Source organism: Mustela nigripes, chromosome 11, assembly GCF_022355385.1.
Source record: "Mustela nigripes isolate SB6536 chromosome 11, MUSNIG.SB6536, whole genome shotgun sequence".
NCBI classification, from domain to species: domain Eukaryota; kingdom Metazoa; phylum Chordata; class Mammalia; order Carnivora; family Mustelidae; genus Mustela; species Mustela nigripes.
The window spans coordinates 1,915,323-2,052,514 of NC_081567.1; the positions used below are offsets into that span (position 1 = coordinate 1,915,323).

General features: G+C 49.4%; 2 protein-coding genes across 3 annotated transcripts in view; one reads left to right on the forward strand and one right to left on the reverse strand.

Annotated features, from left to right (window-relative positions):
- Positions 1-8,639, forward strand: part of AMZ1 (archaelysin family metallopeptidase 1) — a 10,833-nt gene extending 2,194 nt beyond the window's left edge. For both annotated transcript variants that reach the window (XM_059415915.1, XM_059415917.1), the window contains exons 3-7: positions 1,040-1,207; positions 3,559-3,687; positions 3,995-4,164; positions 4,644-4,820; positions 6,388-8,639. In XM_059415915.1, coding sequence (XP_059271898.1) covers positions 1,040-1,207; positions 3,559-3,687; positions 3,995-4,164; positions 4,644-4,820; positions 6,388-6,945 — 1,202 coding nt within the window. In that variant the 3' untranslated portion in view covers positions 6,946-8,639. The remainder of the gene's footprint in view (positions 1-1,039; positions 1,208-3,558; positions 3,688-3,994; positions 4,165-4,643; positions 4,821-6,387) is intronic.
- Positions 8,640-14,264: 5,625 nt separating this feature from the next.
- On the reverse strand, positions 14,265-114,045 carry GNA12 (G protein subunit alpha 12). The gene is made up of 4 exons (XM_059414321.1): positions 113,644-114,045; positions 70,511-70,726; positions 18,592-18,642; positions 14,265-17,545 (listed from the first exon to the last, which is right to left on the reverse strand). The coding sequence occupies exons 1-4, from the start codon at positions 113,956-113,958 to the stop codon at positions 16,976-16,978; spliced, it is 1,152 nt and encodes a 383-aa protein (XP_059270304.1). The 5' UTR covers positions 113,959-114,045; the 3' UTR covers positions 14,265-16,975.
- Positions 114,046-137,192: the final 23,147 nt, after the last annotated feature.

Below are 137,192 nucleotides of genomic sequence, written 5' to 3' on the forward strand. Positions count from 1 at the left end.
GGGGTGCTGATGGGGTTGTTGGGGTACTGGTGGGAGTGCTGAGATGCTGGCAGGGTTGCTGGGGTGCTGGGTACTAGCAGTGGTTCTGGTGGGATTGCTGGGGTGCTAGTGGGGGTGCTGGGGTGTTGGAGGTATTGGTTACTGGTGTGGTGCTGGGGTGCTGGGTGCTCACAGGATGCTGGCAGGGGTTGGGGTGGGGGAGTGCTAGTGGGAGCGCTGGGTGCTAGTGGGAGTGCTAGGGTGCTGGGTACTAGCGGGGGTGCTGGCGGGGGTGCCGGATTGCTGGTGGGGTACTGGAGTGCTTGGTGTCAGCAGGGGTGCTGGCTGGGTGTATGTCCTTGCTGGTGTGGGTACTTGGTGCTGGGTGATAATGTGGGTGCTAGGGTGCTACATAGTAGCAGGGATGCTGGCGGGTTCCTGGGTGCTAGTGAGGGTCCTGGGGCACTTGCTGAGGTGCTGGGGTGCTGGTTGTGTTGCTATGGTGCTAGTGAGGGTATTGGGGTACTGGCAGTTGTGCTGGATGTTGGTGGGAGTGCTGGGCGCTGGAGGGGGCACTCGATCCTGGCAGGGTTGCTGGGGTGCTGGTGGGTGTGCTGGGTGCTAGCAGAATTGTTGGCAGGGGTGCTCAGGTGCTGGCTGGCAGGTGGTGCTGGGATGCTAATAGGTGGTCCTGGGTGCTAGCGGGGGTGTTGGGTGCTAGCAGGGGTGCTAGTGGCAGATGCTGTATGCTGGTAGAGGTGCCGTGGTGCTGACAGGAGGTTACTAGGTGCTGGCTGCAGTGCTGGGGTACTTGCAGGGGTGCTGGCTGGGGTACTGGTGCTTGTAGGGGTGCTGGCAGGGTGCTGGGGTGCTAGCAGAGATGCTGGTGGGTGCTGGGGTGTGGTGGGGGGTGCTGGCCGGGGTGTTGGGTTGCTGGGGGCTGGGGTGCCTGGCACTGGGGGTGTGCTGGGTGCTGGGGTGCTGGGGTGCTGGGTACTGGGGGGGTTGCTGGGTGTGACCAGTGGGGGCCCAGGCGGCTGATGCACTGCCCCGCCCCCAGATCTGAGCGAGGGTCCGGCGGGCAGCGGTTTGCTGGAGCACCTGAGGAACTGCACGGAGGCCTTCTTCTTGGGCTTGCAGGTCCGCTGCCTGCCCTCGGTGGCGGCCGCGTCCATTCACTGCTGCTCGCGTCCCAGCCAGGACTCGGACAGGCTCCAGCTGCACACAGGTGGGCGAGCGCGGCGGGGCGCAGCCTCTGCCACTTCGCATGGGGCCCTTTCCAGGAGGCAGAGGGCGGGAGGAAGACCCCCGGGGGGAGGCAGGAATCCCTTCCCCCTCTTTGCTGGGGGAGCCTCTATTTCCCAGCCTTGGGAGGGGGAGGGTGGGGCAGAGTTGCCTTCCCTCTCCCGCGGGTGTGGGGCAGGACTCCCAGCTCCGAGTCCACGGGGAAGCCCCAGGGCGCACCAGGCCGGTGAAGCAAGCCCTCCTCCGGCTGCCCGCTGCATTGCACGGCCTCGCTCCAGCCTTTAGTCTTGTGTGCGTCCAGAAGACCCCTCCCTGTGCCCCCGCAAATCCCCAGGCAGCTCAAGAGCGGCGGGCGGGGGGGTGTGTGTGTGGCACAGATGGACCGGAGGCTCTCAGATCTCAGATGCATGGGACAGCCCGACACAAGTCTAGGGGCCCCCAGCAGGGGCAAGTGGCACAGATGGACCGGAGGCTCTCAGATCTCAGATGCATGGGACAGCCCGACACAAGTCTAGGGGCCCCCAGCAGGAGCAAATGCCACGTCTGGGGTGCACCGGGGTCTTTCGTCAGCGACGGGAACCCCCAGCGGTGCTCTTCCTTCCCACTCGGGGCTCTACCTGGATGTGCAATACCTCCCCTGTGCGTTACCTCCCCTCGGTCTGGTACCTTCTTGGTGCCCCTGACCGATCCCCTCCACCACACCATGGACGCCGTGACCCCGTGCCCCGAATTCTGCATTTCACGTCTCCTCTTGTGCATTTCTATAGTTTCTCATGGATTCTTTCTCAAACGAGCAGTGTCACTTCTAAAAATACCGACTTCCTGCTGGAATTTAAGCTCTGTATTCAAACCATGAACGGGGCTGCTGGGGGCTGCTTCCACCACCTGGAGCGCGCCCGCGGTTCTCTGCTCCCTCTGCCTTCCTGTCGGCATCTCTTGTTATTTTTCATCGTTAGCCATCTTAATTGGAAAGTTAGTTTAACTTTGAGAAGAACTCGTGGCCTGGGACGATGTGATCGGCTCTAGGGAGGCTTCTGGATGTCCTCTGCCAGGTACGGGCAGGTGGTGCCCGAGACAGAGGCGGGCAGTTTTTCCGGGCCACCCACGGCCCTGGGAGTCCAGCCTGCACTCCCTGCACCCGGACCAATCCCAGAAGCAGCTCAGCCTTAAGCTTCCTGCTCCAATCCTCCCCCCCCACCATCCCTGTTCTGATTTCTCATCAGGTCTCTGGTTTTTCTTAAATCCTGTTTACGGAGGCATAATTCACGTGTAGGGAAATTGTCCCTTTGTAACAGCTCTGTGAGCCTTGACGACCACACCTGTAACCTAGTCGCCACCGTGACCAGGAGAAAAGTTTGCTTTGTACCCCCCCCATCCCCAGGATGGGCTTGGTGTCCCCTGTGGCCATTGCCACCCTACCTAGGACACTTTAAGAAGCTTTTTTGCATTTCACTCGGCTTATCTGGTCCTCCTCGGCAGGAGGCGAGCTCACAGTCCTCAGTGTGCATTAACAAGGAGCCCATTACGGGCATGGACTTTTCAGGGGGGCAGGGAGTTCTCGGCTGGGGCATGTGCTGTCCTGATGCTGGTGGGTCCTTCCTGTGTGCCAGGTTTCAGGTTTGGCCACTGAGACCCTCTTCTGGTCCTAGACCTTGCTGGCTCTTTGCCCCTGCCTACGGGACACAGCCCTGCTCGAGGCTCGGTCCTGGACTGCTGTGTCTCTGCCCACCACCATCACCTTCAGGTCTCTCTGATCCTCTCTGCCTCGTCCTCTGAAGACCCTAATGACTGCCCTGAGCCCACCCAGAAAATCCAGAGTAACTTCTGGTTTTTAAGGCTTTTAATTTAATCATGTCCACAGCATCCCTGCTGCTTTATGAGGCAGCACATTCACAGGCCCTGGGGACTCGGATACATGGGTCTCTGGGGCTCTTGCTATATCTGGTGGCTGCCAGGGCACTGTCCCCTGAACACTGGTCCCATTGGTCAAGTGGCCTTCCTGGCGTCCCCACTGGGATGTATCTGGGCCTCTCAACTACCCCGTCCGAGCCAGCTCTTCTGAGTTTTGGAAATGGAGACCCTGAGGGCCTGCTCACGTGACCCCGGCTGCCTGACCCTGAGGCCCAGGCCTGTGGCTCCTGCTCTGTGTTGTGCAGTGTGGCTGCTGGGACTTCCCACCTCGGACCATGAGCTTCTTGTGGAATGTGGCCAGCTTGTACCTGACTTAGGGAGGGCCTGGCCACAGGCAGAGGAAGAGAACAGTCCGGAACCTGGGCTGGGGAGACAGGGGCCCGGCCGCCCCCTCACCGCCCCTCGGGCCCTCTCCCCTTGCAGACGGCATCCTGTCTTTCCTGAAGAACAGCAAGCCGGGGGATGCGCTGTGCGTGCTGGGCCTCACGTTGTCCGACCTGTACCCTTGCGAGGCCTGGAGCTTCACCTTCGGCAAGTTCCTTCCAGGCCACGGTGAGCCGGCGCCCCGGCAGCCCCTGCCCCAGCCGTGCTTAGGGGTGGGTGGGCGCACCCTGGGGTGCAGGGGTGGGGCAGCAAGTGTATGGGAGCCCCAACTCTCCTGGGAGGACAACACCCTACCTGGAAACTGTTCCAGAATGCACACCCCCAAGTCCTGCCTCCTCTCGGGCAGGGACCTTGCGGTGGCCTTTGTGGAGGCGTGCTGGCAGGGCCGGGCTCCAGGACCCATGTATCCCAAGGACAGGGTGGCTTTGCTCCCAGGCTCCCCATGAGATGCCGCCTTGTGTCTTGTTTCTCCCAGAGGTAGGTGTCTGCAGCTTTGCCCGGTTCTCGGGGGATCTCTTGCCATCGGGACCCCGCGCCTCTGATCCAGCCTTGGTGGAGGTGGCCACAGATGACCCTGTGACTCCCGGGCAGGACGGAGGCCCAACTGTGTGCTTCAGTGCCCTGGGGATGGTCCAGTGCTGCAAGGTGGGCAGGGAGGCCAGGGCGTGGGGTCAGTGCACGGGGCAGGGGGGGGGGCGGGGAGGAGATGGGGCAGCAAGAGGATGGAAGGCCCGGGGGCTCTGGTGAGTTCAGGCCGCGGCTGAGGATGGGCAATCAGCCAGAAGGGCCTGAGCGCTCCAAACAGCCCCATGCCGAAGGCCAGGCTGTCCAGAGCACAGACAACAGGGCTTGGAGCCGCCCACACCTTTGCCTGAGCTCACGCAGCTGGGAGTAGGCAGGGTTGGGGTGTGAACCTGTTTGCTGCCCCAGCTCCCGTGCTGGGTGGGCCCTGGGTGCTCCGGAGCTGCCCACCTGTGCCCTGTGCCGTCGGGAGCAGGGGCGAGGGCACAGGGCCTGCTTCCTGGCCATGGGGGCTCCTGTGGGCGCCGACCCCAGCATTGGGGGCTTGGCTGGTGGCCGGGGTCACGGCGGCAAGGGCAATGCTGCTATGTGGTCTCCCTCAGGTCACATGCCATGAGCTCTGCCATCTCCTGGGGCTGGGGAACTGCCGCTGGCTGCACTGCCTCATGCAGGGGGCGCTCAGCCTGGATGAGGCCCTGCGGCGGCCCCTGGACCTCTGTCCTATCTGTCTGCGGAAGCTGCAGCACGTCCTCGGCTTCAAGCTTGTCGACAGGTACAAGGTGAGCCGCCGGCGCGCTGGCAGGGAGAGAGGGCATCTAAGTGCCCTAGGAGGCCTCGTGCATGGTATCAGGGGGCAGCAGGCCGAGAGTTGGGCCCTGTGGGCGAGACCTTCAGGCCAAGTGAAACAGACCCCTGTGCCAACCTCCTGGCCTCCTGCTGGTGCTGGGCAGTGTTCATGGCCCTCGCCGGGCGCCAGGCCCACGGTCTGCACCCAGTGATGGGGGCTGTGGCTATCAGGTTGCTGCTCTGTGGGAGGGAAGAGGGGCAGATGGTTTTTCTCTCTCAGGCCACGCTCTCTGAGCGCTGGTCAGGTGCTGGGCCTATCCTAACACTTCCTGCATCTGCTCAGGGCCCCTCCGGCATCGCACAGGGCCCAAGCCGCCCCCTCCAGCTTCCCCCCAGTCTGCCAGGCCAGCCCCTGGGAGGAGGAAGCCCTTGCAGGCGCTGGGGAGGTGGCCAGGCCAAGCTTGCGGGTCAATGCTGCCCTCTGCTGCCGCCTCAAGGCGCTGCCCGCAGCAGGGTCCCAGGCCCGTCCAGGGGCCCAGGGACCCAGGGAGAGGGCTTCACCACTGTCCTGGGGGAGGCGATAAGTGGTGGTTTTCTGGTGAAGGTGGGGAATGCCAGACTCCATTTTGGACAGGTTCTCAGGCAGGAGGGAGTTTCTGACCTCGCCCCTCTGGACGGGAGGGCCTGCCTCTCTCAGGCTCCTAGGAGTGCTGCCGCGCAGGGACCCCACTTTGACGACTGCTGACCTAGCAGGCTGGGTGTTTCCAAGTCCCAGAGCTGCCCCCCGATGCAGATCTTTTCTGGGTGACTGGGAAATGGGCTCTCCAGTCCAGGTGGAAGGCCCCCCCCAACACAGCCCTACTGAGGACTTAGGGGGCGGAGGCTCACGCTGCAGGGCACGTGTAGAGAAGGTGGCTGGCTCTGGCTGATGAAAAGCAGGGGTGTCTGCACTTGTGTCCCTCCTCGGGCCTGCGTTCCCCTGACCCGGCGCTCCCCCCTTCTGCACACACCCCTGCCCAGGAAGGGAGCCTGTTCTGGAGCCTCACCCATGTGACTGGAGGGGCTCAGAGGAGGAGGAGGAGGAGGACGGGGGCCCCGGAACCCGGGTCGGTCCCTGGACGCTCTGGCAGTGACCGAGTGCTGATGGAGGGCTGGGCGGGGAACAGTCCTTGCTGTGCCCTTGTTCCGGTCAGTGGGGTGCTGGAAACACCGACCAAGCCTCAGAGGGGTGTGGGGGATACTGGGAGCAGTGCTGGGAAGGGCTATCTAGCACGTGGTCACAGGTGTGTTCACCATGCAGACACCAGACGGAAGTGAGAGCAAAGATCAGAAAAGTAAGACCATGTGCAGGAGAAGTTCTGAGTATTTATTGCTCTTAATACAGTGTGAGTTAAATTGAACTTCAGGCATGCGCGGCTTCTGAGTGTTTGCATCGGGAGCCCTGGGGGGCCCGGGCTGGTGGGGGCAGGGTGGTCCCCCACAAAGGGGCTGGGTCTTAGGGCAGCACTCTGGCTCAAGTGGCGGCAGCCACACAGCCCAGCCTCTGTCTCTCCCTCCCAGAGACTTTACGCCTGGACTCAAGCGGGGATGCGGCCTCGAACCAGCCAGGATGCGGGGGCGGCGTCTGCGGCGGACACCCTGCCCGGCAGCACAGACTCGGGTCTGAGCTGCGGGAGCGCGTCAGAGCCGGGCAGCAGCCTGTCGGAGCCCCTAACCCCTGACGCGGGGAGCCACAGCTTCTCTGTGGGGCCGGAGCTGGAGCACGAGGAGGGGCTGGGCTCGCTGGCCATCCCTGAGAGCCCGCCGCAGCTCGGGCCCCCGTGCGAAGCCATCGAGGAGCACGGGCAGTGGCTGGCGCTGTGCATCCGGGCCCTGGAACGGGAGGTGACAGAGGAGGATCTGGCCCAGGTGGACGGGGCTGTGGATGCCTTGGCCGGGTGGGGGATGTTCACGGGGCAGCTCCCCGCACCCCGGCCCGGCCTGCCCTGCAGCCGCGACGGCCTGGGGCTGCGCAGGGTCCTGGGGGGCACGCTCTCCTCCCTGCGGAGGAAGCTGAGCACGCGCAGACTGGCCAGGGCGGGGTCGTCCCCCTGTCGCTGGAGAGCCGAGGAGAATTAACCCGGAAGCCCATCCGTCTGTCGCCGTGCACCCCCAGGATCAGCGGCAGTCCTGGGTCCGGTCCCCAGGGTACCAGCAGAGAGTCTTCAGGCCCAGCATGGACGGCACTGGGGACTCTGGGCCTCCCTCGCCCGCCCCACTGGAGCAGAGGCTGCCTGGGGCAGAAGCCAGGCTGCATGCCCCGGGGGAAGTGAGGGGCTTACGGTTTGGCCAACCCCATGCAGGCAGGGCTGGCCCAGCCTTCTGAGCCTCAGGCTGCACGCGGTGCCTGCAGAGGCTGCCGGGCAGGGTCGCAGTGACCGAGGCCCTCCGTGCCCCTGACCTGGTCACCTGCTGTCCCCTGCAGTGGTGAGAGCAGTGTGGGCTGCGGACAAGGGGCACCGCTGGGGGCTCAGATCCTGGCATTTACGGGGTCGTCGTGGACTCTTTGGACTCCTTTTCATGAGGGCTGGGCCGAGGTGGCCAGCTTATCTGGGGTGTCTGTGTCCCTTTGCTTCTGTCACACGTTTCCTGAGCTGAAGCTTGGGCGTGCATGGGTATCTGCCAGCTCCGTCCTAGTTCTGTGTGTCTGTGTAGCAGCAGAGGGAAGGTTCCCGGCCCCCAGCAGTGCGCCTACAGCTACGTCTCCCTCCTGGAAAGAGACCAGACAGGGGTGCTCTTACACTCTGGGGCTAGCTTTACAGTCTGGGGGCTTTCCTAAGAAAAGCTGCAAAATACAACCCATTTCGAGGATCTCCTTCCCCAGCAAGCAGGCCTGAAGCTTCCTGTCTGCAGACTCCAGGTAGGAGCACAGGGTCCCAGGCCCGCAAAGCACTGAGCGCAGGTGTGGGCTCCAGGTCAGGGTCCTGGGGGCCACAGGCATCTCCATGACCAGGAGGTCAGGGAGGGAAATGGGGAGAAGCCAGCAGAGGAAGGCTTGTGCCTGGGGAGCTGTTGCCGTGAACACAGCCCCCAACCTTCGTTCGTGCCTTAAAGCCCCAACCCTGCGCTTAGAGCTAAGGCATTTGCATTGGGGGCAGAGTCTGTAGGAAGGAAGGTCGGCTGCATGGAGGGCTGGCTCCTGGGGCTCAGGCCCACGGGCCCAGGACCTCCGGGAGCACCCCAAAATGCCGCTGCTCCTGTACCTCAGCACAGCCACCCCCCAGGTTCACAGGGAGGGGGTGAACCGTCAGGCAGAGCTGGGGTGAATGGGAACCTGCCCTATCCATGAGCATGGCTTGGACGGGCCCTCCTGCTGCCTCGGTCACGTTACCTGTTTCCCAGTTTCCTTCTGTCTTCTGCAAAAGGTGGGTCTCCAGATGGTAGTGGAGAAGCTAGGATGTGGGGAGGGAGCACTCGGGGCGGAGCCTGGGCCATGGGGGTGGCGGCCTGTCTGCTCTGCCTCCAGGCTGCAAAGGGACAGTGGTTTGAAAGCCAGCTGCTGGAGGGGAACATTGTGAGAATAAAACTTGGAGGAACAGAGGTTCCTTCTGGCATTAAGGAGGCTGGAGGGGTGGGGAGCACTTTGGGACAGTCCCCGGGGCGGTGGCACACGTTATGTGAGTGGAACTGGGTATCGACACACCATGGCTCCCTAGGGGCCTGGTTTTTGTTAATAAACATACAAAGTGGACTGTATTGCCTTCGAGCTCTGTATCCGTCCCCGGTCCCCGTGAGTCCCACATGGGGCTAAAGATACTCCGCGGTCAAGACATCACGTGTATGGTGACTCCCGAGCCTTCCGAAGCAGCTTCAGCACCCATCTAAACAGTTCTGATGAAGGTGGGTATGGCGGCAGCCTCCTCTCCCGGTGGCCACTCCTCCCTGCCCCCGGGTGCACCTTGTGGGCACAGAAGGGCCTCGCTGCTTCACCCCCACAGGGTGCCAGAGTATGGGTCAGAAGGTGGCTGTGGGCCTGGTAACAGTCTCATGGGACAGCAGATTCAGACCTTTCCAAGAGGAATGAACTCTCGAAAAGGCTTAAAAATAACCCCAAACATGCCATGCCTTGGCCAAGCAGCTAATGTTGAACCTAAGAGTCCAAATTTAGATCCCATCAAGTTCAAAAGAGCAGCTACACCATTCCAGGGGTGCGCACACGCACCCACATTCAAGGTCTGAGCCCGGGGCCTTGAGAAGCTGCTTTTGGACTTGACAGGCAGGGGGGGCTGAGGACCCCAATCTACCCGGGAAGGGACAGGCCCATCTTCCTGCAAAGAACCGGCCCCTTCGAGCAGGTCCGTCTAGGCAGCAGGGATGTGTGCCCGTCACTTGTCCCAGACTGCGAGGCTGGAGGGCACACTGGCCTATCTGCTTCCAGCTCTGGGGAAGCATGCAGGGGAAGGCTGAGCAGGAAGGGAAGTCGGGGTCCCCAGCTCCGAGTTTCCCGGGAGGCTCTGGCTGCCGCAGCACGTGGCTTGGGGGCAGCACTCTGGGGCAAGGGCACCAGGACTTGGGCTCTGCGACTGTCTGTCCAGAGGGGCCAAGGCCCCAGCTGAGTCCGAGTACCCCGGGGAAAGCCGGTGGTGGGGGGAGGACATCAGGGCTTCTTCGGGGGGGCTCTTGAACTGGACCCAGGGCTGCGGAGGCCGCTACAGCCCGGGAGGACTCCCCCTTGCGGTGGGGCAGCTATGCATGGACAGGAACCGGGTTTCAAGGATGCCAGGGGATTGCACACTTGAGGCCCTCAGAGAGCGAGCAGACGCCACAGGGTGACTGGGGGTCACGGGCAGAACCGGCCAAGGCGGCTCCCACTGCCCTTCCCAGCACCACCCAGCAGCACCTGGACTCACGAGCACCCGGAACACCCACGCTATTTTTGAACTCTATTCTTGGGCACAGACGCAAATGAAAACAAGCTAGTCACAGGTTTAAAAAAGCAATTTTCCAAAAAACTCCCAGGGGCCACGAGGCGGTCAGTCTACCTGCACCCTGTGTTGACCCATGTGACCCGCGGAGTCGCTCACCAGAGGTGGCTCAAGGGCGCAGCCTGTGCCCCAGCTGGCCTGCAGCCGACCTCCACCTCCTGGGTGGGAAATGACCCCAGGCGCCCAACGAATGAACCAGAAACACCATCAGCGAGGCTCCCTGTGAGGCCAGGCCAAGTTGCGGCTACCCCGAGCCTCTTGACACGCTTGTGAGGTTCTGGCCACGAGGCCAGGCCCAGTGTCCCCTGTCCTTGGGCCGCTCCTGCACATGGGCCACACTGCGCTGCTTCTCTGGCACTGTCCCCTCCCTCCCGCAGCTCTCTGGCTAGACTGCAGCCTCAGTGTCACCTCCCAGCTGTGGTGAACATGGGACCTTCCAGGTCCCACTGACATGCTGAGCACCGTGTCACGTTCCTCACAGTGCTCGACCTCCCATTTGTAAGCCTGTGTCGTGGGTCTCTCACCGGCCTGAGGTCCGCGGGGACCAGGCAGGACACCGAGTCCCGCTTGCCACCAGCTCCCCGCCCACATGGCACATGAAGACACACTCACCTGCTCCTGGAACAAGTAGCCGATCGAGCAGAGGGCTTCTGGGCTGGAGGATCCTGTCTGAGGTGGATGTCCCTGTCTTTTCCCTCATTTGGACTTTTGGCAACACATGGAGATTCGCTGTCTCTTGCCACACCAGCTAGAGTGAGAGCAGAACTTCAGAGGGAGTGTGTTGGACCCTTCCGTGAGGACGGGCTCCTTCTGCCGTTGAGCCCTCAGGCCGGCTTGGTGCCTTCCTCCTTCGGGCCATGTGGGGGGATGCTCCCGGGGGCTGCACCGGACAGACGGGTGAGTCACAAGCTGGGGGACAGGGCTGGGAGCACGGGGGTCCTGGGAGAGAGCACTGTGTGGGGCCCGAGTGTGCAGAAAGGGGCTCTTCTCAGAGAAGCCACCTTGTGTCACGGGCAGGACCCGCAGGGGCTCGGTCGCCTGCCCGAAGCAGGAAGCGCGAAGAGGCAGGGAAGGGCCAACACCCCTGCGGCACCACCCGCCATGCCCTCTGCTCTGGGGCCACCCTCCCCAGCCCGTCCCACCCCCGCAGCCCTCACTCGTGGCCCCCACCGCATCCAGATCCAGGAGCTCCCGGCACAACCAGTGTAAACCACCGGACTGGCATCGTCCATGCTTAGGAACGTCCCACAGCCAGGGGAAAGTTCACCGGGTCGTGGGTGTCTTAGTCCCGGGATTCCCGAGGAGCCTTGGACATGCGGAGTAAACCCTACACAGTTCAGATTTTTGGGAGCGCTTTTGAATTACGTTTTCATTCTTAAAATTAATAAATGCCATCAATGCACGTGAAGAAAAAGCCCAGTGGGGTGGGGGATGTGCTGGAAGCCCAGCTGCAAACGAGAGCATTCTCCCTCTGAACCGAGCAGGGGCTCCTTCCTGCGGGGACGCAGGATGCCCCCCCCCACCTGCTGGGCTTGCAAGTGCACAGCGCGCAGGGGTGAAGCGCAGGGGTGAAGCGGAGGCGTTAGGAATCCTTGTCACACTGGCTCACTCCCTTTCCCAGGTTTCCAAGGTCAAGGCTGTGCCTGAAGGGATGGGAGGCAACCAAGGTGGGGCTGGTGTTTCTCTTTATGCTAACACTACCCACGGCACTTTCCTCCTGGAGGTCGGAGGTCGGGGCTCCACACTGTCGCCTGGGGGGCTTGTCCTGCCAGGGCTGGCACGCAGAGGATGAGTGGCAGAAACGGGGAGGGCCTAGATCCGAGGCCACGAGCATCCACTCCCTGTGCCTTCCTGCGGCCGCACGCCCACGAGACCCAGCGGGAGGCCTCGGCTTCTGCAACAGCGTCTGCCCTACGAACCATGCACTCCTGGATCCATAGTCACCCGTGTTTTTCCATCCTAGAGTTGTCACCCGTTGGAGCCGCGGGGCAGTGGGAGCTGGTGTTGGGCCAAATGCTGGGAAAGCAGGCAATTTAAGGCAAATTATAGTACATTTAACAAAACCCCATACACAGAACGCAGTACAGTGCATCTCTACCCTTCAGGTAGGTAGGAGACGCTCACCTGGCACACGGCGTTCACACACGCAGGCCTCCAGGTGGCACTGTGGGCAGGCTTGGCTCTGCGTGAACTTCCAGAACGGTGCCGGTGGCGGAGTGGGCAGCCGTTCCTCCTAGAGTTTCCCTCAGTGAAGCCCCCGGATGGGCTCTGAGCGGGGTCTCCACAGGAACACTGATGCCGCCACACCGGCCCTGCCCTTCGTGTGGTCCTCTGGGCGCTCAGCCCTGGGCGTGCTCAGGGTGGGCACGGAATGCTGCATCGGGTCAGAGGATAACCTGCCAAATTTAGTTGGTTTGAATGGAGTGAAGAAAAAGAATATTTGCAAGAGGTCCAAAGGTAATTCTTTAAGATTCTAGAATAGAAAGATCTGTTTTAAATTGCTTCGTAAGCAGGCAAGTTCTAGCAAGAGCTCAACTCCAAACAGGACAAACGGTGGGGGAACAGCCAAAGTTGTGCCCCCGCCTGCCACCCGCAGACCACAGCCAGAGTTCTGCCTACCCGTCAGCATGGGGAGTCTAAAAGGTGTCCGGGCTCACCCAGACTGCCTGGCTGACTCCCAGGGCAGGTCCCCAGTCCCCCAGAGGACTGACAGCTTGCTGGCGACAGCTGGCAGGGATCGGCGTCTGAGGAGGGTAGCAGGGTGGGCAAAGGCGGGAGGCCCCCAGTGTCACCCAAAGCTGCGGAGGCCATTCCTGGAGGAATAGGGGCGTGTGGGCACAGCTGGGTGCAGGCACTCCCGCAAGTGCTCCCGGCCCGTCAGTGGCAGGACAGATGGTCTCTGGCCCCGGCTTCAGGGCAGAGACCGTGGGTCATGAAGCGGGGCCTCCCAGCCTCCCGGCTCTGTCTTCCTCCCGGGTGGCCACTCTGACGGCCTCTGGCACAGCTGACCCAGAGCTGGGGGAAGGGGCCGTCCAGCTCTTTTCCGCCCTGCGGCAGACGTCAGGACAGCCTTACCAGACTACGTGTGGTCCCCGCGGGCCCTCAGGGAAGGGCTGTTCCCACAGGGAAACGCAACGGCAGCTGCGGTTGGCTGGGACTCTGTTCACTTGGGGGAAATGCATCAGCTTTTAAAAACACAAAATAAAGTGAACTCACGGGTTAATAAAGAAAGGCCCGGAAGCGATAGGCCGGGAACAAGGGCGCCTTGCTGTGACAGAAGAGGAGCCGCTGGAGAAGGGACATCCTCCCCGCGGCATGGCGGGTCTGGCTCCGCGGCGCGCCGGCCCAGCTCCGCTCTACTCCACACTCTGCCTCATGCTCCGGCGCAAAGTGGCCCATCACATGCCTGTAAGCGCTGAGACGCGACACGTGCCAGCTGGTGAACCGTCTTCATGAACCAAGCGAGCTCCTTTCCTCAGGGGACCTGACAACTTTCTTGTCAGCGCCCAGCAGGGCCTCATGAACGACACTAGAGCCCAACGTCCCCACACGGGGCTCTCAGCCCCCTGAGCTGCAGCACCCCCCACCTCCCAACCAGGACTGGCGGCCCTGACGCCAAGTCAGCGACACACAGAACCCATGCACCAGCTCCCTCAATTTCCAGGGACTGTTCCAGAACAAGGCCCCTAAGGCACATCAGACATACCTTACAGAGAAGACAGGACCAAAAGATGAGAGACGGCCCAACGCTGGGAAAGGGTCGGCCAGAACTCGCTCTCCAGAGAAAACCCACCACTGCTTTCTTGAGGCAAGGCTGCTGGTCCCAGTGAGGGGCAGAGCTGGTGGCCTTGAGTTACATCATGAAGCAGAATTCTCACTGAGCTAAGCACAGAATGCTGCCTGGGAGATACCCTCCAGGTCTTCAATCTGCTTGGACCATGTTCCTACCAGATGGCCCCACCTGGGTGGCTCAGCCTGGGGCCTCTGTAAAGCTCGTCGGGGGATCTGACTGAGGCGCCCGCGTGAACCACTGTCCTGTCCCGGCATTGACATGTGTTGAAATTGGGACCCGAGAGCTCAGCCCATAACCCACAGCCCTGGGGTAACACAGAGCACGTAGCATGCTCATTGCCGGCACTTTTCTGGGGGTGGGGGTGGGGGTGTCTCTACCCTTCCCACATGTACATGTGCATCGTGGGGCTCTCCCAAGCCACGGCCGCTGGACAGCACCCGCAGGCCCCTTTCTGGAAAAGACTGCAGTGTGACGGAGAACCTCGGGGGTCAGGACAGCAGACTCCCTACCTGCCTCTCCCTCTGGCGCCCTCTAGTCGCAGGACTTGGGCAGAGCCAAGTGTCAGTCCTCAAGCTCTGACCTCAGAACTGCACGTAGGGCCTCCCTCCCTCACCGCATGCGAGGGCCGCGCATGTGCGCGTGCGCGCATACACACACACACACACACATGCACACAATCGTCTCTGTGTACAAAACACTTTTATTAGCTCTGAAGCTGTGTTTCAGGCGGTGTCCACACAGCATGCTCTTGGAAATAAAAGCCAATTATCAGATAGCGAACTTCAAGTATGGTTTGGATTGGCATTGCTGGGCTCTGAATTTAGGGGACTGGAAATCTGACATGATGATTCGGTCTGAATGTGGAGGACAGAGCTTAACGGACACCCAGAGCAAAGACGGTTGTCACCACACCGGACCCTCCAGCCAAGGCTCGCGGGAGTGAGGTGGGAGCCACGCGTTGGCCGTGTGGGCCGCATGCATCCCGGGGGCGCCTCGTCCCGCCCCAAGTCTCACTGAATCCATGTCCGCCTGTCCCCAGGATGCTCAAGTGAGGTGATCCTAAGAATCTTGGAGAGTATTTTTGGATCTCAGAAATAAAAGAATCTGGCTTATTTTTCTTTTATCTAAGAAGTAAAAAAGAAGAATACGGATGCTGGAGATCACTGTACATCACCAGGCTGAACGAAAAGTCTCAGACCGTTTCTCTATAAATAGAAAAATATTTCCAGGAAAAGCCTACATGTGTCCTTCTATGTAAACAGTAGAACTAAGAAGAAAGATCTTATTTTGAGGAAGTTTATTGTTACATTTTTGCAATAATAGATGAGGCACGACTATCTCCTGCTTCTCCAACAACTCAATAAAAAAGACAATAATCAAGGATAACAGTGAAGTTAAAATAAAAAAAAATACAAAAGCCGAAGGTTTTGGAGACAAAAACAACTACAGTCTATGTGTGGGAAAGCTGTGAATGGTTTTAGCCGAGCCTTGCAAATAGTTTCCTTCCCCAATTCCAACGAACCCCAGAACTTCGAGCTGGGGTCTTCAGAGACTGCCCCCCCAAGCGCCAGGGACCCAGGGCGCAGCGCCCGCCCCACTCTCCATGCAGCTCAGCACACGCCCCCAGCCCCTGCTGCTTGTGAGTGTCCACTGTGGGCTCAAGGGGCCGGAGCATGGTGCACACGGCTGGTGGGGCAGCGTGGCCAGCGGCAGCTGGTGAGGACCCGACAGAGACTTGCAAGGAGGGTGCACCACGCTGGGGACCGGGCTGGAGGGACCCCAGACCTCCCTGAGGGAGCCTGCCAAGAGTGCTCCTTTTCCTTTAAGCCACAGTCATCGGCACGGAGCCTGGGTCACATCCGTCAGTCTATGAAGCAGAACAGGAACAGCACTGTTCTTTCCCAGCCAAGGGAACCAAAACGCCAACATCCACGGACACAAAGCCTTGAGCACCGAAAGAGAAAGGCTCTCACGTTGTTCCCTCATTAAGAACACTGATAACAAGGATGACTCAGGAGAAGGTTGTGCTCCCTCTCCCTGACCCCAGATGGGTCAGCATCTGCCCCAAGACTCGCGTTTCCCTTGCTTGCTGGAAAGGAGCCAGGAGGGAGATGCGACCGACCGGGACACAGGACGGGGAAGAGGGCGCCCGGGGATGGGGGCCTCACAGCTGTTACTTGGCCACAGTAATGGGCCAGTGCCGGTTAGTGGAAGCAGTCCCAGCACAGAGGACAGACCATCCTAGGAGAGGGACGCATGGCGGGACCAGCATGGGATGCAGTGTCCTGAAGCCAGGGAGAGACCTGCACAGAGCTAAGGGGCCAAGTGCACACAGGGGGACATGTGTCCGCCCATGCCCACACTCATGGGCTCGGGCAGCTTCTCCTGGACGAGAGCTATGTCCGGTGGTGTTTGCTGGTGACGTGTGTACACGGATAGAACAGAGACCTTGGTAAGAATCAAGACCTCAAGCACAGCTGAGAGTGGGGACCAGCTGTCCGAAGGCATTGGGGTGGCGGCAGTCTGCAGAAACTCGGAGAGTCTGGGCTTTTGGAAAGGTCAGCTGTGGCACTTACAGAGGTCTGCTAGGAATCCTGCCAGTGTTCAGGAGCCTCAGAGGAAGAGGAAGTGCTCTAGCACCTTCCACAAGGAGGGAAGGCAGATACAGCCCAGTGCTGGTGCTGGAGGGGCGGCATAAGGACAGACCCCTGCGAGGCCGGGGGAGGATGGGCGGGTGCGTGTAACAGGCACGGCCCCCGCCAGCACACAGGCCGTGGGGCATTAAGGCAAGCCCACGCCCACCCTCTAAAGCTGGGGGTCCCTGGCCGCATCTCGGGTGCCTGGACCAGGGTCTCTCAGAACCGGCACCAGGTTCTACAAGGCAATGCATGTGCTCTGGGAGGGGCACGGAGACACCTGCTCTCCCGCAAACCACCATCAGGCCAAGCACTCGGGCTCATCTGTCTCACGGAAGACTTGCACATTAGAGGGAAAAGCCACCTGCAAGGCCAGCTGTTTGTGTTGTCATTACCGAGTGTGTGTGTGCGGGCACGTGTGCACACCTGCCGTGCACACACAGTCCTCGATTAAACGGTGTCAAAGAAGGAATACAGAGAGAGAAAGCTGTGTTACTAGGTATTACGTGTTAATACCAAAGTGACCCCTTGGATTCTCAGTAGTTTGACTACGCCCCGGGTTCAGTAGCTAACGTCCGAGTGTCCGCGTCCCTGGGCCTGAGTGTGGCGGCGTGGCCCGTGTGGCTGGCGTGGCCAGTGCGGCAGCACTCCTGAGCCCGGTGCCGGCGGCACGGGTCCGAGAAGCGCCCTGCGGGCCCAGGGAGGTGGGACAACGGCCGCCGAGGCTGCTGCGGGCGGCGGAGAGGGGTGTCCTCTCACTGCAGCATGATGTCCTTCAGGTTCTCCTGCAGGATGGTGTCCTTCACAGCGTGGAACACGAAGCGGATGTTCTCCGTGTCGATGGCAGTGGTGAAGTGGTGGAAGAGCGGCTTGCTGCGGTTCCGTCTCTTGCGGTCGAAGCCCTGCACCAGGAAGCGCTGCACGTCCTCCAGCCTGTGCGGGTCGCCCTTGAAGTCTGGGAAGTGCTTCTTGATGCTCACGGTCTTGACCTTCTCTACCAGGAGGTCCATCTTGTTGAGGAAGAGGATGATGGAGACGTTGAAGAACAGCTTGTTGTTGACTATGGTCTCGAAGATGTTCATGGACTCCACCAGCCGGTTGGTGCGCCTGTCCTCCATGAGCACCTGGTCGAACTCGCTGGAGGACACCATGAACAGGATCGATGTGATCCCGTCGAAGCACTGGAACCACTTCTGGCGCTGGGACCGCTGGCCGCCCACGTCCACCATCTTAAAAGGGATTTTTTTAATAACGAAGTCATGTTCCACAATGCCCTTGGTGGCTTTCCGTGCCAGCAGAATGTCCTGCTTGCTAGGAAAGTAATTCTGTAAAATATGGGAGAAGGGAGAAGTTGAGCAGGAGAAGAACCTGGGAAAATAAGGATCAAGAGTCCGACAGACTTGGGCAAGAAGCTGAACCAAATGCCCAAAGCTACTCCCATCTGAACCACCAGACGCTGGCTACAGAACATAAGTGAAGGAGGGAGCGGCTTGCTTCAAGCGTGCAGAGGCTCTCCAGCCCGAGGCAGGCTGCTGGTGTCCCCGCTGTCCGCTGCGGCCAGACCCTCACTGTGTTCATGTCCACAGGAGCCGACCACCAGGTCTGTTTCTGCCCACACCCACCTCTTTACTTCCTGACTTCAAGAGCGTGAGCGTTCCCAAACCTTACTGGGAACCAACCTAATCTAGGTTTGCAAAGCTGGCTAGAGTTAGTTGGCCGTATATGTAATGCGTCATTCTGGGAAGCCTGCAGGAATGATCCAGCTACTTCAACACTGGGAGAAAAAGACAGATGAGGGGGAAACCTACAGAGTAGAAGACATTTGAGAGATATGACCCAACTGCAAAGGACGGGCCTTACGAGGGCACGGCTCCAACCGTGCACAGAAACATGCTAACGAGCGCCCCAGGTAGATGCCCGAGTGGACTGGATGGCAGGCGAACCTGGGGCACATTGCGGTGTCTCAGGAGCAACACCGGCGACAGGAGCAGGGGCCTGGACAGAGCCGTTACTGAGAGACAACGCGAGGATGCATGCGCTCCGGGGAGGGGGTACTGGCCCAGGGGCGTGTCCGATGGTGTGTGTGTGTGTGTGTCCCATCACAAAATGTTAAAGGAAATCCTCTGTTCACTCACACATCCCTGTGTCCTCTCTGGTAGAGCGAGAATGGGAGGTGGAAACGCTCGCAGCGAGCACGGACATGCCCTCCGCTCTGACACAGTCGGAGTGAGTGAGGGCAAGACGCCATGGCCCTGTCCGCAGTCATCGGACGCGGGGCACCCAGAGATGCTGTGCGCACCTGTGTGCCAGGGGCCACTCCAGCCTTCCCACATGCGGCTCTCGGGGTGCGGGGTCTGGGGTCTGTACTCACCAGCTGGCCGATCCGGTCCAAGTTATCCAGAAAGTACTTCACCGATTCACCCTGCCATGGAGGAAAAACACGCACGACTCAGTCTTGGTGGAGAGCCCTGATTTGGCGACCAGGAGATCACAACGGATCACCTGAGTGTTATTTCATCTCTATATAATGGGAAGGCAGAGAGACTAAGCGCGTACAGGCATTTTTAAAAAGTAAAAACACAGTCGAAAACATTTTTAAATGTGGTTTCCCTAGGATTCAGTTCAGGCTGTGTTTTTAAAGCACCTGGGTGAGTCTGGTGACAGGCAGGGTGCCGGCCCCTATGACTGGGCTAACTCTCCCTTTCCAGATGTGTGCACTGGCCGGCTCCCGAGCCAGAAGCTCCCGTGAGCACTCCGTGAGCAGTCCTGTGTGGACAGAGATGGCCCAGGCCACTGCAGACGTGGTCTCTAGAGAGGGCGAATCTTCCACAACAGAACTGGGACCACACACTTTCCAGGTTCTGGAAACGGGCCTAACATTCCATGGCTACTCCCCACGTCCGTATGACCTGATTCATAGCCTTGAGCAAGGAGAACCTTCCGGCTGGATTCCTGTGGTGGAACAGCGAACCCACCGCCCCTCTGGATGCCTTCTGCCCTGAATGCAGATACAGACACTGGTCTCCACCCAACGTGCACCTTACGATCACCCAGGGCCTGTCTCAGGAAAAGCGTTTAGAGGGCGTTCAAACACGGACTGAAGGGAGTGGAACAGGGGAAGGGGTGAGTGCACAGGTGCAGCGATTCTCCCCGCAGAAGTGGGACGCAGGTGAGTCCTCACACCCCACATGGAGTCCGCGCATGGAGGACACGGCCTCCCACAGGCTCCCTTACGTGGCCCCAGGCACAGGCACACTGTGGATGCCCACAGGCGCTTGCACAGAAGCGGGCACGGGATAGGCTGACGCTCTAGACTGTCATGGAGGAGACACCATCGGGAGACATGGCATTACGGCTCAAGTCTGTGACGTTATATAAAATAACAGAGAAAACAGATACAATGACAGGAGCAGTCAGCCTCCGACAGGCCTAAAGGAAGACAGTAAAGAGGCAGCTTCCTTCGATGGGAGTCAGCTGTCCTGTTTTATGACGACAGCCTTTGGAGCATTCACAAAAGAGCATTTTTAAGAGGGACAGAAACACGCATCACACACACACTCGGGCACAGAGGAAGATTCCCAAATGCAGTTCTCCTCCCAAAGATCGGGGTGTGGTAGGTGCAGTCTGCTTTCTGCTCTAGGGACACACTGGCAGGGGAGGTGGCACCTGGAGCTCCAGGATGGAACCCTCAGTTCCCGGCACCCAGCCGCTGCCACTCTGCCAGCCGCCCCCTTCGGCGCCTGTCCCGTCCAATGCCAGCTTGGGCGTGCAGACAGCCATTTCCGCAGCATGAGACAGCTGGTCTGCTCGTCCCACTGCCTCCCCTGCAGGGCAGGACAGCGTGAGGCAGCTGGTCCACAAAGAGGTTGAGACAAACCCATCCGATCCGTGACTTCCCCCAGAACCCCGTCTCTCTCAGCCCCCTGCCTCCTGGCCAGAGACTCTGCAGGTGCAGGAGAGCCGATGAAGTTGCCAGCGGTGTCTGTGCACCTGGAGGCCAGCTGGTGGCAGCCCCTCCCAGCTCAGGCCACCCGGGGCCGCTCTGAGGTGTGCCATGGTGCCAGGCAAAAACAGGAGGAATGTGCTCCCTGACCAGGGCTCGGTGGAGGATGAAGTCACGACAGTGCCGATGGCCTGGCCAACGTTCTGTCACCATGGCGTGACAACTGTCCTGGGGAAACACCGAGACGTGTGTGCTCACCCCATGGCACAGGTGTGAAAGGAGAAGTGCTCCTGAGAACGAGCTAAGGATGAAGTACGAGAAAAGCGGAAAAGTTTTTATGTCCCAGTATGAATGGAAAGATCCCTAGTGAGCTTGAAGTCAGGGTCGCTCCACCTGTGCTTCAATGTTAGCATCCTTTCCCTCCTTCATAGGTACAGGAGTTATCTGGGATTCTCTCCACTGCCTACAGGCGCATGAGGAGGGGACCCAGTCTCGAGCCTGGCTGGGCTCTTCTTGGCGCTACCTTGTGGGTCCACGTGAGAGCTGTTCCAGAGCTGTCTGTCCACGGAGCTCTCTGTCACGGGGGGCGGGCGGCCAGTGGGGAAGAGGAGGGGAAGCTCGTTCAAACCAGCCCCGCCAGGCTGAGTGGGAACTGTGGTTGGGACACTGTGGCTTGCCGTCAGGGACTGGGGTGTACGCCATCACATTCGATACGCAGCCTACAGAATGATCATTCACACGGGCTTCAAGGTTCCCAGAGCATCAGCCCCTTAAAAGGTCCAGGTTTAAATTCTGATGGATCTCCAACCCTGGGGGATGGAGTCATGGCGAGTGGCAGGAACGAAACTGCCCCCGTGGGATGAACCACTCAGTGCCCGCTGCGGACGGACTGTGCCCCCCAGCCCCATCAGGTGCTAAAACCTAGCCCCCAGGTCCTGTCATCGAGCAGCGGGGCTCTGAGGGATAGAGTCCCCATGAACAGGGTCAGTGCTCTTATAAAAGAACCCCCAGAGCACTGTCTCATGAGGACACAGCGAGACGACACTGTCCGTGAACTAGGAGGGAGCTCTCACCAGACCCTGAGTCTGTGGGCACCTTGACCTTGGGGTTTCCAGCTTCCAGAATATTTCTCACAATCACAGGCTAGGTTATATTTGCCAGCAGACCAAACCAATGAAGACAGCACCTTGACAAAAAGAGTATCACATGTGGTGAAAACAGTCTCGGGGTCCCCTCGGTAGTCACTGCAGTCATGTGGTCCGATGAGAAAGAGTATGATAAATGGGCTTTTTCTAATCCTACCTGGTCTGAAAATCTAAGCCACTTCTTTAACACCATGGGTGCATGGATCAGACAAGACAGAATCTGCTAGCCCACGCACAGAGGCCACCGGTCACATGCTCGATGTCACACTACTTTCCCGACCCCACTCCCAGCAACACGTGCATTTTCATCACCACCAGCTGGATGGGTCTGGGGTGCTCGTGGTGGAGAAGAGGGCGGATCAAGCAGCAGTGAGACTTCCTGGGGTGCTTGCAATTGTGACACAGAGAGGCAAACGCAGCCAAAGATAGCAGGCAGGGTGTGGACACACCACACCTGTAAAGAGAGTAAGCTTTTTGGCCAGTGGACTCTCTTCTTCACAATGTTCTTCCCTGGAAGCACCCCATGACCCACATCTGCCGCGGACACATCACATGTGGCGGGCTTGCTGCTGCTTTGAAGCTTCTGTCCCCACAACCAGACCCAGCCCCCTATACACCCATCTGTCGTGTGCTGGTGGTCCCTGCGTTATGAATGGTCCGGTATCAGCAGACCTTGTGCACCTCATCCAGCTAATTCAAGATCACGAGAGAACAGACTCGACTCTTGCAGTGCCACACAAGACCAGGCCATCGAGATCGATATTTCAGGTCGACTGGTCACACCTGTTTTCCAGCTAGAAGTGAGACACGTTCTCCCACACCCTTGGTTCAGGTCCTGGTACTTGCTCCCAGTGCCGTGGGCTGACAGATGCACAGCGGAGGTGAGGGCGTGAGGAGTACCCGCTGGGTGAGAACCACGCCAAGTTGAAGGCGGAGACGGGGACCTCAAGGGACAGCGGTGACAAAGAGAAACACGAATCTGCACTTGGGGCTGGTGCCCTTTCAGTTTGCAAGTCTATCTCGGCACGCACGAGCTGTCCCTAAAGTTCCTGGACCCGGTAAGTTGATTCTGTGTTCCAAAATGGGGTCAGTCACATGGGATGGAGACACGGGCTAGTCCACGGTGAGCCAGAGGACTCGCAAGTTTACTTCCCTCGTTTAGCATAAAAAATTACAAACACAAATTTTAAAACTGCTGTATATTAGGAACAACAACGATGTATTCGAAAGGTCAGATTTTCCTTCTCGTTACTTAATAAATATCAAATTTAAGACAGAACTTTGGTTTTATCCAAAAACCAAATGTTGTTTGGCTAACTAAACAACGTTTGAATATAGAACTTCTACAAATACTTAAAAAAGATGATCTAACTCCCAAAAGAAAACCCTTCACTTAAATTTGGGATTTGCCAATACCTATGACATCTCACGGGGTCTTGTGAGAGTAAATGGTATCATAGCTGTGACAGTACGGAAGAACATAGAGCATCATATTAATACACATCATACAAACGGAGATTCTCAAATTTTAATCTGGATGCCTATAAATTGTCTGCTGCTAATTTGTAATCCTAAAATATTAGGTACAAGATTCACTATAGCAGCTCCACAATATCCAAAGCCCAGGGAGAACCCAAGTGTCCACAGACAGAAGGAAGGCCGGCTGGACAAAGCACATTTTCTTCACGCGGGGAGTCAGACCGGCTGCGGAGAGCGGATGCCTGACACGCGCTATGTGAGAGAAGAGGCAAACGAGGAAGTCTCTTGTGTATAAGAAATGGTGGCAAAATTGAAACAGTCGCTATTTGCTTATATTTCAGCAAGGAGACACCGAAAGGTAAACCAGCAAGGGATACAGGTGGAGAGGAACAGGGCAGGGAGAGCAGGGGAGGAGGCACAGGGTAGGACAGAGACATCGCGGAATGCATTTTGACTTTGGAACAGATTAACACAGACTTTGGAACCCTTAACATAGCCATTCAGGATGTCCCTGTGCTTGTGAAGTCCCCACCCCAGTTCCCAGGGACAGCTGCTCCCTGCCAACCATGATTAAGACCCCAGGAAAAGGTCCAGAGTGCCAGGCCCCACTCATCTGGGATTTTTCTTTCTCTTCAACTTTTAGGTCAAATTCACATAATTAAAAATGCATAATTAAAAAAACAAAATTTTTAAAAATTACAACCACTCAGAACGGAAACCAAACTACAACAAGCGAACCTAACAGTGTGTCAAGTGGGGGCAGAGCCCGGGACGCTGGTGGCCTTGCACTTCTGCCCCAGAACGTGCGGGTGTGGATAAAGCCGGCCCAAGGCTGGCTCACGCTGGTGGCCCTGCCTTGCCATTCAGGATGTCCCTGTGCTTGTGAAGTCCCCCACCCCAGTTCCCAGGGACAGCTGCTCCCTGCCATCCATGATTAAGACCCCCGGAAAAGGTCCAGAGTGCCAGGCCCCACTCATCTGGGATTTTTCTTTCTCTTCAACTTTTAGGTCAAATTCACATAACATAAAACTAAGCACTGAAAGGTGTGTAGAAGGCACCTGGCTGGCTCAGTGGAGCATGCAACTCTTGATCTTGGGGCTGTGGGTTTGAGCCCCACACTGGGTGTTCAGATTACTTAAACGATAAAACATAAAAAACCCATAAAATTCTGAAAAGCAAGTGTATAAATACAGTGGCATATAAAGTATTCACAGCGAGGGGCAACTGCCCGCTCAACCTTGTTGGAAGACACTGTTGTCCCCACCGAAGGTAATCCCACGCCCAGCAGCGGCTGCTCCCCCTGCTCCCCTCAGCAACGTGCGCTCGTGGTTGACCCACATCGCAGCAGCTGTAAGTGCCTCCCTCCCTTCTCCCCCCCCCTTCTCTGAATACCCCACAGCAAGCATGCACCACACGGTGTCCGTGCACCTGTCAGCAGATGGACATCTGGACTGTCTCCAGCACCTGGCTGGGCGATGAACGGTCATGCGCAAGTTTTCCTTTGAACACCCATTTTCAATCCTCTTGGGCATATGTTCCACCTAGCAGTGGAATTTCTGGGCCATACAGCAATTCTATATTTAAGTTTTTAGGACCCATGGCACTGTGTCCCGCAGTGGCTACACCCACTGGCATCCACATCAGCAAAGGTAAGCAGCCTTCCGTCCCCACTGGCACTTGCTAGCCTCCGGATGTTTAAATTTAAAAAAATTATTTGACAGAGAGAAAGAGAGATCACAAGTAGGCAGAGAGGCAGGCAGAGAGAGGGGGAAGCAGATTCCCTGCTGAGCAGAGAGCCTGATGTGGGGCTTGATTCCAGGACCCCGAGATCATGATCTGAGCTGAAGGCAGAGGCTTAACCCACTGAGCCACCCAGGCGCCCCAAGCCTCTGGGTTTTTAACTGGAGCTGAGCTACTGGGTGTGAAGTGTGTCTCACTGTGATCTTGTCTGGCTTTTATGGTGGTGCTGTCTGTGCGTTAAGAACTTTGCTGGTGTACGAGGAGTTGCTAGGCTCATTCCCGAAACAACTCCTCCAGGTTAGTAGTAAGAAGTACAGACTCAGCCTGGACGACCACAGATTTCGAGTCTTCCTTTTTTTGTGGTGGTCCCTGTGATACAAATGAACTAGAAAGAAATTCCAGAGCATGATTTCAGACATTCTTTCCTCCAGATAAGAAAGCGCCTACCTCAGGGAGTGAGGGAGGCTGGGAGTGGGGGTGGGGAGAAAGAGGGCTCAGAGAGTTCCTAAAGGGTTCCATTGCACAATCCCATCTTTGTGATCCCACATGTAAAGAACCTCCAAGTCGTCACTTCAGTCCTCATGACAAGACAAAAGCTGAAGAAGCTGATAATTGACACCCCTTCTTAGATCCAGCCCAGATCTGATGTGATAGGGCAAACCACTGCCCTCCACCTTGGAGAGGCAGTGAATACAGAGACTTTCAGCTTCTTGGGGACAGACAACGTGGCTGGAGCCAGCCATTGACACATTATGCCAGACTTTCACCAGAAAATGACAGCGCCCACTAAAAGGCAAAAATCACAGTCCAAAGAGACAGAGCAAGAATCGGAGCCAGACTTTGATATGGCAGAGGGTTTGGAATGAACAGACTGGGGATTTAAAATAATATGTTAAGGGTTCTAGTGGAAACTAGATATATGTTAAGGGTTCTAGTGGAAAAAGTGCATAACATGCAAGAACAGAAGGGAAATGCAAGCAGGGAGAGGGAAACTCCTTGACTCATGTGGAAATACTACTAGAAACCAAGAAGAAATCACAAAGTACATTAGAAAATATTTGAAGGGGCCCTGGTAGCTCAGCAGGTTAAGTGTCTGATTTCAGCTCAGATCATGATCTCAGGGTCCTGGGATGGAGCCCTGCGCTGGATTGTGCTCAGCAGGACATCTACCAGAGGATGCTATCTCTCCTCCCTCTGCCCACACCCATGTGCTCTCTCAAATAGATAAAATCTAAAAAAACAAAAACAAAACAAAACAACAACAACAAAAAACCCCCAAAACTTTCAGATGTAGTTAATGTATAATTTAGGGGAGAAACCTCTACCTCTAAATGTTTGTATTAGGGATGTAGGAAGTGCTGAATCACTACATAGTACACCTGAAACTAATATAACACTGTATGTTAACTATAATGCCATTAAAATAAAAAATATTAGAAAAGAAAAATGATCCAAAACCACTGACTGAAGTTTCTTTCTCAAAGGGCCTACAAAGGAAGAGCAAAGAAAACCCAAGGTGAGTAGAAGGAAGGAAATTACAAAAACCCCACATATCACTGAAATAGGAAATGGATGCACAATGAAAAAAACTAATGAGGCCAAAAGTTGACTCTTCAAAAAGGCCAACAAAATGTGTAACATTCTAGCCAGAGTAATACAGTAAGAACAAGGGCAATCACTAGCATTGACAGTGAAAGGGGAGTTACACTACAGACCCTACAGACATTACAGAGATAGTAAGAGAACATTATGTACAACTTCATGCTAACAAACTGGATTTCTTAGATGAAATGGACCAAACTCTTTAAAGATTTTAATTTACCAACAGTGAAAGCTGAATAGATTTATATTTAGTTAAAAAACAAAACATGAATTTGTTATAAAAAATGTTTCCCACAAGAAAACCTGAGGCCCAGTGGCTTCATTGGTGAATTCTAGCAAACACTCAAAAGAGGTGATGCTAATCTTGCACAAACTTTCAAAGAAACCAAAGAGGAAGACTACTTGCTAATGCCTTTCATGAGGCCACCACAACCCTGACACAGAACTGACAAGCATTACCAAAAAAGCAAAACTACAGACCAAAGCCACCTTGCACAGACACAGTATTCTTCACAAAACCTCAGCAAGTTGGGGCAATGTGATTTATGGTAAGAAATGTATATTTGGTCTTCATTCCCTGGCAGGCAGAGCTCCTAAAAGCCTTGGGATTTTCCTTGGTGATAAAGAGATAAAGATATCTTTTGTAATTCATAACAAACCCCTTTCAACCTCACCTGTGTTTACATTAAGGGGACTTTTGGAAAGCTCCCAAGGACAGGGGCTGGTCCCCAGAAGAACCAACCTTGGTTTAGAAGACTAACTTTCAGCCCTACCCCAACCACTGGGGATGGGAGAGAGGCTTTGAAGTTGAATCACTTGCCAATGGCCAATGATTAATCAATCATGTCTAGGCAATGAAACCTCCATAAAAATCCCTGATCTATAGGATTTGGAGAGCTTCCAGGCGGCTCAACAAAATATCTCCATTTTTGGGAGGGTGGTGCACCCCAGACTCCACAGGAACAAAAGCTCCTGCGCTCAGAACCCTTCTGGAATGGCACTGCCCTGTGTATCTCTTTGTCTGGCTGTTCAGTTTGTATCCTTTAATACCCTTTGTAATAAACAGGTTAATCTAGTAAGTAAACTGTTTTGAGTTCTTTGAGCCACTCTAGGAAATTAAACCTAAGCAGGGGGTTGTGGAAACCTCTGATCTATAGTCCATGTTGGGAGGCCTAGCTAGTACAAAAAAAGCAAAAAAGCAGGCAAATAAAATAAAAGGCATAAGAATCATAAAGGAAGAAATAAAACAGTGCAGATTGCATGACTGGTTGCTGCTCTGTGGACAGTTTCTCTTTCTCTGGGGAAGTGCTCAGGAGATGGCTGGGTAACATGGTTAAGTGCATATTTAGGCTTCAGAAGAAACTCCCAGGCTATAAGCCAGGATGGCCACGCCACTTTCCATTCCCACCAGCAACGTGGGAGAGGCCTGGTTTCTCCATGTCCTCACCACTTTTGTTTGGTAGGGCTGCTGCTTTGCTTTTCTGGTTTCTAGCATGTATCTCAGCATGGTATTGCATTTCCCCTAATCTGCAACGACCCCAGTAGCTGGTGATGCTGAGCATCTTTCCACGTGCTTCTCTGCCATGTGCACATCCTCCTGGGGGAGATCTGCTGGTATCTTTTGTGCACTTTCCAGTTGGATTGTTTTATCATTGTTGAGTTTCAAGAATTCTTTATGTATTCTAGGGAAGGATCTTTGGTTAGATGTGTGGTTCACAAATATTTCCCATCTGTAGCCTTACAAGAGGGTCTTTCTGCAGAGCCAAAGTTGTCATTTTGAGAAAATGAAAACTGACTTTTTCTCTCCAAAATGATTTTTTTTCTCTTATGGGTTTCGCATTTGGCATCACGTCTAAGAATACCTCACCCAGCCCCAGGTCCCAGTTGCTACTACGTTCTTCAAACTCTCTATTTTATGTTGAAGTCTATGCTCCACTCTACGCAGTACCCAAGGTCCTGAGATTTAGTCCCAGTTCCTTTCCTTTTTCGGTCAATGGATCTCCAACTGCTGCAGCACCACACGTGAGAGGCTAGCTGTCTTTTGTTGGACTGCTTCTGCACCTCTGCCCACATCGGTTGGGCATAATTGCGTGGTGCTAGCTTTGGGTCTGTTCTGCTGGCCCACGTGCCCATCTCTCCACCAGTACCACTGTGGGGATTACTGCACAGGCCTGCCAGGTCTCGCAAGACCTGAGACACCAATGGCTAGCACTCTACTGTTCACTTTCAAAATTGTTTTGGCTATGCTTGTGCCTCTCCATACAAATTTTGGAATCATCATATTTATATTTGCAGAAGTTCTGAGATTTTAGTAGGAACAGAAATCCATATATAAAGGTGGGGAGAACATCGTTCCTTTGGTGAGTCTCCTAATCCAGAAGCGTGATCTGTCTCATCTGTTCAGATCTTCTGATTTCTTTAATGAGTGTCCTGTCTTTTTTTTATTTTTTAAGATTTTATTTGATAGAGAGACACACAATGAGAGTGGGAACATAAGCAGGGGGAGTAGGAGGGGGAGAAACAGGCTTCCCACAGAGCAGAGAGCCCAATGTGGGGATCGATCCCAGGACCCCAAAATCATGACCTGAGCTGAAGGCAGACGTGTAACGACTGAGCCCCCCAGGTACCCATGACCTGTCATTTAAAAAAAAAAAAATTTATTTATTTGACAGATCACAAGTAGGCAGAGAGGCAGGCAGAGAAAGGAAGGGAAGCAGGCTCCCTGATGAGCAGAGAGCCCGATGTGGGGCTTGATCCCAGGACCCTGGGATCATGACCTGAGCTGAAGGCAGAGGCTTTAACCCACTGAGCCACCTGGGTGCCCCTGCCTGTCATTTTTAATCCTGTAAGTCTTCTACGTGTTTCGCTAAATTTACATCAAAGTATTTCCCCTTTTCCTTGCCCTTGTTAATGGTATCGGCGGTTTAAATTTCTGTTTCCATGTGTTCACTGTTAATACACAGAAATAATGTTCATTTTTTTACCCGTGTCCCCTAGCCTGTCTGAATCGATTTCACTAGTTCTGTGACTTTTTGGTTGATTCCTTGGCATTTTCTATGTCATCTGCCAATAAGAATTTTTTGGATCTGTGTGCCCCAGGCTTCCTTTCTTATATTTGCTGTCTTACTGCAGTAGCTAAAACAGATTTTTTTTTTTAAAGGTTAAAATCCTCTTCATTGGAAACTGTAGAACACCGGCACAAAAAATTCAAGACCCAATAACTGGAGAGATGTGCCATGTTCATGAATTGCAGGAGCCTCAATATTGTTATGATTCCAGTTCTCTCCAAATTGATAGAAAGACTCAGTATAATGCCAATCAAAAGCCCAGCAGGCTGTGTGTGTGTGTGTGTGCGCACGCGCGTGCGCACACGCAGAAAATGACAAGCTCATTTTAAAAACATATTTTTAAACAAGTGACCTAGAGTAACTTAATTTTATAAAAGGAAAACATCTTTGCAATGCCTGATTTCAAGACCTTCTATGAAGTGGGAGCAAGAGTGGGACTGGTGAAAGGAAAGCCATACAGACAACAGAGGAGAAATGAGAGTCTGGGAACAGGACCTCCTGTAGACGCCAAGTAGGTTTTGACAGTTGTCAAGGCAACTCAAGTGGGAGAAAGGAACATTGTTTCAAAAAATGGTGCTTGGAAAGACTGGTGACCTGTATGGGGGGTAGAAAAAGGAACAGAGACCCTCATCCATACCATACACAAAAACTATCTCAAAATGTGCCACAGACCTCAATGTAACAACTAAAACTACAGATTGAAAAAACCCCAAAAAACAAAAAACAACCTATAGGTGAAAATCTTCGTGCTGTTGGGTTAGGAAAAGATGTCTGTGCTGGGAGAGTGATAAGATGGGCTTCAACGATCTCTTTCCCTCCAGCAGGGGGCAGCACTCCCAGACTGGGCTACTTGGAGCTGATCCAGGGTGGGCCTGATCTAATCAGGTGAGCCTTTACCAAGAGGCACCAAGTTGTGAGACGAAGGGGCCCACGGCGTGGAACCCAGGGCAGCGCCTGGCAGACCAGAGCAGCTGCTGGCCAACAACCAGCAGAATGATGCTCTCTGTCACACAACTCCAAGGAAATGAGCTCTGCCCATGACAGGGGACCTGGGAAAGGCCAACAGATGAAACCACAGCCCCATGGACCACCTGATCTCAGCCTGGTGAGATCGCAAGAGAGGACCCAGTGAACTCCAGGCACAGGGACTTCTGACCTGCATCCACTGTGAGACAATCCATCAGTGTTGTGGTTTGACCTGGCTTTATTGTAACAATTAGGGACATGGAATAGGGCTAGGCAAAATCCAGGAACCAGGAAAGAAAGGGTCACCTTCTCTGGTATGCTCTCAGCTTACCAACAGTGTCTTGGCACGTAGGTACCAAATGCTTGCGGGTAAATGAAGACACGGCTTTTTTCAAAGCAGCATCTCCTAGTGCTAGCTTAGACATTACTTCCTTGGGTAACTCGGTGGATTCCTGCCTTGCATTTGGTGTCTAGGATCGATCTAGAGAGACTTGCCCCTACACTGGAATGGCAATAGGAATGATTTCTCCTTCTCCTTATACTAGAGCTGCCTGATTCCCCTAAGACAGACGTTCTAAAACATAGTGTCTGAAAAATCTCTCGCTAATAAGTAAGGCATTAGTCATTTGTTAACTTGAAACAAAGGGGATGAGTCAGAACGCTGTTTCTTCAGGTTCTTTATGGAAAGCCCCTGTACTCTGACTGACTTATTCAAATCAAACAAAGGAAACTCCTCCCCCAAATGCAGTATCTCCTGAACTATCACTATTGACTGTATTAGAAATGACAACCTGACAAAATTAAAAAAAAAAACAGAGGAACAGACAAGCATAAGTCTGGTTAGCTTTCGGAGTGATGACATTGTCACATGCCAGATGTTTTCTGGAAAAGTCCATTGTCCGCTCCTGAGTGAACGAGAGTGAAAAACACACAGGCTATCTCAGTATTATCCTGAAAATCATGTTGGTCTCAGGACCCCAGACCACACTCTGAGAACCACTGCCCCACAGACCTCTGTATGTGTACCAGAATTCCCCCAGCGGCAAGATTGTCAAAGCCAAAGCTAGCAAAGCCCTGAGTTCAAGGGATAACTCACTGACAGCACCTTCTAGAACAGCACAGGAGAATGAAGAGGAGGGGACTATCACCATCGGCATCAACAGGATGAAACTCAAAATACTACAGTGAATGAAAAAACCCAAGTCCCAGTAAAATATTTACATTCTTCTTGATGTACGTGATGCTTAAAAACTGGCAAAACTGAAAATAACAGTGATTCCAGTAGCTTAATACACATACTGTACTTACTATGTGCCCGGTGCTGATCTGAGGGCTTTACACACAGTAACTCAACCTCAGAACAATGTCTGCGGAAGGCACTCCTGTTCTCCCTGCTCAGTGGGTAAGAGCGGGCGAGTTCTACGGGTCCTCGGCACTGCTTAGGGTTCCCTCAGTGGTAAATACGGACGAGAGGAAGGATGAGTCCAAGTCCGGGCAGTGGCGTTCTCAACAGAGTGCGTACATGGTGGCTGGCGAACCGTCACCAGTGTTCTCGATCTGAGCAGCAGGTACAGACACGTGGCTCATTCTATTTAAACTGTATATGTGCTTTCAGACCCTCTTCTGTACTCATACAGGATAGGAGCAATACTCACACATCTTACAATTTTAGAAAGGAACAGAGGGAGAGAGACCGAAACGCAGGGAAGGGTGTCCCCCCAGCAGCCGGCTCTGAGCCAAGTACATCTGTCTGTCCAGGGACCATCTCGAGCATTTCTCCCAGACCCCCCAGTGGGGGTCTGCGTGCTTCCCGCCTGCCCCTCCTCCTGCCACCAGGCTGTCATGGGACTATAAACACGCAAGCACAACACAAATACTTCATTTAAGAAGTCTGACACAGACCAGACGAGCACCTGGCCCCACACGGTTGAGGAACGAAGAGTGGAGCAAGGAACAGGTGCCAGACGAGGCAGAAGGTGTGCTCTTGACCCGCGGCCGCCCTGTCCTCTGCCTCAGGCAGCAGTGGGAAACCCTGACAGAGGACTAACCCGGCAGTCATTAGGAATTATTCAGGATTTCCACGTTCGGGAGAGATCACTTCTAGCGAACCAATTCCAAGCAGTGCTACCGCGTGAGTCCATGCCTGATTTGCTCCCAAAGGTCTGACCAGCCCTGGAGCGAGTTAGCCCGTCTCTGGTGGCCAGAATCGCCAATCCTGCAGCGCTCTTCCAGCCGTCCAAACGACACCAAGGTTCTCCCCTCTGGGGACAGGGCATTCTTTACCCCGGACCCCAGAGACTCAGGGCCCCCAGGACACAGCACCGGCCGAGCTCTCAGGATGCCTCCCAGAGCCGGTGCAGGTCCACCCGGGCACCCACCACACAGTCCGAGAGTCCCCACAGAGCCCCCCAGAAAGCCTGTGGCTGTCCCTTTAAGCCTCCACACCCCGCCCCCACGTCCCTCCCCCCACTCCTGCAGGCAGCTCATGCAGGCAGTTAAGTTTAGCTCCCACCACTTCCAGTCTTCCCTCCAGGGACATCCTCTGCTGGTGGGGCTGGCTTTCCGAAGGCCCCAGATGCTGGCTTCGCTGGAAGCACTGAGGGGCCTGATGAAGAAGAGCAGTCCGGACCCCAGGAAGGCGGGGACCGCCCCCACGGGCCCCCACGCACAACCGTTCTGGGGAGTGGCTCTTCTGCAGGGACTCTTCCTCACCCCAGCCTATTCTGTCCTCCGCAGTCAGGACAAGGGTGGCCTTGTCAGTCCTCCCAGTCTGTGACTCATTTGGGCCCAGCTTGTTTTGGGCCTGAAACAAGAAAATCAAAACAGAGCCACAACACAACATGGCACCTCACAGACCCCAACCCATTTCCTCTGCCCCCTGGACCTCGGCTGTAGGAGTCCTTTCCAACTCGGGCTCGCGGAGGAAAACCCGGCTGCACGGGAGGTCATGGGAGGTTCCCGTCCCAGCCTGTGGTGCCCCTGTCACCCCCCCAACCCGAGCTGTCTCCAGGCTGGGACAGAGGCATCCAGGGCCTCGGTTCCCAAGGGAGCGTAGCGACCAGTGCTCAGACAGCAATCTTCGGAACTCACACAGCTCCAAGGATGGCTGATGTGGAGACAGAACCCGAGAAACTGTAGATGGAAGGAGAAGTAAAGAAAACCCAGGAAGGGCGCCTGGGTGGCTCAGTGGGGTAAGCCGCTGCCTTCGGCTCAGGTCATGATCTCAGGGTCCTGGGATCGAGTCCCGCATCGGGCTCTCTGCTCAGCAGGGAGCCTGCTTCCTCCTCTCTCTGTCTGCCTGCCTCTCTGCTTACTTGTAATCTCTCTCTGTCAAATAAATAATAAATAAAATCTTTAAAAAAAAAAAAAAAAGAAAACCCAGGAAAAAATTATTAACCAGATGTGATGTGGGCTCCACGGAAAGAGGAACCTGAGGGTTTCTTCTGCAGCCGGTGGACATGACTTTCCCATCCTCCAGAACCGCTGCTCGCTGATGTTTCAGCTCTATGACAGAGGTAACCCCTTCTTCATGGAATACGTGCTTCCAAAGCCGCCTCCAGGCCCTGAACTCAGAAACATTTTCTCTCCATGCACGATTTGGCAACTCCCGGTCCTTCTTTGTGTATATGTGAGTTTGCTAACAAAGCAAAACAATCCCATCAACAAGCTGCCAGCACGGGGTACTGGGAAACAGAAAGGTGACCGGCACTGTTGTGATAAAAAGGTGAACCAACAGCAATGAATAGGTTGCCATCGTACTTTTTGGTTGTGCTCAGTGCCAAATGGTTCCTTAGATCACAACTCGGGCTCCGGCTCTGGTTCCTGGGGTCCCAGCAGTCGTACCAAACAGTGCCAGAGCCTAAGAGCCACATGGCCCGTCCGGCTGCTCAGCCGTCTGTCCGTGACCAGAGCCTGCCCGTGACCCTTCACAAACCCCACAAACATCACACCTTCATCCTCATTCCTGCACAACCACCGCCTCTCCCGTCAGTCCCCTAACAAAAATCTGCCAGCAGAGAAATCTGTGAAGCAAGACATGCCCCGAATCCTGACTCTATGCCCCAAATTCTCTGACTCCGAGGCTGGGGGCTAGTGGACACAGGACTCCTCTCAAGGAGGAGTTGTAAGGGCCTGGCAGGTGCCTGGCTAAGGGACGCCACATAGACCCTCAAGGTATGCGAGATCGCCGATGGGGTACGTGGCCGGGTCACTACACGGCTCGCCCAGCCACTGGGCGCGCACTGTCTCATGGAAGCCGAACAATCTAGTTGTTCCCATTTTCCTACCTGAAGAAACCAAAGCTTAGAAGCTCAGTTGCCCAAGGTCGAAACAGCTGCTCAGCCCCAAAGGCCAAGCTGGTAAGCAGCCCGCATGCGGCGCCGGGGTGCCGGGCAAACAGCGGAAGTGACCAAGGACCACACGCCACGCTCCATGCTCATGACTGAAGTCCGAATGTGCTTCTAAAAAATTCAATTAGAGTGAGGACAGTAATCTCATGCGACACATGACCCGTCAGGGAGACAGGGCTCAGGGCGGCAAGACAATGAGAGGATAAAGCATCTCACTGGGCAGAGCTTTGAAGCCAACAGCCTCCCCCTCGACGGGGATGGAGCCAAAGCCAGGGGCTCAGGGTGCCTTTGGTGGTGGGATGTTTACCCAGCCTCATCCTCTCCCACCTTGGGCTGAACAAAAGGGAAAGAGAAGTGCCCAATGCAGCTTCCCCTCTGCCAAAAACTGACTCATCTGCAATGCTCCAGCCTGGCTCTCTGGAGCCAAAGGCCAGGTCTGCTCATGGAACCAACCAGAGCTGTGGCTGGCCCGGAGGAGAGGGGGGCAGGGGCAGGAGGCCGGAGGCAGGGGTGCCCCAGACGCGCCAGCTCCTCGTAAAGAGCCCTTGTGTTCTAGGCCCTCACTGCCAGGGCCGAAGGCAGAGGGTTCGGTGCCCTCGGACAGCAGGACCAGGGACTCAGCAGCCACCCCCTCCGCAAACACTCTGAAGTCTGCTCTCCTTCCGGAATCACAGAAACACTCCCTGCTGACCAAGTCTGCAGGACTCCTGAGACCCCACCCCCACCACAAAGCCCATGGAAGCACACAGAGAGGGCAGCGTGCCCAAGGGGACTCGCGCCCCGTAGCATGTGGGGGGAGCCGTGGGAGCCCCAGGCAGAAGGACCGTTGGCGTGCACTCGGCACAGTTTACGTGTCTCCTCTGGCAGACGACACTCAGAGCTCCGGTACAGGTAGCCCACAAAGGGCTTCCTCCTCTGGCCGCGCCCGCTGAGTAAACACTTGGTCTGAAAAAGCTCCCCGAACTCCTTCACCTTGGCTACAGGGCAGTTCTGCCAAGGGGGATGTACCCCCTATACGTGTGCACAAACTTGTTTTTCAATTTTGCATGGTCCTATGATCTAAAGCTAGCTCAAAACAAAAGAGAATTTTCCCAAAGCCTAAAATGCCTGGAGAGAGCCATGCAAAGGTTTACATTTTCCAGATATGCATCATAAAGAAGATTCTGGAAGCAGGCAACGACTGGTTACTGTGTTAACTCTCCAATTGTGCCAGGGAAGTTAAACATCTGGAACCCTCACTAGCTGCTCTTAACAAAAAAAAGAAAAGAAAAAGAAAAAGAAAAAAAAAATCACAGTAGTAAACCTCTACCCTAAAAAAGATTACCTTACAAAAACCAATTGAGCAAAATGATCTTTATTTAGGTTCTGGTTTGTCACTGAGGGAGACTGTTCAGTACCACGTGAGCTGGTCAAAGCCACCTACAAAAGCAACGTTCAGGTCAAGGCAAGAGGAAAGTTTATGTAATTACTTCTGTGAAATCGATCTGTTAAGCAATTTGGAGGTTAGACCTCAGTCAGTAACTAAGGGTCTTGATCAACCCCCTGGTTTATTTTTTTGTTTTGTTTTTTTCCTCTGTAGGGGAAAACTGGATGTGAAATAAACATCCAGTTCACTTTCTGCCTTTAAGAATCAGCACCAGCTGGGGGCGCTTGGGGGGGCTCAGTCGGTGAAGCGTCTGCCTTCGGCTCAGGTCACGATTCCAGGGTCCTGGGATGGAGCCCTGTGTCCGGCTCCCTGATCAATGGTGAGTCTGCTGCTTCCTCTGTGTCTCCCTCTCTCCCTCTCACACACACTCCCAAATAAATTAAAAAAACAAAAATCAGCACCAGCCAGAGGGTTAGAATTTAGACCTCACGAGCCAAGTGCCACCTACTGGAGCGTGCTCTTCTTGGGATGCCCACAAATGTGCATAAACCCCAATTCAGGCTACCTTTGGGGTACCTCCTTAGAACAACATCACAGATTTGTCCAGGAACAGAGCCAAGGGAGACGCAAGCCACCCACAGCCTGAGCAGCAGGAACCTCCTGGACAAAGGGGACATTTGAAAGGTGTCAATAAATTGCTTCTCAAAGCAACATGTTTTCCACCTCAAATGGAGAATTTTGCTTGATATTTCCAAAAAATGTTTTTAAACCCAGTAAATAAAGGAGTGAACTGTAGGGTTATTTCACAAAATCTTGCTTCTTAAAGCTCAGGGAAGACACACTTATTTTATCACATTCTGCCTGAAAGTAGTGAACAAAGTTCCTTTTAAGAACAGAACTTTCATGGAGAAGACAAAGTATAGATTTACTTTAAAAAAAAAAAAAAAATCTGCCCCAAACTAGAAAAGCAGTTCTGGTGATCAGCGTCCGCTGAGGCTGAAATGAGCATTAATGATGGGTCTGGTCCTGATCCCTGTGCTCCGCTGAGTTGACCTGGGAAGGCTAACTCACTGTTTGCTTTCCCTAGAGGGATCAAACTCACTCTCCTTAAGAGATCCTGAAATCTTACCACAAAAATCACATCCAAAGAGCCAAACGTCACCTTTCTTGGTGGCACCTTTAATACAGATTTTCTTTTAAAAGGCTGCCTAAGAATGTTTATGGTGGCATCTTTCTTAAAAGCTGGAGAATGGAAACCACCCCTATGTCCATCACACACAGGGGAAGAGAGAGAACATGGTTCATCCACATCATGGACTACTTACTAGTCAGTGAGGAAAATGAAGCACGTGCCGCCCCGGGCTAACGCAGGAGGGTACCCCAAACATGTCGTGCGGAAGGAAGGAAGCCGGACACTACAGGCCAAATACTGCATGACCCCATTCCAACGAAATATCCGGAAAATCGTCGGAGGCAGAAAATGGATGACGGAAAGGTCCTACAACTCATGGTAGTTAAATCTGCTAAAAGTCACTGAATAGTACCCTTGGAAAAAGCTGCCTAAAAAGAAAAAAGTTTCCATGAAACCAAGTTATTTACTCAAGAATGCTCCTGTTTTGCTCACACTGAGAATTAGTCCTCTCCGTTCAGGCCTAAGAACTAAGTTGGAGGCTCAAAATTTTCATGGCAGGGAAAGCTCCAGTTATAAAGTGGGTTATGGGGCTGTTTTCATCTTTATTAAACCACCGGTATTTAACAAAACAGCCGCAGGAAGTTAAACAGACCCTGAATGTCAATTAAAAGGATCTCGAGTTAGTAGCCCCACATGGAGCGACAGGCGTCTGCTTGTTCCCCTCAAAGGGCTGTGCCTGGCCCAGGAAGCGGGGCGTGGACACAGCAGGTCCCGGGAGCAGAGCTACAGTCTGTAGCATCTCCCTGTGCTGATATAGTTCTGGCTTTGTGGAGCCCCCTAAAAAAGGAAGGCAGAAGCCAGGTGTGTGGTTTGGTATAGCTGCTAGTCTGGGGATTCCTTTTTTCAAGGGCATCCTCTCTGACAGCACTTGCTTCCCTGAGGAAATGTCTGCGTAGGAGGCCACTGCTGGGCTCCCCTCCTGCAAGACAGGTGCGGACACCCCCAGCCCAGAAGCAAGGCCGGCTGTGTTTTATGTGTTCTTCTCACATTTATTTACTGTCAGACTCATTCTTCCTGTAAGACTAAAACTCTACCTTCCTTTATTTTATTTTATTTATAAAGATTTTTATTTATTTATTTGACAGAGATCACAAGTAGGCAGAGAGGCAGGCAGAGAGAGAGAGAGGAGGAAGCAGGCTCCCCACAGAGCAGAAAGCCCGATGCGGGGCTTGATCCCGGGACCCTGAGATCATAACCTGAGCCGAAGGCAAAGGCTTTAACCCACTAAGCCAGCCAGGCGCCCCTCCTTTATTTTACTTTATTTAAAGCTTTTATTTATTTGACACAGAGAGAGAGACACACACACACACACACAGCAAGAGAGGGAACGCAAGTAGGGGGAATGGGAGAAGCAGCAGGCTTTCCACAGAGCAGGGACTGGGATCATGACCTGAGCCAAAGGCAGCCGCTTAACGACTGAGCCACGCAGGCATCTTGAACTTCCTTTAAATAGGAGGGGAAAGAAAGTCCTCTTCATAATGTGTCTTTACAAAAAAAGGGGGCAAAATTGTTACCTTTATAATTTACTAAAACCATTTTGGCATCTGATGGGAACTATGTCAGGACCTATGTGTGTCACCACTTTGAGGCAGAGAGATGGCAAAGATTAAAGAAGAAAACATTCAGACACAAAACTATGAGAAAGAAGGTGGGGGGAGGGGGGAGGGAGGAGGGGTGAGAAAGGGAGAGAAAGGAGGGAGGGAGGAGGAAGAGAGGGGGCGAGCGTTCGGCAGTGGGTGAGGAGGAAGGCAGTTCTCAGGACACCCCTGCGACTTGTCTTTACATTCAAAATAATCTCAAAGAGTTAAAAGAAATTACAACTGGAGATCTTTTATACTTGTGCTGCTGGAGGAAGGTAGCTAACAATACTTCGGAAAGCCTAGTCAATGCCTACTGGGAGTCTGTTTCTAGAAACTCATCCACAGGAAGGACGGGACAATGCTGTGTCTGCAGAACGGCTGCCTTGGGGACTCCCAGATACAACAAATTGTGTCTGCTGGTTGTGTATTTAACTGTCGCATAAAGATGTTGCAGGAAGAGTCCAGAGCTCTCCCCGCAAAGGTTGCGGTGCCTTTTCTAGAAGTCTCCGAAGGCTGCCGCACTGGTCTCCTCACGAGTTTAGGGCTCACGGTGATATGCCCCTGATATTCCTTGGGATCTGCTGACCAGGCTATAGTGGAGACTCTGGGTGGCATTATTTGGTCAGTTATCTGAATCCTCCAGACCACAGTGGGGCGCGGCCTTTATTCGGACTTGAGGCCTCTTTCTGTTGCATCTGGGTATCAGGTTGTACTGTTGCCAACAACTCCATGAGTTACTTTCTCTACCATGGTTCAGGGAACCACAATCACGCTAAAGAACCTCCTCTCATTCAAATATTTTGCTAAAACCATAGCCTTTAAAAAAGTTCACAAAATTAACAAGATTTCAATTCTAATATTTTTAGTTGAGGATAAGAAACCCGAAGCATTTCTACCACACACCCCACCAGCTCGTTTAATCAAAACCAAGGCCCACCCTCTGAGCTGGGGCTGCGAATGAACACGTCCATCTCTCTTGGCTCCTCTTTGCAAGGCTGAGGGGAGCTGTATTTTTGGCCCCAGCTGGGTACTGGGCAACATCTGAAGTACCTCTCATTTCTCACAGCACGTGCCAGCGAATCCTGATGGGAATGCAAACTGTAATTACTGCTGCCCTTGCTCTGCCCAATCCTCTTAGTGAATAGAGGCCCTGGAGATGGAAGGAAGCATTAATTATCTCAGATGCTTCTGTTCAGGCTGAGTGCAGGAAGTGCCGAGGCAGGTCCACTGCATTTTGTATGGTGACGAAGTGACAATCTGCAAGCCGAAGAAAATGGGGATCCTTCCTGAAGGAAAAGGAGGCACAACCCCTGGAACCCCAATTAAGTTTCCCCCAAATTTTCGCCCCTGACATTTATAATCGCTTTTGGGGAAAGGAGCATTCATTTTGCCAGGCTGATGGCAAAAGTCCAAACAAGAAGATTTTGCTGAATGAATGAATGGGCAGGGGTAAGTGGGTACTCGCTAAACTCCAGAACTCACTTTCAGACTTTGTGACTCAGATATTCAATAAAAGGTGAAGAAAATCACCTCTAACAAGCAGTGAGGTCTGCATCCGGTGTTTATCCCTGGCAACATACCTTGTTTGTGTTGCATAGTATCACATACACAAAATACGCCATCTTAACTGCTCTAAGTGTGCAGTTAGGAGCGTTACATGTATTCACACAGTCGTGAAATGGATCTCCAAGGTTTTTTCTTGAAAATCTGAAATTCTGACCTACTCCCTGCTATACTGCTCCCCAACCCCCTCCCCCCGAGGGACCCCTAACTATGTTCTGGTTTTATGAATCTACCTGACATACCCTTGGTGAACCTCGATGCCCTTTTCCCATCGTAGCTGGACTATTTTACAATCTCACCCACAGCAAGGGCGGAAGTGTTCCAGACTCTCCAGGTCCTCACCCACACCTGTTAATTTCTGGTGCTCCAATAGCAGCCATCCTAATGGGTGTGAGTTGGTATCTCACTATGGCTTTGATTTATTATTTCTTTGATGATTACTGATGTTGAGCATCTTTTGATACAGTGCTGGCCATTTTTGTATGAAAGATCCATTTGAATCCCTTGTCTATTTTTTTTTTTAATAGGGAGATTTAGTTTTTTAAAAATATATTCTGGATATGAACTCCTCATCAGATTTGTGACTTGTAAACATTTTCTCCCGTTCCATCAGTTGCCTTTTCATTCTGTTGATTGTGTCTTCTGATGCACAAAAACCTTAAAATTAAGTTTGATGTAGTTCTCTTGGTCTATTCTTGCTTTGGCTGCCTGTGTCTTCTTCAAGAAGTTACTGCCAAGTCCAGTCTCATGTAGCTTTTCCCCTAATTTTCTTCTAGGAGTTTTATAGTCCTAGTCTTAGGGTTAGGTACGTAATCCATTTGGAGCTAATTTTTGTATGTGGTATAAGGGCCCATGTTTTTTAAAATAGTATTTTTTACATAGCATTTCACTGAGTGTGTAAAATAATAATAATAGCAATAATAATTTAATAATAATAATAAATGTATAAAAATCTGTTTGACCCTATCAGTAGCCATCTGGTGTATTTCCAGTATTTTGCTATTGTGAACAATGACGACACAAGTACATCCTTTACTGAAGCTCCTCACAGATGATAGCAAGAATCTCCTAGCTTTTTAGGAGTTAAAATTAACTTTTGGCCAGCTTGTTTCAAATTTCATGTTTTACCTCTTCACTACTTCATGGGTACTGCAATCCCTTACCTTGAAACCATCTGGACTAGACAGACATATTCTGGAATTCAGAAATTTTCAGATACGGGGAAGTAATATGGTTCATACGCTCTACATTACAAAATGTCCCCAGTTGGGACCTCGGGTAGCACCTTATAACCAGATATGCTAATACCTATGCTATAACATGCATATATATGTAACACACACACACACACACACACACACACACACACACACACGAGTTTTTAAAACTGGTGGGGAGGCAGATGATAAATGCCTGAAGGTAAGTGAGGTCAGGCTTTGCCAACAAGCAAGTGCAGGTCAGGTCAGGTCAGACTGCATTTTGCTGCCAAATGAGCAATGTTTCCATCAACAAAGTTTATACTCACTAAGTGGAGTGGCTAAGGAATTGCTAATTTAAATCTGTATCTCTCGGCTTCACTTTCATTGAGTTCAATCTAAGGAAGGTGAGGAACCTTCCATTTTAGGTCCTGCCTTAGGAGGTTAAGGTTTTCCTACTATTTCTCTGATGCAGGGAGCTCAGTGAAACACTAGCCACATGGAGGACAGCTCAGAATGGAAATATCCAAGAGTCCTCTGAGATCCGCCCTTCAAAATCATGGACAGAAGACACAGGGGAAAAAAAGATTAGGATGAAATCAAATGCTAATAGTGATCATTTCTTATCTCTTCCATAATTGTTGTAATGCATTTATAGATATTTAAAAAAAATTCATTCATTTATGGGGCACCTGAGTGGCTCAGTCGGTTAAGCATCTGCCTTCAGCTCAGGTCATGATCCCGGGGTCCTGGGATCAAGCCCTGCATCGGGCTCCCTGCTCAGCGGGGAGCCTGCTTCTCCCTCTCCCTCTGTTTGCTGGTCCCCCTGCTTGTGCTCTCTCTCTCCCTCTTTCTGTCAAATAAATAAATAAATTCTTGAAAAAAATTCATTCATTTGTAAGACTAGGTAACCAATGAATACATACAGGTAAAAAATTTTAAAACAGGGATAAAAGAGGATTCGTACTCATCCTGCAAGTTAACCACCACTGCCAACTAGTATGTACTCTTCCAGACCTTTGTCTTCAAATTCAAGGCGCAGATGTAGGTGTAGAAATTTACAGTTTTAGTCTTTGTTTGGCTTTCCATAGATGGGATCAAATGCTACGTATCATTTTTTCAACTCAGATTCTACCATGTCTCAGTGGTGCGGATCTTCACCCCTTCTAACCAGCTCCCGGGAGCTACTGACTAGGACTACTGGGGACATGTCCTCAGTTAGTCTCTGCCACACCAACGGTCCTCACAGTGCCCTCCTGGGACACATGTGTCTGTAAGCTCTGTTCCCACACACAGAACTGCCGGCCCAAAGGCTACACGCGTCTACATCTGTAACAGCTCTGGCAGCTGCCTCACGGAAAGGTTCCACCAATTCATGTCCCAGTGAATAAAGGCTGAAGGGATCTGTTTTCCCATGGCCTCACCACACCGGATATTAGCAATCTAATTTCTTCTTTTTTCCCCCTACCCACACAGTTTGATGGCTGAAAGGTGGTCTTTCATTACTTTTTTTAAGTCTGGGTTTTCTCCTGATCACCGGGGGAAGGAGGGTTTCATACTTATAAAAGCAAACACTTCATAGTAACAGCTCCTGATAGAAACACCGTGGTGACATACAGAGGTAGGGTCCAGCTCCGACTACACACTAACTGAGCATCAGGAGGAAAATGGACTATCTGATTGAGCACAGAGAGCCACACATAATTCTAAAAACACATGGCTTTACACACGTTCACAGCCATATTGTAAATAGGATAACCATAAGCCTCACTCTGCCCTGGGGCACCCCATTTCAAGCTCATTGTCCTGGTAAAATGATTAGCAGGGTTTGTCCCCCCCCCCCCAACACGCCCTGCTTTGTGTCATCAGATTTTACATGTGGACACACTGTGGCTCAGTAGTCAGTAGAACCCTGTCAGGTGTGACCTCGTTCAGCAAGGCCGGTTACAGGGCAGTGCGGGTTCCCTGAAAGCGGCCTCCTTTATTAGTTTGAGACCTTGCCAAGTGCCTGAAAGCGAACAGGGAGTGCGCCTCTAACTCGGTTTCTTCACGCAGGATTATTACAAATCAGAATTACGGCCCCATTTGCTCCCTAACTGGTCCCTGCTTAAATGCCAGGCTGTTACGCGGCCTTTCGGCAGTGTTCTAAGGTCGTACGAACATGGAGCTTGTAAGCATTAGGCTCTGATGACTTCCTGACACAGCGGTGTCAGGAGGAAGAAAATTAGGGAATGAAATTATTAAAATCGAAGAAAAGGGTCTGACGTACAGAGCTCAGGAATCTCGAACATGCAAACTGCATTTCGTCCGACTTTCCAGACAAACAAAAAACAACATCCCATGTGCCTAAAGTTGCAAAACTACAACCAAGTCTGTTGCTGACTGTGGATAGACTGAACTGCACAAGGTACGCATAGTGCTTTGTAATCTACTGTTTCTCTACCCCCAACTTACCCTGTCATCTCTCCTAATAAAATATCTCTGCTTTCCATGTTTGGGAGATGTGGTTTGCCTTTCTTTTCCATAAAAGGAAAAGAAAAAAAAAACCCAGATAATTAAATTTTTCGACTGGGTGCCAGGAGTTTCAGTTCCTGCACCACACTTCTCACTTGGAGGACACACGTTCTGCGAACTGTCACAATGTCACGTCGGTCCAGGAAAGGCAGTGTTAAAGCAGCCTGCCTGGTAAACACATCCGGTCAACTACACTCACTGGCATGTTTTCTACAACAGACATAAACTCGGGAAGCACGAGATAAATCTCAGTCTTCAAACAATTACATTCAGTGTTCTATTTAAATCACCAAGTTCAACGCAGCCGCCTTCGGGGGCCAGTTACCAGGATCAATCCAGTCTACGGAGGAGGCACTCAGAGCCTCAGATGACCCTGACCCTGCGGTGAAAGGAAGAAACTTCTGGAACGATAGCAGAAACTCAGGAGACTGCTTTGTCCGGGGAGCTCTTGAAGAAAGGCGGTCCCTTCCTTCCCCTCCCAACCACAAGGCAGAGAGATCCCAGGCCTTGCTGAACTGAATATGTAAACAAAGACAGTGACATTCCCAGAAGGCTCTGTTCAGTGAGGGACCTTCATAAGGCACCAGGAAAAGAATCCACTTAAAATCTGACCCGATCAATGAAGAGATGATGATGATGATGATGATGATGATGATGATTTAAAGGCCCGAGGTATAACCGACAAGCTCAGAACTGCACACATGCAGAGGGTGCGATGTGCAAGCTTCTGGTACAATGTGGCAAATCCCAGTGACAAATGTGCCTCCCGCAAATCCCAGTGACAAACGCGCCTCCCGCCTACTGCCCCCCACCACCGCCCCCGCTCCCAAAGCCCCGAGATTTCTGAGTGTCTCTTCTTTCCCGTACTCCCTTCCTGGATCCAGGCAACACTGACCTGCTTTCGTCACTACATATGAGCCTGTATCTTCTAGAATTCTACACCAATAAAATCAGATAGCGTGGACCCGTGTGAGTCTGGCTCCTTTGCTCAAGATAGATATTTGGAGGTTTGCCCACGCGGTAGTGGGTGTGCACCGTCCATTCCTTCTACTGTGTGGCAGCCGCGGAGGTGACTACGGCCTTCATCCATTTGTCCACAGGCAAGTTCGCAGTTTTCAGCTGCTACAAATAAAGCAGCTCTCCACATCTGTGGATGAGTCTTTGTGGGGACATACATTTGCATTTCTCTTCAAAAAATACCTAGAAGTAGAAAGGATTGCTCACAGAAGTCTAGGTCTGACTTTAATGAAGTGCCACATGCTTTTCCAAGGCAGCAGTTTCACCTTCCATCCCTGCCGGCACCCCTGGAGAGCTCTGAGGGTCACCCCTCTGCAGGGTCAGCCCTTTTCACAGGTGCCACGGGACCTCATGGTACTTTCCGCCTGCGTTTGTGCACCGGCAGGAGACTGACTCAACCTTTTCATGTGTTTAAATCTGCCATCTTTTTTTTTTTTTAAAGACTTTATTTATTTGACAGAGAGAGATCACAAGTAGACAGGCAGGCAGAGAGAGAGAGAGGGAAGCAGGCTCCCCGCCGAGCAGAGAGCCGGATGCGGGCCTCGATCCCAGGACCCTGAGATCACGACCTGAGCCGAAGGCATCGGCTTAACCCACTGAGCCACCCAGGCGCCCCTAAATCTGCCGTCTTAACCACCGTTCAGATCTTTCGTCCTTTAATAAAATTCTGGGTCGTTTATTCTCTTATTATTGAGTTTTAAAGAGTTCTTTAAATATTCTAGATACAAATCCTTTATTAGATCTATAACGGCAAATAATTCATTTTCATTCCCTTAAAAGTGTCTTTCACATGCAGATTTTAATTTTTGGGCCTTGATTTGATTTCAGTTATACATGTTACGGTAAAAAAATAAATAAAATATAAATTTTGGATTCTCTATTCCATTCCATGGACTCATTTGTCTATCATTATGCCAATCCTATGCTGTCTTAATTACGCAGATTTACAGTAAGTCTTGGAATCCGTTAGTTTGGTTTTGTTATTCTTTTTCAAAGTTGTCCTGGCTACTCTAGGTTCTTTGCATTTCCATATAAATTTCAGAATCAAATTGTCAATTTCTACAAAAAGCCCATTGGGATTTTGTTGAACCTATAGATCAATTAGGGAAGAAAAGACACATTGACATATCAAGTCTTCTGACTCCTGTACATGGTATAGCTGTCTATACATTTAGATCTCAGCTATGTTTTTGTGATTTTTCAGTATATTGCAAGATTCTGCACATCTTTTATTAAATTTGATGCAAAGTATGTCATTTTTTGGTGCTACTGTAAAGGCTACTTTAATCCCAACTTATGATTATTTATTGCTAATGCTTAAAAATACAATTATTTTTCAAAAAGACTGAAATTGAGAAGGTACAGAGACTTCCCAAAAACCTCTGGCCCCCACATATGCACATCACTCTCCAGAATGAAGCATTTAAAAAAAAAAAAACCCCACAAGACTGAGCCTGCATTGACATATCATAATCACCTAAAGGCCATAGTTTACCTTGGGGTTCACTCTTGGTGGTACACGTCGTATGGTTTTAGACAAAAGTGTAATAAGATGTTTCTATTGTTTTAAAAAATCCTCTGGCCAATGTCTTCATTACCCCCTGCCTTGTGCCAGCTACAACCACTGATCTTTCTTGTTTTTGCTTCTTCTAGAATGTCATAGAGATGGAATCCTATAGTAGGGAACCTTTTCAGATTGGCTTCTTTTACTTAATTTAAGGTTCTTCCATATCTTGTCATGGCTTTGTAGCTCATTTCTTTATATTTCTTTTATTATTATTTTTAAAACTTTTGTGCCAGCTGTGGGCACAGAGAGTGCCAAGCTTGCCGTGGACACCGGGTGCTCTTCTCCCCCTTTTTCCTCCCTCCCCCTCTCCTGGAAGGCTTGGAGAAAGTTCGTTACTTTTCAGAGCAGAATAATATTCCATGGTCTGGATGGACTAGCGCGGATTAACGCATTTGCCTACAGAAGGACATCTTCGTTGTTCCTAAGCTCGGGCACTTAGGAAGGAAGCTGCTGTAAATATTCATGTGTAGGCTTTTGTGTGGACGGACATTTTCAGTTCCTGTGGGTAAATACCTCAGAGCATGACTGCTGGATCATATGCTAAGACCATGTCCAATTTTGTAAGATGGCACCCAGGTGTCCCGAGTGACGTACCATTCCACAGCCTCACCAACAATGTCTAAGAATCCTTGGGTCCTCCACGTCCTTAACAACACTCGGGGCTGTCTGCATTCTGGATCGAGGCTGTTCTCACAGGTGCGTGGCAGTAGCTCATTGTTTTACCTTGCACTTCCCTACTGGCATACAGTGTGGACCATATTTCCATGTGCATATTTGCCATCTGTGTATCTTGTCTGTTACAGTTTCTGGCCCATTTTTAAATCAGGTTGTTTTCTTACTGTTGAGTTTTCAGAGTTCTTTGTGTTTAGGATAACATGCCCTCATCGGGTATGTTTTCTGCAAATATTTTCTAACAGTCTTTGTGGCTCATCTTCTCATTCACTTGACATGGTCTTCCGCGGAGAGTAAATTTTAAATTTTAATTTTAATTTAAAGCAAAGCCATTCTTTCTTTCATGGTCAGGTCTTTGGTGCTGTCACTAGAAGGCATCCAAGACCTAGACCCTCAAGGTCATCTAGGTTTTCTCCTACGATCTTCTGGGAAGTTTTCTAGTTTTGCATTTACATTCAGGTTTGTGATGGGAGTAAGGTCTAGAGTCTTTCTTCTTCTTCTTCTTACTCTTCGGCATGTGACTGTCCAGTTGTTCAAGCACCATTTGTTGAAAAGACTATCTTTGGTCCACTCTATTGCCTTCACTCTTCTGTCAAAGAGCAGTTGACTGTATTTATGTGGGTCTATTTCTGGGCTCTCTATTCTGTTCCACTGATCTACTTCTCTGTTGATTACCATAGCTTTACAGTAAGTCTCAGAGTGGGGAGGATCACTCTTCCAAATTTGTTCTCCTTCAATTTGGGTTGGCTATTCTGGATCTTCTCTTGCCTCTCCATATAATCATCAGGATCAGTTTCTCAATATCCATAAAATGATGTGCTGGAATTTTTAACTGGGATTGCAATGGTTGTGTACATCAAACTGGGAAGAACTCACATCTTGAAAATAGTAAGTCTTCCTATCGATAGACATGGAATATCTACTTAGCTCTTTGATCTTGTTCATCTACATTTTGTAGTTTTCCTCACACAGATCTTATACATATTCTGTTATTAGAATTATTCCTAAGTATTTCATTTTTAGGGTGCTACTGTAAATGATGTTGTGTCTTAAATTTAAAATTCCACGTGTTCATTGTTGGCGTCTGGGAAAGCAACTTGACTTTTGTATGACCTTGCATCTTACGACCACATTATAAAATTGCTTTGTACTTCTGGGATTTATTTTTGTCAATTCTTTTGGCTTTTCTACATAGATGATCATGTCATCTGCAAACAAAGAACAGTTTTAGGTCTTCTTTCCTAATATGTATTCTTATTTCCCCTTCCTTGCCTACTGCAATAGCATGGACTTCCAGTATGATGTTGGTAAGGAGTGGTGAAGGAGCAGGCACACTTTATACTTGAACTTTATGGAAAAACTTAGTTTCTCACTAAGATTAAATTAAATGTGATGTTAGCTATAGCTATAGCTTTTTTGAAGATAGTCCTTATCAAGTTGAGAAAGTTCCCTTCATGAAACAGAAGTAGTGAAAGTAGGCAGCGTAGTCTTGTTCCTGATCTTAGAGGAGATGTTTTCAACCTCTCATCACATAGTATGATGTTAGTGGTGGGTTTTTCATAAGGCTTTTATCATATGAAAATAAATTCCATTCACTTATACTTATTAACTGTGTTTATTAAAGGGTATTGAATGTTGTCAAATGTTTTTTCTGCAATGACAATACCATGTGTTCTTCCATCCTTCATTCTGTTAACATGGAGTATTACAATGATCAATTCTCATGTTGAACCATCCTTGCATTCCCAGAATAAATTGCACTTGGTCATGGTATACAGTCCTTTTAATATGCCACCAAATTCGGCTTGCTAGTGTTTTGTTGAAGATTTCTGAATTTATGTTTGTAAGGGACACTGGTTTTCTTATAGTCTTTCGCTTTAGTATGAGGGTAATGATGGCTTCACAGAATGAGTTAGAAAGTGTTCCCCTCCCCCTCATTTTTGGGGGAAAAGTTTGAGAAGGATTGGTATTAGTTCTTTTTAAAATGTTTGGTAGAGGGGCACCTGGGTGGCTCAGTAGGTTAAAGCCTCTGCCTTCGGTTCAGGTCATGATCCCAGGGTCCTGCGATCAAGACCCGCATCAGGCTCCCTGCTCAGCAGAGAGCCTTCTTCTACCTCTCTCTCTACCTGTCAAATAAATAAATAAAAATCTTAAAAAAAAAAAAAAAAGTTTGGTAGAATTCACCAGTGAAGGCATCATGTCCAGAGCTGTTCTCTGCCAGGAGATTTCTGATTGCTGACTCAATATCCTTATTGGTCATAGGTCCATTCAGATTTTCTATTTCTTCATAATTTAGTCTGGATAGGTTTTGTGTTTCTAGGAATTTGTCTCACTTCATCTAGGTTATCAAATTTGTTAGCATACAATTGTTCACAGTTCTCTCTTATAGACCTATTTTTGTAGAATCAGTGGTTAAGTCCTTATTTTCATTTCTGATTTTAGAACTTGAATCTTTTTGTCTTAGTCCAACTCACTAAAAGTTTGTTGATTGTGTTGATCTTTTTGAAAAACCACCTTTTGCTTTCATTGATTTTCTTTATTGTTTTTCTGTTCTCTATTTCGTCTATCTCTGCTCTAATCTTTCATTTCTCCCCTTCTGCTAGCTTTGGGTTTAGTTTGTTCTTCTTTTTCTAATTCCCTCAGTTGCAAAGTTAGGCTGCTTTGAGATCTTTCTTGTTTTTACAATGTAAGGATTTACGACTATAAATTTCCCCTTTAACATGGCTTTTACTACACCATGTAAATGTTGGTGTGTTATGTTTTGTTTTCATTCTTTTCTAAGTATTTTCTAAGTTCTCCTGGACCCAATGGTTAAAAGCATGCTGTTCAATTTTCACAGATCAGTGCACTTTTCAGTTTTACTTCTATTGATTACTAACTTCATCCTGTTGTGATTAAAGAAGATGATTTTTATGATACCTTTTTAACACTACTGGGATCTATCTGTAGTCTAAGTTAGTGGTCTATCCTGGAAAATGTCCCACGTGCACTTGAGAAGAGTATATAGGCTGTTGTCGTTGGGTGGCTGGTATAAGCCTGTTAGGTCTGATTATTCATTGTGCTGTTTACTTCCTTTATTTCCACCTTTATCTTCTGTCCAGTTGTTCTGTTCATTATTGAAAGTGGGGTGTTGAAGTCTATGGCTGTTACTGTACAACTGTCTACTTCTCCCTTTGTCTCTTTTTGCTTCATGGATTTTGATGGTCTGTCATTAGGTATCCATGTTAATAACTTGTATATTCTTGTTGCAGTGAACCTTTCATTAATATATAAGCCTTTGCTTCTTGCAACTTTTTAAAAATTTAAAGTCCTTTCTTCAGGATGTTAGGATAGCCCCCCTACTCTCTTCCGCTAACTAGTTATACAGAATATTTTTTTCCACCTTTTCACTTCCAATCTGTCTGTGTCTTTGGGTTTAAAGTGAATCTTCTGCAGGCAGGAAATAGTTGGGACATGTGTTTTCATCCATTCTTCCAGTCTCTGTCATTTAATTGCACAGTTTAATCAATGTGCACTTAAAATAATTACTGATAGGGAGGGCCCTACCTTTGTCATTTTGCTATTTGTTTTTTAGCTTTTGTATTCATTTCCTGCATTACTGTTTTCTTTTGTGTTTAGGTGAAAGTAGTGAGTTTCTAAAAAATTTATTTGAGAGACAGCACGCACACATGTCTGAGCAGGGGACCGAGAGAGAATCTCAAGCAGACTTCCTGCTGAGTATGGAGCCCAACATGGGGCCTGATCTCACAGCCCTGAGCTAAACCAAGAGTTGGATGCTTAACCAACTGAGCCACCCATGTGCTGTGAAAGTAGCGAAAGATTTAAATTCCTTTTTCATTTCCCTTTGTGTGTACAGAAGAATGAACTACCAATAATGTAACAACACGGGTAAATCTTGGTCATTACACTAAACAATTAAGCCAGATTTAGGGGCATAAATTATTCCAGTTAAATGGGCTTCAAAACCAGGTAAAACACTAATCTATATTGATAAAAACCCCAGTGGTATCACTGGGAGGAGTGGTATCAACTGGGAAGAAGCAGGAGGATCTTTGTGGGACGCTGAAAAAAAAAATCTCTTTTTTAGGGGTGCTTGGGTGGCTCAGTGGGTTAAGCCTCTGCCTTTGGCTCAGGTCATGATCTCAGGGTCCTGGGATCGAGGCCTGCATCGGGATCTCTGCTCAGCAGGGAGCCTGCTTCCCACCCCCCTCTCTGCCTGCCTCTCTGCCTACTTGTGATTGCTCTTTGTCAAATGAATAAATAAACTCTTAAAAAATTTCTTTTTAAATTTTAGACGAGGTGGTGGTTACATGAGTACACGCACAGGTAGAATTCAGTGAACTGTACACACTAGGGTTTGTTCATTCATGTACGTCAGTGATTTCTCAGTAAGCCAGTGAGACACCGCTACAGGGTCCCTAGAATAACTACATGAAAAGGACAAAGAATAGCAAGGGCCGGTAAGGAGAGGAAGGGGCTAGACTTGAACTCTGCTGCTGGAGTAGAAATAGATATAAATGCTGCAAAAAGGCTACTAAAACTGACTTCCAGACAGACGACAGCAATGCCCACCTCTCTTCATCAAAAGACTACAATATTCACAGTAACATGTTCTGTCAAAATCCCGAGTGCCCATCAACAGGGGGGTGCATCCTGAACTGCATTATATCCACTCAAGAGAATCCTGCACACCAGTGAGAATGGAGGAGTTACACGCCGTGCCCTGATGCGATGAGTCTCATGCAACATGATGCGGAAGGAAAGAAGCTAGTTACAGAAGAGTAAATAATGGACAGAGCCACATATACCAAGTACAAAAACCAGGCAAAACCTTCCATGCTGCTGATGGTCAGGACTGGTTACTTCTGCAGAGTGGGAGGGAGGGGCTCAATGAAACGATCTTGGGGTGCTCGTCATTTTGTATCCTGATTTGGGTAAGGTAACATGGATGTGTTCAGTGTGAAAACGGAGCTAATATATACCTACTTCTTTTTATATAGAATTATAATGCATAGATGTGTATATATACACACACGTGTCATATATATATACATGTGTAAGAAATTCTCTAACGACAGTATTTTTAAAATGAAACAGGGAAAAGTAAAGTAGTGGTGGGTGGGGTCGTGATGTTAATCAAGAAAATCAGGGTAACAGAAGGTAAAATTTGAATCAACTTAAGATGCAGGAGGATGCCAGGGGATGAGAACAGCAAGTGCAAAGGCCCTGAGGCCAGACTGTGCTCAGAATGTTAAAGGAATAGCAAGAAGGCCTGTATGCTTGGAGCAGAATGAAGGAGAGAAGGAGAAGGAGGTAGGAGTGTGGGGAAACAGGATTTCACATCATTAATTCATCAAACATCTTAATTACTTAAAGTATAGCTAAAGCACAAAGTTTAAGAACATAAGTTAACACCTATTACTGAATACTCTTTCAGACTTAAGATTTGTCTTCCTTTTTAGACAAACCACTTTCAAAGATGAATAAAACCAAACAATTATAAGAACAAAAATATGCATAAAGCCTTGTCTATTAGTTGTTTCCTTTAAAAAAAAAAAAGACAACGTTGCACATACTTATCCAACAAAACATGTATTTGAAGAGCCAACTTCTTACTCGGGGTTTGGCTTATGGCTCATGTGTAGTGGACAGCATGGTTAAGCACCTACTATACAGGAATCACTATTACTATCACAATCAATAATAATCTAAAAACTGTGTGAATTATATAATTAAATTTATGGACATTCCTCTTTCAAGTTTGCTGGTAACATACTTTCCTTACAGAATTTGAACTTCTCACTATATTATGAATTACTTAACATTTTTAAAGTTTTTGGATAGATAATACATGTACATAGTACAAAATTCACAAAGTTTAAAAAAGAGGGTTGGGGGAGCGCTGGAGAAATAGGTCTCCCAGCTAATAAGGTCTTCGGCTTGATCATCCCTTTCCTGGAGTTGGTACACTGCTTTTTCCTGATTTTACAATCTTGTTTCGGGTTAAACACCATGATATAAGTTGGCTGGAATGAGCTATCAGCCAGCCAGAATGGTCTCAGGAGACTAGGATTTCAGGAAGAAGTTCTGGATGGAAATGAGCACCAGGTCAAGAATAAGAGAGAAGAGGAAAAATAACCTGGAAATGGAGCCCGAGTCCCCCTCCCCTGTCTTAGCAGAGCTCAGGAGGACCTCCATGCCCCGAGTCTCTGCCAGTGTCATTAATAAATGCAGCAGAAACTCGTGGTGCCGGCCACCCACCAGTCTTTCTCTGGCTCCAGCATCCTTCTGCAGTTCTGAAGTGCCCGTGACAGGAGCAAAAGGAAGGGAAATGACCCCCAAGGGACAGGACTAAAATGGGGTGCATGAGGATATCCTGCGAGGGGAGCGACCGGAGGAGACACCTGAGATCCGAGAATCAGCATGAAAAGGAGGAGAGAAAGGCAGCCAATTTTGAGCAAGCTGCCAACATAGCGGGGCTCGGACCCCCGTACCCAACACTCACACTGGGAGCACAACCAGGTGGGAGAAGACGGGAGCTGTGGGTTGTCGGCACTTTGGGAACACGGGCTACTGTGGAGTCACAGATTTCCTGTGCTCAGGCAGAAACCAGGACTGATGGCAGAACTCCATGGACGGTTCCACTGGGCGTCCCATCATACCTCCTGGGAAGTACAAACACAGAAAGAGGCTCTGGAGAATTTGCTAAAATGCCTGGAGTGATGCAAAACACCCATGCAGCGGGCCTTGGCCATACAGAGTTCCTTTTATATCAAATATCCCATAAGGAATGAAATCAAGGAAGGTGCCTTGTGAGACAGGTTCCGACCAGAACTGTCCTTCCCGGGGTACCATGTCACAGCACCAGAGCACCCGTGCCCACCATCCGCTTGGCCTCTGGGAACTTCACAATCACGCCGGCCCAGGGAAAGTGCATACACCAAAGTGTCAATAAAAAGTCACCTGGCTTCTGGGACTGAAACCCCATTTACTGAGCAGAGGTTTCGGTGACCAGTTTTGTTACTGCCACAACAGATAAAGGGCAGAGGAAGAAGGCAAAAAGCAAGAGACTGTCCTGGGCTCATAGAGCTGAGTGCATCTCAGAGCTACCCTTACTATAAACACAGCAGCATTCTAAATGTCCTACATTTAGTGCCCTGAGCAAACGTGAACCTTGGTCCCTCCTTTCTCTCCCTGAATTCTGCTTTCCTCACAATTCAGGGGGCTGGGATCTCGTTTAAAATAAAAATTTCAATGCCATCTAATACTCTGGGTTCCAAACTCTTGGGAAGGGAGGAGGACAATCCTATTTTAGCTAGAAAAGCATCCTTTATCCAATGGGTAACATTAATGCAGATCTAGCCATGCAGCCAAACACATAAGACATGTCTTCTTCTAGAAATGCAGAAACACAAAGGACTACAGTAAGCTGAAGTAGAGAGGTTGGTTAACTGCCTTTGGGAAAGGAAGCGGGGAAGAGTGAGCAAGGGCAGGGTCACTGTTGTGGGCTGAATGTTTGTGTCTTCCCCTGGCCCACCAATGTGATGGGACTGGGAAGTAAAGCCTTTGGGAGGTAAATGGGCTAACCGGAGGTCTTGAGGGACGAGCTCCACGATGGGATTAGTACTCTCCCTAAGAGGAAAGAGTCCAGAGCTTGGTCTGAGCAGGCACCAAGATGAGGGCCCTAGCCAAGAACCACATCTGTAGGCATCCCAGTTTGGGACCCCCTGCCTGCAGAACCACGAGAGAGAGATGCCGGCTATTTGTGTCACTCCACCCCCTCTCCGGCCGCCGTGGTGTTCTGTTACAGCAGCTCTAGCCAGCCTGAGAGGGCAGCCTTTGAATCTGCTGGCCCCGATCTGAAAGGTTCACAGATGACACCTTTGATCTGTTTCTAAACCTTGAACTTACAAGCAGCAAGTGTGCTATACAAGCTTGTGGGGCGCTCCTGGTGATCCCAGCAAAGATGCTTTCCAATATCAGAAGATGAGGGCCTCATCCAATCTCTTGACCTATCTGTTAAATGGCCAGCTGTCCACACCCTCAAGGAATCCCCAAGGAAATGCTCACACACAAGCTAGACTTTCCCGAGACTCACTGGGATACATTTGCTCAGTTAATACTGACCTGCTAGAAACCCTAGGTGACTTATAACAAAGAAAAGGTGTTTCACCACAATTAAGAAATAAGGAAGAAAGAAAAAAAAGGCCTAACGATAAATCCACCATTTCATCTGGCCTTAATGCAAAATTCTCAGGAAAGTTCCCCTAAGGACAGCAGGAACAGGGGCAACGCTTGCTTTTCTAGATGCCTCTTTCCCTAGACCTAACAGAGCTTTTCAGTCTCCTGATTACTTACCTATCAATCTTATCAACCTGGCAGTGGCCTCCTTCCTATGTCCATATGAGGGCTTTCGTTAGAAACCCACCTTGTTCAAAGTCCAGTTGTCTCTGTGACATGGAGTGACTGTCAGGTTTATGAGGACTTCTTCGCACATGGGGAGATGCAGGTGCTGGGGTGCCCTGGTGCCTGGTGGGGGGTCGCTTGTTGGGGGGAAGGAAAAGAAGCCTCCACCTGCAGTCCACAGCCCAGGACTGAGTGCAGAAGAAATTCTAAACCAGCATACTAGTTTCCTAGACAGACCTGTAACGCCAATATGATGCTACTAGGTGTTTTCACAGCTCAGAGCCAATCTAAAAGGAGACGTGCGGAACTGGAGCTCCCACAACAGGCAGCAAAAGGATACCGAGAGTCCAGGCCTCTCCCCAGGTCTTGGGCTCACTCAACACGCGCTCAAGCGGACCAGATTTCTTGAAATCTGCTCAAAGGAGGTGGGGGTGAAGAGGGGAGGTGAAACTGCCATCCTTTGAAACTTGCAGAATAACAGCACATTTCAGTTAACCAGAATTACTCAGACCTTAAGCCTTCTTTCAGGAACAATGCAAAAGTTTTATGAAATCATTGTCTGCAGACGTTCATTTTTACAATTCATTTTAAAATGTTTTCATGGCTTTTTCTGATTATAAAAACAATATATTTCTGCCACGATTAAAAATAACTTTTAAAATAGACTCTTTTTGCAATTATAGACATGCATAAAATGAAAAGTAACAACTGGAGTAGTCCAGTGGATATATTTACTTGAGGTTTTAATTTTCTTTTCTTTCTTTTTTTTTTTTTTTTTTAAGATTTTATTTATTTATTTTACAGAGATCACAAGTAGGCAGAGAGGCAGGCAGAGACAGTGAGAGGGAAGCAGGCTCCCTGCCAAGCAGAGAGCCCAATGCGAAACTCGATCCCAGGACCCTGAGATCATGACCTGGGCCGAAGGCAGCGGCTTAAACCACTGAGCCACCCAAGCGCCCCGAGGTTTTAATTTTCTATGCATATATACATATACACTAATGAGTGTGTATGTGTGTGCGTGTGTGTGTATACCTTTTTCTTTCTTATGTATGTACCGCTTCTCGGTCTGTTTTCACTCGATGTGTCAGGGAATTGTTCCCGTGTCAATGCACAAGCCTCTCTTCCAGCTTCTCTAACTGTGCAGCATCAGCTCCACGGTCGGCAGCCTCACAGGCGGTCAGCCAGTCCCTCTGCACAGTGTCTGGGCTAGTTCTTCTTTGCTTCAGCATTTACGAGCAATATATTGAACATTCTCTACACACACTGTTTGCATATGCATCTAAGTACATTTTCCCTCTCAAATCTTCATCATTATTACTATGAACGACCCATGACACAAGACAAGTGCGTGAGAGAGAAATGTCCAACCGGATTGTAAACACAGTGGCCACCACAGGCAGTGTGAGCCAGGAGCAGCACTCCAGAAGGGCCCTCAAACAGCGCCCGCCCTGGCCTGTAAAGCGAGCCACCATCCCAGTGCTGGTGAGGACGTTTCCTAACTGCTCCCTGGAGCTTTGTCACAGCATGGGCACTCAGCAATGGTCTGCATCGCACTGGAACCCTGTGGTAATACGCCGGCGGGTCGGACTTCTTCGGATCGATAGCACGGCAGCTGCTGACAGGAGCGGTCCTTTGTTTTTGCTGCAGTACTCACGGATAAAAACCAACTTCTTTACCCATTTGACTGCTGAGGAGCATCTGGATGTTTTCAGTTATGAATGATGCTGCCATATGTACATGTGCACACACACCTGTCTGCACAGCCAGGAGGGGTACTACTGAGCCACAGGGAATGCAGATCTGCAACTCGAGCAAATAACACCAATCTGTTTTCTAAACGAGGTATAGAATTTATATACCCACTAGCACCAGGGCTTACCAGAGTTCTTATCACTCTACATGCTTGCCAATTCTCGGGATTGTCAAATGTTTTAATTCTGCAAATCGGGTGAGCAAACCACAAGATAATGATATTATTATTAATATCATTTCATTGTTTTGAAAATGTCCACTAAGGCTTTAATCCATTTTTCTACAGAACTGTCTATTTTTTTGTGGATTTGTGGAAGTTCTTTAAACATTCTGGACACGTTTCCTTTGTCAGTTATAGGTGATGAACTCATTCTCTGCTCCTGCAGCTGGTGGGGTCTCTGGATGAACGGTAGTTCTTAATTTGATCGTAGTCAATTAACCTTTTCTTTTGCATTTATTTGCACTTTTTTTTTTTTTTTTTTAAAAGGAGAGAGAGCACGCCTGTGAGTGGGGGCGGGCGGGGCAGAAAGAGGAGGAGATAGATAATCTTGAGAAGGTTCCCTGGCTCGACCCTGGCTGGATCTCAAGACACTGAGGATCATGACCTGAGCAGAAATCAAGAGTCGGACACTTGAAAAACTGGGAGACCCAAGGTACCCTCTGCATTTGCACTTTTAATCACTTAAATTCTTCCCTGTACCAAGATCATACAGACTGTTCTATACTACCTCCTAAAAAAATACATCGTTTGTTTTTCAGATTTCGGACTTTAGGGTCCAATTTCACTGTTCTCCACAAAGTTCCGCCAATTTACTTCTCTAATTCTGCTGCACCAATTCCCCACTGTACTGGTTATTAACTTTTTTTTTTTTTTAAATACAAATCGCAGTGTCAGATTTATTAGAGAAGGGATTAGCAAACTTTTTGTTTTTCCTGTAAAGGTCCAGATGGTAAATATTTTAGGCTCTGTGAACCACATATAGTCATCTTACTGCATATTCTTCTTTTTCTCTAAGCTTCAAAAAATGTAAAAAACATTCTTAGCTGGGGAGGGTCTGAACAAAAGCATGCCATGAAAGTCAGCCTGTGGGCCGTAGTTTGCTGACCTTTATGAAGAGCAAGTCCCTCCTACTTTATTTTTATTTTTATTATTTTTAAAAAAATTTTATTTATTTATTTGACAGAGATCACAAGCAGGTAGAGAAGGGGGGTGGGAAGCAGGCTCCCTGCCGAGCAGAGAGCCCGATTCGGGGCTTGATCCCAGGACGCTGGGATCATGACCTGAGCCGAAGGCAGAGGCTTTAACCCACTGAGCCACCCAGGTACCCCGCCTCCTACTTTATTTTTCTTTAAAAGTAGCTTGACATATCAGTCCTCAGGGGAGAGCAAGTCAAGACCACAATGAGAAAAAGAAAAGAAAGCTGGAAGACTTACACTTCCTGATTTCAAACTTACTACAAAGCAACAGTAATCAAAATAGTATGTTACTGGCCTAGGATAAACATACAGACCAAAAGAAGAGAAAATAAACCCAACATGTATGACCAACCGATTTTTGTCCAGGGGGCTAAGACCACTCAACGGGGAAAGGGCAGATGTTCGACAGGGACCACTGGACATCAATGTGCAAGAGAACGAATGTGGATCCCCACCTCACTCCATATACAAAAATTAACTAAAAAATGGATCAACAATCAAAATGTGAGAGTACATAGGGATAAATCTTCCTAATTCTGCGTTTGGTCACGATTTCTTTTTCTTTTCTTTTCTTTTTTTTTTTTTTTTTAAAGATTTTATTTATGTGACAGACAGAGATTACAAGCAGGCTGAGAGAGGGGAGGAAGCAGGCTCCCTGCTGAGCAGAGAGCCCGATGCGGGGCTCGATCCCAGGACTCTGAGATCATGACCTGAGCCGAAGGCAGCAGCTTAACCCACTGAGCCACCCAGGTACCCCTGGTCACGATTTCTTATTTGACACCAAAAGTATGACCAACAAAGGAAGAAACAACAGATAAATTAATCTTCATTCTTTCTTATGTTTCAAACCCTCCATCTGGAATCCCTTGCCTTTTGCCTGAAGTGGAGTCTTAGGTATAGCAGATAATAATCTCCTTCTCTGTCTGAAAATGTTTCTGTTCTACTTGCATTTTGCAGAATTCTAGGTTAGTGGTTATACTCTCTCAAACACAGCACTGACTCAAACATCATTCACTCTTTATGGTTTCTGTTGTAGCTCTTGGGAAGCAAACTGCCAAACTGTCCCTCCTTGAAAGTTCATCTCTACCATTTTCTGTAGCTGCTTTTAAGATTTTTCTGTCTTTGGCTTCTACAGTTCCGTTGTGATAGGTCTAGTTCTAGGTGTTGTTTTTTTCTGTTTTTTGTTTTTTTAATTAATCTTGCTTGAGACTCATTAGGATCCTTCACTGTGATCTGATGTTTTACCAGCCATTAGCTCTTCAGGTAGCACCTTTGCTCCAGCCTTCTTTCTGTAACTCTTGCTGAAAAGTAGGTTAGACCTTTTTGCACCAGGCTCTGTGCCTCTCAACTGAGCTTTCTATTTTCCTTGTCTTTCTGTTCTACGTTCTTGAAATTTGCTTCCTGTATTTCTTCTACTGTATTAATATTCTCTTTTATTGGGCTCAAACTACTGCATAACACATCCACTGAGTTTAAATTTTGGTGTTTGTATTTGCTAATTCTAAAAGATCTTTTAAAATATGTGAAGTCACTTTTGATAGTTTCCAGGTTTTCTCCTGGAGAAATTTTCTAACTTTTATTTTCCTGAACACATTAAGTATGATTGTTTTACTTTATTTATTTATTTTTTTAAGTAAGCCCATGCCCAGCGCGGAGTACAACACAGGACTTGCACTCAAATCCTGATATCAAGACCTGAGCTGAGACCAAGAGCCGGATGCTTCACCGATGGAGCCCCAGGTGGCCCAAGTATAGTTGTTTTAAAGTCTGTCTGGTAAGCCCAACGTCTAAACACTTCTGCTGGCCTTTCTTCTGGTTCTAGGCACTGTGCCTTGTTTCCTTGTGATTACGGCTATCTCTAAGGATGCTCCCCTCAACCCCTATCCTTAAAAACATTTCTGGGGAATATCCAAGGTTTAGGATGAAAGTGTCTTTCCCAGAGAGGTTTCTATCTGCTTCTACCAGGTACTCAGGTACACCACCCCATACGATAGCACTATAAACTAAACTCAGAGCACTGGTGGTCTTCTTGGACTGCCTTACAGAGCCGAGGACCACGTCCTCAAGGGAGCCTGCCTAGACGGTTTCGTCTCTTCCCCCTCCCGGCCCCGGTTCAGCAGTCAGGCAGTGCTCTCCACTCTCCCCATTCTGCAGGTTTACTTTGGTTCACCCCTCCATCCCCCACGCCCCGATGTCCCAGCTCACTGCAGGGGGATTTCCTATCAGATTCCTCAACTCTGGCAATCTTAAGTCTCTACCTTCCCTTTGAACCCTGAAAAGTCTATGAAACAGTGCAGTTTCAGGTTCATGGCTCAGATCACCGGACATCTCAGGGAAGCAGCTGCCAGGGCTCAGCTCACCTCTGCAGGTCTCACACTGTCGGGTTGGCCTGGGGAGTCTTTACCATCTTCTCGGCACTTAGAGGCTTTCATAAAGTTGTTTTCAACATTCCATTGAGCATTTTCAGTTATCTTCGGCAGAAGTCTCTGGATAACAAGCCTGCGGTAATTAGGAGCCAGAAATCTCACAGTAACTGCTTCAGAGTAAATTCCTGGGACGATGAATTACTGCCAGAGGAAGCAACGCTCTTTGCTTTGATGCGCACTGACAAACTGAACCACTTCCCCCTCTCCTGCCACTGACGGATGGCAGCACCTATTTCCCAGGACCTCAATCAGCGAATTCTTCACCACCACGACCAGTCTAACTGACAGAAAGTTACTTCATGGGGTGCCCGGGAGGTCGGTGAAGCGGCTGACTCTTAGTTTCGACTCAGGTCATGACCTTAGGGTTGTGAGATCGAGCCCCACACCAAGGCTCCTCTCTCAGCGAGGAGTCTGCTGGAGATTTTCTCGCTCCCTCTGCCCTTCCCCTGCATGCGTGCTCACTCTCTAAAATAATCTTAAAAAGAAAAGTTACTTTGTATCTGCACTTGCAAGGTGAGCAGTGAGGATGGCAGGTTTGACTTCTTCTTCAGTCTTAAGTACTGGCTTGTAAGCACTCCTGTTGCAATTGTTTCTTATGCTCTCAATATATTAAAAAACACCTTTGTTACATGTTGTGATTTTTTCCCCCTAATTTGTCATTTCCCCTTTCACTTTCTTTGTGATGATGTTTGCCATACAGAAGCGAAAAATGTTAACTCAGTCAAATCCATTATTCTTTCTCTTGGGGTTTCTGACCTTGTTATCACACAAAATACTCCATTATTAACTCCAACCACTGTCACACCTCAGAGATGATGCAGGTTTGGTTCCAGACCACTGCAGTAAAGTGCACAGCAAAATAAAGCCGGTCAAATGAATTTTTTGGTTTCCCACTACACACAGAAACTAAGTTTAAGCTACGCCGTAGTCTGTTAAGTGTGTGGGAGCATTATGTCTATAACTGCCTTAAGAAAGAAATGCTTGATGGCTACGAGACGTTAACCATCCCCTGAGCTTTCAGAGAGTCCTACTAATCTTTAGGGAGTCCTAGTCTTGTCTTGTCGTCAATGGCTGCAGACTGATCAGGGTGGCGGCTGCTGAAGGTTGGGATGGCTGTGCCAAGTTCTCAAAATAAGACAGCAATGACGTTTCCTGCCCTGATGGACTCTTCCTTTCACGAGGGGTTTTCCTGGTGCGCGTGATGCTGCTGAATAGCATTTTACCCAAGGGACTTTCAAAACTGGAGTCGACCTGCTTCAACCCTTCCGCTGCCTTATTAACTCTGTTTATGCAATATTCTAAATCCTCTGGTATCATTTCAGCAACCCTCAGAGCATCTTCATTGGGAGCCAACACCATCTCGAGAAACCACGTTCTCGGCTCCTCCGTAAGGAGCAGGTCCTCATTCTCTCAAGGGCCGCAATTCAGCCCTGCCTGCAGGCTCCACTTCTGGGGCTCCCGCTATTTCCATAACCCTTTAATTTGTAAAGAACACTCGACCTGCAAAGCGCAAGGGAATGAGGCCGGCCTGCACGTATCACATTTCCACCCAGACCACGACGGCACCAGCTTACAAACCCTCCAGAGGCAGGGCTTGACAGCAACATTATCCACAGGGATCTGTGTTAAAATGCTTAACACTTCATGTTTTTTCCCCCTAAAGGAGCAGATTTTAGAGGTCTGTAAGTATATAATACTATTCATGATTAATGAAATGAAAGGGAAAAGCCTATATCATGAGCAAGAACATGTAAGTTTCTCACCAACCCCCACTCCAAGAATAGCACAAGTCTGTTTCCTGCTTCTGTGTCCTCAGGCAAGAGCCACCAGGAGGAAGGCTCAGCGTGGCCCCCTCGCCGCCCCCAGCCCCCGGCACCGGGATCAGGACCCGGACCAGCCGTCAAAGGCTGGAGCTACTCGGGGTTCTCTGCACTGTAGTTCTGCCAGGCCCTTCACTAGCTCTGTCACTGCAGTCAAAATGCTTCAACTCCCAGGCCTCAACCCATCTCAGGAGCAAACAGGAGGATTTGGTTAGAGAATTTCAAGCCCCTTTGACATGAACAGTTAGTTTTAAGAAGGCTGCATTTCCCACTATGAATCACACTATGAAAGTTACCTCAGTTTGAAAGGTTAAATGCGCGCGCACACACACGGTACCAAAGTGAAACTAACCTCTAGTCTCCTTGTACCTGAAACAGAACTCCACTTTCTCCTAAAGTTATCCATGAATTTCTAACACTTCTGAGCTGCTCTTCTGAGATAAAGATGATGCCTTCTCTGTCCGTCCATCCATAGGAGTCTGCACCTGCACCCTTGGCTGCATCCGTAGTCACGGTGATGCCCCCACACAGGAAGGGCTCCTCAGAAATAAAGAGGCACACGACAGACATGCTGCATCTCAAGGGCATTACAGAGACAGAGGTCAGCCTCAAAAGGCCCCACACTGTATGATGGCATTCATACAACCTGACCAACTGTAGGGATGAGAACAAATCAGCGGTTGCCAGGGGCCGCAGTGGGGGAGGAAAGGAGCTGTGTGACTATAAAAGGAGCAGCACGAGGGAGATCTCTGTGGTGAGGGAGCACTTCGTTCTGTGTCCTGACTCCAGGGGCGGTTACCTGTGACACAGAACCGCACACATGCGCACATGCACACACACTGCACCTATGTCGACTTCATGGTTTCCTTAATATATTGGAGTCCTATGAGATCTACTCACGGGGGAAAACAGGCCAAGGACGCAGGGACCTCTCTGTACTATCTTTGCAACCATCCACGAATTTATGATTACTTCAAAATCAAGAAGTTAATTTATCACTAATTAAATCAAAATTAAGAAGTTAAAGAAAAAGGCGACAAAAACAGGCACCTAGAAACAGACAAGTATAAATCAATGGAAATGTGTTCCCCAAAGAAGAAAGGAAGAACAGGGTACCACTGGCAACTCACAAAAGAATAATTATAAATGGCTAATACACATAAGAAAAAAACCTAATAATCATGAAGTTGTCCTACTTTTCAGTTGGTAAAAATTTAAGAGGAATGAAACTAGCATGGCTGGTGATAAATAAATGCAGGACGGCAGAGGGACAGGGAAGTCCTGTGCTGCACGGCAAGAGAGGGGCTCTTTGCTGACTTCAGTGTTCACTAATTAAAGACCAATTCCATGCTAATGGGACACCTGTGACCTCCGCTGCTCCCCCAGCAGCACTGGAGGGGCTGACGCTTTCCCTGGGGGCTTGAAGGTCTCTAAGCTGCCCTCTGCTGCCCTAGATCCTCACTTTTGGCACCTGGAGGAAATGAAGGGTGACTGACCTCCACAGAAAGATGGGGACGTGCAGCATGATGCATGTCCCTGGCAGCGAGCACGGACGGCAGGATGCGTTTGGACACAGATACCATGAACGCAGGGTTTACTTCCGTGGGCTCCAGAGGCTGTTCCAGACACACAGGTGGCCCGGAAGGAACGTGCAAAGAGAAACGGACTTTCCAACAGTGTCCTCAATTTAAAATCTAAAATAAAATACTGGGCTCAGTATGAGCCACAGGGCTGATGCTGAGGGAATCCTTAAGCTGGATGGGCAGTGAAACCAGAGGACCTCCAAATTCCCCTCTAGTTCTATGACACAGACCTGACCACGTCTCATTGCCTCCATCATGATCATGCTGGTCCGAACCCCCACTCTGTCACCTAGATTACTATAAAAGCCTTCAAATAGGCCTCCCTGTTTCTATTCTTGAAACAGGGGCCAAAACAATCGTGTTAAAATGTAAATCAAACCAAAGATACTGCTCTGCTCCTGGGAACCTGTCCCCTCTTACTCTACCTGCTCACTGGGCTCTGGAACACAGGCTTGACCCCACCTCAGGGCCTTTGCACTGGTCACTCTTCCAGCTAGGACACTTCCCCCTTCCCCTGACACCTACAAGTCCTGCTCTCCCACCTCCTTCAGGGTTCTCAAGTGCCACTTGGGGGAAGCTACAGGAGTCTGGGCTCCCAGTACAGACACAGAGTCGTCAACAAAGTGGCTCGGGTGTCTCTGCGGTGTTCTGCACATCACTTCCACTGTGGGCTTGTGCTGAGCACCCAGGTTCTCAGCACTGGTCAATAGCCTCTGGGGAGGTGGAGGGGTTGGGGCAGATGTGTCCAATCATTTTAAGAGCAAGACTCAGAACAGAGTCCCAAGGCTGCACCAGACCATGAAGAGTAGAATATGCAGGCTGGCTCTGGGGCCATACGCTCAACACAATTACAGTGATGGCAGGGAGCATAGAACCCCCACCCTGTGATCACCCTGTTTATCCAAGCATGCTCCCCCTCCCCACACTCTCCCAGCTCCCTGATGCTTTCCTCCAACACACACGACACATTCCTGCTGGTTTAGCGACCGGCTCCTCTTATCAGAAAGTCAGCTCCTTGCGTTGTTTGTTTGCTGCGTTTTCCCCAGGACACAGGGCAGCTGCTCCACAAATATTTGCAGCTCCTGACTCAACAAAGGAGAGTTCCAGTAACTTAGAGACCCAATTCCCCCTCCCTGGGGCTCCATATGAAGCCCCCAATCAACTCAGAGGCAGAAAGGTCCCAAAGGGACTGGGCAGAGGCTGCTGGCTGCCAGCCCGGCCTGGGGCCGTTCTGTGCTTCTGGCTCAGGAATACCAGGCTGGAAGGGCCCACAGGCAGCAGCCCCCCTGCAGGTGTGGCCAGAGGACTCAGCTCCCAGATGAGATTGACGATGATGCGCCTGGCGAGACTCCTAGGAAGTTGCCCTAGAAGGAAGAGGCCAGCCGCTCCTCCACACCCACTCCTGCTCTCTGGCTGGGGTGCAAGCCAGGGAAAGGAGCCCCATGACAGGACACTGGGAAGGGCCTGGACAGAGGCCTGCCCTCCCATCCCTGGACTGGCTGTCCCAGAACTTCTTCACCAGAGAAGGGGAAAAAAACCAGTCCCTCCCATGTGGGGTTTTCTGCCACGTGCCACCAAATGTCGCAGGAGCAGCAGACGCCCAGGAGCACCAGCATCGTCTGAAAGCAGAAAGATAGTCTAGTACGCCCCAAACTGCACTACAGGAAACATCGCAAGCTACAGGCAGATGCTCACTGCACTGCTGAGGGTTTTCTTGTCTCCCTCTCGTCTAAAACCTCCGATGACAGCATTTAAAAAAAATCACGACCACAGGGTATCCAGGGAGCAGAGAGAAGATGGGATGAAGGAGTCCAGGGCGCGGCAGGTGCCCGGGCGGCACTTGGGCGGGCAGAGACCCAGCCAGACACACTGGAAAACACCTGCGTTCTCCCCAGACAGCCCGCAGACATAACCTGTCACCTGCCAGGCACTCGGTGACCTCAAGTCTTACTCCTAACCCACCAGCTTCCAGGGAGTGCTGCCTGCGTGGCCAAGAGCACCAGCCAGGCCACCACAGAGGACATCTGTCCCTAGAAGGACGGGGCTGGCTGCAGGTAACTGTGCTGCTGGGGAGCAGGCCCTCTGACTCCTGTGCACTCAGGGAAAGCCACGGAAAGTGACTGTAGCTACAAATCGCTTTATCTTTGCTTAGCCTCACCCTCTCGAGTCCCAGAAGCTCACTAAGAGAGCTGAGGGACGTGACCCTGCGGCATCCAGCCTTTTGAAAAGGGACCGGTTCATTCTTTCCTCAAATGATGTAACTGATGTTTGTTTCAGGAATGTGAAGGAGAATTTGGGGCACTACTTTACCCCGGAGCTTTAGGGAAGAGGCATTCTAAGCCTAAGAACTTATAAACCCTGTTCCTAAGCCCTCAAGAAGCCCACGTCCCAGGGGTGAGGGACAGGAGGAGCAGGCGGCCAGGCGAAGCCCCTGCAGACCGTGCCTGGCAGAGCTGTGCGAACAACTAGGAGGAATTCCAAAGCCCCAGGCACCACCAAACTAAGTCTGACGCGTGGGGACCTCACGCCAGGCGCAGGGCCGGCAATCCCAGGGCTTCTTTCAGAGCCAGTGTGCTATTCCCTAAGCCACAGGGTCACTTTCACTCTGAAAACATCACACTCAGTGGCTTCTAAGGAGGCAGCATCACACACAGAATCGTGATGAACACCGTCTGCCACATCTAAAGGAACCTGAACACCCAGCCTTTCTGAGCAACCTCCAGGAAGGTTAAGGGGATTCCTTGCAATGTGACAGGAAACAAAAATCATTCTGTGTCATAAGCACAATCGCCTGATTCCCGGAAATCAAGAAATCCTGCATAGTCCACATAAACTTGCTCCTCTGAACTGAGCCTTGAGTCCCATCTTCCAAAGCCAGAAAAGGAAGGCAGTCTCAGCAAGGGACAAGGCCCTGCCACTTGGAAATACGCGCTGAACGGATGTGAGAAGTGAGTTACAATCCACGTGGCCTGTCCGGTGTGTGCAGCACACCTCCTGAGGGTGGCCCCAGCTCTGCACAAATGCCACGGGAAGGCACGTGAGGACTCCAACAGGAGGCACCAGCAGAGGACACACCAGACCAGGAGCCCCACCCAGCCCTAAACGCAGCGGGCTGGCCACGCTCTGGAGAGCATGCTGTGAGAAGCCACAATTGGCTCCATCCATTCAGGGAGATCAGCACCCGGTGATTTCCCTCACTGTTCACCCGCTATGTCCGGGGGACTGGGGGAGTCCGACGGTGAAGGTGAAGAGGAGAATGAACTATAGAACAAAGAGGTGTGCAAAAGACCAGCCCCCACCCCGCCTGGTAGCGGTAAAGCTAGCAGGGAAGCTAGACCCGGATGGGCCGAGCCCAGAGAAGGGGGCAGAGCTATGGAAGGCCCAGAGCAGCTTCCTGCTGCCCCCGTGGTCCCGCCCCCGTCCCATCTCACTGCCAACGTCCCCAGTGGTTCATTCTATCTCATCTTTATAAATCTCCTTGAAAAAACCTCTCCCCTGACCACTGCCTGCCACATTAGAATTGCCCATTTTCTCCCTTTGTAGACTCCCTAATGAAGACTCTATATTCCTCAAGTATATTGCTTGTAGCATTTTACTGCTATTACTCGTTTGCACACCTGCTTTCAGAATGAATGGGACTCGCCTTCAGCACAGGACCTGGCACGCAGAAAGGGGGAAAGCACACCGGCCGATGCCCAGCGACAAGGACGACGACGTGCGAGCCCATGGGCCCTGTCACTGCAGGAGTTATGCCCCGAAGACAGCAGGCACACAAATGCCGTACCGTTCTAATGAACGAGACCCTAAATTCAAAGGTATAATAGAAAGCAGACAAACTGTGGAAATAATATCCCTATTTGGTATCACAAGCAGATTAATTAGTTCGTAATTTGCAAGACACGTTTAAAAATCCAAAATTCAGGGCGCCTGGGTGGCTCAGTGGATTAAAGCCTCTGCCTTTGGCTCAGACCATGATCCCAAGGTCCTGGGATCAAGCTCCACATCGGGCTCTCTGCTCAGCAGCGAGCCTGCTTCTCTCCTCTCTGCCTGCCTCTCTGCCTACTTGTGATCTCTCTTTGTCAAATAAAAAAATAAGATCTTAAAAAAAAAATCCCAAATTCTCTTTTATTAGAAAAAGGTCATAGAAGTAGACAATATTTATATTCATTGCGCCTATGAGAAAAACTTCTTGGTTTGGCATCTCGCAATGTCTTATTTATTTGAAAGCTAAGGTCCAACATGGTACAGGTTATCTTCCTTTCTTTTTCCTGAGCTGTGGGGCTGTATTGAATTCTGTGTCTGAATGGCAGTCGACATCCATGAACACACAGAAGGGCACAGCTGTGTCCTCTCCGGAGCGGGAGAAGTCCCCGCCCTGCACACCCACCCTACCCACCACCAAGGAGAAAGGGCCCTCACAAGGCTGTCATCAGACTTGGCCTTTCTTCTTCCCCTTTTTGTTTCTGCCTCTGCCTGGAACGGCAAGTAAAGTCCAGAGGGCAGAGGGAACAGGAAAAAAAATCTAACACCTGGCTGACAGCAATTCTCAAAGCTACTGGATTTCTCCACCGAGAGACCGTCAAAGCCTTGTCACCCAGGGAGGAGACAAAAAGCAAAAACAAGCTGATGAAGCATCACACTAGAAAGGTTCTGACACAAAGTGGAAGATCCACAGAGCGGAGAGGCGAGGGGTGCACTGCTAACGGGGGACGGAGGGCTGATCGTGCTGTATGACAACGCTCACACCCCTCACGGTCACTGTGGCCCCTGCTTTAGGACAGTCCTGAAGGACACACAGCTCCCTGGAGCCATGTGCTTCCCAGGTACCGAGTCTTCTGAAAGCCCGGCTGGTGGGGGGTGCCCACAAGATGGAAACAGAAAGACCGATACCCACCTTCTGGCATCTTTACTTGAACCCCAGGCCAAGATTAAGTCTAGATTAAAAGATCTCAGGGACAGGCCCATGGTTGGTCTTATCACTCCTGTACCCCAGCACACTGCAGTGTCCAGCACACAGAAGGTGCTCCATAAATGTTGGATGAATGAATGAACAGAGAAACAAGCAGACTGGCTTCTGAGGCCTGAGTTCCTTATGGTCATAACTAAGAAGACACGGCCTGCAGCAAACCATAGCCTCTCTGGCTTATTTCCCTGTCTGTACCCACACGAGACCTTGACCTACTCAGCCGGGAGGTCCCTTCCAGCTCGAGGATACTGCATGCAATGGAACAAGCAGACAGAAGTCTGGCAAAACTGCCCCAGCATACCACCCTCCCAGACCGAATGCTTCTTCAACACGAATTGTAAATAATTGGCTCTGGATGTTTACACTTGCTTCTTTGGTAAATTCTCGATTGGTGGTAGCGATTTCCACCTTCTCTCCCAGAACATACCAGTTTACAGGGAGAAAGACTTCGACCCCAAGTTCACACCGAGATATCGTATTCCCTGGTTGTTTCTGATATTCCTGCCCTTTAGAAGATTAAGGTTTCCTTTCCATGACAACCACCCTCTTGTTTTTTTGACTCTTCCACCTTAATTTTTAAAGTAAACTTGAAAAAGACTGCGAAGAGGAGAAAGGGTTCTAAGAATATCACCTGTAAGATCCGCCAGTGCAGAGTAAAATGAGTGGGCGTAAGCTTGAGAGAAACCGGGTATCTGCATTGTCTCCCAATATTTAATGGTAATGAGAATGACATCTGCATTGTCTCCAATATTTAATGGTAATGAGAACGACAGGAACTTTCTGGCAGACACCCTGGCAAGCATGGCCTTCCCTGAGCGCTGCAGGCTCATGTCACCGGGAGCCGAACCTCTGAAAGGACGCTCTGAGGGCACACATCATCCCTTCTGCGGTTTTCCTGCCCAAAAATGCATCATCTCATCCTAACGATGAGGAAATACCAGACAAACCCAAACAGGGACACTCCACAAAGTAAGTGACCAGTGCTCTCTAGGTGCTGAGGTCACAGAAACCAAGAAAAGATGGAGGATGGTCATGGGCTGGAGACTAAGGAGTGTGGTGACTAAGGCCGGGAAAAGGTATGCTGGGACCTCGGTGGTCTTCAAGGAACTTCTGCTGAAGGTCCAAGCAGCCGTGTACAACGCGACCATGCGACCATGCCGCCCGGAGGCCTGCGCACTCACCAGCTGGAACTCGCTCCTCCGGCTGAAAGCCTCCCTGATGCCGGAGTCCCTCCAGAGAGCGCTGAGCGCTGGGACGTACAGCTGGAAGGTGGCGGGCTCCACGGGCAGCCCTGCCTTGTTCTCGAAGGCCAGGAGGAACATGCCGTGCTTCTCATTCTCCGAATACTGCCATGGAATGCCAAGCTTGTCTCGCGCATCGACAAGAACCCGTGAGCCCTGCGAGAGGAAAGACACAGAAAGGGTTTAACTATGACGAGAGCACCACAGAGAGCCTCCGCCCGGGCATCAACTGTCCTCAAGTAGGAAACTCCCAGGCCCCCACCAGGACCTGTCCCTTGGTTTGCTCCTTGATACCAGGGGGACACAGTGCCTCTTTCAGCTTCAAGAGTGGCCAGCAGTTAGGAGACAGGACAGAACCGAAATGGACCACGAGCCGAGTGGCCTGCCCCTGACACTAATATAGGAGCTGGCGGGGGGGGGGGGGGGCAGATCCTCGATTTAATGCCACCACTGCTAGGGATGAGGAGAAACTGTTTTCATTATTAAGACTTTTATTTGTTTTGAGAGAGAACATGAGAGAGCAGGAGTTGAGGGGAGCTACAGAGCAAGAGAGAGAAGACGACTCCCTGCTGAGCAGACTCAACCCCAGGACCTTGGGATCATGACCCAAGCAGAAGGCAGATGCTCCACCAACTGAGCCACCCAGGCGCCCACTGTTTTCATCATTTCCTTAGTTCCTCACTGTTAAAAGATAAGTATTTCCAGCCCCTTTCTGACCTCGCAGTCGGGGCCGAGGGGATGGAGAACTGCCTTAAGTACAGGAGCAGAGGCGTCCAGGCTGCAGGAGACAGCCCCCCCTGGGAATCAGGTCCAGTTCATCATTCTTAGGCTAGGGCTTCTGAATGAGCAGTACTGTAGTAAGCCAATTTCTGAGTTCGAGGGGACCCAGTGGATACTGTGTTGGGCCAAGAGCAGCAGGGAGCCTGTCTGGAAAAGCCTTCACAGGCTCAGAGTGGTCTGGAGGGGCCCTGAACAACTGGGAACAGTAACTCACCCCCTGGCACAGAGAACCCCAGGATGCTCACTGCCCACTTGGCATTTGCTTTAAAAACAAAAACAAAAACAAAAAACAAAAAACAAAAAAACAAAAACACCTTTATTGGATATAAGTCATACAACATACAATTACCCCATTTAAAGTGTACAACTCAGTGGTTTTTAGTTGGCAGCTACACTAAAAAGTTTCACTTCCAACACTTGGGTCAGAGCGGACTCCTCAGTTCTGCCTTCTTACTATTTCTCCTGCTGCATCAGTTTGGTGCCTAAGACCTCTGTTTCTGCCTGGAACCACCATGCTGAATGTAACGGGGACCAAAAAGTGTAGGTAGGGTCTCTCCTCCAGGCCTGGCAGATCGGGACTGCTGGTGAGAGGCGTTCCTGTGAGTTTCTTCCTTAGGGCCCACACGCATCTGCCACTGGTAACCAGGTCCATCTGTACTGATCCACAAACATGCATTCAACACTTACTCTGGAAAAAGCACAAGCTAGCACTGCGGGCAAGCAAAATGCTTACGGAAGCAGAGTCTGATCTCCAGAAACTCAGAATCTAGCTAGACAGAAAGACCTAGGAATTAAACAATATTAACAACCATTCATGATAAAAATGCCCAGAAAACTAGAAATAGAGGAGAACTTCCTAAAACTTCATGAACACTGACAAAAACCTATATCTGAATCCTTTCCTCCGAAACTGGGAGCAAGACAAGGCTGGCCACTCTAAGCAGCACCAATTGACATGGTAATGGTAGTTCTTGTCAGTATGGCAAGATAAAGACAAGAAATAAAAGGTGTAAAGACCTGAGAGAGAGAGAGAGAAAATAAAACCAAGCCTCCTTTCAGATGAAATGAAATGGTAGTCTTTGTAGAAAATTCCAAGGAACCTACCAAAAAAGCCGCCTAGAATTCAAGTGAACTCATTCAGCAAGGTCCCTGGATGTAAAAATAAATCCCCAGAAGTCAACTGTTTACTAGAAGTGAGCATGTGGAAACGGAAATCTAAAAAGCAGTATTATTAGCAATTACTAGAAAAATACAAATCTTATAAAACATGTATAGGACTTGTATGCTGAAAACAAAATGTTGATGAAAGAAATCCAACTAAACCTACTAAATGGAGGAACATACCATGTTCATGGATTGGAAGCTTTAAAATAGTAATGACATCAATGCTCTCTAAACGGGTACACAAGTCTAACATGAGGTCTATAAAATCACAGCAAAACCTTTTATAGGTACGGATTTGGATATGGTGTGTGTTGTGTGTATTTTAGTTCTGAAATTTATGGAAAGATGCTAGATTAGCCAAAGCAATTTAGAAAAACTAAGTGAAAGGAATCACTCAACACTTCCTATACAGCTACAATAATCAACACTGTGTGGATTCAGTGACACAGGTCAACTGAACACCGGTGAGAACCCAAAGATGCTCCCACACAAGTATGGCCTGCTGATTTTTGTAAGAATCCAAAAGCAATTACACCGAGGAAGAACAATCGTTTCAACAAATGATGCTGTAGCCACTGGACAACCACAGGCAACAGAAAAAGGAGCCTTACCCCAAAAGTTAAATCTTATATAGAATTAAAACACAAAACTAGAGTGGAGAAGAAAATGTTCAGTATCTACAGCATTGTCCTAAATGCATGATTCATAAAAGAAAGATACTCGAAATTGGATCTCATCAAAATCAAAACTCTGTTCTGCAAAAGACTCTTGTAAAAGGCTGAAGAACAACAACAACAACAAGAAAAAAGAGGCTGAACAGAGGCTCTCTGGGCTGGGAGGTGATATTTACCCGCCACTTCTCTAACAAAGGACTCCTATCTAGAATATATAAAGAGCACTCAAAACTCAATAGCTAAAAAAAACAAAAACAAAAACTCAACAGCTAGAAAAATAATCCAGTTGGAAAATGGGCAGAAAGTATGAAGAGATGTTTCACCAGAGAGCACACACACACACAGCAAGTAAGCAGGTGAGGGCGAAGCAGGTGGGACCTTGGCAAGGTACTGCCATCCACCATTAAAACAGCTAAAACAAACCCAGCAAGGACAGCAAATGGGGGTGAGGACACAGAGGTACTTGCTGTCTCAAGTGCTGATTGGGGGGGGGGGGCGCCCAAGATGGCACAGCCACTCTGGAAGCAGTTTCCAGTTTCTTCAACAATTAAACATATATCTCTCATACAATCCAGCAATCTCACTCCTGGGCATTGAACCCAGAGAAGCGGGAATTTAGGTCCTCACAAAAACATGTGCAAGAATGTCCAGAGCAGCTTTATTTGTAACAACCCCGAAGTCCCTCAACGGAGAAATGGTTGCACACCGTGGGGGCCTCCACGCTATGGTACAGGACTCGGCAGTAGAAGGGAACAAACACTTGCATTATGCAACAACCCAGGTGGATCTCAACATGATGCAGAGTAGAAAAAGGCAGTCCCGAGAGGTCATGTACTGTGTCGCTGTTTCTATAACATTCTTGAAGTGACAAAGTTATAAAGAGAGGACACAAATTAGCAGCTGCCAGGGACTGGGGACGATCAGGGAAGCAGGAGGGCAGGTGACTGGGTAGCTGGAGGATCTTGGAGGTGATGGAGCTGAGCTGTGTTGGCTACACAGACCCTCATGTGGGAGAGCACATCACAGAATCTTACACACACACACACACACACACACACACACACACACACACAGAACCAGCATCCATTTCCTGGTGGTGAGTTTGCACTGCCGTTCCAGAAAATGTAACCACTGGGGGAAACTGTGTGATACCTCTCCCTGTTATCTTTGTGAGTTCCTGAGAACTTCTAATTATTTAAAAATAAAAGCTTTTTAAGAAGTTAACCAGCAGCCTTGACAATAAATGCTCTAGTTTCATGGTATGGAAAGGGAAGGTTTACTAGGGGCCAGCAGGAAAAGGGAGACGGATGGGTCTTGAAGGGAGTTTTCAAAGTGCAGGTTAGTGTCAGCAAGTGGCAAGAGTGAATTAGAGCCCACCCAGTGTGGGGAACAGCTCTAAATCCTCAGCTCTCCTGCCTCTGGTCTCTTCCCATCTCCCCACTTCCTCTGACAACTTCACACCAAACTCCCATCTGCCCAAAAGGACAATATCGGAAAGCTTCGGGAACCTAAAAAAACAAAGGTGTTTCATATTCTCCATGTGCTGCACGACAGAAAGGTATCTGTGTACAGAGAAGGTAGTTGAGATCTCTCCAGTGAGATTTCTAGTACAGGGTCTAGTACAGGGTTACATCCAGGGTCACTGCAGCTTTGCGCAAATCAGACAAAGCTCCCCACTGTCCTGGCACATGAGGCACCTTGTTCAGCGAAGGAGCTGGGTCAGAATCTCGACACCCCCCACCCCCGGCCCCAGCCTCTGGTCAGGTAACCAGCCCACCTACCATTCTTGACCGCCCAGCCCACACAAGTCACAGCCAGCAAGTTCAGTCTGACACACCAGGTATCTCTTCATTGCTCTTTTCACACATGAAAAAAATTGAGCCTCACAAGGAGCTCACAAGGGAAATTGAACCTCTGCTCCCTCGGGAGTTTCATTTTTCTATGTCAGAGCTGAAGGCAGGGAATCAAAACGGAGTTAGAAGACTGAGTGATCATTTCCAAGCCTGTTTTCAACCCTGCACAGACCAGGCCTTCCCTAATTATTGGGGTGAATACAGGTTTGGCTTAGAAAACCCTGGTCTATCCAAAAGCAGCCTGTGTTCCCACTGCACACACTGCCACCCAGGCAAGCTTGGAACTGGTCCAAATTAACTGCTCCCAAACACGAAGAAAAGGCTCCTTATTTCTCTTTTTAAAAATCCAGGGAAATTGACAAAACTGATGAACTTTGGATTATACCAGTTAACTATGTTTTCTATATTTTAGTTTCTTCATTTGGAGGGGAAAAAAAGCATCAAGAAAAAAAAAAAAAAGGTCCCTCTTGCCCTTTTAAATTTATCCTAGTAAAAAAATACTCTCTGCCAACTTTATTCTGAACATCCAAAATCAAGATAAAAGAGAGGTTTCTACTTTGGGACATCTGCCTAAAATTGGAGTCTTTTTCTTGCTTTTTAGAGAGCATAAAATCGTTGGAAATGCTCTATTTACTATACTTCAGCAGAACTGATAGCTACCCGGGTTCACCATCATTATAGAGCTGCTGATGATGTCTTAAAAGAAAGATACTGCTATACAGCAGGCATACGACAAAAATAAAACACCTCGCCTCATTCTTTTGTAATGAAAGACCAATTTCCTGAAACACAGAGTCCAGAAGATCCTGAAAATCCATATACACTCAGAAGAAAAGGGAAAAAAATGAAGGCAGAAGACAATTTGCTTGTCTCAATAATGGCTTTAAGGAGAGCTCTTCTTTCAGTAACAATGTTACGGAAGTATTAATTTTTTGAGAACTATCTGCCTTATTCAGTTACACAAATATGAACAGTTAAAGGCTTTAGCAGTTTGGTGACTTCATCTCGATACTATGTAACACTTTAGACTGTTCAAAGAGCACATTTTTAAGACAACTTATAAATCCAGCAATTTAAACTTCTAGTCAAAGAATAGGTTCCCGGTCTGCTGGGGATGTAGATTTGGGGGCTTTTCAGTTTTACTGGATGGAGACCAAAACTTGCAAATCCTGTTATCTCATTTCAAAATAAATGTTGTTTGTTTAGCCCCTAATCAAACCAAATCTTTTCAGTCATTCCTTACTAAAATCTTCCCACAGTAAATACTAAAGCTCAGATAGATCGAAAATGCTAGATCAAATTAGCTTTTTCTACAGAATGAAACAGTGACATTAAGGATATGTTAAGGTTTAGAATGTTCCCCAATCAGATAACAGCGTATCTACTTGGAAAGCTCTTTTTCTTACATTATTTTTTTTAAGCCCACGAGGGCCAAGTTGTTTGCCTTTGGCCGCCATCCAAATAAAAGAAATGCTGCCAGAAATGTAAACAGGATACGTTTCTTTAAGTTAATGAGTCCAGCAAGCAAAGGCAGATGGCTCCTCTTAGTTTCTCTCTGAAACTGAAGCGGAGGAGAGCTTCTAATTGAGAGGTCAGAGAACAAGTGAGAAGGGGAAGCGGCAAGCGGACAGCCAGGTCCGCAGAGTGCCACTACTGTCGGGACAGGGACTGCGGCCGCCCGGGCCGGTCCCCGCCCCCACCATTCCTCCCCAAGGAGCTGCTGGGAACAAACCCAGTAACAGAACAGGCTGGTCCTCACCTGTCGCTGCTCCGGGAAATCCACCTCGGGAGTTCTACACTGAGATGTCCCTCAGACAAAGACAAGTGCCAGGGAAGGAGGCGGGACCACGAAGGTGGTAAATGCGCGGGGCGGGGGGGGGGGGGCAAGAAGCAGTGCAAAGCACCGTGTGCAGAGGCCATATTCAGAGGCAGGAGGAGGTGGCCGGGCACTAAGCCCCTCAGGGGAGAAGAGCAGAGAGCTGTGGGGTGGTGGGGGTGAACTGGGGTGGGGGGAAACATCGGGTCTGGAAGGAGCAGCTGCCTGCTGACTCAGTGGTGGGACGGAGCCAGTGCAGGTGTGGGGGGGCACTCAGAAGCCCCCCACCCCACAGAGAATGAACGAGAATGACGAAGGAAGGAAGGAAGGAAGAGGAGAATGAACAGCCAGAGTGGAGAGTGGGGCAAGCGGAGAGAATGCACAACTAGACCACCAACCAGCTCTCCTGAGCTGAATCCAGACAACGGTTTGGCTCGGGATGGGGGAGATCTGGGTAAGTTTAAGACAAATTAAATTTAACGGAACAGCAGGAAATCCAAGGCAACACGTTAAGGAAATGGAACTGTAAGAAAAACTCTGGATTTAGGAAGCATAGGGGAGAAGCAAACTGTCAATCACGAGCTTTTTCCGGGTACCCAGGAAAGGCTGGCGCTCCTAAAAGCTAAAAAATAAATAAGCAAACAAGGAATTCAACATCAGTTCAGAATTCCTCAGATCTCCTCAAATGGAATGTGAAAACCCAAGCTGAATGTCAGAACTCGAGAGCCCGCAGGCTGCAGGCTTCTGAAGTTGCCTCCTGGAGCCTCGCAGGGAGCAACCTTTCCTCTTCTCTTTCAAGTGGTAGGCTCAGAACCCGGGAATCGACTTGGACTAAACAGCCCCTAAGTGTTGTAAAGACAAGCCCTGGCGCGAGAGGGAATGAAGCCTTCTTGTCGAAGTAAATAATAAAGACATCTGAGAACAAATAAATACAAAATATCCCTCCAATGGGGGGGGTGGGTAGAGCCCATAAACACTACACACAGGGAACACAGCTCAGTGTGCTAATTCAGTGTTTTCAGAATTCAAGTCAGGATCCACACAGTGAAATAACACAGTGAGCTTTTTTAAAAATGGAAGAGAACATTACAGTAAATATCCGAATAATAGTAGCAGCAAGAGTTTCACAGAAATTATGTGTTAGGGTGCCCGGGGGGGCTCAGTTGGTTGAGCATCTGACTCTTGATCTCATGGCTGTGAGTTCAGGCCCTGAGGGGGGCTCCATGCTGGGTGTGGAGCCTACTTAAAACAAATTGTTTTAGGGGCATCTATGTGGCTCAGTTAAGTAACTGCCTTCAGCTCGGGTCATGATCCCGGAGTCCTGGGATCGAGTTCTGCATCGGGCTCCCAAATCCATGGGGGGTCTGCTTCTCCCTCTGACTTTCTACCCTCTCGTGCTCTCTCTCATTGTCTCTCTCTCAAATAAATAAATCAAATCTTAAAAACAACAACAACAACAAAAACCAAATTGTTTTAAAGAAAGACTTGCATACACAGGGAGAGGTATATACACAGATGGATGTGTCTGTATATGTCCAGGCGCCTGCACATGCACCCATGCTGGGGAAGATGTATTTTCTGCTGTGCACTGTGCTCAGAGAGCCATGGGGCCAAACTTGCGTGGTCTCTGCTCTAGGGTGGGCCCTCTCATGTGCCTCTACCACTTCAAAGCTAACAGGACTGAGCTGAGGCTCAGAACTCCAAACAGTAAGGAGCTGGGTTTGGGGAAGAACAGATAACAGTGTAGAAAGAGGTTAAGGGAGGGAGTGTGAGAAAATCGGGCCACTAGATTGCATTTGAGGAAACACGACCTTGGCCCATCTGTCAGGGTCATCTTGGACAACAAGGAGAGGTCCGGGCACACACTCATGATATTTTCTACCCTGTAGATTCTGGTCAGGACAAGCAGTGAACACGGGCTGCAGAAAGACTGCCTCGTCCAGAGGTCGGGGGTGTGACACACACATCACAAGCCAGTCCCGGAATAACAGCCGCTGCGTCCAGCCTGCTCAAGCTCGGGGCCTTAGCATATGGTGGGAAACAACAGCATGGAGGTCACGAAAATGCTATCTTTCCACAAATCCTTTAAATTCTGATCAGGACGTCCAAAGAGCAGATGCAGACATGCACAAAAGTCATGCTCTCTCAGCAAGCCAGAGGCTGGGTCAGGGACGCTACAGTAACATCGCTCATACCAAAGTACTTGCCATGTGAACAATACTGTGTCAAGTGCTTAACGTCCATGAGCTCATCTGTAACACTGCAAGATGAGCAGGAGTGTGCCCATTTTACAGATGTGAAACACTGAAGCTCAGTCACACAGCCAGTTAAATGTGATTCTGGGGTTCTACAGGTGGTGTTTCTTTTTTTTTTTTAAAGATTTTATTTATTTATTTGACAGAGAGAGAGATCACAAGTAGGCAGAGAGGCAGGCAGAGATAGGGGGAAGCAGGCTCACCGCTGAGCAGAAAGCCTGATGTGGGGCTCGATCCCAGGACCCTGAGATCATGACCTGAGCCGAAGGCAGAGGCTTAACCCACTGAGCCACCCAGGCGCCCCTACAGGTGGTGTTTCTTACCTATAGTCTATTCCTCTATGGGTTTATCAGGGAAGTGAAGGCACAAAGGCAGAAGGCAGAAGCTGTCTGCTTCCTGTCTTTTGCACAGCTGACATCAGGCCCAAGACTACAACCAGATCTGAGTTGACCTCTGAGGACCTGACATTTCTGGTATTTAAAACAAATAAACAAACAAACAAAGAGTAGTTAAAATCTAGAAGCATGGGATATGCCTACACTGGGCTCAGTTAGAGAAAATTTAGTGAGTTCAGATCATACTTTAATCTCTGAACAGTAAGAACCTTTCACTCACATAAATGACCTGGGAGCACAAAATTAGAGCATTTGACGGCTGCTCTGTCCAACATAGAGGTCCTTAACCGTCCATGACGACTGAGCGGTGGAAGAGTAGCCAGTCTGAGTGGAGAAGTGTTATCCACACATACTGCCTCTCAAAGACTTACGATAACACATGATATGTGTTGATATGATAATAAACACAAATATCTTTTAGTTTTTAATAATGATCACATGTTGAAATTATAATGTTTTGATATTTCGGGTTATCATAATATATTAATTTTCTTTGCTTTGCCTTTCTTAGCATGACTAATTTAAAGTACATTTGTGGCTCACATTACATTTCTGTTGGACTGAATCACTCACGTGAACATTTCCTCAGACAGAGTTTGTTTCTTTCCGATTACAAAAATATTTTGAGCACAGAGAACAGAGGAAATACAGAAATATATTAAGAGGAAATTAAGTCCTCAAGAATATTACTATTTAGAAATGACTGTTGTTAACGCAGAATGTTATCGGTCTTGCTCTTCATAGAACTGTCTTTGTGTATGTTTGTATAAACATCTTCTAAGTCTTCAAAAACATTTCTAGCAGTAGATCATAAACATTTCCCAGGTCATTAACTATTTCAAAACCTCAGGATCTGTAAATGCTGTGTAGTAATCCCACCTATGGGAAAGGCTATAATTAGGCGGATCCTCTGTTGCTGAACCTCTGAGTTGTTCCCAAAGCATGGAAAGTATGAACAACAAGGCCGGGGGCTCCGCAGATGGACGGGGACATCTGCACGTATCAGACTCCTGTCCTGTGACAGAGTCCTCAAAGTCGCGTGATGAAATTGCTGGGTCAAAAGTATGCATACATTTTTGAGGCTCCTGATAAGTATTACTAAATTGCTCTCCAGAAAGGCTGTACCAATGTACACATATTTATAGCTGGTAAATTTCATTTTCCTGAAACTGATTTTTTTAATTGGTCTGTCTGGCTTTGCTAAAATTGCTCTACAATAATATTTAACCAGTCACATCCTCAATCCATAGCTCCAAGGAAAATTCCAAATACTACCAACCGAAGATGAAACCAATTTATGGGATGCCTGAGGGGCTTGGTCGGTTGGGCATCTGGCTCTTGATTTTAGCGCAGGTCATGATCTCAGGGTCGTCAGATCCAAGCCACATGTCGGGCTGTGTGCTGAGCGCAGTCTGCTTGAGATTCTCTCTCTCCCTCTGCCCCTCCACCAACTCAAGCTCTCTCTATAAAATAAATAAATCTTGAAAAAAAAAAAAAAGAAAAAGAAAAAAAATGAAGCAAATTTAGTGTGTATGTGTGTGTGTCACAACACACACACATATATACTGACAACCCAAAGTGTGGAAAAAATAGTAAATTAATAGGCATTTGGCTTCTATACTTCAAACAAGCTTTTATAGAAGCATTTCTCCTCTAAGTTCTATTAATAATAAAACATGAATAATAAGCCAAATACATCAAATGATGAGTAAAAGTGAGTTATTTAAAAAGCGATCAAAGTCATGAAGTAACCATTAATAAAAATGCTTGAATTTCTAAAGTGTCTGCTTACAATCAGAAAATGAAGATCAGCCAGTACTTCCAGTAAAGCATCTTGGATGAAGGCAGAGAAAAGAGGTAAAACCTTTTAGCCTGTAGCCTGAGATTAGAAGCTTCCTCATCAGGAGAGCTGTGAATCTGAAGGGAGGGCTAACACCCAGTCTTATCTGTACAGAGACCCCTGGAAACGGTGAGACACTAAGATAAAGGGCAAGAGGCAGAAAGATCGCCTGGACAGCACACCAGCCTGCGGACCATTCCCATCCCCCTCTCCAAAGACACCCGATGGGAAGTCTGAGGCTGGCTACAAGACTAACTAGACTAACTAGAAAGGGGAAAAGATGATAAAATTACCACCGCGGAACACAAGCAGCACAAAATTGCATGTGGACGTGTCATACATCTGAGAGCAGCATGAGGCAGACTCCGCCCAGCTGCTGAGACCTTCCGGGTCAAGTCTCCGGTGTGCACACACCTGGGCAGGGGGCAACAGGGGAGGCAGCTGCTGGCGCCATCAGGAGCTGCTGGAACATCACAAACCTGGCTTCCTGGCCCCACGGAGGAGGAACTATGGTTAAACAAGGTCAAAGCACCTTCCCTGTTACTAGTCACGCCTTTTCCTGCATCCCCACGCTCCAGCTTCTACATGGAGGCCCGGCCTGTGGGGCTGCCAGGATTTTCACTCCGTATTTCGTGACTCCGTGCGTGTGTTTCCTACTGACTCACACTCCACCACCTCCTTGTTCAGATACCAATGCAGAGCTAACGTGCAGTGGTGTCCATCAACGCACACAGACCAGCAAGGCCCCGCTGCACATCTGGCCCTGCACGCTTCCAGTGACCCTTCCGCCCATAGGAAAGTTCCCTCGGGGCACTCTGCAGGTCACATCTGTAGGCATCCTCTCCAGTCTATCTTCAAAATAAGTCAGTTCATGGCTCTCTTTGCTCAAATGCTACAGGAGTCCCTGTCTCATCAGAGTTAGAGTCCAGGTCCTTAAAAAGGCCCAGAGGGTCCCACATGACCTGACCCTGTTGTTTCTCTGACCAGGTCCTTAGAAAGGCCCAGAAGGTCCCACATGACCAGACCCTGTTATTTCTCAGACTTTATTTTCTCCTCATCTCTCCCTTTGGCTCCATTACAATCACAAGGCTTTCCTGCTTCTGCCTCAGGGCCTTTACACCTTCCGTTCCCAATGCTTAAAACCCTTTGGCCCCACATATCCCTTGATTGCCCTACATAATACACTCCCTCAGCTCCTTTGATTCTTTATTCAAAGATCAGCCTCTTAGCAAGGCCTTCCATTGGCCATCTTATGTATGACTGCGACTTTCTGCCATCCCAAGCCCACCTCTCCTGTCCCTTCCCCACTTTATATCTCTTTAGCACTGACCACTAGCTGACTAATGGACCCTATGATCCACTCATTAGCTTTCTCCTCCCAGGGGACTGGAATGCCCTCGAGGGTGGGATCCTTGGTCTGTTCTGTTCACTCCCATATTCCCATTCCCGGGGCCTGGCACACAGTAGGCAGTAGGCAGTCTACTTGTTGGGAGGACAAATGCTGGAATTTCAGGTTCCTCATCTGCTAAACAAAGATTACCCTTCTGTTTACCTCTGAGGGTGCAGTGAGGAATACATGAGAAAGTATGTGCATACTAACAACTAGACAGTCTTGTACCCAAACTGATCAAATAGCGCACACCAAATGTCCCCAGTCCCTTCACGTTACTTCTCAATGGAAACCTTACCTCCTTAAACTGAGATTAATAACTCAGCACTGGCTCATGTATTACCTGAGAGTAATTTAGTTGTATAATGGGTCTGGAAATTCCTTTAAAAACGATCTTTCTATACATCCAAGATAAAAAGCCAGTTTACAGGAAAAGTTCAACGAAAGAGACAGCTTAATTTACTGTAGCAAGTAAATTAAACTTCAGTATGAAGGTTTAAATCAAAGAAATGCCCCACATCTGTGTATTGCTTCTTTCCAAAATATACAAATGCTTCTATGATTAGTTAAGATACAAATAATGATCTAAAATCATAATGCACTTGGAGCAGTCTTCCGGTGTTAGACCTACTCCCGGCCAGCAGACCAGCCCGGCTGTCCCTGGAAAGGTGGTAAGAACAAACAGGGAAGGTCGGTCCAGGGAAGATGCCCTTCAACAGGGGATACGGAGGCCCGCAGCTCGGCCCTTTGAGACCGTATGCACAGGACCAGAAACAATGAGGACATTCGCACAGTCAAGTGAGGAGACTTCCTCTTCTAACAGCAAAAGGAGCTGAGGATGTGGCTGGGAGCACAGAGCTGGTGGAAGCCCCAGCCTGAGGTCCCCAGGCCGGGCGTTGATGTCAGCCCCAGAAAGGAGGTCCCAGCTGGTACTCAACGCTGCAGCTTCCGACCTGGGTCTCCCTAACACCAGCCCCGCAGCACTGCAACCGAGCCTGGAGGCAGCGCTGTAGGTGTCAGGCCAGCAGGCGTGGAAGACTAAGAGCAACCAGAGCTACCAGAACCCCAGTGTGTCCACACCTGCCCTGGGATCCCCAACACAGATGAAAGTAGGAGCACGTTTAAGGGGAGTCAGAGATACACTTGGCTGCTATTTACTCAAGGAACTCGGAAAAGCAGAGTGAAACCAGTGTACCTGCAAGACCACTACCAGTACTCACAGGCTGGAAAGCTCTAAAGAAGGGCTGTAAACTGAACCGTGAGCTCCCCTGAGCAACACTCGACCCCTTCCACTGGGCAGACCTAAGGGAGGCTCTGCTGGGCCAGCACTGGGGTAGTGCTGGTAGTTCCAGGCACTCAGCCAAGTGCTCCCGCAGCACGCATGGGAACAGGGGCTCGCTCCCCCCAAATGGGTTCTGCTGACCATTTAAACACAGCCCCACAGGCCATAGCAAGCACCATCCAGAGGGCACCTGGGACGCTCAGTTGGTTAAGTGTCTGACTCCTGGTTTCGGCTCAGGTTAGATCTTATGATCCTGGGACTGAGCCGCCGCCCAGTGTCCGGTTCTGCACTCAGAGGCACGTCTGCTTCCCTCCCTCTCTGCTCCCTCCTCCCTGCTCACACTCATTCTCTCTCTCTAATAAATAAATCTTAAAAAAAAAAAAAAAAAAAAAAAGCACCCTCCATAAAGAACCAGGTAAAAAGTCACATATTGCTTCCATATAAAACCAAAAGAAACCTGACATTTAGCACAAAAAGCATTAGTTATTTAGAGGTTGGAAGGAAACTCCCAGAAAGTTTCCTTAGTAATGTCACACTACAACTATGGGAGAGGTAGTCCAAGAGGTTTTCAAGTGCTAAATACAACCAGAGTTCCAGACTGTTCTTCACCAGAAACCTGCAGACTAAGTTAATCCTTGTGTTACTAATTCCATGAAAAAAAAAAAAAACAAAACTATTTTTAGTTTTCAAGTAAGTAGAAATATCTCCTTAAAGACACACATCTGCTTTTCCTCAAAATTATGATAAATCATTGAGGCAGTGTTTTCCTTAGCTTGCTTCTTTTTCTTTTCAAGCTGCTAAGACACCAACACCGTCTTTAGACCTCTGCAATTTCCTAAAACCATTCAGACACACCAGACTTCCCTGACTGCACTGCCAAAGCCAGGTGAACACACAAACATTCACCGTGAACTTCCAAGGCCATCTAGATAACATGCGGGGCGGGGAGCACAGAAAAAGACAGGGAACGCACAGCAAAACCCGCACCTTTCACTAGGGATAAAGCTGGTAAACAGTCACAGTTACCCAGCATCGGTAGATGGATCTGAGGATTAACACACCTGACTTGTACACAAAGTGCAGGTTAGGGGTGCTGACCCCGTCTCCATCCCCCTACAGCGTTGAAAATCCATGTGACTCTCCCGAAACTTGACTACTGCTTTTTGACCGGAAGCCTTAGGGAGAACACAGATACTCAGTTAACACATTCTGCACGTTCTATGTATTCTACACTGTACGCTTACAGCACAGTGAGCTGTAGAGAAAATCATCAAGATTTAAGAAAATCATCAAGAAGGAAAAATGCACACATAGTGTTGTAGTTCTTAAAAAGAAAATCCACAAAACCGTGTATAAGTGGATCCATTGTAGTCTAAACCTGTGACATTCAAGGGTCAATGGCACATACACAAAGTCAGAAGAAGTGAGTGACTTTTAAAACGTAATTACTTCATCTCCAATAAGAAGAGGTTACAGCCTCGAAATTGTAAATATGAATCAGCTTTGATGAAACAGAATGCTCTTTCTCAGCAGGATGATGTTTTTGACGGTTTCAATTATTTAACGAGCAGATGAGAACATATGCTCACAGCACCAATTTCTTAAGTAGCCCCCTCCCCCATCCTGCTGCCTTGGCCCCCCTCCCTGGGGCAGAGGACGCAGAGTACCCACTGGGTGCCCCATGTTACAGGAGCTACACACACCAAGGACACTTGCTATCCCTGCAAGTAAAGCCGAGCTCATGGGCTGTACCTGCGGCGCCTCCAGAGGAAGACGCTGGGGACGAAATGACAGTCATTCAGGGAGAGCACTGAGATGGGAAAAAGTGGCCAGGCCCGAAAGGAGGGGCCAAGCAGTGCAGGAGGGAAAAACAAGATGAAAACGCAGGCAACTGACCGGTGTGAGGTTTAAGAGCAGAACTGGAAAATCAGGAGGCACTGGGATTAGTCACAAGACTGGGATTTGAGGCCACAGCTGGGTCCGCCCGTCTGCAAAGACTCGTGGACGAGCTGGGAGCCATTCCGGAAGTGGTGCCTGGCTCCAGCCGGCTCTGGCTGGGCGCACAGAGGCAGTGGCAGCCCAGGCCATGGTGGCCGCCGTGGTGGCACTCAGCGTGTGTGTGCTCAGCCCAGCGGCAGACGTCCAGTTTCTGTCCTCTGTCCTGCTGCATGCAAGTCAACTTCTGTCCCCACAAACCCCATAACCTCAACTGAGGACAACAAAAGACACCAGAAGAAAAGACCCTCTCAACGCTGATTCACAAGTCCAGTCTGGGGCAAATCCAACACTTTCCAGGGAGGTCTTCCCCAAACATCAAGTCTTTATTCCAGAGCTACCTTCTCAGTGAGGCCTCAGCCAACTGTCCTACTGAAAACCACAACTCCCACCACAAAAGTCCTTACTTCCTTTTCCCGCTTTCTCATGGCACAGAATTTCACAGAATTTCAAAGAAGGACCTCTAAAAGGTGCAGCCACAAATCACCCTCCAGACAGGAATTCCTTATAAATATCCGCTTTCTACCCGTAAAAGGTTACCAGCCTATGTTTGACAGGAAGAGGGGTTCCCTGTGCTATCCCACAACTCCTAAGCACCTTCCTGAGCCTTGTGCCCCCACCCCCCACCTTCCCCTCTTCCACACAGCCCTCGGCTCACCTTTCCCTCACCACGGCACCTACCAGGCCCCGTGTTCTCTGCACAGCGCCTGGGACACATGTGCCATTTTATTTCTACGCCAGATACACTGTAGGGATGCTATACCACAGGCGGTGACGAGGAATACATTTCTCTCCTGTGGCGGGGAGCCCCTTCGGTCAAGTTCAGGTCATTGTCAAAGCCACCAGGTGCCAGCACCGTGGCGGTACCCAAGTTACGGCAGAGACAAGACAGGCCGCTGCCCTCTGCAGCTCACAAGAAGGGCAAGGGGAGAGACGAATCACCAGGCAAGAGAGATAGAAGCAACCACCGCAGCCCAGCCTTGGGAGGGGACGAGTGCTCTCCAGGCACTAACGGGTCTGCAAGGAGAATGGGGAAGAAGGTCACTGTCAGCAGGGCTGTCGGGGAAGGCCAGTGGGGTGACCAGCTAACCTGGAGGGCAGGAAGGAGCCAGCCGTGCGGTAAGTGGCAGGCTGGGCTTTCCTAGCAGAAGGGAAGCAAGGCCTTGAGCTTAGCAGTTTCTAAACACTGAAAACCAAACACCGGAGGGGCTGGAGCCTGGGCAGCAGGGAGGGGGTGAGGAGGGGGTGGGAGAACGCAGTCGAGCCTGGTGGGTGCAGGACCCCACAGGCCGCTGAGGTGCAGGGTGTTGGCAGTTTTCCTGGACTATGATTTGAAGATATTACAAACCATAACTTAGGACTAGTAGAAATGTAATGTTAGTGTCATTTCACCAAACAATCTTAAAAATGTGCCAAAGTGGATTCAGAAATAGCCCACTCGGGAGTGGGGCTCTTTGGGTTATCAGTTTACCCGCACGCACAGAGGTGCTTCCAGATTTTTCCACCATCCGTCAAGAAGACAAGAGAACAGAGGGTTCTACTTGTACGTGCTGTCATCACACAGTGGTGGTTCAGGGCAGAATGGACACTTTAGGGAACGGGCTTCTTGTACTTGTGGGCAAAGTGAAAGTTCTAGCACCATCTTTATTCTGAGGCACCAGAGGCTCCCTGATCTCGAGAGCTGACCCTCGGCAAGCAGCCTGCAGTCATCTGAACCTCGGGGGAAAACACAAACCTCGAGGCACCACAAATGGGTCTACATGGCACTCTCGTGATACCAAAAAATATACAGAATGTTCTTCCCTGGGCCACCCCAGGCTCAGAGCAGAGGAAACGCTGTCCCACCTGCGAGCAGAAACAGGGAGCGGCAGGCACTCCTGGTCCGAGTTCAGAACTCCACGCTCTCAGCTGGCTGGCCTGGGGTGGGGCAGGTCTGCAGATGGAGGCTTGCGGGCCAAATCCATCCTGTCTTCTGACTTTGGCCTGTGAGCTAAGCATGATTCTTTGACATGAATATCTGCATTTGATTCAATGGTAGGAACACTAACTTTGAACCCCAATTAAAGGCAATGTTATCCACCCCCACCCCCCACAGAGAATCATCTTCTTGAGAGTCCACCTGTATTACATAAAACTACAGCACAATTCTCACTGTTACACTTTGGATTTTATCAGCAAAAAATTCATTGAAATTAATTTTCTTTCTTATTACATGGATAATCTACGTAATAGATTTGATATGGACTCCCCGCCTGCAAAGCCTAAAATACTGTCTTCACAGAGAACATCTGCTGACTCCTGTGACTTCTGCTTCTTCCCTGCAAGGAGAGTGTATGTGATGTTACAAAGCCCCGTGAATGAGTTTTCACGGTACCCTCTCTGCAGACCACTACTTCTCAGCCTTGGCTGCTGGGAGAGTCACCTAGAGAATTTTAAACATCCTGATGCCCAGGCTAAACCCCAGACTCACAGAATTGGGAGTCTCTAGGGGTGGAGCCTGAGCTGGGCCCTTCCAGAAGGACCTCCTACCACTGTGATCACTGTGGACCTGAACTAGGAGGGCAAATAGGCTTGCAGGAGGAGAAAAAAAGCGATTTCACGTTTCTGGGCATTCCTAGTCTAGGTCACAGCTATCTTTCAGTTGTTTCTTCTTGTGTTAATTGTGTTCTCTATTTTCTGTATTCTGTATTTTCTGTATTCCAGGAGCTCCCCATCAGACTTGAATAAAATGATGCCCAGACATCTGTGGGGCTTGCAATCCTGGAGGGACAGCCTTCCCCAGGACTAGCTAACTCCCTCTCATAGACAAACCAGCCAATGCGGAGCCCAGGAGGCAGGATCCCCCTGTTCCAACCACGCAGGGCCGGGTCCTGGACAAGCAGGGACCATCACTGTCAACTTTCTCCATCAGTTGCTCACCCTGCTCTGCTCACTCTTTCCCACAAAAGTACCACCAAGGCTCCGGGCCATGCTTTTCCTTCCCCCTCTGTATCCTGACGGACCCTGGTGCTTCCCGGGGGCCTGGACTGGTGGGCCGTGCCCCTGTGCTGAAGATCAGTCAGTATGAACTTCCTCCTTCATGACTGCCATCTCCGTGTCGATGTGTCTTACCACTCGCACTTAGAACAAATCTGGGTGAATTTCCTATGGCTCCTCTAGCTCATGTACTTGACAAGTCCCAATACTTTGTCCACTCAAACACATACACAGGGAATTTTTCACTTAGCTGAAATAAGGAATAGTTTTCCAGTTCATTTAATAGCTTTGCTAAGACCTTCCACGAGAAGCAGTATTTGACAACACTCCGCAAAGCTGCGGATGCACTGACCTGACCCGGCAAGTCCATGTCTAAGCAATGCTCTGGAGAAACTGTGGCCAGTTTCCACAGACATGGATGAAGACACATAGGATGGCTCTGCTCGTCACAGGGAAACCGGGAAGCCACGCTGCTCCGCGTTAATAGGAAGAGATTACAAATCACGTAATTAGCACGATGGTTCAAGGAACAGACTAGATCTGTAGGTACCAACATGGACGGGATGCAAACATACTGCTGAACAAACCCATTTCTAAAAAAATATACTCAAAAGGCCGTTTATATAAATTCTTCACTATTTATTTTAGAATGCTCACACGTGTGTGCGCATACACATGCACATGTACACTGGGAGGTAGGGGCAGAGGGAGAGAATCCCAAGCAGATTTGGAGATAAGCGTGGAGCCCTGTGTGGGGCTCAATCCCATGACCCTGAGACGGTGACCTGAGCCAAAATCAAGAATCGCTTAATCAAGTGAGCCACCCAAGTGCCCCTTATATAAACTCTTACAAACACATGAAATAAATATTGATTACTGATACATACACAGGTACCAAAAGTATCAAAACACAGACTTGAATACAATCAAATTCATGCTTGGGCTGCTCTGGGGAGAAAGGTAGCAGCCGGTAGTAATAATGCTAAGAATGAAGCCAGTGTTCACTGAACCCTAACTATGTCCAGGGACCAGTGTGACAGGCATTAACTCACTTGATTCTTAGAGCAACCAGAAGACAGCTATAGTTATTCCCATTTCACAGATGGGAAGACTGAGGCTAGCAAGATGACGAAAAACCCACATCCCCTGCTCCCAAGCTGACTGAACTATCAGTATTAATATGCAGGGACTCCTGAGGTCCTCCAAGAGATCTCCCCCATCCTCTAGCCCATAGACCCGTTTCCCCACTCGGTACCCAGAGCAATCCCTTAACAAACACAAGTCAGATCATTTTGGTTCTCTACTGAAAACTTCCCAGGAGCTCCCCATCAAACTTGGATTTAAGCGTGAAATCCTTAGTGTGGCCTTCAAGACTGTGTATGATCTTCCCCATCCCTGCCCTTGCCGACTACACTCCACCCACACTGACCTTGCCTGCTCCAATGCCAGGGCACACCCCAGCCTCTAGGCTTTGGCAGTCACTGTTCCCCCTGCCTGCAGCACTCTCCCTGTAGTTATCAGCAGGGCTGGCTTCCTCTGGGCGTCTTTGCCAGCTGTGTGACGTCCAGACCTGCTCCCACAAATCAGTTATGCACGCCCGGTTAACTGACCCCGTGGTTTTGACCTTATACCTTAAAAAAGATGCAACTGCAACCACAGTCTAATGAACGCAGACAAAACTCCACGGGAATCCTGCACGTTCTACAAAATGTGATTTAAGTGAAAGATATGAACCAATGATTTTCTGATTAATGTTCTGCTTATTGTACATAGGCTTAAAATTTTTTATGAAGATTCTTAGATTATTGACATCCCACTGAGACAGGCTGAGAAAGAAAAGCGTTAGGATCACTTGGGCTTTATTTCCGGAGACCCCTTCTTTCAACAGTGGGAAACTTGCTACTTCCCATGCTCAGGTGCCCAAAGGTAATCCCCCCTCCCGCCCCCCCCTGCAGAAAGCTCTCATGGACGAACTAATCCACTAGCATTCTTTTCAGTGGGTCGTAAACACAACTGTGAGAACATGGATGTCGGCCCCCAACTGACCACAGAGAGGAATTAAAACCACGTGTTTTCAGTTACATGGAATAATGAAGACAGAACCCCCTTTATCAGCTACTCAGCACCTCCCAATCTGTATGTAGGGCTATACAGAAGGCAACAAGGCTGCAGCTCCCCGCTAACTCAGTGGGTGGCCCAAGGCAAAGCAACTTGCCCTAACACTCCGCGAGTGGGGGAGGCGGGTAATGGTGGCTCCGGCAGGCGTCCTAGCCTCCCCGCCCTCTGTTCCACTTCCACTCCACCTTAGCAAGAGAGCTCTACACAAGACCAGGCAGGCGATTCTTCTTCCTTTCCTTTCCTACTAGCACAGGGCAAATGGCCAGGAAATACACGACAGTCCTGACCTTCATGTTATTAAAACATGAAAAATATTTTATGAGATCATCCAAATTAAAATCGGATTTTCGAGTTTCTTTCTGACTTCTTTCCTCTAAAAGCACTTACTTGTATGTCCAACAAATATATGAATGACTCCCATATGCCCGCACCACGCCGGGCCTCTGGGATACGAGGCACAGGAGGTCAGGACCCTGCACATCCCCCCAGGACTGGCATTCCAGGACACACCAACTAGAACCAGGTAAAAATGTAATAAAGGCACACAGACTGAAAAGATTCAGAATGATGTGACAATTTCTTAATAACTCTAGCTTTAAAAATGTTAGAATGTTACCTCCTTGGCTTTCCTATGTTCTGGGTTTAAAACTTTTCAGCTATAATTGCAAATTATGAAGCTGCTGCTGGACACCCCTTTTCCTTTGAGATGTTCCACTTCGCAGGGTTTTTGTCCCCCCCCCCCCCCATGTCCCCGAACTCAAAGACCATCCTCTCGTCTGAAACAGCATCTGCAGGTGTCTGATAACCAGGAATGGTAATTCAGCCTAACGGGACCTTAGATCTGCACACTCTTACCTCCCAAACCCAAGACCTACCTTGAGGGAGGTTTCTCAAGTCCCACTAAAGATAAAGACAGTGACTAGCAGAGGAGCTGGACAAAATTAACATCCTCAGCCCTCTCTGCCCCCTGCCTGAAAAGCACTGGATTTATCATCAGAATTCCTCATACCCATTCCCTGACCTCATGCTTACCAGAATTCAGTATGGTTTAAGAGATTAGCTACAATAAGCCTTTCAGGAACACTACAGCCACCAACCACCACCACCATGCCTTGAAACAAGTAATTTTTATTCTTAGTGACTCTTCCTATGTTATGTGTAATGATAAAAAGTCTGGTCTGAGGCCTCTGTGGCAGGCTTTGCTGCAAGGGCTCTTCCGCACGTGCTGGTCCGAACAGCCCAGAGCCAGCGCCCAGCATGGCTGGGTGGTCCTCCTCGAACCGACACCCCGCCCACCTCTAGACCCGAGGGCCCTGTTTTTTCTGCGACTGCAGGGACAAGACTATTTATAGAACGGGCTACAGATCTAACTGAAGTATTGATAGCAGGAAGGGCAAACTGGGTCCCCGGTCTACAATTTCTGCGAGCTGAGAACTTTCCAGTGGGACAGGATGAGCACCCGGGAAGGTCATCCCAGGAAGGTGACGGGAACGGAGCATGTGAGGAGCTGAGCGCCGGGAAGAATGAGACATTCTCGGTCTTTCAATCACACGGATAACGAACCTCCGCAGATTTAGAAAAAGAAAACCATTTGGAAGGGGCCCAGTCCTTCCTCAAAGGAGCTGGAACAGTTCATCCAATAAGCACTTAGAACAATCTGTCCAAGGCGGAGCAGAAAATCAAAAGGACATCCTGGATCTCAAAGGGTCTTGAATTCTAATGGGACAGACACACAAGATCAACTAAAAAGATAAAAATATTTAAAAAGCACGTTGCAGACACAATAAAGTATGAAATATAGGTTAGTATCTGTAAAGTGCACGGCCATGAGCGGCTGTGACGGAGTAAAGGGCTAGCAGTGAAACTGCACACAAAAAGTTGTTTAGAGTCTTTGTTTTTGATGAAAGTAACCCATGTGCTTACTAAGTAAGCAGAAATAAGAATAAATCCCCCCCCTTTTTAAAAAGATTATTTGACAGAGAGAGATCACAAGGAGGCAGAGGGGCAGGCAGAGAGAAGGGGGAAGCAGACTCCCCGCTGAGTAGAGAGCCTTATGCGGGGCTCGATCCCAGGACCCTGGGATCATGACCTGAGTCGAAGGGAGGCTTTACTGACCGAGCCTCCCAGCCGCCCCTAGAACAAATCCCCTTTAATGAGAGATCCGTACATACCACGTTTTGGTGACTATAATCATGAACCCCCCAGCATGCACGCATGTATGTATGTACTCACTAATTCATTTCACTCAAACTTTGGACCCTAAAGAATAGCTCACTCCTTTTTCAGTTAAACATCACAAGCATGTTTCCATGCCTCAAACACATGATTTTCACTATCAGCACCTTTGAAACATTCCCAGAACCTGGTCATTTCTCACCATCTCTATCCCTCACACCCCGGCCACCCCCTCCCAAGTGACAGTAAGCACTGACCCTTGAACGTCCAACTCCAATCGAACGGGTCACTCCTCTGGGGAAATCTGTCACATGGAGCCCATGTCCCTCAGACATAAAGCCAGAGTCCCTCCAAGGACCTGCAAGGCCCCACTGGATCTGCACCCCTTCTCAGGCCCTTCCTCTTTCTGGGGCAGAGTTGGGGGTTAAACTGGTTCTAAGCTGCCACCCAGTTTCCAGGCTCCAGCTTCTTGGCATTTTCTCTGTGGGAAGCACGGTCTCCATGTCCCCCTGCTAGCTCCTGGCTTCCTCGCACTGCTCAAGTGTCCCCTCGGACAGCAGGCTCTGTCCAGGCCACTCTCCTCCACACCCCTTCTCCTCCCTCTGCTCTTCTTCCTTTTCCCACGGCACCTCACACCTTCCAATGTTCCGGAGAAGTTAAGGTTGATTGTGTTGGCTGTCTATTTCCCACACTAGAGTACAAGCTCTAGAGGAAAGGGATTTCCTTTCCACTGATGTATCCTAAGTACGTAACACATAGGGACATCCAATAAATGAGTGAAATGACTTCTCTCCGGGTGTGTGGAACCCAGTGCGCGCTATCATGGAACCAAGTACCCCCCACTGCTGGCAGTCAGGTGTTCGGGGGTCAGCGTTATCGAATGCCACTGCGGCATGGACCCTCAGCATTCAAAGTGTGGTGAGGACCAGCAGCAGCCTGGACCCCACCTGAGATCTTACTGGAAATGCCGCTCCGCAGGCCCTCTCTCTCCCAGGCCTACTGAAAGGGACACTGCATCTTCACAAGACTGTGGGAAGTTGCACGCACAGGGAAGGGCCCAGACCAGGGGAGGCGAGCAGGTGCCCGGAGTGCGACCCTGAGGGAGGCTCCTGTCTCGGGTCACGCAGAGTGACGCCCTGGCCCCAGGTGGTACACAAACCCCGTGACCAGCAGCACACTCAGACTAGGGATCAATTATAAAGGGGTGAGGGGCACTGGGAAAACATGGCAGCGGGGGAAGCAAATGCCCTGATCTCATGCTCTTCCCTCTCCACCCTTCATCGGTGGCCAGACCACTACAGACCGGAATCTTGGCACGAGATTCTACGCACCCCCAGGTGGTCTACGTGAACTTGAAATACAAGCCTAAGGCTGTGGGAGGATGGCTGTTGGCCAAGCAGAAGCCAGAGAGCACCAGACCTGTGCAGGTCAGCCCTGCGGGGCAGAGAGCTGAGCCGAAAGGGTGGAGGGGCCCAGAGAAGCTGCCAGATGTGAACTCTCACAGAAGCCTTTCGCTTTTCCCAGATTTGGTGTGTCCTCCTTTTATAGTGAAATAGAGAGAAGCCAAGCAGTGAGGAAAGTGTCAGGTAAAAAATAAGGACCTGGAAGGCAGGGAGCCGTCCTAGCAAGGGCAGGGAGCATATCCGTGCCAACAGGCCAACAGTGAGCGACTGTGGTCAACTCTGACGTAGAAGTTGCTGGGTCTAAACGAAGATCAAGGACACTCTAATTTTTGAAGCAGAAACACAGCCTTCTGAAAACCCTCTGAGAAGGCTCACACTGACAGTCATAGGAAGGGCATGAAAGGAATAGGTACACAGAGCAGACAAACCAGCAGAACGGCTGCGGGGAAATGTAAGCACACAGCAATCGCGACAGTGCAGAAGAACACGCCTCGGAAGCATTTTTGCCCCAATTTTAGCTTCTCAGCATTCTCTTTAAAATAGTTAAAAGCCTCTTTAATATCTCTTCATATTTCCAATTCTTGGCATCAGAATGGTGAAAACAGTAGCTTTCATACACACACACACACACACACATATAGGATTATAAAAATACAGTGACTCCTCACATAGGTTTAAGTAGGAAGTGGAAGTGAAGAAGTTTAAACGAAGAGTCCTGAAAGCAACACCAACAAGCCCATGAAAAGCTCCTTGGGGCCATGGAAAAATGCAAGTCCAAACCTCGAGTGCGGCCATCTGCACGGCAGACAAGAGCACGTGCTGGCGAGGAGGAGAAGCTGGAGCACCCGTGCGCTGCTGGAGGGAACCGAGGGAACGTACCACAGTGTGGACAAGGTTCTGCCAAGTGCTGATCGTCTGTGTTCTGGCGATCTCACTCCCAGGTACATACCTGAGCGAAAACTTGTTCACGCAAAACACACGTCCACACTCGAATGTTCACAGCAGCATTAGGCAGAGGACCCCAAAGTGGGAGTGACCCCCATGTCCAGGTGCTGAGGGCTGGAGGAGCAGAATTCGCTCTCCTCGTACAGCAGAACGCGATCCGGCCCTAAGAAGCCAGGCAGTGCCCGTGTGTGCTGGGGCGTGGATGGGCCCTCCAACAGCAGGTGAAGGGAATAAGCAGACGAGTCACAGGCTGGGAGAAAACCATCTCAGTGCACACGGTATTCAAAACAACCAAGAACTCCTAAAATTCCTTCTCTCTCTCTCTCTTTCTCACTTTCTCTCTCACAAAACTGAACTCTGACCAGCAACCACATTCCTTGGTACTTACGCAAATGAATTGAAAATTTTTATTTACATCAAAACCTGTCCAGAAGTGAGTGTTTATAGCATAAACCCTTTCTTTGTAATTGTCAAAACTTTGAAGCAGCTAAGAGATCCTTCAACAGGTAAATGGATAAACAAACTGTGGTCCACCCAGACAGTGGAATATTATTCAGCACTAAAAAGAAAGGAGTGATCAAGCCAAGAAAAGACACGAAGGAACGTTAAATGCATATTGTTAAATGGTAGAAGCCAACCTGAAAAGCCTGCATACTATACGATGTTCTGGAAAAGGCAAAACTATGGTGAAAGATCAGTGGTCACATGGGGAGCATGGGTGGCTCAGTAGACTGAGCATCTGCTTTTGGCTCAGACCATGATCTCAGGATCCTGGGATTGAGCCCCGCATCAGGGGAGCTCCCTCTACCCCCTTCCCTACCTACCCTCCCCACCCTTGTGATCTCTCTCTCTAATAAAGTACTTTAAAACAAAAACAAGGCTTATTAATTTAAAAAAAAGTGTTAAGTGAAAAACACCAGACATAAAAGGCTACACATTCATATGAAGTACTCAGAACAGGTAAATGAGAAGAGGGAGAGAGAGTACAGATTAGTGGTTCTGGGAGGGGTAACAGGGGGCAACGGCTTACTGAGTCCATGTTTCTCTTTGGGGTGGTGATAATACCCTGGAACCAGACAGAGAGGATTGCTGTGCAACACCGTGAATGTACTAAATGCCACTGAACTGTTCACTTTAAAATGGTTAATTTTATGCTATGTGATTCTGACCTCAATCATGGAAAAAGCAGAGAAAAAAAATAAAAAGATCGTGTCAAAGCACTTTGCCAGTTAAGTTTTCGATGACCAACTGAAATGCTGAACACTGCTGTCCTGATTTAAAGCACCCGAACGGAGAGCAGAGCCAGCAGATAGACTCCCAACAGAGGCCACCCAGGGAGAGACTGCAGGACCGGGCAGAGGCCAGTGGAATGACGGGTCCAGATTCAAACAGGTCACATTTGAGATGCCCATCACACACCCAGGTGGAGACGTTGAGGCAGTGGTGTGAAGGGGTCCAGAAATCAGGGCCAAATGTGTGAAGCTGGAAATTACCAGTAGATGTAGAATATCAGAGGACTAAGGACATCCGTTTTTATCATATCCCGTGAATACTACTTCCCGGTTTGTTCAACTTCATGCTCCTTCCTGCCAAGCAGAATTTAAGAAATTGTTACAGAGTCAAAGAGATCCATACCCCATCCCTTTTATCCTGTCTTTGGTGTCATAAGGCCTTCCTTAGCCCGACATCACAGAAGTACCCATCTACATTTTATTATAGTATTTTGATTTTAATGTTTTGCCCTTAATTATACAGAATTAGAGTATTAGAAAGGGATTTAACTTTCTTGTTTTCCTCCGTGATTAGCCATTTCCACAGCACCATTCCTTCAACCATTCCTTGTTCCCCGCTGTTCTGAAAGCCTCCCCTCATGATATTCTAAAGGCCCAGGTACAGGTGGGTTGGCCTGGGATTTGAGTTTCTCTACCTCACCAATCCTACTCCTGGGCCAGTACAACCCTGCTTTAATTACAGCAGCTTCTCGTGGTAACTGCTTAAACACAAAGCATTTTTCCCCAGAATTTATTCATTAGGCAAATCTTAGAATCATTCTGTCAAGTTCTAAGAAAAATAAATTGGGATTTGATGGGCATTGTGTTCAATTCATAATCTGGCATTATTACAATATCAAGAATTCCTACTCACAAAAAATTTTTCCCAGTCGTTATGTTCTTCAGCACACTTTCATGGCTTTCATCATATAGGTTTTACTTTCTTGTTTATTCCTAGTATTTTATCCTAGGTTGCTGTTATGAATAGGATACATATTTTAAAATTTTTATTTAAATTAAATTAATTAACATATAATGTATTAATGGTTTTTTTATATAACACCCAGAGCTCACTCATTACATCACAAGCCCTCCTTAATGTCCGTCACTCAGTTACGGGACCCCCACCCACCTTCCCCTCCAGCAATCCTCAGTTTGTTTCCTATAGTCTCATATAGTTTGTCTCTCCTCTCTTATTTTACTTTTCCCTCCCTTCCCCAGGATATCTTTCTATGATAGGAAAGTACATGGGCACACACGTTCAAACACCAACATTTTGTATCTAGTCACTTTTGGAACTGTGTTTAATTCCAACAAGATTCTGGGTGATATTTACCACTTACAAAGCTAATTTTGTCCCTTCCTTTCTGGTAGATATGTGTAATTTCTTTTTTTCTTTTATTTAATCGACTAGAAACTCCACAACAGCACTGAATTAGATTAGCACCTGGCATCCTTGACCTGTTCCAGTCTGAAATAACAATGTTTCTGTGCAGGGAAGAACCTTTCCTCCAGACAATACCTGACTTATCTGTGATTCCATCTACTGAGTACTCAAAGGTCTCCCCTTGGATCACATTGTTTACATAGAATAGTTTAGATGACAGGATCAATGTCAAAACTATTTGGGGAAAAAGTCATCATCAAGGAAACAATTACCTGAGTAATTAACTATAAAAACAGTACAAAAGAAAATAACTATTCATGGGTATCACCAATTACTTATAAAAACAGTGGAGAAGGCTCAAGACTTATCTTTTACTCTACTTCAAAAATACTTACATTTAAGACTTATACCCAATACTTTATTTTTAAGAATATTATTGATTTTAAAAGTTAAGGGAAGACTAGAAAAAGGCATTCATGTTGTCGGAGAGTTTTACTTTGTACAAGACACAGGAAAGAGAGCCCAGGCAACGTTGTGGCTCTTTTCTTGAAGCTTCTGAGCATTCAGAAACAAGACAAGTTTCCAATTAAAAAAAAATGTTGAAAAGAAATGCTAAAGATGCTGCGGTCTCCTTGGTAAATATTTACACATTCTGAAAATATTCAAGATTACAAAAATTCTAAAGGAAGATTCAAACCACAAATTAAGTTAAAACACCTACAATTAAAAATGAAAACATCCCTGTAGCTGTAGAGAGTTGACATGGGGGAAAGGACATTAAGTCATCACTATTGGATTTTTTAAATATAAACTGTATTTATCATACATTACATATCAATTACATTAATCACATAGGATAGATTCCTAGGGACGCATACTATAAAATTACTATGACAAGCCACTCTAATGTTTACTGTAGAAAACACATTTAAAAAAAATGGATTCATAATTGCCTCACAGAAATAAACAGGTGGCATTTTGCTACTCTTCTGGTATTTTCTCCTGGTATGGTCACACCTACTTGTATAACAGATCACAGCCCATGAACTGCTGCAGAGGGCGTGTGTCTGAGTTCTGCGCAGCAATCCCACGTGAGACTCCGTGGTGACAGCTGTCAAACTGCGGTTTCCAAACCTATCACTACTGTCATAGCACAGCGAAACCATACACTACTGCTGCTAAGGGTATCAGTGCTTAAGCAACACGCCCATTTTTTTTAAAAAGCAGAGCCGAAGTCAACACAGTCCTCTCTCCCCAACTCCCATTCAGCAAAGTCGTGTGGTACAAACGGCCAGCCACTGGTGTTCTCACCTGAAGCGTGGCCCCGACCCTGCCCTTCGCCTGTGATTAGGAAGCTGCCATAGTTAAGGAGGCACCCACGGGAAAGGAGGTCTAAAAACCATAAGGCCACACACTTGCAGAACGAGTCAGTGCTGTTATATGGCGCCAAAGAGGCAGGCAGGAGAAAGGCCAGGCTGTTACCCAGCTTTGTAGGTGCCTCCCCTGAGTCCTCCCATTCCTGTCACCTGTGCACACTAGGTTAAACACCACAGAAGCAGAACCAGTGCAGCTATTCCTGCTCTCAAGGACTGCAGCGTAGCAGGTGTCCAGGGCAGGAAGTTCCCCTCTGCTCAGACAGATCTTTGTTTAGTGCACAGGCCTACAGCTGAACGGCTCGTTCTCTGCTGTGGAGTCTGAAGGGCTCATAGCGGGACACAGATGGGCTGACACCCAGAGCGCACCTGCAGTCCTTGCCGGAACAGTTCACAGTTGGAACGACGAGATAACGGTGCACCCTTGTCCGCCTCTGCGGGCACAGGGATGAGAAGAGCAAGGCTTACCTGGACATGGGGTTTAGGTGCATGTCTCCCTGCAGAAGCCAGCAGCACTCCGGCTGGCACTCCAAGGTCCCTTCCCCAACGGGGGGACATCAGTGATGGCGGGACTGGACCCGACCCCGTGTCCTGACGCAGTTTCCATGCGGGCCCTTCCTGTGTCTGTTTATCTGGGAGACCCCTAATGGCCTGTGTAACTTTTCAGTGTCTTGCTGGCCCTGCACTTGTCCCTTCTTTCTCATGTTACTATTTATCAGACCCCAAAATAAATGCTTTCACAGCACACCTTCCTTTCTAGACTTGGGTCTTCACCTGCCTTCTGCCTGCCACTCCGACCTCCTTTGGGTACAGAACTCTCCGTGGCCAGGCCGAGTCTCTCCACCAACCTGTTCTTCACACAAGGACTCTGGGGCAGTTTCCCAGATAGCATTTCTACCTCGTCTGACTTCCCAGACCAGAGCTGAGTGTTATAGACGGATGCTGCTTTCCATCTGTGTCTGTGGGAAGGGAGAGGAGGGAAGCTGGAACCCTGTCTGGGGCACAGGGAGCTTTCTCTTGAAATCCTACGAAATGTCCTGTATTTCAAGTTCACTTCCTGTCTCATGAGCTTTGGCTCAGGACACATTCTGCCTCTGCCAAGGTCCCTCTGCTTCTCAGTGCTTTCCCTAATGTTTCCCAGGGCTCCATTCCAGGCCAATGCTCCTCTTCTCTCCAGACTGTGATCAGTGAGATGTTCGGGGTTGCACTGACCCACCATCCTCCTCAACACCACTGCCGGGGGTTGGGGCTGAGGCCAAGAGGTGAACTACCTGGCCTGAGAATCATGTTCCTGCCTTTGGCTGCATTGTTTTTGATTGGACCATATGAAACTGTTGTTTTTGTAGGTCAAGAGTCTCAAGAATCAGAATTTCAGACACTTCAACCTACATATGTAATAAGGCCTCTTTCCCTTCTAGTGAATTTTTTCATATTCACATGTAAGATTATTTTTAAACAGACGCACACCCATCTGTAAACATATATACGCATCCCACCAGGTGATGGGAGAAGGTCCCGTGAACCGGCTCCATCCTCACAGCCCGCCCCAGACGGGTCACCGAACAGGGAATCACGGCAATCCCTTGCTCACAACTCTGCCCTCATGGCCCACTGCCAGGGGCATGACCTTGGCCAAGGCGGCCCAGCCAGATCCGAGCTGGTTCTCTCTTCCACCGTGTGCCCCGCATCGGTTCCCTAACCACCAGCTGCTTCCCTGCCTTACTGCTTCAGCGCACCTGGGGGCCTGCCCCTCAGTCCCTCTGCTGAAGGCTTCCCTTCCAGCTCACCGCAGAGCCGCTGCCTTCCTGCCCTCGGGACTCACGTGCTTCCGCCTCGTCACAGAATCCCCCAAAGGACACGGATTCCAAGGGCACAGCACGGGGCTAACAGTAGCTCTACCCATGGGGGTGGGCAGGAAAACCCAGTTTTGTTCTTAGTTACTTCTGCAGTAGGAAGGGAATCCCTTGAGTAAATCAGAGAAGTCGAAAGCGATCACGCAGGAGGGTGTGTAGCTTGTGCTGCTCCCCGGAACACTGTGTCTGGTGGGGCCAGGCGTCTGAGGGCCACCTGTAACAACGCGGCATCAAGAAGCGTGTCCGGGTATAGAGGTGGCCTGGGGGAGCTCCTGGCCTAAAAGCTGCTGAAGGGAAGGAGGGCTGAAGTGCCCCCGTGAGGGGACACTGTGGGGACAGAAGAAGCTCGGGGACTCTGAGGTACTGTCAAGCCCCAGGCTTCCACTGCCCAGTGAGCAGTCAGCATCCCCATCACAGCCAGGCAGACATGGGGCGGGGGAGGGGCACCAGATGGCGAAGGCCCCCAAACAGGAAAGCTAACTCCCTGTGAACGGACTGGTTCTGAAGGAGGGAGCCTCGAGGGCCAGAGACTGGCACGTCCCTCCTTCTCCATACTCACTGGTCCGGGGCTCCCTCCTCCTGCAGTCAGCACAGAGGGCTCGGGAGGGCAGGCAAGAGCATCCTGGACCTGAAGCCCCCCTCAGTCAGGGTAAAACCCCCACCCTGACTTCACAGGGTTACTGAGGAGTAGAAGGGTCCTCCAAGAGCCAGTCCTCTTGGGTTCTGTGACCTCTCTCTCTCTCTCTACCGGCCTCCAGGAGGATTGCTGTGATGAGACATCTGCTGGAGGAGGGCGCTCCGGCAGCGCTGGCGTGTCTGTTTAACGCCCCGCCGCGCTCCTTTATCCTCGTCCGGCTGCGCACTGCTACGGAGCAGAGCGCCAGGCTTCCAGCTCTCAGCCCCGAGCCTCTCAGGGAGGGTCTCCTCCCCCACATGGTCCAACTCACATGTTTCAGCCTACAGGTCTCTAATCAAGTCCTCGGAGTTCTGAGTGAAGGCCCTTTCCTTCCCCAACCTAGAACAAGAGTTATGGAGCTTCATTTCCTGGAGAAAACATGTAAGTGGCCACAAATATATAGTTGGGGGTCATCCCATCTGCGCTAACTGCAGAAACAGAACTGGTAATCGATGGAAAACACAAACACCCCGTGCTAGAAAAATTCCAAAACCAGAGGTGCCTGGGCGGCTCAGCCAGTGAAGTGTCTGCCTTTGGCTCGAGTCATGATCCCAGGGTCCGCTGAGCAGGGCGCCTGCTTCTCTGTCTCCCTCTGCCCCTCTTCATGCATGCACTCCCTTGCTCTCAAATAAAAAAAAAATCTTCAAAATAAAATAAAATCCCAGGAACAAACTTCTAAAGCAGCTAGCTACTCCCTTTCACCTGTAACAGAAACCAGCAGAAAGGTGAGAGTTTAAATAATCACTCCCCCTCCTCCCTCGGCAAATGGCAGGTGTTTTGCCGGGAGCACTATGTAACTTGTCCACAGAGATGAGCACCGTCTTATCCCATAAAGGCCGGCACTGGGCTTCATGTGGATAGAAGGTGGATAGAAAGGACCTGGAGAGCAAAGCTGGGGCTTGGTTGGCGGCTGTGAAGCCCGCACCCCTGGCCCAGCGCCCCGCACTGAGCTGCCCTGTTACAGGTTTCTCTGCAGTCTAGTCACTGATTAGTCAAAGACCCGGGTCCAAAGGAATCTCAACACACATCCTACAGGGGATGATGATGGCCTCCTTTAGCTGACTCGGGCTCCCACCCTCCCAGTGACTTACCCAGTGATGTCCCCTCTCCTGCCCACTCTCCCCTGTGTTTCCTGTCCCCACACAAGTCAAACAGGCAGGTACGTGGTGCAAAAAGACTCACCCCTGGGCACACAGCACAGCAAGGCGCCTGGCTCTGAATGTCAGGAATGGGTCTTGCTGTGCCCCTGACCTCTATCCTGGCCTTCCCTGGGTACAGCAGGGAACCTCCCTGCCCCAGACCGGATGGAACCCACACCACACACAATCACCAGAACCTTCCACCAAGACAATGACAATATTAACACGGCACAGGACACGGATTCTGAATCACTGTTCTGGTGGCTTCGTTTCTGCTCTACTCAGTTTCAGAACCTGACTCCCTAAGGCCTGGGTTCACTGGCCAGCACCAGTCAGGGTTCATTAAGATCAGTCTTCACTGCTGAGTGTTGATGTCACAGAGCCGTTTAGCAAAGCAGGGGCCATGGTTTTAGGCTAGACAGTAAATCAGATGCCCAAGTTCAGAGAGAGGCACTGTCTACTCAGGCTCTGCTGAAGATAGCAGGGGTGGGAACATTTTCTTGGCATTCCTGACAAGTGCATGGCGGCTCTCCAGGTCCTTTCTATCCACCTGCAAATACTCCCGAGAGTTAGCAACTGATCCTCTTCTGTCCTACGGACGCAGCACTTCTGGAGCACGAGTTCCCAATGGACCCAGCCCGCTGAACCAACGCAGAAATAGCGGCTGCCCAACACACACTGTGGAACACGGCCTGGGTTCTTCTTTCCACACCCCCGTGTGCCCAGGCCCACCTGAACGGGCACCCCAATGGCCACACATCTTCACGTACCAAAGAATCACTCCAAAAAGCTAACCCTGTGGTCAGCAACCATTACTCATGTTCTGCCCATTGAAAGGCCTTTGGGAGGAATTAAGCAGCTGCTCTGTCCATCCCACTGGGCAGAAGAGGCGAGGAGGACCACTGCTTTTGCTGAAATACAGACTACAAGAGTTAGCACCGGAAACAAAGCCTCGAGTCCTGAAGGGAGGGTCTGTCCTCGTGGCCACGCCCAGCAGGTGGGGCACACATTGGCTTCCTTGGTTTGAAGATTGCCCTGTAATTACATCTCCAGATAAGCCTGAAGTATGAATCTGCCATTCACAATCGACAGGATCCTGTCCTCACTCTCAACTTCATAATAACAGAAAATAATCATGAGCTAGCCACACAAGGCCATCTAACATCAAGCACAGCTATATTTCAAGTCTCACATGACCGATGACCGAGGGTCAAATCTGCTCCCCTAAAGTCGGTTCGATTAAACAACCATCATGTCAGCCCGAAAGCTGGAGGAGAAGACCAACCATCCACGTGCCACGAATCCCCATCAAAGGCCGGAGGGGTCTCTGGATTTTGTGAACCCCTGGAAAGAGAGATTTTTGTTTCTCGGCATTACCAAAGGACCAACCAAGTGTGTCCACATGTAAAAGTAAGTTTGCTTACTTAAATGCAATTAGCCAACAAGGCAACTGTTCTCCCAGACCCTGGAAGTTGCACTGCCACGTCTGTTCTCACGCAAGCCCGCTGTGGCTTCAAGCACAAAGGGTGCTGAACCCAAGAAACAAAGACTCGGCGGGCCAGGAGCTTCAAAGTGCTTAAAAATACAGAACAGAGCGGGGGCTTCTTCAAGGTCCTATTCGCTTTTGCAAAAAGTAATGACACAGAACAATCCTAAAAAAGATGTTAATTTACAGAAATTTAACATAATCTTAGATATTCTACCACTAAATTTCTTAACCTGCAATCCACAGAGCACAAGTAGGCCCACTTTGAGGCTTAGGATGGCGAGGGACTCCTTTAAACTATATGCATGTGTACAAACTTTATAGGGAGAAGGTCCACAGCTTTCAGATAAGGGGCATCCTGACCAAGGTCTCTAGCCAGCCACTGCATTATGACCAGTCCTCTGCACTAGAAAGTTCTGTCTAGCTCCTATGCTCCTTAATACTCCATACTATCAGAATTCTTTGTCCTAACTGGCAGAAATGCGTGGCACTGAGATGGTCTCATGTGTGTGTTTCCCCCCTGACCTGCTAAAACTCCATGGAGCCTTCAGGGACCGGCTCAAATCACACTTCCTACATGGGCGTTTCCTGGTAGCTCAGCCAGAATTAATCTTCCCTGTTCTCACCGAGCCACCTGCCTCCTTTTACAATGGCATCTAACATGACATCCATTCAGATTTTATATTAAAGAATGTAACCGTCTCCCCAGCTAGTCAGAGTACCTGGAGGGTAGACAGTGGCACCTGCCGTCACCAGAGGCATTACCACACAAGTTCCGAAACACCACATACACAAGCTTTAGGAACAGCCCAGAGAGAGACTAGCATCTTTGAGATATGAAAACAAAAAGAACGAATAAGAAGTCCTACTGGGAATAATGACAGGAGGTCAAAGCAACGAATAGATTCAAATCATCCCTGCAGAGGGTAGTGTGAAGGGATGAAGTTAAAGAAATGATAGTTTCAGATTCAGGCACAACTGTGATCCTGAAGGAGGAGTCCTGGACTAGTCATCAAAAGACCAGGATGATGGAAACTTCTGGTTCTGCCAAGATGGGAGTAGCCCCATTCCTCCTGAGTCCTCTCCCTTACCACTAAAGATGCTCTGGACAGACCACAACAAGCAAGAATAGGAAAGACAGTGGAGACAGGAAGGCAGGCTGCCTGGGATTTCAGGATCTGAGGAACCACGTGGCGGGGAGTCCCCAGGTCCTTACTGCCTGTCCCAGACACACGCTGCACAGCCTCCAAGCTGGAAAGCCAAAAGGTGCGGATGGAAAAGAGCTCCGAGAAAAGCTTGTCCCTCCTAGCAGAAGGACTGGGGAAAGGGTGGTCTTACAACAGAAAACTCTTTTTGGCAACACCTATCCTATTCTAGCCAAATGCCAACAGAAGAACTACAACACATCACCCACTGAGGTTTCAGCAGGATTGAAGGGGAAGCTGATCTCCCATTTCCCCTTCCTGCCCCGCAGAACCAGGAAGCATCTTCCAAGTGGCCTAGGTAATGTTGGCAGGGCCAAACAAGTATCTCCTCTCCTAGCCCCTGCCGGGAAATGCAGAAGGTGCCCCAGTTCCCCGACCCAGGTGGCCTCAGTGGGGAGACAAGCCTCCATCCTGACCCAGTCCCAGAGGGCAGGAAAAGGAGGTGGGAGGCTGGGCATGGTGCCACCGTGCTGCCCCCAGTACTCCCCGGGATCAGCCAGGCCAGGGTGAGCTGATGTCACATCCCACTCAACAAGGCAACAGAGGCTCAGGGAACTAAAGGTCAGGAATAAGAGCCACTGACCCTCCTACCACCAGAGTCTCAGAGGGAAGGGACAAAAAGTGCGGCCGAGAAAGTGTTTGAAGAAATAATGGTGGGAAACTTCCCAAGCTTGGCAAAAGACACATCTGTACAGATTCGAGAAGCTGAGCACACCCTAAGCATAATAAACTGAAAGAAACCTATGTCCAAACAAATCAGAGTTAAACTCTGGAAACTAAAGGACAAATGAGCAATCTTCAAAGCAACCAGAGAGATAGGACACATTTACTTAGAGAGAATGAGCAATTCAAATAACAATGGATTTCTCATCTGAAACCAGGGAGGCACGAATAAGGCACATTTTTCAAGTACTAAAAGAAAGCGTCAGCTGTGAATTCTGTAACTGGCAAAGAGATCTCACTGATGAAGGGGATACAAAGACATTCTTGGATGTAGGGAAGCAGAGTTTGTTGTAAGCAAGGCCACCCTTAAGAATGGCTAAAGGAAGTTCTCCTAAGGAATATTCGGAGAAAGGAAAAGGTAACCTCAGGAAGAAAAGATCATCAGAGCAGGCAAAAATAGGGGTAAATATAACAAAACCATCCTACTTCTCCTAAGTTTCTTAAATCCTATTTGATGACTGACATAAAACCATCTGATGTGGGACTCAGGATATAACAATAAATACTTAAAACATGTATATTTAAGGGGTGCCTGGGTGGCTCAGTGGGTTAAGGCCTCTACCTTCCGCTCAGGTCGTGATCTCAGGGTGCTGGGATCAAGCCCCGCATCGGGCTCTCTGCTCAGCAGAGAGCCTGTCTCCCCCACCCCCCTTTCTGCCTCTCTGCTTACTTGTGATCTCTGTCAAATAAATAAATAAAATCTTTTAAAAAATGCATATTTAAGATATGGGGAGGGTAAAGGGATCTGAACGGAAATAAAGTTCCCACACTTCACTCACAGCTGTAAAACACTGATGCCAGTGCACTGGGATAAGCTATGTGCGTATATTATAAACCTAGAGGAACCAAGAAAAGTAAACAAAGCTTTAATCAATACACTCAAAAAGCAATCACCAATTGATCAAGATGGAATCCTAAAACGTGTTTAAATAGCCCACAGGAAAGTAAAACAAAAGAAAAAGAAAAACAACAAAATGGGAGGCTTATGCCCTAACATATTAATTACCTTATCTTAAATGTAAATGGCCTAAATACTCACATTAATAAAAATGACCAGAAAAAAAAAATATGGTGTAACCATATGTTGTTTACAAAAAATTTGCTTCAAAGTAACAATGTGGGTAGGTTTAAGGGGTGGGAAAATACACAACATGAAAACATTCACTTGAAAGAAAAAGAGTGGCTATATTAAAATACCTGATAAAACAGACTTCAGAGCAAAGGAAATAACTGAAGACAAAGAAGGACATTACATAATGACAAAAGGATCAATCCACCAGGAAGTCATAATAATCCTAAATGTTTATACACCACACAACGGAGTCTCAAAATGTATGAAGCAAAAAGGGACAGGAGAAATTGACAAATCCACAATTATAGTTGGGGGACTGCCACACTTCAGTTTCAGCAACTGGCAGAAATACTAAACAGAAAATCTGTGAGAATATAGAGCACCACCATCAACAACAGTACCTGACCTGTGTAGAAAACTCTACCAAACAACAGATACACATTTTATGCAAGTGTCCATGAACATTCACCAACAAAGGCCCACAGAATATATACCAAGATGGACCATATTCTGGGCCATAAAACAAACTTTAAATATTTATTTATTTATTTTAAGGTTTTATTTGTTTATTTGACAGATTACAGATTACAAGTAGGCAGAGAGGCAAGCGGGTGGGGGGGGGGAGACTCCCTGCTGAGCAGAAAGCCCGATGTGGGGCTTGATCCCAGGACCCTGGGATCATAACCTGAGCCGAAGGCAGAGGCTTTAACTCACTGAGCTACCGAGGTGCCCCCAAACCTTAAGTATTTAAAAGAATTGAAATAATATATGTTCTCTGACCTTAATAAAGTCATAGAAATCAATAACAAAGATAACAGGAATATCTCTAAATTCTTGGAAACCTCAATACACTTCTAAATAATACATGGGACAAAGAAAATATCTGAAGAGAAATAAAAATACATATGACACTGAATAAAAGTTAAAATAAAACATAACAAAATATGTGGACACAGCTAAAACAGTGCCCAGTGGGAAATTTATAGCACTTAAAATGTTTACATTAGAAAAGAGGAAAGGTCTCAAATAAATAATCAAAATCTCTACCTCAAGAAACTAGAGAAAAAAGAGCAAAATAAACCCAAAAGAAAAAGGAAATAAGAACTGAAATACATGATATTGAAAAGAAGAAAGCCATAAGGCTAATAAAATAAAAAGCTGGTTCTTTCTTTTTTTAAGATTTTATTTATTTATTTGACAGAGAGAGCTCACAAGTAGACAGAGAGGCAGGTGGGGCGGGGGGAGCCCGATGTAGGGCTTGATCCCAGGACCCTGGGATCATGACCTGAGCCGAAAGCAGAGGCTTTAACCCACTGAGCACCTTTTTAGGTGCCCCTAAAAAGCTGGTTCTTAATGGGGGAAAAAAATAAAAGCGATAAACCTCTAAAGAGACGGACAAATATAAAAGATACAAATCACTGACACCAGGAAGGAAAGAGAAGATACACCTCTCACCATTCTCATTCAACATAATATCGGAAGTTCTAGCCACTGCAGTAATGCAAGAAAAAGAAACAAAGAGCATGCTTTAAGAAGAAATAAAACTCCCTATCCGCAAGGAACGATGATCTGTGTACAAAATCCCAAGGAATCTGTAAGAAAGCCCTTAGAACCATTAAGTGTATTTGGCAAGGTACAGGACATAAAATCAAGATGGAAATACCAATTCTATTGCTGTGTATGAACAAGGAATATGTGGAAACTGAAGAAAAAAAAAAAAAAAAGAACACACAGTATCATTTAGAATTGCTCTAAGGAAAAAAGATACTTAGTTTAAATTCAAAACACAAAACAGATCTGTCTGCTGAGAAATGCAAAATGCTGATAAAGAAATCAAAGAAGATGGAAATAAAGACATACCATGTTCATGGATTGGAGGACTTGCTATATACAAATGTTAATTCTCCATAAAATGATCTATAGGTTTAATGCAATTGCTATCAAAATCCCAGCAAGATTTTCTTTTTCTAATAGACACAGACAAGCTTATTCTAAGATACCAATGGAAAGGCAGAGGTCCTAGAATAGCTAAGCCAATATTGAAAATGGAAAATGAAGTGGGAGAAAGCACTCTATCTGATATTAAGGCCTACTGTATAGCTGTAGTAATCAACAGAATGTGATAATGGCAGGAGAGATATACAGATCAGTGGGACAGGATGGAGAACCCAGAAACAGGTCCATACAAATATGCCAACTGAATTCTGACAAAGGAGCAAAGCAATTCAATGGGAGAAGCACAGTTTTTCCCAACATGTGGTACTGGAAAAACTGAGCATTCCAGGCAAAACAAAACAAAACAAAACAACCCCCCCCAAACCCCTAAACTTCCACCTAAACCTCATACATTTTCATGGGATAATTACTCAAAATGGATCAAGGACTTAAATGTAAAATGTAAAACTACCATACTTCTAGGAAAAAAAAAAAAGGGATCTAGGGCTAGGCAAAGAGGTCCTAGCTTTGATACCAAAAGCATTACCTATAAAGGGGAAAAACTGGATAAACTGGCTTCATCAAACAAAGTTTTGTTCTGTGAAAGACCTTGTTAAGAGCGTGAAAGGGAAAGCTACAGACAGGGAGAAAATATCTGCATAACATAATACGTGACAAATGATTGGTATCTAGGATGTATAAAAACACCTCTCAAAACATTTAACAATAAAGCACAATAAACAACAAACAACAAAAAACAAGCAACCTAACTAGAAAACAGGTAAAAAAACATGAAGAGACACTGCACCAAAAAGGGTCTACGGATGGTAAATAAACACATGAAAAGATGTTCTACATCAGCTGCTGTTAGGGAAACGAAATCTAGCTCTTACACGCCTATCAGAATGGCTGAAATAAAAAAGGGCTCTCCGATGCTGGCAAGGATTCGGGGAAAGTGTCCCTCACACGTGGCTGGTGGGGATGCAGGATGATGCAGGCACCCTAAAAGCAGCTGTAACATTAACCATGCAACTGCCATTCAACGGAGCGACTGTACTCCTGGGCACTTAATTCCACACGTGTGAAGATGTGCATACGTGCAAATACATGCACATGAATGTTCATAGATTTATTCATAATAGTCAGAAAACTGGAACAACCCAGAGGCCCTGAATGGTTACACGGCGTGCTGTGCTAAATCTGTACCACGGATACCACTCAGCAAACAGAAGATGAAACTATTGATTTGCGATACCCACAACTACTTGGGCGATTCTCCAGGGAACTGTGCAGAATGATAAAAGAGGTCATGTTCTGCATGGCTTCATTTATGTAATAATCTGGAATGAATTATAAAGTTTTAGAATTGGAGAACTGATTAGTTACTGCCAGGGTCAGGGAAGGGCAGAAAGGAGGGGCTATGAAAGGCAACATAAGGGATCCTTAATGGTGATGGGAATGTTCTGTATCTTGATGATGTTCCCTTGTCAATATCTTGGTTGTGATATTGTATCACAGCTTTTCAAGCTATTACCATGGAAGGTAAGTGGGTAAAGGATACACGGGCTCTCCTACACCTGGATGGGACTCCATAATTATCCCAAAATTAAAGTTTAAAAAAAAAAAAAAAAAAAAAAGGACTAGGTCTGGTCACCAGCTCTGCCACGTGTTACTGGAAGGCTGACCTTGAGCAGATTTTAAACTCTCTATTCTCAATTTTCGCATTGGCTACAAGGGACAATACCAACTGAAAAATGGTAAAAAGTGGCAAATGTCATTTGTGAAGGACAGGGTAATGTGCACGGCACATAGTGAGTACTTCGAAAACAGCTTGCTAACACCACATCTCTATGTAGACCCAAACATTATTCTAAATAGTATCAATCATATGTCCACTGCTAAAGGCATGACAAAGCTATTAATTTAAAAGGTCTCTTCCCAAACTGATCGCCTAAAAATGGTGTGGCGAGGGGAAGAATTTTTGGTTTTAAAAATCGGAAGATAAATTTCTAACTAGTTACTGAATAGTCACAACAGATAAAGTGAGTTTAAAATGGAACTACAGTTAGTAAAAAGTTGGGAAGAAAAATAGGATATTGGCTAACACATCTTATTTCAGTTGACTAGGAAATCAGTAAAAGTTAATGTAAAAGTTAAGACGGGGCTTTCTAAAACGTACTTAAAACTATGACTTAGATTTAAGATTCTGTGTTTCTAAACATTTTCTCCACCTCCAGCGTTAAAAGAAAGTGAGAGGGAGCCAGCTAAATCCTTATACTTTTATACCTGCTTGCTTTGGAGGTTCAGAAAAGCAGCAAAAATACAATCTGGCTCTGTGGTAGAGAAAGACAATGACATGCACTTTACCCCAGAAGATGAGGGGAATTTTAAGCACACAGTGGATCCCCTTGAATCACACTGGGCTCCTAGCCTTAAAGTTGATGAAGTACTGGCCAGAGCTGACTCACAGAGAGGCTTTTGAAAGAGGTGAAAAGGAAAGGAGTGTTTTATCATTCAAATTATTCCCTTCCTTTCATTCCCCAGCAAGATTCTAAAAGAGCTATTTCTACTAAAATAAATTATTTTAATAACAAATACAGAGAGTGGGAATACCAGTACCCAAGCCTGGAAGGAGGAAGGCCTGAGAGGCCTTACCCAGGGTTCCATCATTCAGGTCCCCATGAGGAGCCACTTTCCCCCAAGACCTGGAGAGTTTTCTCATGGGTGAAGTGAAAGAAATGTACCAGATAGGTTTCTACAGCCCTCTGCTAAATTTAAAGTCCCTTGGGGCACCATAAAATCTAGTCTCCAGACAGCTGTCTGGTATGACAAACTCTCCTCTACCTCTGCTTTGAGACATACCTGTAATTTGCTTTCCCCAAAATGGGCGCAGGAAAGAGTATGTGAGAGGACAAGGAAAGGAGTAGGGAAAACTAAAAACTAAAAAAACAAAACAAAAACTCTGCAATGATCATAGGTGCAGGAGGGAATCTGCTTCCTGCCGCTCATGGTCAATTTTATCCAGATTTCCTTTCTTTGGGGCCCTCTGGCACAGACTCACAGTAGAGAGAGACTAGAACCCAGACTTTGCCAGCTCTACAGGTTTCCCCCCAAAACACTGCCAAGAAGAAGAGGAGGGGCAAGGAATAGGAAAGCCAGAAGATTACACACCACTTAAGAGATACTCTGAAAGTTGCAAAGCAAGGAAGGACTATGTATCCTGATGCAGACAAACAAAACAATTACAGGCCACGGAGGAAATGTGAACACGGGCTGGGTATCTGAGAATATTAAGTAAGGAGTTACGAACTCTAAGGTCGGATAAGGGTACCAGGGCTGTTTTTAAAACGAGGTCTTATCTTTCGGCGACAGACGCTATGAGAGTTTCTAACGGCGTAGTACGGTGTCTGGGATCCGCCTCGAGCCACAGGGCAGGGGTCTGGGCGAACCCAGCTGTAAGGAGATCAGGGCCGAAGTGGGGGAGGGGGCGTGGGTGCGGACGGCTCCTTCTATTCTCCGGATTGTGGGTAGGTCTGAAATTTTCCACCGAGGGCCTTGCGGCCGGTTCCCCCTCCGGTCTACGCGGCTCGTCCGCACTTACTGGGAGGGCAGGAGAAGGAGGGTTCCCTGACCCCCGGAGGCTGGCTGTGGGAAGCGCCCAGAAGCCATCCCGCAAGGGCGCGTCCCCGACCGGGCGTCCAAGACCCGGCCCTCCCAACCCCCCGAAGCCGGCAGCCCCCGAGAAGGGAGAGGCGGAGGCACCCCTCCCCGGCCAGCGCCATCCCGTGCCACCCCGCATTCCCGCTCCCCAGCCCCGGCATCCGGGAGCTGCGGCCGCACCTGCGCGCACCTGGGCGCAGGTGCGCGGGCGGGGACGCGGAGGCGCGCGCACCTTGAGGATGTTGTCGAAGATGGTGTCGCGGAACTCGAGCAGCGCCTTCTGGTCGAACTCGCGGCCGTGGATGATGCGCATCTGCTTGAGGAAGGTGGACTTGCCGCTCTCGCCCGCGCCCAGCAGCAGGATCTTGACGAGGCGCCGCACGGCGCGCCGCTCGCGGGCCAGCCCCGCGTCGATGTCCCGGCTGCGCCGCCGCGCCTCGCGCTCCGCGTCGCGGGCCCCGCCGCCGCTGCCCGCCCTGCGCTCGCGGGCCCCGCCGGCCTCGGCCGGCAGCAGGCAGCGGCTGAGGGTCCGCACCACGCCGGACATGGCCGCTCAGGCCATGGACCCCGCCGCGGGCGAGGCGAGCCCCGCGCGGCAGCCGGCCGCTCCCTCAGGCCGCGTCGGTCCGCCGCCGCCGCCGCCCCGAGGCCCGCTCTCGCCCGCCGCTCGGCCCCGGCAGAGGGGCGGTGCGCGCGCCTCTAGAGCCCGGCGATTGGGCCGGCTGTCGTCCATCCGGGCGAACGCGCCCTCCGACTGGACCGTGCCGCGCCGGGAGGCGGGCGTCCCTCCACTCTAGGGGCGGGGCCGGCGCCGAAAGAGGCGGGATCTTCGGGGTGGGGGCGTTTCTCATTGGGCGCCCGGGATGAGGTTCTTTCTTTCAGAATGAAAGGGAGGCGGGGTGGCCGGGGAGGCGGAGCGGCCGTCCGCCATGACCAATTATAATTGCTCTGGCGTCACGTCCATCACGGCGAACGGGCTTGGGATTGGGAGACTGGAGAAACCGGGCGGGACCAGAAGTGCCAGGTGTACAGAAACATTCTCCCTGGGTTCCCAGATTGGGTCAACCTGTGAGACCAGAAGGTTCGCTGAGTGGACTATGCCTTGCCGGAAAATGCCAATAGGAGGTGCAGCTGCTCTTTTTAGGCTCACAGAGACAACTGTTCCTAAACCATTTCCTTCGAGAAACACGGGGGAAGGGGACACACATTTTCAAACAAATGCACCCTTTGAGAGTGGCATGGCCTCTGGGCGTCTGTCTTCTCTGAAAGCTGGCTAAGCAATCAAATCACCAGAAGCACCCCCTCCCACCCGAAAAAGTCTTAGGTAGCACAGTGATTGGAGTCTGCAGTTGCTGGGTCTGAGTTGGAATCTCCCCTCAATCCCTTACTGGGTACGGAAGCTTACAGGCAGCTCCCCCCAACCCCCAACCCCATATTTAGTGTCAATCTTCTATGCAAAATGGGGGCGACTAGAGCAACCAACTCCTACGGTTATGGAGACACAGACTGAGAACGTGAATTTGTAAAACACGTCTCAGGCTGCTGAGACCCAAGTAAGATCTTGCTAGGACCTTATTACAGATTTGAACCTGTCCCAGGTGAAGCGAGTCACAACCTCTTGGTAGTAGTTCAGGTATCTCTTAACCTCCAGGTGACTGGCCAGATTTGGGAACCGTGGTCGGTTAAAAGCCAAACTGAAGCGTATTAAAATGTTTAAGAGTTTGAAGTATTGGAGCAAAAATTCAGTCACACCAGAAGTGGTTAAGAATACTCCTCAGAATGGGCCAGGGCAAAGAATTCTATAGAGAAAGTGCCAGGAGCAAAGAAAGGAAATTTATTCTCTATAGCTTAAAGGTTAGCTGGCTGTTTGTGATTGGTTGTCTTCAGCGTTTCGATTTTGTAACTGTGAAGCATTTACAGGCTTGGATTTTGGCTTGCTTTCCTAAGCCATCACTGCATTAAAGCCACTTTAGTCCAATGGCCTCCTTGTGAATTGTTTTAGCAAGTCTTAAAGATGATCCTGTCCCCAAACCCTTCTCACCAGGTGGATAAAATAAAAACCAGCTTGTAAACGGCTGACCCAAGTACCCAGGTTCCACACAGGATGGACTGGAGCCCTGCTCTCAATTTCACTGTATCCTTGTCTCTGTGTAGAGAGGAGTGAGTGTTAGAAAAAGTGATTTTGAATGTTATGTCATCCCATTCTACAAATAACCTTTACATACTCATGAAAACACCAGGCACTGGAGACTTTAGGAGAGGAAGCTGAAGGTGGAAAAGATTAATTCTTCGTGTTAAGAAACTTCCACGTTAAGGAACCAGGATGCTCAAGTCACTGAGCACACTGGAGACTACAGGAGTCCCTAGTCTCCGCCTCAGATCCAGGATATTGTAGGATCTCCACTCCCCAAGGAGCCTAAGTCCCAATGATGGGTGGCATGTCATTTACAGGGGCATGAATTTGTATCACTTATGAGTCAACATATGATCTAGTACTCTGTCATCCTTCAAACATGATGAAAAAGAAAGTCTTGTTTCTCTGTTAAAATGGCCTTCTGCAGAAAGACACAACACCAGTGTTATGACAGAAATGGAAAGGACTTGCAGAAGCCTCAGAAAGCAGTGTTTCTTAAAGAGAAAACAGGACTTTTGAGTAAATAAAGAGGGAAATGTAGACTTCAATGCTGGACCAGAGTTAGCTCTTCATTCAATTAAAAGAAATCTTGAAAAGGTAAGGCACAAAACACTGTTGAGCAAGTTACAAATAACTTTACATCTTTATAAATAACTTTGTGTCTGTGTTTATGCAGTTATTATGTAGTATCCAGTCTGGGGAGTTGATAAGGTCTCTGGGCATAGCCCTTACATTTGTCAAAGGGCTCAGGTGCTTGAAGTAAACAAGCTTATCTGTGTACTTAATAATGATCTCTTAATGATCCCTTACATTCGTGTGATGAGTTGTAGTTTTTTAAGTGCTTCCACATACACCATCTCATTTGTCCTCTGCTGGGAGGGAGGCAAGGCAGAGATTATCATAACAGGACAATCTGGGTCCCAGGAAGTTCACGTCACATGTCACGGGAAGTATAGTTAGTAAGTTGAGGAAGCTTGATTGGAGACCTGACCCAGTGTCTTCCCCACATGCAGTATGAAATGGATGAAAACATGAGAACTTGGAAGCTTGGTTCTACCACCTACTAGCTATGTGATCTTGAACAACTCACTTAACCTCTCACGCATAGAACGAAGGCCCTAACACATAATGGGCGTTCAGTAATTTCTAACATTGTTATCCTCTTGGAGCTGTGGGGATCCAGTGCTAGAAATTTAGAACAATGATACAGGCATGATGAGGAAGAATCCAGAAGGACCAGACACTATATGATATTAAAATCTAAAACCTGGGGAAAGGTCAGGTTAAATAAATTCAGGTACAGCCGTATAGATGAAATAACATACAGTTCCTACAAATAAGCAAGACTGAAATTGGTAAACAGACGGCCACCATGTGTTTAAAGATTGGTCCAGGGGTGGGAGGCGTGGCCTGAATGCTCCTCCCACCTCGTGTTCAATTCCACCTCCTGAGCTAAGGGGCAGCCGCAAGGGAAGGTCCAAGGGCAGGGCCTGGAATACGTATGTGGAAGAGCGAGCTTCCCTGGGATCTCTGGAAAAGAGAACAGCCACAGGACTCCCAGTCTCCAACTCTCACTCTCATTCATCGTGAGCTCCAAGGTCAGAGATAAGGCTCAAGACTCTGGGGTTTCCAAAAGGAATAATCTCCCCTTGGATCCTATGAATGTAGTCCTGTGTGATGTCTTATTTGGCCTGGAGAGAATGTGGGAGAGCTGCATGGGCAAATGGGCTGAAAGCTTTCCCGTCTCTGAGGATGGGAGCTTGCCAACAGGCACAACTGCTGAAACACAGGAGCTTCCTCTCTGGGCTCAGGGGAGCAACATCTAGCCTGTTACCTCATATTTCCTCACTACAAAGGGACCCTAAGAGCTTTCTCTGGAAGCCAAAGAGCTGTGAGTAGAAAAGAGAAAGTCTGAATAGGCTTAAGGGGACCGAGGGGCCAGAGAGAAGAAATGGAACGTCTCAAATAATGATAAATGGATGAAAGCTTGACGTCACCCCCATCACCACCACCACTATCATGATTGTCACCACCATCATCACCATCATCACCATCAGCACCACCATCATCATCACAATCACCATCACCACCATCACCATCATCACCATTCCATTACCACCATCATCATCCCCCCTCAGGAGAGTTGTTCATGGTATAAAATGGCATTGTAGGAGTGCCTGGGTGGCTCAGTGGGTTAAAGTCTCTGCCTTCGGCTCAGGTCATGATCTCAGGGTTCTGGGATCAAGCCCGCATCGGACTTTCTGCTCAGCGGGGAGCCTGCTTCCTCCTCTCTCCTCTCTGCCTGCCTCTCTGCCTACTTGTGATCTCTGTCAAATAAATAAATAAAATCTTTAAAATAAAATAAAATGGCATTGTAGGGGCAACTGGGTGGTGTGGTTGGTTGAGCATCTGACTTTTGGTTTTAGCTCAGGTTGTGATCTCAGGGTCATGAGATCAAGCCCTGCATCAGGTTCTGTGCTCAATGAAGAATCTGTTTGAAACTCTATCTCCCTCTGCCTTTCTGCCTCCCCTCTGCTCACACACTCTAGCTCTCAAATAAATAAATCTTTTTAAAAAAATAAAAATGATAACGAGGCATTGTACCACCACAACAAATGATAGTGGTAACCATTGAGAAATACTAAAAAAACAAGATGAGAGAAGTGGAAGATAAAGTGAAAGAAATATCTCGAAACCCAGAGGACAAGTATAAAGAGATGGGAATCATGAGAGGAAGGAAGGGAGAGTTACATGGAAATGCTAAGAGTTCTAGAAGGACGAGGGAGAGGGATGGAAGAAAGAAGTAGTAAAGAGACTTCCTTTTCTGACAGTGTTGTAGACCAAATACTCAGACCAAACCTTCTGCAATAAAAATTAAAAATGCCTTATAAACTATTTAAAACTTTTTTTTAAGAGTCACTGAGCTGATTAAGGAAGCCTCAGGGGCCAAAATCAAAGTGGAAACAAAAAATTCAGATTTAAGCAGATTAGTGCTGAAGCCACCAGCTTTCTTGACAACATCTGTTGACCCCTTGAAGATTAGGTTTCTGTTTTCCTGGCTGCAGGAGATAAAACCTAAAGATTGTTGAAGGTAGGGAGTCTGATAGGAGAGACCTGCGTAAACCTAGGACCAGAAAGGACTACATATTCAGTGATAGAGCTGGTAAAATCAACAGTATGGATGTCAATCATTTATCAACAGATTAAGTTCCAAAGGAAACAGTGTACTTTTTTTTTTTTAACAACCAGTGAACACCGAAGAAAATAAAGCATCATGAGTGAAAGACAGCCCAAGATACAGACAACAGAATCACACTAAAAAATGTGGGATATTGAACTTGTCAAATACAAATGATAGAATGAAGACGCTTAATATCACAAGAGAAATAGAAGAGCCTGGATGGCTCAGTCAGATGAACGTCTGACTCTCGGTTTTGCCTCAGGTCGTGATCTCAGGGTCTTTGGATCAAGCCTTTTGTTGGGTTCCGTGCTTAACAGGGAGTCTGCTTGGGAGTCTCTCTCTCTCCTCTCTTCCAGCCCCTTCCTCTGCTCCCGTGTGAATGGGTATGTTCTCTCTCTCTAAAATCAATCAATCAATCAATCAATAAATAAGAGAGGATGTTGAAAGTACAAATAAGGAATAAGAGAGAATAAAAAACGTTTGAGAGAATGTGAACAAGAGCCAAATAATACATCTAAAAATGGAAACTATGATTGAAATAGAAATGTAATGGGTATGTTAAGGTGCAGACTAAGACACAGATGAATGGAGGAAGCTGGAACACAGATCTGAAAACATCACCTTGAATCCAACATGAAAATATGGAGAATAAGGGATAGGAAAGACCTACTGAACATCTATCTAATCAGAGTTCCGGAGGGACTAGAGAGAAGAAGAGGCAGTATCTGAAGAAATTACAGCTTAGAATTTTAAGTCGCCTACAACACAAACTGCTTAGCTTAACAAATGAAATCTGTCCATCATGACCTTGAAGGACATCAAAGACAAAGAGAAGACCTTGAAAGCAGCCAGAGAGAAAGCAGTCATGGCTACTATTTATAGGAGAGTTACTAGGGGCCAGGCACTATTCTAAGCATTTTGCATGTGCCATCTCAGGAAACCCGGGAAGCAATCACAACAGTTGACGGACAGCTGTTCTCTCAATGGCCAAAGTAGAAGCCAGATTGGAATTAGTATCTTTTTTTTTTTTTTAAGATTTTATTCATTTATTTGACAGAGAGGGGAAAGCAGGCTCCCCCTTGAGCAGAGAGCCCAACATGGGGCTTGATCCCAGCACCCTGGGATCATGACCTGAGCCAAAGGCAGAGGCTTAACCCACTAAGCCTCCCAGGTGCCCCTGGAATTAATATCTTAAAAGTATTGAGGGGACATAACCATTAGCTTAGAATGGTAAACCTAGTAAAAATATATTTCAAGAAAAATGGGAGTACACGAGGGCATTTCAAATAAAAACAGACAATTACTTTATCCTAATACCATGTGTTATGGGCACATAACTGTGCCTTCATCCCCAAATTCATATGTTGCACTCCTAATACCCTGGACCTCAGAATGTGACTCTGTTGGGGCATAGGGTCTTTAAAAAGGTAATTAAATTACAAGGTCATTGGGTGGGGGTTGTGACCCCGTGACCAGTGTCCTCATAAGAAAAGGAAATCTGGGGGCGCCTGGGTGGCTCAGTGGGTTGGGCCGCTGCCTTCGGCTCAGGTCATGATCTCAGGGTCCTGGGATCGAGTCCCGCATCGGGCTCTCTGCTCAGCGGGGAGCCTGCTTCTCTCTCTCTCTCTCTCTCTGCTACTTGTGGTCTCTGTCAAATAAATAAATAAAATCTTAAAAAAAAAAAAAAAGGAAATCTGGACACAGATGCATACAGAGGGAAGACCATGTGAAGACACAGGAAGACGACGGCTGCTTATAAGCCAAGGAGACAAGCCACAGAAGAAACCAAACCTGCCAACACCTTGATTTTGGACTTCTATCCTCCACATATGTGAGGAATTTAATTTCTATTGTGAAGCCATTGAGTCTGCAGTATTTTTGCTATGGCAATCTACTATAGTTTGCTTTAAGAAGAAGGAAAAATCATCTCGGCAGGAAGGTCCGCCATACAAAAAGAAAGAGGGGCAGTTTGTGAACACATAGGTAATTCTTATCAGTGACAATATTAAATAACAATAATAATTTTAATTTGTGGAGTTAAGGAGAATATAGCCTTAAAACACTGGACACCAAGAGTATATATATATATATAGTTTGAGAGGAGAATAAACATTTTGATTAATGTTAAACTCTGTCAAGTTAAATATTCATGCTGAAAATTTGAGGGTAAGCACAAAAAGAAGAGAAATAGAGTGCATAAATTCCACACAGGCAGAGGGGAGAAATGGAATGAGGAACCAGAAATCAACCAAGACAAAAGAATGTGAGGAACGAAGGAGAGAGAAACACAGGAATAAAGGCAGGACAAATGGGGCAGAAATATATTTGGTGTAAATACATCCAGATATATGGTTCAAAATAAGTGTGAGCAGACTAAAATAGTTCAAAGACAAAATCTGTCAGACTGGATGAAATAAAAACAAGGTCCAGCTGCTTGCTCCTAAAGGACGTACCTGATGACCCAGAAAAGATCAAAGTAAAAGAGTAAAGGAAGATCTGCCAGGCAGATACCCAACAAAAGAAGTCTGGCATATCTATAGTAATAGGAGACCAAGTAGATTTTAAGTCTGGAAGCACGGCTGGAGACGAAGAGTCATTTTATACGATAAAAGTTTTATGGCACTGGTAAGACAGAACAATTCTAAACTTGTATGCACCTAATAACATCCTCAAACACTGAAAGGAAAGAATGGACACAGCCTCACAGAGGAATCCACCATCACCGCTGGGGTGAGGGTGTGGGTTAAACACACCTCTGCCAGTAATTAATAGTTGAAGAAATCAAAAGATGCTGTTGTGAAAGTCTGTTACTGTAGCCCCCAGAAGAATCACTTCCAGTATGAATCTGGATTGGATGTGGAGCATGTACTGACAAATAGAGTGTGGTTTTCTTTCTTTTTTCTTTTTTAAAGATTTTATTTATTCATTTGACAGATATTACATGTAGGCAGAGAGGCAGGCAGAGAGAGAGGGAGAAGCAGGCTCCCTGCCGAGCAGAGATTCCAACATGGGGCTCGATCCCAGGACCCTGAGATCACGACCCAAGCCGAAGGCAGAGGCTTAATGCATTGAGCCACCCAGGTGCCCCTAGGGTGTGGCTTTCTTAAGGAAGCCTTCTAGCTTCTGTTTTTGTGTACTCAGAGCTCTGTGCTGCCTTGACAAGTCCAGGTGATGAGTTGGAGACACTGGGAAAAGGTAAAGACCCAGGACTACCTGCAAAGGAAGACCGTTCCAGCCACCCCCGTGTCCCAGCTGAGCCGTGCCCTCAGGCTCAGCCGAACCACACTGAGGGAAGGACCAGCACAGCTGCCTGGCTTGAGTCCAGGTTGCAGAGTTGTGACCACATGAAATGCTAAGTAACTAAGATTTGGACCAACTTGTTATGCACCAATAAATAAGTTAAGCGACAATGAACAAGTCTGGCCTACTAAGATAGGTTGAATCACGATCCCAACAATTGCAGAATACGTATTCTGTCCAAATGCAAGGAACATTTTCAAATGACGACCAAGGGGGTCAGAAGGCAAGTTTCAACACATTTTCAGGGACTGGTGTCATCCAGACCTCATTCTCTGACCATGTTGCAGTTAAATTTGATATTACAACCTAAAAAAAAGGTGTCAAGTTAAATTTGATGTCATTAACGTTAGTAGTTCTTCTGAAAGCCGCAAAGTTTTATAAGTCAGAAATAGACTATCTAAGCAAATAGCCCAGCTTGTTAAATTTGTTTGTTAGAGTATCAAGTAAAAAAGGTCATAGGCTTGTTTGTTTTTGCCTCCTAACCTAGCACATCCTTACTGCTACAACTGCAATGTGGCGGTACAGTCCACAGTGTGGCTCTCTATTCTGATCTTGGCTCTGTCCTCTACTCACTGTGTGGCCTTGAGCAAATTATTTAATCTCACCGTGCCCTGCTTCTCTTCATCCGTAAAGTGCGAACAGTAATGGCATGAGTTGAAATTATTGAAGATTAGATGAGATCTGTAAAGTCCTAAGAAGAAAGATTTGTGAAAAGTAAGACCTCTGTAAATGTTGATTATTATTATGATTATTACCTTCATATTCTATACACTGACACTGATACCTGGCAGTAAAAAGAAGGGGATAAAGGATGGATGGATGGATGCATGGACGGAATGGTGGATGGATGAGTAGATGGACAGATGGATGGGTGGATGGCTGGCTGGGTGGGTGGGTGGATGAATGGATGGATGGATGAGTAGATGGATAGATGGGTGGGTGGATGGCTGGCTAGCCGGGTGGTTAGATAGATGGATGAGTGAATGGCTATATGAGAGGATGGATGGGTGGGTAGGTGGGTGGATGAGTGGATGAGTAGATGGCTGGTTGAATGGCAGGCATAGTCTCCAGGGGCCTTGAAGGCATCACAAAGGAACCTCTCTTTAGCATAGGCCTTGTCATTTCTCTTGGAAGGGGAGAAGGGAATTCTTCAGGGTGGTGCCTGCCATGGTTTATAATAGAGTTGTCTTGCTGGTTGACTATTTCAACCAGAGTTAGCATGTTTTTTTTTTTTTGTTGTTGTTTTTTTTTGTTTTTTTTTAGGAACATTAGTCATGGGACCTAGGACTCATGTGCTCTGGCACGTCTCTATTTGAACCTAGGTTCTATTTAGCCTAACCCCACGTGCCAGAAGGAGAACATTTATGGGATCTAAGAGTCAGCAATTTTGAGAACCAAGCAGCCATCTGGACAGCGGGGTGAGTTTTTGTTTCAGGTGCTGGTCTGGGTTCAAACATCACAGGTTGGTGTCTGTTATTTCGTCCTCAGTAACAACACACGTGGAGACTTCTCTGTCACCTCTGAGGAGCAGGTTAGGATCTGGGGATGCCTTTGGGCGATGCTCAAGAAACAGCCAGTTCACAAGGGCTGCACACATGCAAGGTGAAGGAGAAGGTCACACATTCTTTGGACTTAGTTTAGTCTCACGAAATTCTCCTAAACCCAAGATTTATTCATTTCTGGCTCCCACCTCAAGTCCATTGAAGGCTCTAGGGGCAGGGATCGCCTTTTGAGATTTTATTTACCAGAGAGAGAGAGAGAGAGAGAGAAAGAGAGAGAGAGAAGGGGCAGAGGGAGAGAGAGAGAATCCCCAAGCAGACTTCCCACTGAGTGTGGAGCCCAGTATGGGGCTTGATCCCAGGACACTGAGATCAAGAGTAGGATGCATGGGGTGCCTGGGTGGCTCAGTGGGTTAAAGCCTCTGCCTTTGGCTCAGGTCATGATCCCGGGGTCCTGGGATCGAGCCCCGCATTGGGCTCTCTGCTCAGCAGGGAGCCTGCTTCCCTTCCTCTCTCTCTGCCTGCCTCTCTGCCTACTTGTGATCTCTGTCTGTCAAATAAATAAATAAAATCTTAAAAAAAAAAAAAAAAGAGTAGGATGTTCAACCCACCGGGCCACCAGGCACCCCTGAGATCTCCTTTATTTCAACTCATCCCAGGACCCAGGCTGACTCCGCAACCACCACCTTGAAGACTGCTGATCCCAGGAGAGGGAAACAAAGAGCTCTGGAGGGTTTTGGACCCGCAGTGCAGTGAATGACTGGGAAACGACAACTTCTTCCCACACAGCTTGTTGGCCAGAACTTGGGATGGTTAGCTGGAGGCATCTGTTTGGGGGAGGCCATCGTACTCAGTGATTTAATCAAACACTAACCTGGGCGTTGCTGGGACAGTACTCTGTAGATGTGGTGGACACGGGGCTCGAAGTAAAGGAGATTACCCTGTGAATGCAGGCGCACCTCATCCAATCAGTTGAAAGGCACAAAGAATAAAAACTGAGGTTTCCCTGAGCAGAGGAATCCTGCGTGGGTCTCTGGCCTGCCGACCTGTCCTACAGGGTTCACACCTGTTAGCCTTACAATCCTGTGAGCCAGTTTTAAAAAATAAGTCTCTTGTGGTATATAAATATAAGCCTCTTATACATATATATTTATATGTATATATACACCACATTATATACACAATTATTATATATACGTACTATATGTATAGTATCATGTGTATATGATGGCCTGTTGGTTCCAGTCCTCTGGGGAAGCCCCACACTGGTCCACAGCTGCTTGTGTCTGTTTCAACAAAGGGACCAGGAAGTACTGTCTTAACCAGATATCATAAAGACACCCCAAATCTTTGGTTACTAGTAATAACTACTGTGGCGTTCCTGCAAAGGTTAGCGATAATCCACGGAAAATACTTAGGGTCCAGAATATATGCTGGATATCCTAGGCTCTGCTTGCCGCTTGCTGGCTGTGCCGACTCCTGGACCAGTTACTTATCTCTCTGTGCCTCAGTTTCTGCTTCTGTAGAACGGAGATGAACTAAGCAAGCCTGAACAGGTTGTAAAGATGAAATGGATTAATAGCCAGGAGGAATTCAGCCGGGCATGTGGGCGGTTACCTTATTCCTGTTACAGCCTGGCCTTGGCCTTCTCTGTCTAGAAACGCTGTCTTCCTTATTGTGGGTTTCTATGTCCTCCGGGACCGGGAGCAAGGAGGTGTCCTAGGACTGGCTACGAAATTTGCAGGCCCCAGTACAAAATGAAAATACGGGGTCCCGGTTCAAAAGGTGTTAGGAATTTCAAGGCAGAAGAACAACAGAGTAGGTGTGGGGCTCTGCGAGTGCTGAGAGCATGGGCTCAGGGTGGGGGGGCAGGGGGACAGGGGTGTGGGAGTGTGTGGGGGCGTCCAGGGCAAGACTCTCACGGGGAGCATGTCTGGGGCACGGAATTGCTGGGTGTAGAGATGACCCCGTCCTCCTGCAAAGTTGGGTTTGGACACCCGCTCGCACCAGGCACTGGGGACAGGCGTAGCTGTTTACGGTCGCTCCGGCCTACCTCGGGAATGCACAGGAAATGGTTTGGTTTTCCCCGCCAGTGATTCACTCCCCTCAGCCTTGCTCTTTCCACTCTCTGCTTCCTGTCCCTACGCTAGAGCTCGAACAGATTCTGTCATTTCCCGGGCACTTTGGGGGCAATAAAAAGGCCTGTTTGGTTGAATCTAAAACTTCCATCTCAAATCCAATTTCACGGTCATCTTGTCCCCTTCTGCAGAACAGCCAGGCCTTGCCCTGAGGGCCCCGGGAGGGAGGCTGGGAGGAGGAACCAGCTGCTCTTCCCTCCTCTTCCTCCCTCCCTGCTTAGCCGAGTGGTGTAGAGCAGGGAGAGGAGGTAGAGGGGCAAAAGGGGCCGTGTCTCTTTCTTAACTTGACTGTGACACACCCCCTGCCTCGTCCCGGTCTCCGGCTTGTATGGCAGGCAGTGGAGGGATGGGGAGACGGTGGGCTGACATTTTGGTCACTTCTTCAGCCCCAAGAAGACACCTTACCCCTTTCACTGCCAGGTGGGGGGAACTGATACTCCTCTACCTCTAGCTTGGGGTCCCGCATCACAGTTCTGGGACAGCAGGGAAACGGCCCTCCTCCTAAGACAAGACCCAGAGACACTCAGAGCTCTGCGGGGAAAGCCAGAAAGCAAACAGCTGCTCCTCTGGCTTTGACACAATAATAATATTGAATGATTGCAGCTTGTTTTTACCTAACATGTCTTCTACGTGCCCCGAGATGCGCGGAGCTCTTCACTGACATTAAAGCCTTACGTTTTCTCAACCAGGAGGTACGTGCTATTTTAAGTCCCGTTTTTCACCCATGAGAAAATTGAGGCGAAGAACGGTTAGGAACCACGCCCATGGCCACAAACCCCCGCAGTGGCCAAGTCAGGGCAGGACACAAGATCCTCCCAGCTCCATGCCCCGCGCTCATACTCCACTCTCTGACCTTGTGGAAGCGTCTATACAAGGTGCACAAGTACTATGACAATGGTGGTAGGGGCTGATTCTGCCTGTGGAGTATCAGGGAAGGCTTCATGGAAGAGGTGATCTTTGAGTTTTGTTGTAAAGGGCAAGCAGTTGGAGGGAATGGCCTGCGCAGATGTGGCTCTGTGGCCTGGACAGCATAGCAGGTAAGGACTTGTGGGGAGCTCCGGAAGGATGGGGCCCAGGCTCTGTGTCAAGTTGAGTGCTGGAGGATGAGGCTAAAGCCAGGCCCACTGAAGACCCTGAGAAGCATTTTGGACTCTGTTCCTGAGCTCGAGAATTCTCACAGCACCGAACACATTATGAAATTATCTCATTATTTACACGCTCATTCTCTGCCTCCCCCATTAAGGTGGACACTCTGTGAAGCCAGGCATGTGACCGTTTTGTTCATCTCTAGATCCCCAAGAGCTGGCGGGCAGTGGGCACTCAGTGCATGTTTGGGGGAAAGAATGCATGAAATCCTCCTGACTGGGAGGTGTGGTCCCTGTAGCTAGACCTTGCTGCCACTGTGTCCAAGTCCTCAGGCTCCCACTGAGCGGCTGCTGGCTTTGTGGGTGTTCTAACCTTGGCCCTGATCTGGTCTGGCCTCCTGGAGAACATGGCTCGAAATCCCCACTGGCACCCACCAGGTGGCGCTCATGCCACACAAAGAAACCCAGAGCGGGTTCTGTTGAACTGCGAGTGAGGAGGGGTAAGTGGGGGTGAAAATCTCATCTGGGAGCCACAAATGAGTTCTCCAGGCTGCCATTTGTTCTCATTAGTGCCTGGATTCCCTTCTGCAGAACCAGACGGGGTGACCAGTGTCTTGGGACCCCAGGCCTTGTCCCCCTCCCCAGCCAGGGGCAGCTGTAGGTGAGAAAGCACAATGGCACGGGGAGGGGTTGCTGGGGTCGGGACCAGGGGTGCCTGTGTCTGTCACTCCCATCCAGCCAGGAGCTCTACTGCTGGCCACTACACCTGTTCACCAGGCTTGGTCTTGGCCGCTTGGGAGAGCAAGGCCATTCATCAGCCCACTGCATGCTGCCATGCCCCCCCCCCCCCCCAAACCGCCCCAGCCTCCAGAGGCTCAGCAAGCCCAGGGCTGCAAGGTCAGACTCCTGACACAGCTCCAAGGGAATTCTCCCTGCTTGTAGCTCGAGGTGGGTGCTTCCAGCCCCAGGGGTCTGGCCATGTCTGCCTTCTCCCACACAGCTGAGTTCTGGAAGCTTCTGAGGTCACCCTGGGAAAGAACCTGTCTCATGACCTGGGTGGTGGGGATGCATTTCTTCCATCAGGGACTCAGGTGTTCTCAGCCTGATGGCTACTTTGAGACCGTATTCGAACCCATGGCAGAAAACGCCATCTTGGCCAGTTCTGGGTAAAGTGGGTCATTTAAACTCAAGAGTTTAGAGGGTCCCTTTGCCCTTCTTTTGGCCCTGGCGTGGCAGTTATGTTCTAGGGGGTCATACAGACTTACGGCGCTGAGCAGGTGCCTGGTCATTGGTTGTTCCTGATGCCAGTGTCCCCTAAAAGGACAGGGGTGTGTCTCATACCCCTGCTCTACTTGTCCGGAGAGAGTTTCCTCTTCGGTAGCCTGTTCGCTGTCCCTTACTTCCATGCCCTTTGTCCCCTCTGTCCTCCCCCCCCCACCAGCTCCTCCCGTATTGGCACCCCCCCAGCTTACCAGATTTCCCTGGGGTCTGTCTGTCCCCCGCTGTCCAAGTCCTGGGGACTTCTCATTCCTCTCCCACCGGAGGGGGCAGGCTGCAGGACCCCTTGTCCGACCCCCCAGTGACATCCAAACCCCGTGCTTTCCCCTCCGTCTCTCCACTTTCCTTCCCCAGCTGGAAGGGGCTCCGGCTAGTTTAGGAGCAGGGAGAATGCGTTCTCTGGATCTTAGTTTCTTTCCACGGATTTTGGAGCCACATGTTTTGTTCTGCCACAATGGTCAAAATTTGGCTTTCTAAGCTCTCTCCCCCGAGGGGATGGCTGCCGGCCCTGCCAGGGAGGGGCGTGAGGTCGAAAGGGGTGTGCGCATGCACGTGCCCTGCGTATTTCCGGTGGGAAGACGCTCCCAGGACCACGTGGTCTTGGTGAAACAAACACACCTGTTCCACGTGGCAGGGGCGTGGCCTCGTTCCTGGGATCTGGACGTGAGATCGCTTAGCCCTGCCGTGACTGCCCGCGTGTGCTGGGGCAGGTGCGTACCAGGCAGTACGCGGGCGCTAATGGCGTCCTGGGCTTCTGCTCCCGCGGTTAGAGCAGAGCCGCTCACCTTGCAAACAGCATGCATGCGGCACACAAGCAGCGGAGGTATCCTGAAATTTTCTGGTAGCCTCATTAAAAAAGGAGGAAGGAACCGTGAGAATAAATTTTAAGAACATATTTTACTTAATGTGTGAGCAGTAGCAACATGTAATCAATACACGAATTATTGATGATGCAGGTTTAAGTCTCCAAAGTCTGGTGTGTATTTTCTGCGTGTAAGGCATCTCAGCTCTGGTGCTACATTTTAATGAGAAAGAGTTGACCTGCCTTTAGATGTCACAAAACCTACAGCCGGAAGAGAGATTCGCATACCCCAGGTGCACCGAACGTACTTAAAAGTTTCCCAATAACTGAACAGTGTCAGTTTTCAAATTAAAAGAAAATTTAAAAACTTGGTTGCTCAGTCTCACGCCCCACGTGTCCAATGCTCAATAGCCACGTGTGGCCAGGGGCTACCCTGTTGGACAGAGAGGTCTAGAATGTTCTCTCCTTCTCTTCCTCTCAACACACGTTCTCTTCTTCCTTTACCTGGCTAACCGCTCCCCACCGGTGAGCGCTTGCTTCCCCCAGCTTCCCAGGATGCCCTGGCCCCTCGCTGCTGGGTGGGCGCGGCTGCAGGTTTGTTTTCCAAATTAATGGCTGATTTTGAGGAGCACAGAGACCCACCCTTGAGGCCCGGCCGCAGTGTTAAAATGAGGCTGCTGTAAAACCCGCATCTGACAAAGACATGTATCCAGACATGTGTATAAAGAACTCTCCAAGCTCAAGGGCAAAGAAACAAACAATCTAATAAAAAATGCACAAACGATTTGAATGGACACTTCGCCAAAAATAGTGTTTGGGTAGCAGATCAGCACATGAGGAGACACTCCGCTTGAGAGCATGATATGGTGCCTGGAAAGAAGGAGGGTGGGTAGAGAGAGCCTCGGCTGGCAGGGCAGCTCCTGATAATCTCGGCCGGGCCAGCCGGGGGTTGGGAGGGTGTCACAACGCCCAGGGCTGCCTCCAGTTGGGCCCGGCAGCTCAGGGCCCTCCCTTGGCAGTTGCCTCCTGAAGAGAGAGCGAGGGCCGTCCCTGTGCTAGCAGACGGACAGGCGATGCAGCACGGTCCTGAGGTCAAGGAGGCTTCTCCAGGGGGGAATCCCACAGCGGAGATGTTAGCCAGCAGAAAGGGGGTATCAGAGAGCAGGGGATCAGAACATCACGGAGGGACTGCACCAAGGACAGCTTTGTGGGAGCCCACGGTGGGGGGGGGGTGGCAGGAATCATATTTGAGGTGAGGCTGGGAAGGTGGCAAGGGCCGGTCTTGCAGAGCCTAAGGGGCACATTTAGGATTTTGATCCTGACTACCGACTACCTTTGAGTCTAATGGCCAATGCAGCTCAGACCAAACCTCCCCATTGGCCTGGCCGGGGGCCCACCAACCAGTGTCAGACTGCTGCCAAGCTCCTGCTGGCATTCTGGGCTCCTCTGCTGATATATGTCCTGATGCCTTCAGGCAAGTTCTGAGAACTCTCTCGGGCACAGGGAGCTCTCGCCCAGGAGCTCATGAGAAATGCTGAGTCTCGGGCCCCGCCCAGAGCAACAGGACTGGAGTCCTGGGGGTGGCTTCGAGGGATCGACCTTTCGCAAGCTTGGCTTATGATCTTGTGCCCATTCTGGTTTGGGAATGCCACAGTCTAGGGCCAGCTCTGCATTACACAGGTGTGTGGACTCCCGCCCCCAGGCTTGCTCTGGGTCCTGCATGGAGACCGTGTGGGGCCAGACAGCACGCCCGCCCTTTAGTGTCTGAAGAACCTACCTTGACACCGTCGGTAAAAAATGCATCAAGACCCACCTTGTGCTTTGTGGGAAAATGCCTGGGTGGTTGGCATGAAATAGAATTCATAGGCTCATTCTTCTGGAAAAGAAATCCATCCATTTGCAGGCAGTGAAGGGTGTCTGTGCAATGCCGGGGACAGTTTTGGGAGCCACGGTATGGCTTTGGCCAAGACCCACCTGCTCTGAATATGGTTTCTGAAGCAGCCAAACAGGCAGCCTCCAAAGTTGCCCACAGTTCTGGCCACGTTCTTTGCTCTGCTGAGAGAGTGGGTGCCTCTGTCCCCCTCCTCTCCAGCCGGCGGCGGTGGGGGGGTGCCCACTCACCCTTGGGCACATAGCTTCAGTGTCCCCTCCTTCCTGCTTGAGCTTGTGTGGGACTTGCCTAGGAACTGCCCCCTGAGGGTAAGCAGCTGGGGTTGAAACCAGCCCCTCCCCTCCAGGGTGTGCGGAGCGGGCTCAGACCAGTGAAGAAGACCCAGGATCCCCATCTTGCCTGAACTTTGCATTTAGCAGCTGCGACAGCAGCAGCACCTAGCTGGCTTGACATGGCCATGGAGGAGTACTGACACCACAGATCCAGTGAACGAAACCCATCGGGGCTTGCTTTCCCTTCTAGTTAACCAGCTCTCCATACCGCTCCTGCCCCTCCACGGATGGGGCTGGCTCTCAGCGCGCTAACTCCTGGCACCCCAGTCTGCCCTGCAGTGGGCAGAGCAAGCTCCGCTGACCGGGCATCCCCCAGAGAGGCGCATGTGGGAGCTGCCCAAGGGCGACCTCTGGGCTTTGGCGGAGCGAGAAGGGCACCGGCCACAGGGGGCCGGGCTGGGGAATACCGGGGTCCAGCTTCCGGCTTGCTGGGTTTGCCAATGGGACTGAGCCACTGACTGTCTCTTGGCAGAGTCCAAGCCGTGCTGACAGGGGAGGCCAAAGGGCAGAGGGTGTTATTATAGAGGAGAGACCATGATTTACAGCAGCAGTGGTCCGGGACGGCCGGGCTCGTGGACAGCAAGGAGATGGAGGAGAGCTGGCAGGCTCCTAACAGGATGAGGGATGTACATTTCATTGAGACGGTGTGCCCGAGTCCACGCGGCAGAGATTAAATAGCCCGTCCCCTGCATGCAGAGAGGCAGAGATAAATCAGGCTTTACTGCAAGCAGGGTGGCAGGGAGTTAATTAGGAACAGGGGGAAAAAAATACATTTCAACTCACAAGGAAACCGAGGGAGCAGCGATGCCCAGCGTGGCCCCACCCGGGGATGTTTCTCTTGGGGAGAAGCTGCGGTCCACCCTCTCACCAAAGGACACACGGAGGGGCTCTGGGAGTGTCCCCTGGGGAGAGTCGGCACCCGGGTGAGAGAGGGTGAGACTGCTGGTGGTCCTCGGAGCTGAGCCCACTTGCATCCATGGGGCTTGGCCGGTGCCTTGCCTGTGGGATTCGTGGGGTCTGGAACTTCCAAGCTGAGGTCAGCTCCCCAACTGGCCCACTGTCTTTCGGAGGCCCGTTCGCTGGGCTGTTTCGGCTTCTGCACCACGATTGTGCAGTACCCTCTACCTGGGACGCGCACCGTTCAGAGCCCAGCTCATTTCCAATTGGTCATCAGCTCATTAATCATGTACTGAGCCCCTCCTTTGTGCTGGGCTCCTGCGTTGGGATCTAGAGTCCTTCCAGCCATGTAGCCGCCAGGCGCAGAGCCCTGAGCAGGCAGGGCTAACCCAGTGTATGGAGGTGTACTGGGGGCACTCAGGGGCTGTGGGCACCAGAGTCAGGGCAGCTGGCCTCCCTCTGTGGTGGGAAGAGAGGGATTGGTGATCAGGAAATTCTAGAGGGAAGCTTGGCTTGATGTATGTGACAGTCTACTGGGGCTATGGTTATAGTCCAAACGTCATCACTTAGAATGACAAGGCTTTGTGTGTTGGTAACACACCTGGCTGTGAGTCCCTGCGTCTCTCAGGTAGTTGTCCTTTGGGTAGTGACCAGATGACTTTGATCTTTGGCATCCCCATTCCCTGCACTCCCAACATGTGCTGGTCCGTGAAGGGAAAGGATCTCGAGAGCCTCTCCCTTGGTTAATTCAATGCTTCATCTAGGAAACAGCACAGCCCACTGGCCACGACTGGTCAAGTGGTGCAGCCTGACCCGAGGGGGCAGGAAGCGGAAACTAGTGGTAGATCCGGAAGGAGAGGGAACCCAGTGACGGTGTACATGTCTGGGAGCCTGCACCCTGAGCTGAGTCCCAAGAGTAGAAACTAGCCAGACAGGGGAGGGCCAGCAAGGGGAGGGAAGGGGCAGAGCACAGCTGGAGTGTGTGTACGTGCATGTGTGTGCATGTGTGTGCACGTGTGTATGTGTGTGTGCACATGTGTGTGTAGGGTAAGATGATAGAATCAGCACAGGGTGCAGAGACCAGATGGGGCAAGGCTTTGGAAATCAAACAGCAGAGCAGATGCTGTCCTGAGAGCAGTTGGTTGCCGCCGGGGGTGGGGGTGGGGGGTCCCTGGAGGGCTCTGAGCTGTGGCGGGACCAGGCCATATTTGCATCTAGGAAGATTCCTCTGGCTGGAGAGAGGCGAACAGGCACAGGGAGCCTGAGCAGAATGGGGGGAGACGCTTTCTCTGTCCAACGGAGGGGAGAGGGGCTTGTCCTTGGGGTGGGGCTGATGACAGAGAGAGAGACCCCGTTCTGAGTGTGTCTGTCTTGCAGGCTCTCGTGCAGGACCATCGCACAGGCTGACACTTTGGACACGTTGTTCTGCTTGGCTTCTAAGCCTGTGAGTCCATGGGGGGCACAGATCTGGAAGTTGTAGCCTTGGGATGTGAAAGAAGCTTTAATAACTACTGGTTCTCAAAAAAGAATAATACAAAATGGGGAGGGGACCACCATTTCTGGCCCCCTATAATGGGGCAAGCACTGCTCCATGAGCTGGGAGCTCCCTAACATGGTAGGAGCGATCCCCATGCTTTTCTGGGCGTCACCCTCTTTCCTCCCTGCCTTCTGCTTCCAGCTCAGGCCAGTCCCCATGTCCTGCAGCTCTGCAGCCCTGAGCCATCATCCCCCCTTCCCCAGGGCCACCCCTAAAGGTCAGAGGTGCCTCAATCCTTGTAGGAGGAGCCCAGGGTTCCAGCAAGGCGTGCACAGGGCAGGGTGGGGCTGGGGGAGGGCACAGAGGGCTGAACTCTCCTCCTATGCACCGGTGTGAACATCTGACGCCCAGACGGGGTAATGGAAACTTCTAGAAGCAGTCAGATGCTCTGCAGGGGAGCATATGGGTCTTGAAAAAAGCTTTATGGTTTTTATCATTACAGAAGTATTATGGGCTGGCTGCAACGTTCAGATCTTTGCAAGGCGGGAAGCCAACGCCCCCTCCTCCCTCCAGTTCTGCAGCCCAGAGGTGAGCCTCGCTGACAGTGGTATCTACAGGCACATTTTCTGTGCATGCACAAGCCTGCATACACGCGTACACACGTCGGTACGTGTGCATACGCTCACATATAGTATGTGCTTCATGCATCATACATGTATTACACAGAAGGATAATTTTCTCCTTTTCTCCCTCCACGGGCTGGGACACCTTTGGATGTCAGGACACACGAAGCAGCCTCCCTCTTTTTCACGAGCCCAGAATCCCATGGGTCCGTGATGGCCATGCTCTGTGGACTGCTGAATACGTTCTTTTGCTCCGATTTGGGGCTATGACCAGCAGCAGGCACGCATGAACACAGCCGGTGCGCCCTTGGAGGTGAATTTCACTGGTACAGAGGCTCAGCGGTGGGATCTGCTGTTACCTGGCCTGGGGCTGAGGCTTGGTTCTCCCCCAGCGGGTGGGCACAGAACTCTGTACCTCAGTTTGCCTATCTGTGAAATGGGATTGCAGCAACCCCCTCCCCTTTTACAGAACAGCATGGGTCTGTGTTCAGTGGGGCATCGATGCCACTGTGGGTCGAGCTCTCTAATGACGGCTCTCCACCTGGGGTTGGGTGGTTTGGGGTCCAGGACCCAGGATCCCAGGCTCCAAGTGGGGCCCGGCCAGCAAGGGAACAATGCCCAGCTCTGGGAGAACAACGGGCCCTTCCCCGCCTGTCAAGGCATGAGGATTACATGCAGAATAATGCAGTCCCCGATCAAACCTGCAGCTGTAACTCAGGCCCCAGACGCTGCCAGCGCCATAAATTTGGGCGGGAAGTGCTGCTCTAGCAGTTTGCGAACAAGAGCGGGGGAGGTCGGGTGAATTACAGCCACGGAGGAAGCCGAGGCCCCCTGCCCGGCATTGTTAGCCAGAGCCTGGGATTGATTGCTCACTGGCTTAATGAAATTGAATTTTAATTTATATCTCAGCCCACGACGGGGGGGGTGGGGGCCAGGGGCGTGCCTGGGCAGAGGTGGGCTCAGCCCCAGGATGGGGGCATCTCCGGCAGGGCTGAGGGCCCAGTGGTGCCACAGACAAATCCTGCAGGAGGGACGCATGGGCTGGCCAGGGTGGCAGGTGCTCCCCAAAGTTTCAAGGGCATTATCCTCATGGGCATGTTTGGCTTTTCCCTTCCCGCTAGCGTGCTCTGGGGCGTGGGGTGGGGAGGGCACTTCACAGAGTCAACATTTCGGGGTGACACTGACCTGGCCCTCATTCCCATGTCTCCTGGCCTTGGAAAGCCACTTGTCCTCCTCCAGGCCGGTTTCCTCCTCCAAAGCTTGAGATGGTGGGAGCACCTATCTTTTTTTGAGGTTTCAGGAGGTGGTGTTTCTGTGTCCGGCCCACGGTGGAGGTGAGATTTGCAGGAACCACAGTCCCCAGTGGAGCCTCCCCAGGCATGGCCCAGATCTCATGGGCAGCGTGGGACCCACCCCCGTGGCCAAAGGAGAATGAGGGTCTCCTTCGGGCCCAGTGAAGAGGGGGCTTCACAGAGGCTCCAGGTAGGGAGGTGCGGGGTTCCCAGGAGCTAGGGTCCTGCCTAGATGAGAAGCAAGGACAGGCTGAGGGGGCAGGAGGGGCTGAGCCTGACCTGACCTGCCCGGGAGGTTGAGAGAAACACCAGAATTTTTCTCTGCCTTTTCCTACTCGGTGGCCTCCATCATCTGGGCCCTGCCAGGGGCTTCCTATGTGACAACCGGCAGGTGGCTTCAGGCGCAGTCCCCCCATGAGTGAGGTAGGGGGAATGGCCCAGCTTCTGAGGGTCTGGACCCCTCCCCACGTCAGGCTCTGTCCATTTCCCACCGTGGCACCTGTAGGGTCTCAGGGCTCAGGCAAGCTGTGATGAGGCCCACGGGCCCCCTGGAATGAGGGATGCAGAGACATGGGTCGTTCCTGGGTCCTCAGATAGAAAGGAGGCCACGTGTGGTAACATCCCTTCATGTATAAACGTAGCTGTCCATCCCTGATGAGCAGGCAGAGGCCGGACCCCTGGCCGGCCCAGAGGGTCCTGATCAGCACCGATGTGCCCACCCTGTTCTTCAATGTAAACACACTGATTACAGAAGAAAAGTCTAGGGGAAGCCAGCATTGCTCGCCAAAACCAGACAGCTCAAAAATAAATATCTTAATTGTCTCCTGTCTCCTCCTCATACTATAGTGTATATTATCTGTATATGCATGTCTATGTATTTTAATATATCACGTATATATTATTTGTGTATATCACATACATATCATTATACATAATATTATTTTTCAAAAGTCTGCGGAGTTCCTAACGTCATTTGCGTGTCGCATACCAGGAAACGCTTCCTCACTCTGAGCCTGTGAATTCATTCTCTTGGGTTGAGGTCTGTTGCTAATCCGTGCACCCTGCAAGCAAAAGCAAAAGCAAATTCAGGCCCAAGGAGGAGCTGATCGGCTGGCGGTCCCAGGGCTGGGGAGGGACAGAGGACAGCAGAGGGGGGACAGTGAGGCCCCGGGTCAGGACTGGTGGGGGTGGGCAGCAGGTGGTGGGTGCAGTGGAATGGACAGGGGTGTCCCTGGTGCTGGGACTGGGTGCTTTCGACACACCCTCCTAACAGTCCTCTGAGGGGTGTTAACATTCTTGCTTCATTTTACTATCTTTTCATGAAATAATTCAAACACAGAGAAAGCCAGAGAGTAGAATAGACCTGTCCCATGCCTGTCTTCCAGCTCCCCTGAATTCTATGACTTGTCCTGCAGGTGTTTTTTCGGATCTGATGGAAGAAAGAGACCATGACAGGTGTACCCTACCCCAGGCCTTTTCCCTTCTCTCTCCTACCCGGGAAAGAGCCACGTTTGCAATGACTATTCGTCATCTCATCACACGAATTTGTGGTGTGATCAGGCACATAGGTCAGCGTAAACAGTGCGCGTGACCCTCTTCTGATTTTATACAGACCCACGCCCATTTTACAGCTGGAAACACCCATGCAGTTCCCATGGTTGTCAGCGGCACAGCCAGACTCACACCCTGCTGGTGGGGGCTCCGGTAAAAGCACAGAGAGAAGTTTCTCCCCTGAACGGGCCACCTGGGGCCTGCGGGAGGATGCTGGATTTATCGATGTGACTTTTAGGGTCTGGGACCTCCAAGGAAGTGCCAGGCCTTGGAGGGCCCCGGGTGACTTGGGGGGATGGCA

Excerpts from the sequence above, each read along its gene's own strand:
- GNA12 (XM_059414321.1), bottom strand. The coding sequence starts at position 113,958 with ATGTCCGGCGTGGTGCGGACCCTCAGCCGCTGCCTGCTGCCGGCCGAG. Across the intron at positions 70,727-113,643 it reads TCTTCGACAACATCCTCAAG|GGCTCACGGGTTCTTGTCGA; the intron begins GTGCGCGCGCCT and ends TTCCTCTCGCAG. Across the intron at positions 17,546-18,591 it reads TGGACCGGATCGGCCAGCTG|AATTACTTTCCTAGCAAGCA; the intron begins GTGAGTACAGAC and ends CATATTTTACAG.